At 49.7% G+C, this 142,670-nt stretch overlaps 2 long non-coding RNA genes, 10 other non-coding genes and 2 pseudogenes across 13 annotated transcripts; 9 read left to right on the top strand and 5 right to left on the bottom strand.

Moving 5' to 3' along the window:
* Positions 1–18,574: 18,574 nt before the first annotated feature.
* LOC120375752 lies at positions 18,575–20,090 on the bottom strand (annotated as a pseudogene).
* Positions 20,091–33,253: 13,163 nt separating this feature from the next.
* LOC120375796 lies at positions 33,254–36,368 on the top strand. The gene is made up of 3 exons (XR_005586779.1): positions 33,254–33,304; positions 34,355–34,467; positions 36,126–36,368. It is a non-coding gene; the product is annotated as an uncharacterized LOC120375796 (long non-coding RNA).
* A 7,317-nt stretch (positions 36,369–43,685) lies between these two features.
* TRNAS-GCU lies at positions 43,686–43,767 on the bottom strand. Its single transcript has one exon. It is a non-coding gene; the product is annotated as a tRNA-Ser (tRNA).
* Positions 43,768–52,462: 8,695 nt separating this feature from the next.
* On the top strand, positions 52,463–52,536 carry TRNAT-AGU. Its single transcript has one exon. It is a non-coding gene; the product is annotated as a tRNA-Thr (tRNA).
* A 1,899-nt stretch (positions 52,537–54,435) lies between these two features.
* On the bottom strand, positions 54,436–54,517 carry TRNAS-GCU. The gene has a single exon. It is a non-coding gene; the product is annotated as a tRNA-Ser (tRNA).
* Positions 54,518–65,539: 11,022 nt separating this feature from the next.
* On the top strand, positions 65,540–65,621 carry TRNAS-ACU. The gene has a single exon. It is a non-coding gene; the product is annotated as a tRNA-Ser (tRNA).
* Positions 65,622–67,865: 2,244 nt separating this feature from the next.
* On the top strand, positions 67,866–67,939 carry TRNAT-UGU. The gene has a single exon. It is a non-coding gene; the product is annotated as a tRNA-Thr (tRNA).
* Positions 67,940–78,759: 10,820 nt separating this feature from the next.
* Positions 78,760–78,831, top strand: TRNAC-GCA. The gene has a single exon. It is a non-coding gene; the product is annotated as a tRNA-Cys (tRNA).
* An 8,390-nt stretch (positions 78,832–87,221) lies between these two features.
* TRNAT-UGU lies at positions 87,222–87,295 on the top strand. The gene has a single exon. It is a non-coding gene; the product is annotated as a tRNA-Thr (tRNA).
* A 1,557-nt stretch (positions 87,296–88,852) lies between these two features.
* Positions 88,853–88,924, top strand: TRNAA-UGC. The gene has a single exon. It is a non-coding gene; the product is annotated as a tRNA-Ala (tRNA).
* Positions 88,925–90,142: 1,218 nt separating this feature from the next.
* On the top strand, positions 90,143–90,215 carry TRNAK-UUU. Its single transcript has one exon. It is a non-coding gene; the product is annotated as a tRNA-Lys (tRNA).
* Positions 90,216–93,458: 3,243 nt separating this feature from the next.
* Positions 93,459–93,530, bottom strand: TRNAG-UCC. Its single transcript has one exon. It is a non-coding gene; the product is annotated as a tRNA-Gly (tRNA).
* A 12,408-nt stretch (positions 93,531–105,938) lies between these two features.
* LOC120375818 lies at positions 105,939–107,341 on the bottom strand (annotated as a pseudogene).
* Positions 107,342–120,906: 13,565 nt separating this feature from the next.
* Positions 120,907–125,371, top strand: LOC120375825. 2 transcript variants are annotated; one of them, XR_005586824.1, is made up of 3 exons: positions 120,907–120,962; positions 123,082–123,208; positions 125,005–125,371. It is a non-coding gene; the product is annotated as an uncharacterized LOC120375825 (long non-coding RNA). The 2 variants fall into 2 exon arrangements; XR_005586823.1 differs by having other exon boundaries at positions 125,002–125,034.
* The last annotated feature ends 17,299 nt before the right edge of the window (positions 125,372–142,670 follow it).

Raw genomic sequence — 142,670 nt, 5'->3', positions numbered from 1 at the left:
CTCGTCATGGTTATGCCCATAGTGACTGCAAAATCTTTCTATATACTTATTATTATTTTCTCTGGTGTCTAGAGATTGACCAAGAAATTTGGCTCTTGATAAAATAATCAACTACCCCCAGTTAATGCAATGGACTAGAAATTGACTGGGGTCTCTCCACACAGGTTCAAATCCTGCCAGCTACAGATGCATTAGTATATTGTCATTACTGTTGTCTTAGTGCCTGAGCATCCACAGAGCCAAATCTGGTCTTGCTCTGAGGCTGTCTACACTTAAAATGCTGCTCTAGCACTGTGGAGAAGACAGTTGCTACAGTGAGGAGGGTTTTCCATTCCTGTAATAGCTACATTCACAGAACAATCTTTCCTTTCATTTAGCACTATCTAACCATGGCTTAGGTCAGCTTAATTATACTGGTTCTGGGGTTTTTCACACCCTGAAAGACGTACTTGTTAGAGGGTTTATCCCATCACCCTCCCATTTCCTGGTCCTTCTCGCGTGACCAGAGAGCAGCAATGCACGAAGTTCAAAGGTGAAAACAATTCAATGTTTATTGGGGTAAACTTCCAGCAAGCAATGATTCCAATTTCCTTCCTCAGTGTCCCCCTTCCCAGCTCTGACACCACAGAGCTTTGCCTGTGTCCCTGTTCCCATTCCCTGTTCCTATTTCCCCCCGTAGCACAACTTAATTCCAGTTCCCCTACCCCCCCTCCCCCGCCCACTCCCCCCCTTACTTCCTGACTGACTGCAGACTATATAGTAAAACTTGAGTTCTGCTTAGCTATGCCTTAACCAATCATTTTACTGAAATGTAACTAACCAATCCTAACATATTGTAACATGATTATCTAACCAATTATACCCCACCACCTTAATTGGTTTACACTCAACAAATTAATTATACAGCAGACAGAAAGAATCACAGCACCAGACAGAGATTATACAGACAAGCAATAGAAAAATGGGGACTACAGTGATAGAACAACACAGAAATGAGGATTTCACACCCCAGCTATTGATCAGTGAGTTGTTCCTAGATAGGACACTATCATGGTAGAGGTTGTGGGTGCTGGTTGCTTAACTGTCTGGCCCCCAGGGCAGGATTTTGAGGTTCACCATTACTTTCTCAGAATGCCAGCACCCATCTTTTGTTCACTTAAAATGCGAGCAGGGAGATTACAACACCACAGAACTCATGGAGCTCCAGGAAATGTGTAACTTTAGGTCCGGGTGAGCGTGTCTAAAATTCAGCTGTGCTGTAGAAGGTCTCTAGGAGTTGAAAGAGATGTGCCATCTCGACCTCCCTAAAGAGTTCATCAACTATTAATGAAAACTAGGGTTGATAAGTCATGTTTTTTGTAGCAGGAGGATGGTGGACTGGTCTAAAGTGCCAGTTTTAAGACTCCTTTTTCCCTATCTCTTGGGTGTTCTGGTCTCTGCATTGAGATGTGGTTTCAAATCCCACTCCTGACATGACCATTTAATTCTATCTGGAGAAAATAGCCTCACTTGAATCTCCTGTGCAACAATAGAACCCCATTTGCTTAGCTTTGCTATTCCAGTAGTTGTGAGAGAAGCTCCAAACCAGAGGGAAACAGGGCCTGTTCTCTCGACTCATCAATTTTTGTCTTCCTTCATTCCAAGCCATTTTCTCAGAAACATCCGTATTTCCCACACTATTTTGTTTAATGTTCTTTGCTTTTATGAAACTTTAGAGTCATTTAATTGCCACACAACTGTACTTATGAAGTAAAGTGAAACACAATATTTTTTGGATATTCTTGCAGAAGAGTTTTGCTTTCTGACCTGGAATTGAACAGGGGCTACCCGAGGGGACAATGCTGCTCCCTTTTCTTGGCTCATCCAAAAAACATAAGTTCTTGGTGCCCTTTGTTTCCCTGTTCTTCAAAGGCAAATCAACTGGTGTAGCAGCTACTGAGAAAGCCTTAGAAAAGGGCCCCAAAATTGACAGCAGCTGGTTTCTGTAGTGTAGTGGTTATCACATTTGCCTAACTTGCAAAAGATCCCTGGTTTAAAACCAGGCAGAAACATTGATACGTTCCTTCCTTTGGTCTTTTATCACTCCAAGGCCTTTCTTAACTACATCCATAGCTTCTATGCTTTCTTCCTCATTATTTTTTTCCTTTTATGGAGCTTTAAATTGAAAAGGAGAGGGTTAGCCGGCATTTTGAGGGAAGGAACAGACCATCGTTTGGGAGACTGCCAGCTACGTAACAAATCTGAGCGGAGAAGAATCCCAACCCATTGTCCTGCATATTCAGCTCCCAGCCAGCAGTTTTTCCCTTGCCTTTTTTTTTTTTTGAGCTAACCTTGAGTCCAGGGCGCGCACACTCTCTCCGCCCCACACATCAAATCTGGCCCTGCTGCAAAGTGACCCCTAAGAACCAGCAACCTGCACGAGAGCATGACTGGGGGGAAAAGGTTTCCCGTGAAGCTTATAAGCCACTGGATGCCTTGGAAAGAGGCAGGCTCTGAGCGTAACAGTCAGCAAAGAAGGCCTGTTTGGGGATGTGGCGCAGTGGTACAGCGCCTGCTTGGCATGTATAAGGCCCTGGGTTCACTCCCCACGTTTGCCTTTCACCCCTGCTGCTTTGCTCATGCCCAGCTGGCATGTGGCCCAGCCAGTCTCCCTGCACAGGTTACAGTCCTGAGCAGTGAGGGCAAAGTGCCAATTGCATGGAAGCTCTGGGGGGGGTTCTGCTCCTAAAGCACCAGGGTGACGCTAAGATTCCCATCCACTGAGCTGCTTGATGAGGAAGGACTGGAGAGAAGGGTCCCATCAGCAGAGAGGGAGGGACAAGGCCATGGAGGGGCAGTCAGTGCTGAGAGAGGTCAGCGATTTACACAAGACGGGGACACTGGTTCTGGAGGGGACAGGAGGTGAGGGCAGCTTGTTTACAGTGATGCTGATGCTGAATAGAAAAAAAGGCTGGAGTCAATGAAACATGAGAGATAGAAGGAGAAGGGCAGCTCCACAGAGGGCCCTGGTGCTCATACACCCCAGTTCATAAGTACCCAACATAAGAATGGCCACACTGGGTCAGATCAACGGTCCATCTAGCCTAGTAGCCTGTCTTCTTACAGTGGCCGATCCTAGGTGCCCCCAGGGTTCCACAGGTTGACTGTGTGTTATGTGAAGAAATATTTCCTTTTGTTTGGTTTAAACCTGCTGCCTCTTCATTTCGTTTGGTGACCCCTAGTTCTCGTGTCTAGAGGAGTAAATAACACTTCCTTGTTTATTTTCTCCAACCCAGTCATTGCTTTATAGACTCTATCATCTCTTTTCCAAGCTGAAAAGTCTCAGCCTTATTAATCACTCGTCATATGAAAGCTGCGCCAGACCCCTAATCATTTTTGTTGCCCTTTTCTGAACCTTTTCCAATTACAATATATCTTTTATCAGGTGGGGTGACCACATCTGCAGGCAGTGTTCAAGATGTGGGTGTGCCATGGATTCCTGTAGAGGCGCCCCGGCTTGTCCTAGATAGAGAGACTAGACAAACAGGGACCCAGCCCCCTACAGTGATCCCATGGACAAGAACCTGGCTGGGAGTGGGGTGAAGGTTTCCTCTGGACAAAGGGGAGCTGAAATCCCTCAGGGTCCTGAAACTTAAGCAATGAAAGCTTCAAACCCTTTATAGCCGTGCGTTGAGGTGCATCAGCAGAAGGTTGGGCTGGAGCAGGGGTCGGCAACCTATGGCACGCGTGCCAAAGGTGGCACGCGAACCCATTTTTAATGGCACGCTTGGGCCTGCCGGGACTCCAGTGTGACATTAAAAATCCTGCTGGCACGGCAACCAGCTGGCCCCTCCCCCGCCTTCCCCCGGAGTTCTGCCGCCGCGCGTGCAGCGCTCTGGGGGCCGGGGCTCCGCACTCCCATGGGGCAGAGTTTGGCTCTGCGGGGAGTGAAAGACGCTCCCCGCTCATCCAGCGCCCTGCTGCCTTGCGCACAGCACTTTGAGGGGCGTGGCTGCGCGTGGCAGCCGGGCTCCGAATGAGCAGGAAGCCTCATGGTAAGGGGTCTGGGGCTGGGGGGGGGTTGGGGTAAGCGGGGGGCAATCAGGGGCCAGGAGCAGGGTGGGTTGGATGGGGTGGGATCCCAGGGGGTGGTTGGGGCGGGGGTCTCTGGAGGGGGCAGTCAGGAGCGGGGTGGATGGGGCATGGGAGTCCCGGGTCTGTTAGGGGTGGGGTGGATAGGAGACAGGGCAGGCAGGGAACAGGGTCCTGGGGGCACAGTTAGGGTGGGGGGGTTTTGGGGGGGGGTCAGAGAACAAGGAGCTGGGGGGGTTGTATGGGTCCAGAGTTCTGGGGGTCCTGTCAGGGGGCAGGGAGCGGTTAGATAGGCATGGGAGTCCGGGAGGTTCTGTCTGGGTGCGGGGGTGTGGATAACGTTTGGGGCAGTCAGGGGACAGGTAGGGGGTACGTTCCTAGGGGGGCAGTCAGGGGACACGGGGCAGGGAGGCTTAGATAGGGAGTGGGGTCCCAGGAGGGGGTAGTCGGGACAAGGAGCGGGGGGATGGGGGTTCGGGGGGGCCATCACCCAGCCCTCTGCCTGGAGCCCTGACCCCCTCCACACCCCCCAGGCCCCTGCCCTGAGCCTTGCACCCCCACATCCCGCCCAGGCCCCTGCCCTGAGCCCTGTACCACCCAGCCCTTTGTTAACTCCTTCACCCTCCACCCCCACGCCCCAGCCCTGACTCTGGCACCCCACACATACCCAGCCCCTACTCTGACACCTGTACCCCCTCTCATGCCCCCAGCCCTGACTCTTGCATCCCCACATCCCCAGCCTCCCCACATCCCATGCACCCCGCACATCCCCACCCCCCACCCTGAGCACCAAACGGGAGCTCCTGCACCCCTCCGCACACATTCCCACCTGCACCCCTCATGCCAAATGGGAGCTGCCCAGGTAAGTGCCCTCACACCCAAACCTCCTGCCCCAACCCTGAGCCCCCTCCCTCATTCTCGCCCCTGGCCAGACCCTTCATCCCCAGCCCTATGCTCAGTCCACTCCCACCCTCAGCTCAGTGCAGAGAGAGGAAGAGAATGGGCCAGAACCAGGGAGAAGGTAGGTACCCACTGTATGTGGGCAGGGCCGGGACCCCACACCGGCGGCGGGCTGAGCGGGTCCGGCAGCCGGGCTCCCGGCTGGCAGGAGCCGGTGGATGGAACCCCTGAGCGGCAGTGGGCTGAGCCACTGCCGGTCTGGGGTTCTGGCTGCCAGACCCTTCCCAGCTGGGGTCCTGGCCGCAGGCCCCGCTCAGCCCACTGCCGGCCTAGGTGAACAGAACCCCAGACCAGCAGCAGGCTGAGCGGGCCAGCGGTGTAAGATCAACATTTTAATTTAATTTTAAATGAAACTTCATAAACATTTTGAAAACCTTGTTTATTTTACAATACACTAGTTTAGTTATATAATATATAGACTTGTAGAGAGAGACCTTCTAAAAAACATTAAAATGTATTACCGGCACGCGAAACCTTAAATTAGAGTGAATAAATGAAGACTTGGCACACCACTTCTGAAACGTTGCCAACCCCTGGGCTGGAGGAACCTGGAGAGTACATTTCTGATCTACATTTCTATTTGTTTGGTTTTTGTAGGTTAAATTAATGCAGGCTCTGGTCCACTCTCTCCCAAGGGTGTAATGTTGCTGTGCACAATGAGAAATCTTGGGGAAAGATTGAAATGAAATGGAAGCAGCATATGGTGGCAGAACCTAAGGAATTAAAGCCCATTGATTCTTATGTGTGTGCATTGACTCTGAACCAGAAGTGTAATTTTTCTCGCTTTGTGGCTGCAGCCAGTAAAATATTTAAATATCTATCAGGGATGGTCTAGACAGTATTTGGTCCTGCCATGAGGGCAGGGGACTGGACTCGATGACCTCTCGAGGTCCCTTCCCGTCCTAGAGTCTATGAATCAATGAAACTCTGGCTTTTCCTGAATGCTGTAGACTGTGAGTTCCTGGGAAAGGGCAGGGGGAGAGGGAGCAAGAGGAGAAAGGCAGAGACACTGGAGAAGAAGAATGGGGGGAGAAGAAAGAGACAGAGAACACAGAGAGACAATCAATGACTGAAGATGTCCCAACTCCATCTTGCTCCTCACAGGTGTTCAGAAAGCTGGGTAGTTGTAGGTTTCAAATATCAAGGGCTCTCCACATACCTGATCTCTCTCCTGGCTCCCATTTTAGCATTAACTTTTATTTTGAAATGTTTGGCTTACCCTGATCTTCTCTTTCCCTAACTGTATTGCAAGTTGGGTGGGTTTTTTTGTTGTTTTTTTTGCTTCCCTTTTGTTCATATCAACATAATTGTAACAGCAAAGGAATCTGTAGGAGCAAAAACTGACTCAAAACTTTATTTCCCCATCATGCAGGAACATGGTACAAACAGCTCATGCAGCTGGAATCATCACACGGAAGCCAGGGGATGGGAGATGCAGGTTTCCAAGTGTTCTGTCTTCTCAGATGACACATTCCAGCCCCTTGTATTCCTCCCTCCTGTGTGACCTGCTGGGCTTTGACACACTTATTGTCTCATTCTATGGATAATGTGATTGTAACACAACGTGACTGAAATTAAACCACTTCCAGACAAGGAACCAACAAAAGAGAAAAGCCATTATTGCATTGGCTGGGAATTGAAGCCAGGTCAACTGTTTGGAAGGCAGCTATGCTCACCACTATACCACCAACACAGCTGGCAGGAGCAGCTTTCCTGCAGGCTACGTGTGCTGGCAAAGGGGGTTACACGTGACCATGGAGCTAGTAAGCAGGGTGGATGGGCTGGAAGCCGCCTGACAGCTGGGAGCAGAGTTAGGGGGCAAAGGTGAAAACAGATCTCATTGGGAGCTGGCCCCACACCCAACCTGCCCCTAGGAGAGGGGAACTGAAGCTCAACTTCAATCATAGAAAACTCTTCCCTAAGAAGGAAGGGGACGGCTTGTTTTAAAGACAAGGTTTGTGGGTTTTGCCCACTACATACAGAGGGGCTGGATAGCGCTGAGTCCAGACAAGACTCTGGTAGGATAAGGAAGAAACTCAGGCTGCCAGTGAGCTGAAGGAGGGAGATGATATTTTGACAGCGATGGACACCTCATCTTAAAGGCCTTTGTCTGCCTCCTTCTAGTGACTGTTTGGCACAGGAATGCAGCCCCCACTCCTGGGTGGCTCCTGTGGAAATAATGTTTCTGTGCAAAACACAAAAGCTTTTAACAGAAAGGAGGGAAAGGAAATGGCCATGCAGTGGGACAGGAATGTAAGGAATGAAACAGCAGATACTTCTCCCACGTGCATTGACTTTGAACCTTGTTGTTTGCCGTGTTGTTATATCCCTGTTGTTCCCTGGACATGAGAGGTGGGGCAGGGAGGTGGGGGCTCACATATCATCTTTCAAAGGACCAAGGAAGGGAGTGTTATTTACTCCTTCTCATAACACAAGAACTAGGAGGAGTCACCAAATGAAATGAATAGGCTACAGATTTGAAACAAAGTATTTCTTCGCACAACGCACAGTTAACCTGGGGAACTCTTTAGCAGAAGATGTTGTGAAAGCCAAGAATAGAACAGAGTTCAAAAAAGAACTAGAGAAGTGCACAGAGGATAGGTTCCTCGATGGCTATTAGCCAGGATGGGCAGGGATGGTGTCCCTCGCCATTGCTTTCCAGAAGCTGGGAATGAGCAACAGGAGAACCACAGAGCAATGACAAAGCCAGGCTGTCATGGGCGAGTAGTTAAGGGGATGCACTAAAAATCCAGTGGAGTCATCCCCCTCCTCTCTACCCCCAAGCAGCTTTGAATCTTGATGACTCTGAAATGCCACTGCCTCAGCATCCTCAACCCCCACTGGAGGCCAGTGTAGAGTCTTTAGATCCCTGTTCGTATTTCATACTCCAGCTGATGCACCATTCCTGCCCAGCAACTCACCGTCTGCCCCAGGAGAACCAGCTGGTGGGCCGCACCCACAGGCAGACAACTTATACTGCTCCCCTCAGAGCAGCAGCCGCAGCAGTTGGCAGCTAATCCCCACCTAAGGCTTTGGGGAAGGAGATGGGGATCACGTGTTATTTCTTTCGTACATCGAGTCTCACTGTGTTTGAACATATTTCTCTCTAACTCTGATATAAATTTAGAGCCCCTCCCCCCATTTCGGCTTTGTAAGAGCCTCATTTCTGTACATAAAACATAAGAACAACCATACTGAGTCAGACCAATGGTCCATCCTGCCAAGTGTCCTATCTCCCAAGAGTGGTCAAAGCCAGATGCTTTAGAGGGAATTAACAGAACACGTAATCATGAAGTGATCCATCCCATTGCCCATTCCTGGCGTCTTTACAGATGTGAACACAAAGAGACACTTGCAGCTACTTAGAATCAGAGAAGATTAGGGTTGAAAGAAACCTGAGGAGGTATCTAGTCCAAGTCCTACTCAAAGCAGGACCAATCCCCAACTAAATCATCCCAGTCAGGGCTCTGTCAAGCCGGGCCTTACAAACCTCTAAGGATGGAGATTGTACCACCTCCCTAGGGAACCCATTCCAGTACTTCACCACCCTCCTAGTGAAAAAGTTTTTCCTAATATCCAACCTAGACCTCCCCCACTACAACTTGAGACCATTGCTCCTTGTTCTGTCATCTGCCACCACTGAGAACAGCCGAGCTCCATCCTCTTTGGACCCCCCTTCAGGTAGTTGAAGGCTGCTATCAAATCCCCCCTCACTCTTCTCTTCTGCAGACTAAATAACTCCAGTTCCCTCAGCCTCTCTTCATAAATCATATGCACAGGTCTCCTAATAATTTTTGTTGTCCTCCGCTGAACACTCTCCAATTTGTCCACATCCTTTCTGTAGCGCGGGGGGAGAGGGGGCGCGGGCGGAACTGGATGCAGTACTCCAGATGTGGCCACATCAGTGCCAAATAGAAGGGAATAATCACTTCCTTTGATCTGCTGGCAACATTCCCGCTAATGCTGCCCAATATGCTGTTAACCTTCCTGGCAACAAGGGCACATTATTGACTCATATCCAGCTTCTTGTCCACTGTAATCCCCAGCTCCTTTTCTGCAGAACTGCCACTTAGCCAGTCTGTCCCCAGCCTGTAGCGGTGCATAGGACTCTTCCATCCTAGGCTTTGGCTACACTTACACTTCAAAGCGCTGCCGCGGCAGCGCTGCAGCTGAGTGTAGTCAAAGCGCCAGCGCTGGGAGAAAGCTCTGACCACACTGGCGCTTTGCAGCGCCGCAATTTGCAGCGCTGGAGAGGGTGTGTTTTCACACCCTGCTGCAGCGCTGCAAATTTGTAAGTGTAGCCAAGCCCTTAGAGAGTAGGAATCTGCACTTGTCCTTGTTGAACCTCATCAGATTTCTTTTGGCCCAATCCTCCAATTTGTCTAGGTCACTCTGGACCCAAACCCTGTCCTCCAGCGCTTGGATTCTTTATGTGCTTTCACAGAGCGAAGAGCACATGTTCCATGATTTCATAGGGCAGAGTTTTATGCTATAGGGAGCTTTCCCCGTGTGGATTAACACAGATGCACATTGTGACCCTTCTCAGGGTGCTGAGGGCCGTGAATCTCCTGGTGGCCACCTGCCACAAGGAAGAGGGACTTTTGCATTTGGCAGCTGGATGTTAGTGACCAAACTCACCAGCCTGTCAGACAGTCAAGCACCCTCCTCTGAGCTACAGCAACCTTGACAGTTGACAATAAAGGCACCTTAACCCCTGAGTTCCTTCAATGTGTCCCCCTCTGGGGTCCAGCTCCAATCACCAGATACTCAGGGTATGTCTATACTATCTGCTGAATTGGCGGGCAGCGATCGATCCAGCGGGGGGATCGATCTATCGGTTCTAGTGTAGATGCAATAAATCGATCCTCGAGTACTCTTCTGTCGACCACTGTACTCCAGCTTGGTGAGAGGCACAGGCAGAGTCTACTGGGGAGCTGCAGCAGTCGACTAACCGCGATGAAGACACCATGGTAAGCCGACCTAAGTTGTCATAGGTCTCACCCCCACTTAGAGCTGTTGGGTTCCAAAATGGGGACCTGCACTGTTTTCCCTCTAAACTAAAAATCCTAGTTTAGATCTGGTAAAAGCTGCCACCACCCAATCAGGTACGTGGATTGGGACACAGTCCTTCCCCCAAATCCTTGGGGATCCCAAGAGCCCCAAATCCATGGAGTTCTTACACCCGGGAGAAATAAACCATTCCCCCCTGCTTCCTCCCCCCTCCCCTTTCTCTGAGAATCCACCCAAAGAAAGATTAACCAAGTCCTTTACAGAAAAGATTTATTAAAAAATAAAAGAAAGTCATTGTCTCTGTAACCAAGATGGAACAATATACAGGGTCTAAACTTATCAATCTCTGGAGAGAATTCCCCCTCCTTTCTTTCCTCAGTAAAAGCAATCAGTACAGAATTAAAGAAATTATATAGCAAAACACAGAATTGCAAATACAGAAATAAAAGTATAAGAATACTAGTTCCTTGCTAATACTCACTAGCTTGAATAGAAGAATTTATTGCAGAAACCTGGGAGGACTTGATTAAGATGTCTGGACTCTCTTAATTCCCAAGAGAGACTCTCTAAAACAAAGAACAGGAAAAAAAACTTCCCTCCATAGGGATTTGAAATTATCTTGTCCCTCATTGGTCCTCTGGTCAGGTGTCCACAGGTACTGCTTGTTAACCCTTTACAGGTAGACAAAAACCTTAACCCTTAACTAACTGTTTATGACATAAGTACATCGACTTCAGCTACGATATTCATGTAGCTGAAGTTGCGAAACTTAGATTGATTCCCTCCCCTAGAGTAGACCAGGGCTCAGAAAAATCCCAGATCCTCTCTGCCCGAAGCAATGGTACATCCCAGGTTACCAGTTTTACTGTAGCCCACTGCTACTGGATCACACACAGCACTTAAGCACAGTTATTGAACAAAGGGAAATTTCTTTAACAAGGGACAGAGATTTAAACAAACAAATGTGAATGGTGGAAACCAACTGTTACCAACAAAACAAAATCACAAAATGCAACCTACACTTTTTAATAGTTACCTTTCCTACCTAAGTAGATTGAAGTCTGAGGTGACAGTCTATTGCAGTGACTGCTAGTCCCTAGGAGCCAGGGCCCTGCCTTTCTTGAAGCACCATTGGTCATTAGTGATCTCCTTGGTGAATGGAACCAGAGTGTTTCTCTCCACCCTGTTATAAAATGAATCAGTTTTTTGTGTATATTCACAGAAAGGACCATTTCCTCATTGTCATATTGTCGTTTACACTTCCACAGGGTTTCGATGTCTATAATTTGTCTTTGATAGTTTTCCATTGGCTTTTCTGGGCTGGTGCAAAGGTTGACAATGCAACAACACTGAAGAGACTCTGGAATCCAGGACCTCTATGGAGGAGACTGAAATCCAGGACCTCTATGGTGGCATTTTCAGAAATGCTCCCAGTTCCACGCGCAGGGCCAGGTAGGCAGGCAGAGCTGCAGAGTCTCAATGCGTGGATGAGACGATGGTGTAGAGAGGAGGGGTTCACGTTCATTAGGAACTGGGGAAACTTCTGGGATGGGAGGAGCCTATACAGGAGAGATGGGCTCCACCTAAACCAAAGTGGAACCAGACTGCTGGCACTAAACATTAAAAAGGTTGTAGAGCAGTTTTTAAACTAGGAGATGGGGGAAAGCCGACTGCTGCAGAGGAGCGTGTGGATCGGACACAGACTTCTCTTAGGGGAGAGTCTGATGATAGAGAATCTCCAGGTTATAGTCAGGAGCAGAGGAATGAGAAGTATAATGTAAGGGCCGGATCAGATGATAAACAATCACATAAAAAGAATCTGGCACATCAGAGAAAGGCAGGCTAATAAACAGGGACAAGTTTTTAAAGTGCTTGTACACAAATGCCAGAAGTCTAAATAATAAGATGGGTGAACTAGAGTGCCTTGTGATAAAGGAGGATATAGATATAATAGGCATCACAGAAACCTGGTGGACTGAGACCAATCAATGGGACACAATCATTCCGGGGTACAAAATATATCGGAAGGACAGAACAGGCCGTGCAGGGGGAGGAGTGGCACTATATGTTAAAGAAAGTGTAGATTCAAATGAAGTAAAAATCTTAGGCGAATCCACAGGTTCCATAGAGTCTCTATGGATAGAAATTTCATGCTCTAGTAAAAATATAACAGTAGGGATCTATTATCGACCACCTGACCAGGACAGTAATAGTGATGATGAAATGCTAAGGGAAATTAGAGAGGCTATCAAAATTAAGAACCCAATAATAGTGGGGGATTTCAATTATCCCCATATTGACTGGGAACATTTCACTTCAGGACGAAATGCAGAGATAAAATTTCTCGATACTTTAAATGACTGCTTCATGGAGCAGCTGGTACGGGAACCCACAAGGGGAGAGGCGACTCTAGATTTAATCCTGAGTGGAGCGCAGGAGCTGGTCCAAGAGGTAACTATAGCAGGACCACTTGGAAATAGTGACCATAATACAATAGCATTCAACATCCCTGTGGTGGGAAGAACATCTCAACTGCCCAACACTGTGGCCTTTAATTTCAAAGGGGAACTATACAGAAATGAGGGGTTAGTTAGACAAAAGTTAAAAGGTACAGTGACTAAAGTGAAATCCTGCAAGTTGCATGGGCCCTTTTTAAAGACACCATAATAGAGGCCCAACTTCAATGTATACCCCAAATTAAGAAAAACAGTAAAAGAACTAAAAAAGAGCCACCGTGGCTTAACAACCATGTAAAAGAAGCAGTGAGAGATAAAAGACTTCCTTTAAAAGTGGAAGTCAAATCCCAGTGAGGCAAATAGAAAGGAGCACAAACACTGCCAACTTAAGTGCAAGAGTGTAATAAGAAAAGCCAAAGAGGAGTTTGAAGAACGGCTAGCCAAAAACTCCAAAGGTAATAACAAAATGTTTTTTAAGTACATCAGAAGCAGGAAGCCTGCTAAACAACCAGTGGGGCCCCTTGACGATGAAAATACAAAAGGAGCGCTTAAAGATGATAAAGTCATTGCGGAGAAACTAAATGGATTCTTTGCTTCAGTCTTCACGGCTGAGGATGTTAGGAGATACCCAAACCTGAGCTGGCTTTTGTAGGTGACAAATCTGAGGAACTGTCACAGATTGAAGTGTCACTAGAGGAGGTTTTGGAATTAATTGATAAACTCAACATTAACAAGTCACCGGGACCAGATGGCATTCACCCAAGAGTTCTGAAAGAACTCAAATGTGAAGTTGCGGAACTATTAACCAAGGTTTGTAACCTGTCCTGTAAATCGGCTTCGGTACCCAATGACTGGAAGTTAGCTAATGTAACGCCAATATTTAAAAAGGGCTCTAGGGGTGATCCTGGCAATTACAGACCGGTAAGTCTAACGTCGGTACCGGGCAAATTAGTTGAAACAATAGTAAAGAATAAAATTGTCAGACACATAGAAAAACATAAACTCTTGAGCAATAGTCAACATGGTTTCTGTAAAGGGAAATCGTGTCTTACTAATCTATTAGAGTTCTTTGAAGAGGTCAACAAACATGTGGACAAGGGGGTCCGGTAGACATAGTGTACTTAGATTTCCAGAAAGCCTTTGACAAGGTCCCTCACCAAAGGCTCTTACGTAAATTAAGCTGTCATGGGATAAAAGGGAAGTACTTTCATGGATTGAGAACTGGTTAAAGGACAGGGAACAAAGGGTAGGAATTAATGGTAAATTCTCAGAATGGAGAGGGGTAACTAGTGGTGTTCCCCAAGGGTCAGTCCTAGGACCAATCCTATTCAATTTATTCATAAATGATCTGGAGAAAGGGGTAAACAGTGAGGTGGCAAAGTTTGCAGATGACACTAAATTACTCAAGATAGTTAAGACCAAAGCAGATTGTGAAGAACTTCAAAAGATCTCACAAAACTAAGTGATTGGGCAACAAAATGGCAAATGAAATTTAATGTGGATAAATGTAAAGTAATGCACATTGGAAAAAATAACCCCAACTATACATACAACATGATGGGGGCTAATTTAGCTACAACGAGTCAGGAAAAGATCTTGGAGTTATCGTGGATAGTTCTCTCAAGATGTCCACGCAGTGTGCAGAGGCGGTCAAAAAAGCAAACAGGATGTTAGGAATAATTAAAAGGGATAGAGAATAAGACTGAGAATATATTATTGCCCTTATATAAATCCATGGTACGCCCACATCTTGAATACTGTGTACAGATGTGGTCTCCTCACCTCAAAAAAGATATTCTAGCACTAGAAAAGGTTCAGAAAAGAGCAACTAAAATGATTAGGGGTTTAGAGAGGGTCCCATATGAGGAAAGATTAAAGAGGCTAGGACTCTTCAGTTTGGAAAAGAGGAGACTAAGGGGAGACATGATAGAGGTATATAAAATCATGAGTGATGTTGAGAAAGTGGATAAGGAAAAGTTATTTACTTATTCCCATAATACAAGAACTAGGGGTCACCAAATGAAATTAATAGGCAGCAGGTTTAAAACAAATAAAAGGAAGTTCTTCTTCACGCAGCGCACAGTCAACTTGTGGAACTCCTTACCTGAGGAGGTTGTGAAGGCTAGGACTATAACAATGTTTAAAAGGGGACTGGATAAATTCATGGTGGCTAAGTCCATAAATGGCTATTAGCCAGGATGGGTAAGAATGGTGTCCCTAGCCTCTGTTCGTCAGAGGATGGAGATGGATGGCAGGAGAGAGATCACTTGATCATTGCCTGTTAGGTTCACTCCCTCAGGGGCACCTGGCATTGGCCACTGTCGGTAGACAGATACTGGGCTAGATGGACCTTTGGTCTTACCCGGTACGGCCTTTCTTATGTTCTTATGTTCTTATGTAACACACCACGTAACTGGCTAGCAAGGGACGGGTGACAATTCCCTCCCACTTGAATGGGCCATTCCCAACAAGACCTTTGATTGGGGTGACTCACTTTCATGACAATACCATATGGGCATAATTTTCCATATACTAACATGACTCCTTCAATAGGACTCATACACACCTCTTGCAGTGATCAGGAGTAACAATAATTTACAAGCTTTCAGTAGAGAGCTCACTGCTATGCTTCCTGGATAAATATCATAAAAATCAGTGCATTAGGTGTGATGAGTCTGTCAGGTCTGAGGCAGGAGTTTCTTGTGAATTACTTTGACCTCTCTGCCAATTGGCACCAAAGAGCATTTATCACACATGCACTGAGCTACACAGTCACACTCTGATAGAACAGAAAGGCCAACACAAAAAATAGAGAAAGGAACAATCAAATACTAAAATGACAATGGTTGGAACTCAACATTTCTCTCAGTCTTTGGACTGATGGGTACTAAGAGCTTTTCCCTCAGCTGAACCAGGTGATCGGACAGCTGGCTCAGCCCTCCATACTAGCAGATTTCTCACATAGAGAGATGGGTCAAAATTGGAATTGATGTCATGACTCGCTTCCCAGAGGGGATCAATCTGTCTAAGGCTGTGTTTACCCTTCAAACACTGGAAATATTCTTCTGACAACATAACACTGTCTACACTGGGGCTTTGCTCACATTAACTACTTCTCTCAGTGGAGTGGATCTTTCACACCCCTGAGAGATGTGGCCATGTCAACATAGCTTTTCAGTGTAGACCAGCCTCTGGATGGCTTTTAGATATGAAAGGCAGTGGACTTCAGCCTTTTCCTTGGTATTGATGGTTGACAACTGCAGCTTTCCTACTTGCTGGACACATCCTATGACAGATGTCAGGCCTTTCTTTTGCAAATTAGAGAAGTGGGGAAGTCAGTGACGCTTACAGTGTAAGTGGGTAAAAACTTACACAACTTGTCTCCTTGAGTAGTTTTCCTTTTAATAGAAATTGACTTTGAAGCTAAGCAAAGTATGCTCTATCTGAAATACAAAAAAATAAAACCTATACAGACCCAATATTCTCTTATACACTCTTTCTAACACCTATTCTCCCATCCCAACCTTTGGAGTGAGGTTTTCTACCAGAACTCCTTACACTACAGGGGGTAAATTAAATCAAATTAACTTTTGAAGATTAACCATCATTTCCTGAACTAAAATAAAAAAAAAACAAGACAATTTTCAGTTTTCCAAAATTATTCAGATTATGAAACAATTAATCTCTTACTCTAACCAATAACATCACCTATGATTTCATTTTCACTAGTAACACTGATATATTCAAAGATCACAAATTCTGGTCACATATGTTAGTTTTCTTTTAATCCCCATTGCCAACAACTGAGCCTTGGCTCAAGCTGTGGTTTGTCCCAACACTTCTGTGAGTTCAGATCTCTCTGGTTCCTCTGCCAGGCGTGTTGGTGGAAGGGGTCTCCTATGCGGGAATCTTTGCATCATGAGGAAAAATACCTCTCGTGTCACACTTTAAATCTTTCAAAGTAGTAGGAAGTAGGGGAGAAGTGATACAAATGCAGAAAACACAGGAGAAAACTGTCTGGGCTACACTAAAGACATTTATCGGTATAATTATTGCTCAGGGGTGTGAAAAACCGACACAGCTGAGCAACGTAGTTACACATCTCTAATCCCCTGCGTAGACAGCGCTACATCAGCAGAAGGCCTTCTCCTGCCAACATAGCCATCTGAGACCATATTGATTTAAACAACTGAACTACACTGTGATCATATGCACTTCCTTCAGTTAGTCGGGGGTCTGCTGCTGTTCACCATTTCCAAGTGGAGATTTTAAATCACTGCGGTGTCTTTGTTAGCATGGCCAGTAAATTGGAGAGTTCTCTTCTATTGACAGAACTGAACTTGAACTTTCTCCATATCATCATGGAAGGATGGGGAAAAAGCAAAGCTGAAGTGAGAAATGATGACTTTAGCAAATGGTCATTTCTCTTAAACTCTCCAATAAATCTGAGCTGAACTAATATCTAATTGTGTGACCACACAGCCATCAAGAAAAATAGAAACCCAGATCACAGAGAGATAGAATACATGACAATGAACGTGTAAACTGAAATTCCAGAGCAGGTTACATCTAATTATTTAGAATCAGGACAAGAGATTCTCCCATCACATTCTCCTCTGATCCAGTCAAACATATTTCATTGAGCACTGTCTCAATAGTCAGTTATGTTATTTACAACGTTTAGTATCCTAGCATCCCCATAATGGGGGAAAAAACAACCACCTTGCCAGAATTGGCTTTACCAATAGATGGAACCTGGGATTTAAACTGGAAATGATCACACTGCGATTAGGATCCATTTGAATTCCCCTTCCCAGTCTTTGATACTTTCATCTCCAGTCATAGCAACTCTGGTATAGGATTAAATAAGTCAAAGCATCATCTCCAAGCATAGACAACTGAGAACTCTTCATCACATGACACTTTGAGAAGTGGAGGGGTAGAATGTGATGACGATAAACTCTGCCTGGTTCAGACGACAGGTAACAATTCTGCCATGATGGGGAAGGAGGGAATCTCTGAGTCACCCCATCTCCTTCCAAGTATCAGAGGGGTAGCCGTGTTAGTCTGGATCTGTAAAACGTGACAAAGAGTCCTGTGGCACCTTGTAGACTAACAGACATATGGGTGCATAAGCTTTTGTGGGTGAATCCCCACTTCGTCAGATGCATGTAGTGCAAATTTCCAGGGGCAGGTATAAATATGCAGGCAACAATCAGGCTAGAGATAACAAGGTTAGTTAAATCAGGGAGGATGGGCCCCTCTTCTAGCAGCTGAGGTGTGAACACCAAGGGAGGAGAAACTGGTTCTGTAGTTGGCTAGCCAGGCACAGTCTTTGTTTAGTCCTGAGCTGATGGTGTCAAATTTGCAGATGAACTGAAGCTCAGCAGTTTCTCTTTGAAGTCTGGCCCTGAAGTATTTTTGCTGTAGGATGGCACTTTTAAGTCTGCTATTGTGTGTCCAGGGAGGTTGAAGTGTTCTCCTACAGGTTTTTGTATATTGCTTATGCTCCAGTACATATTTTAGTCTATAAGGTGCCACAGGACTCTGTCGCTTTTTACATCTCCTTCCAGTATCACAGAGGCTGAAATGACAATTTTTTCCTGCCCCTGCTCTTCATTTAAATGTAATATGAAAAGTTCCCATGATAACTGCTCTTCAGCACAACATGAGAACAACTGGCAATGATACAATCTGTAACACCGGTGACTCTAACAATAACTTTGCAATAGGAGGAATGGTATAAATGTGACGCTCCCTGGTTCCTGATAGGAAGGGCACACTAGAATTACTTATGGGAGAATGGAGTTGATAGAAAGGATAAATGAGTCCACCTCAAAGAGGTCAAACTGCAAAATGCAAAAATAGGCCACTCACTCATCTGGACAAGCTGAGGGATATCGGTGCTTCAAACAGCTTTTAAAAGTGGGAATCAGGAAAGTATTAAAGTATTGATAGCCCTAGAGGTTTTTATGGTGTTGATCCCCCTTGCAGATTCTCTGATGGCTCACATGGTCTCAGTGGCAAGACAAGGTTTTCCCACACTCACTGCTTCCATTGGGTCGCATACCTGTGTGGATTCTGAGATGGGTAAGAAGGTGTGAGCTGTGATTGAAGGTTTTCCCACACTCACTGCATTTATAAGGTCTCTCACCGGTGTGGATTTTGTGATGTTTAGAAAGGCCTGAGCTGCTAGAGAAGCTTTTCCCACACTCATGACATTCATAGGGCCTCTTCCCTGTGTGGATTATCTGATGTTTAGAAAGGTCTGAGCTGGTAATAAAGCTTTTCCCACACTCATGACATTCATAGGGCCTCTCCCCTGTGTGGATTATCTGATGTTTAGAAAGGTCTGAGCTGGTAATAAAGCTTTTCCCACACTCATGACATTCATAGGGCCTCTCCCCTGTGGATTCTCTGATGAACAGAAAAGGCTGAGCTGCTAGTGAAGCTTTTCCCACACTCACGGCATTCATAGGGCCTCTCCCCTGTGTGGATTCTCTGATGAACAGAAAAGGCTGAGCTGCAAGTGAAGGTTTTACCACACTCACTGCAATAAAAGGGCCTCTCCCCTGTGTGGATTCTCTGATGTTTAGAAAGTCCTGAACTGCTAATGAAGCTTTTCCCACACTCACGGCATTCATAGGGCCTCTCCCCTGTGTGGATTCTCTGATGTTGAGAAAGGACTGATCTGTAAGTGAAGGTTTTCCCACACTCACTGCAATCAAAGAGCCTCTCCTGTGTGGATTCTCTGATGAACAGAAATGGCTGAGCTGCAAGTGAAGGTTTTCCCACACTCACTGCAATCAAAGAGCCTCTCCCCTGTGTGGATTCTCTGATGTTTAGAAAGGCCTGAACTCCGACTGAAGGTTTTCCCACACTCACGGCATTCATAGGGCCTCTCCCCTGTGTGGATTCTCTGATGCTGACAAAGGGCTGAGCTCCTAGTGAAGCTTTTCCCACACTCATGGCATTCATAGGGCCTCTCCCCTGTGTGGATTCTCTGATGAATAGAAAGGGCTGAGCTGCAAGTGAAGGTTTTTCCACACTCACTGCAATAAAAGGGCCTCTCCCCTGTGTGGATTCTCTGATGTTTAGAAAGGCCTGAGCTGCTATTGAAGCTTTTCCCACACTCACGGCATTCATAGGGCCTCTCCCCTGTGTGGATTCTCTGATGTTGAGAAAGGGCTGAGCTGCTAGAGAAGCTTTTCCCACACTCATGACATTCATAGGGCCTCTTCCCTGTGTGGATTCTCTGATGTTTAGAAAGGTCTGAGCTGGTAATAAAGCTTTTCCCACACTCACTGCAATCAAAGGGCCTCTCCCCTGTGTGGATTCTCTGATGAACAGAAAAGGATGAGCTGCAAGGGAAGGTTTTTCCACACTCACTGCAATAAAAGGGCCTCTCCCTGTGTGGATTCTCCGATGTTGAGAAAGGGCTGATCTGTAATTGAAGGTTTTCCCACACTCACAGCATTCATAGGGCCTCTCCCCTGTGTGGATTCTCTGATGTTGAGAAAGGGCTGATCTGTAAGTGAAGGTTTTCCCACACTCACTGCATTCATAGGGCCTCTCCCCTGTGTGGATTCTCTGATGAACAGAAAGGGCTGAGCTGCAAGTGAAGGTTTTTCCACACTCAGTGCATGTATTTTTCCTCTTTCCCATGAGGACTTCCTGCTGTGTTGTGGTTTCCTTGACGCTTTTCTGAGTTCCCCGACAGGAAATAAATTTACCCATTTTCTCCTCTGGCTGGTTTCCTTGCTCTCTTTCTGGTCTGTGCTGAATCTCACAGGATTTTCCCTGCTCATGACTCCAGGACACATTCCTTTTCGATCTTTGCGATAATTCTCTGTGTTTAGCCACTTTCTCAACATTTTCCTGCTGAGAATTCTCCTCCTCTTTCTCACATACCATTGCGTCACCTGCTGTGATAGAGACAGAAACCTCAGACAGGGATGGAAAGGGGAAGGCCAAACCAAAACAAGTGCTGGAGAGACGTCAAATAAAAATCAGGAACTGAACTCCCCCAAACTCTTCCCCAAACAGGAGAAAGGAGGGGATCAATTCCGCCCTCACATCCCATCCAAACTCACAGGGGAAAGGGAGGAAGCTACTGCCTGGTGTCTGCTAGGGTCTAAAATTGAAAAGAAAAACAATAAATCTGGAACTTAGGCTTTTGCTAGATCTTAAAAGAAACAATTGTTGTAAGCACCCAAAATAGCTTTCCTGGGGGTTCAGCTTACAGGAAGCCATGAGCTATATTTACCCTGAGGATACGACCCCTGCTAGGGACAATAATGAACTGAGAAACCTTCGAAGGGCTTTGTAGGGCATCCCAGATGTTTCCTTCAGGCACTTCCAGATTCTGAGTTGGTTTAATCTTTCCTCACCTGTGCAGGAAACTCTCAGGATCTCTCTTTCCTCTGAACCCTGGAGGTCTGGGACCCATGGCTCTTCCCCTTGTTCCAGCTGGGAGATTATATGAGGTTTGGAAACTGGAAACGCTGCTCAGATAAAAGAAAACAAAGGAGTTCAGCTGATTTCATATGACTCTGTCATAAAAAACACTATTAATTTAACTTCAGTGCTTACTGTGACCCAGTGTGCCTGGGGCAGTCCACACTGAAAATGCCAAGATCAGGGCAGACTGAAAAAGGGAGAGCAGATGCTCCCAAAAGTGGTGGTTAACATGGAAGTTAAATTCACCGATCAGTCACCAACTGTGCTTCTGATCCCCCACACTGGTTATTGAGAAACTGAAAAAAGACATCACACGCGGCCCCCTTTACTGCATTCCAGTTCTCTGACTCCCAATCAGCACCTAGGTCCGGCACAGTGAGAAGTTATTTAAAAACTCTGATCACATAAACGAAGTGTTCTTCTGACCCCAGAGTCAGCCACATTACCAGGTCTGTATAGGTTTGGATCTTACCCAGAATACTATGATGCCAGCCAATCCTTAGCATCTAAACTAAAGGTTTATAAGCAAGAAAGCATCTCAACTAAAGGTTTATTATAAAAGAAGGAAAGAAAAAGGAAGTTGTTAAAATGGGAAAACAGTCAGATACATTCAGAAATCTATATATCTGGTTCTTAGCAGTATTGGTGAGTTTCTGGCTTGAAAGGCTCTCTGGTAATGATTTTTTGCCCCAGATCCCTAAGTGGCCCCCTCAAGGATTGAACTCACAATACTGGGTTTAGCAGGTCAATGCTCAAACCACTGAGCTATCCCTCCCCCCACATCATTCAGTCCTTTGTTCCAAGGTTCAGTTTGTAGAGAAGTTGCTCCAGAGGTAGGAAGAGGGACTGAAGACAAAATGGAGATGATGCAGCTGCCCTTTATATTCCTTTTGCCAAGTGGCTTCTACTTCCTGTGTCCCAAACACAAGCTTCACAGCACATGGCATGGAAAAGCCTTGGAGGTCTCAGTACACAGGCATATCCCTGCATGTCTTGCTGACTCAAGAGGTGTCTCCCCTTGATCCTTTCAATGGGTTCATTGTACAGCTGATGACCCCGGATGGGCCATCAAACAGGCTGGGCAGCGCTGATGCCAATATGTCTGGGGGTGTCACTCAGAAACACTACACAAGTCTGGAATACAGATATACCCTACATATCTATAACTCACAATATAAAGATAGAAACAAGATTATCAAACTTGGAAAATCATAACATTTTCATTGATACCTTACAAGGCATATCTAGCACGATTCATTGCAATTTCATCATACTGGTATTTATAATAAAATAATAATAATATAAAGTGTCTCTCAATTCCATAGAGTGTCACTTAATAAAGCAGTGAATTCCCAGGACCGGTTCCCCAGGTGTTTGAAGATGCCGAACACCTTGCTTGTGAGGGACTGAAATACCCACATATATGTTGGGAACACACAGACAGACACTGTGCAAGTCTGTGCCCCTATGTTCACTCTTCTAGAAAATTATGATCAATTTTGTTCATAGTATGTGTCAGGGCTGAATCTCCACTCTGTCACTCCGAGTGCAGAAAGTGGGGGCCCGCCAGGATTCTAAAAATTAATTTGTGCAACTCTAGGCTTGTATTAAACCCCCAAAGTTACAGCTTTTCTCTGACCTTGGCTTGGTAAATGCTGCCACCACCCAAATGCAAAAAAACCCCAAACCCTTGGATCCAGGAAGGAGCATTTGAGAATTCTTCCCTGTGGGGCACCCTCAAGCCCTTTCACCTCCCCTCCGGGAAAGAGCTGAGAAAGAAAACAAAGGACACCAAAAATCTAACCCTGTTCTTAAGAGAGAAATTTTATTAAAATTGAAAAGAAAAACAATAAATCTGGAACTTAGGCTTTTGCTAGATCTTAAAAGAAACAATTGTTGTAAGCACCCAAAATAGCTTTCCTGGGGGTTCAGCTTAAAGCTTAGAAGCAAACAAAAGTATCTGGGATAGCACGGAGGAGCTCCAAAAGCCAAAATAAAAAATATAAACCTGATTGTGTTTGTCTAAACATTCCCTGTCCAAATCATTTCTTCTAGGGATGGAAGATGAATTTTCAAACCTGCTTCAAGCCATACACAGCATTGCTACTCCGTGTCGCCTTCTCCGGAGAACAACAGACAAAGGGAAAGTTACTGTCCCATTTTAAAAAGTTCTAGTCTTTCCATTGTCTCTTTTGGTCAGGTGCCCACTCCTTTTCTTTTACCTATGGCCTTGTTAACCCTTTACAGGTAAAGCAAGCAGAGAAGTCACACCAACAAGGATTTTACAGCAATCTGGCTGGCTGGGTGTTTATAAAAGGGAGATCCCTCCCCTCCCCCTTGATTTATCACTGTATGGCTTGTTCGGTACCATTCGAAAAGACAATCTACTGAAAATCCTCCTTAAAATGTGTAGCAACACTGTATGTAAAGTTATGAGATTTTACGGCATGATGTTACTGAAAAAGTTGCAACCCTAACCCTAAGTTCCTCAGAGACAGAAAGGCAAACAGCTGATCAAATAGCCATTCTCCAGGAGAGGGAAGGTGTGAAGAAGACATTTACATTCCATCGCAGGGACCACTTGAAGGTCATATCTACGAGAGCCTGTCACCATGACTCAGCTGAGAACTGGATTTGTTTCTAGTACAAAGGACTGAATTATAAAGAGAGGTGAGGAAAATGCATGAGACTCTCTCTCTCTCCCCCCCCTTTCCCTCTGCTCATGACAACTCCTGAAGAACTGAATGTGGGCAGCAGGGGTAGGTTAGAGGGATTCCCGGCTGAAAGGAAAACCAGCCTGTCTCAGCAGATGGTGAGAGAATCATTAGTTTTAAATCTGTTTTAGCTTGTTAAGTTAAACATTAGTTTGTGCTTTATCTTGCATTTCTTTTGTAAACAATTCTTACTTTTATGCCTCAGTACCAGGGGCGGCTCTAGCCATTCGCGCCCCAAGCACGGTGGCACGCCGCGGGGCGCTCTGCCGGTCGCCTGTCCCCCTGCTCTGGTGCACCTCCGGCATACGTGCCTGCCGAGCCTCCCCCCCCCCCGCAGGCCCCGCGCACCCTCCGCAGGCAGGTCTGCGGGAGGTCCACGGGCCGTCTGCTGCCCTCCCGGCACCCGCAGAGCGCCCCCCGCGGCATGCCACCCCAAGCACGTGTTTGGCGTGCTGGGGTCTGGAGCCGCCCCTGCTCATTACTTGTAGTCACTGAAAATCTTTTTTTTTTTTTCCCCAGTAGTTAATCTTGGTTTATTGTTTTCTCTAACCAGTGTGGTTGGATTAAAGTGTGTTGGAAACTCCATTTGGAATAACAAGGCTGGTGCATGTCATTTTCCATTGATGAAATAACAGATTTCATATAGGCTCCCACTGTTCAGTAGTGTGCTGGACAGGACAAGATGCACATTTCTGGGGGATGTCTGGGAGCAGAGAATTTTCTGGGGTTCTCCGGTGGGGTACTGTAATTCGGGAGTTGCTGACTAGCAGCACTCAAAACTGTGTAGCTGGGAGCGAGTTACATTCTGGAGACTGCGTGTTACCTGCCCAGGAGTGGCTGCTCTCACAGTAGAGCAGTGTAAAAGGCACCCCAGCCTGGGAACTGAGGGACACAGCTGTTCAACACTCCAGACTGTACTGTGCTTAATGTCACAGACACTCAATTTCAAAGTCTCTTAAAACACATAGAAAGTAAATCCATGTCCCAGAAATCGAAGTCTCCAGAGAGGGCAAGTCTCCTGGCTCTGCTTCTTGCTGACAGACAGGTCCAGAGACAAAGAGAGAGTCCTGGGAAGCTGGAAACATAAGCGTGGGGCTCAGTGGAGAAACGGGACAGGAAGGGCAGGGATATTACTGAATGCAGCATCTCAGCACTACTAAATGTCAGGATAACACATAGTGCAGCCCACTGGAAAACATAATCCCAAATATACATATAAAATGATGGGGTCTAAATTAGTTATTTCCATTGATTTATATAAGGGCAATAAGATATTCCATGTATTATTGTCTATCCCTTTTTAAATAATTTCTAACATCCTGTTTGCTTTTTTGACTTCCGCTGCACACTGCTGGATGTCTTCAGAGAACTATCCACAATGACAAAAAGATCTTTTTCCTGATCAGCTGTAGCTAAATTTGCCCCCATCATATTGTATGTATAGTTGGGGTCGTTTTTTCCAATGTGCATTACTTTACATTTATCCACATTAAATTTCATTTGCCATTTTGTTGCCCAATCACTTAGTTTTGTGAGATCTTTTTGAAGTTCTTCACAGTCTGCTTTGGTCTTAATTATCTTGAGCAGTTTAGTAACATCTGCAAACTCTGCCACCTCACTGTTTACCCCTTTCTCCAGATCATTTATGAATAAGTTGAATAGGATTGGTCCTAGGACTGACCCTTGGGGAACACCACTAGTTACTCCTCTTCATTCTGAAAATTTACCATTTATTCCTACCCTTTGTTCCCTGTCTTTTAACTAGTTCTCAATCCATGAAAAGATCTTCCCTCTTATCCCATGATAGCTTCATTTATGTAAGAGCCTTTGGTGAGAGACCTTGTCAAAGGCTTTCTGGAAATCTAAGTACACTATGTCCACTGGATCCCCCTTGTCCACATGTTTGTTGACACCTTCAAAGAACTCTAATAGACTAGTGAGACATGATTTCCCTTTACAGAAACTATGTTGACTTTTGCCCAACAATTTTTGTTCTTCTATGTGCCTGACAATTTTATTCTTTACTATTGTTTCAACTAATTTGCCTGGCAGAGACATTAGACTTACCAGTCTGTAATTGCCAGGATTACCTCTAGAGCCCTTTTTAAATATTGGCGTTACATTAGCAATCTTCCAGTCATTGGGTACAGAAGCTGATTTAAAGGACAGGTTACAAACCATAGCTAATAGTTCCCCAATTTCACATTTGAGTTCCTTCAGAACTCTTGGGTAAATACCATCTGGTTCCGGTGACTTGTTATGTTAAATTTATCAATTAGTTCCAAAACCTCCTCTAGTGACACTTCAATCTGTGGCAATTTCTCAGATTTGTCACCCACAAAAGGTTTGGGAATCTCCCTAACATCCTCAGCCATGAAGACTGAAGCAAAGAATGCATTTAGTTTCTCTGCAATGACTTTATCATCTTTAAGGGCTCCTTTTGTAACTCAATCGTCCAGGGGCCCCACTGGTTGTTTAACAGCTTCCTGCTTTTGATGTACTTAAACATTTTGTTATTACCTTCTGAGTTTTTGGCTAGCTGTTCCTCAAACTCCTTTTTGGCTTTTCTGTTCCATTTTTACACTTAATTTGGCAGTACTTATGCTCCCTTCTATATACACCTCACTAGGATTTGACTTCCACTTTTTAAAAGATGCCTTTTTATCTCTCACTGCTTCTTTTACATGATTAAACCAAGCCACAGTGGCTCTTTTTAGTTCTTTTGCTGTTTTTTTTTTAATTTGGGGTATACATTTAAGTTGGGCCTCTAATATTGTGTCTTTGAAAAGCATCCATGCAGCTTGCAGGGATTTCACTCTAGTCACTGTACCTTTTAATTTCTGTTTAACTAGCCCCTCATTTTTGTATAGTTCTCCTTTCTGAAATTAAATGCCACAGTGTTGAGCTGTTCTTCCCACCACATGAATGTTAAATTTTGTTATATTATGATCACTATTTCTAAGCGGTCCTGTTATAGTTACCTCTTGGACAAGATCCTGCTCTCCACTCAGGACTAAATGGAGAGTTGCTTCTCCCATTGCGGGTTCTTGTACCAGCTGCTCCAAGAAACAGTCATTTAAAGTATTGAGAAATTTTGTCTCTGCATTTTGTCCTGAGGTGACGTATCCAGTAAATATGGGGATAATTGAAATCTCCCACTATTATAGAGTTCTTTATTTTGATAGCCTCTCTAATCTCCCTTCGCATTTCATCCTCACTATCATTGTCTTTCACAGGAGGTCGATAATAGATCCCTACTGTTATATTCTTATTAGAGCATGGAATTACTATCCATAGAGATTCTATGGAACATGAGGTTCCATTTAAGATTTTACTTCATCTGAGTCTACATTTTCTTTAACATACAGTGCCACTCCCCTCCCCACCCCCCGAGTATGACTTGCTCCGTCCTTCCGATATATTTTGTACCCTGGAATGATTGTGTCCCATTGATTGTCCTCACTCCACCAGGTCTCTGTGATGCCTATTATGTCAATATCCCCTTTTAACACGAGGCACTCTAATTCACCCATCTTATTATTTACACTTCTAGCATTTGTGTACACGCACTTTAAAAACTTGTCACTGTTTATTTGTCTGCCCTTTTCTGATGTGTTAGATTCTTTTGTGTGTGAATGCTTCTCGTCTGATCTGGCTCCTACTTTATCCTCTTCCAGCCTCTCTTCCTGACTAAAACTAGAAAAATCTCTATCACTACACTCTCCTCTAAGAGAAGTCTCTGTCCGATCCACGTGCTCCTCTGCAGCAGTCGGCTTTCCCCCATCTCTTAGTTTAAAAACTGCTCTGCAACCTTTTTAATGTTAAGTGCCAGCAGTCTGGATCCACTTTGGTTTAGGTGGAGCCCATCCTTCCTGTATAGGCTCCCCCATCCCCAAAGTTTCCCCAGTTCCTAATAAATCTAAACCCCATCTCTCTACACCATCATCTCATCCACGCATTGAGACTCCGAAGCTCTGCCTGCCTACCTGACCCTGCGCGTGGAACTGGGAGCATTTCTGAGAATGCCACCATAGAGGTCCTGGATTTCAGTCTCTTTCCTAGCAGATTAAATTTGGCCTCCAGGACGTCTCACCTACCCTTCCCTATGTCATTGGTATCTACATGTACCATGACCACTGGCTCCTCCCCAGCACTACATATAATTCTATCTAGATGCCTTGAGAAATCCGCAACCTACCCACCAGGCAGGCAAGTCACCATACGGTTCTCCCGGTCATCACAAACCCAGATATCCTTGTTTCTAATGATCGAATCTCCCATTACTAACAGCTGCCTTTTCTTAATGAGTGGAGTTCCCTCCCCCGGTGAGGAAACCTCAGTGCAAGAGGTTCTTCCAGATAGTGTTGGGGTGAGGGTCCCAACTATGAGAAGCTTTCCCTCTGCTCCCGTTGACTGCTCTCATTCCCTGGGCCTTTCATCCTCCTCAACAGTGCAGGGGGCTGTCTGACCGGAGTTGGGACAATTCTATAGTGTCCCGGAAAGCCTCATCAACATACTTCTCTGCCTCCCTTAGCTCCTCTAGTTCCAACACCCTGGCCTCCAAAGCCTCCACATGGTCTCTGAGGGCCAGGAGCTCCTTGCACCAAATGCACACATACATACATAACATAAGAACGGCCGTACCGGGTCAGATCCAAAAGTCCATCTAGCCCAGTATCCTGTCTACCGACAGTGGCCAATGCCAGATGCCCCAGAGGGAGTGAACCTAACAGGCAATGATCAAGTGATCTCTCTCCTGCCATCCATCTCCATCCTCTGACAGACAGAGGCTAGGGACACCATTTCTTACCCATCCTAATAGCCATTGATGGACTTAACCACCATGAATTTATCCAGTTCTCTTTTAAACGCTGTTGTAGTCCTAGCCTTCACAACCTCCTCAGGTAAGGAGTTCCACAAGTTGACTGTGCGCTGCGTGAAGAAGAACTTCCTTTTATTTTCTTTAAACCTGCTGCCTATTAATTTCATCTGGTGACCTCTAGGAAGCTTCTGTTGATTATGCTGCACTTAAACCTGAGTTTTACTTGAGCAAACAGGAGATATTTGACATTGTGCAATATGGCTCCTGTGCTCTGTTCCCAAAGTGTTCTGCAGCAGGGGAGGGTCTCTGGTAGTGTGTGTGTCACTGGCATATTGGGGTGATGCTGAAACAGGGCAGAGTAGAGGCGGCATTGTGGGGCTGGCGTAAACCTTCTCTCTCCATTTCCCCTTCCAAGAACCGAGGGGACAGTAACCCTTACCCAGTGAGGTCACATTCTCATAGTTCTCCTGCATGACATCCCAGTAGAGGGCTCTCTGAGTGGGGTCCAGCAGAGCCCACTCTTCACTGGTGAAATACACAGCCACCTCCTCGAAGGTCACCGGCCCCTGAAAGAGCAAGAGTCCAACACTCAGTACCTGCAGCCCCATTCACAGCCCCACTATTTGTGGGGCGAGGAGCCCATCAAATGGCAGCCCTGGGTGGATTGCAGTCAACAAAGTCCCACCCCCACCCTGCTCAGAGCATCCCGGAAACATCAGAGTGAGGGGACAAAGAGAGCCCCTTATCTCTCCCAGCAGATCCATCACACACCTACTAGCCACAGACTGATAGAGGAGAGGGAGCCCCTAGCAGGGACCAGGGAGAGATCCCTGGTAGGAAGCCCAACACCCTCCTCATTGTGAGGAGCTGGATATGAAGGGAGGGGAATCTCCCCTAACCCTCACTGGTGGGTGCCCCCTTCATATTTCACAGCAGCCACTGGTTAGTCGGGTCAGGCTCCAGCACTATGAGTCTGGTCAGTTTTCCCAGCCCCATTCACGTGGGTTATTTTCTGCTTCACAAACTAGAGCATTTCCACCTCCGAACCTCATGGGTCTGTTCCTAGAATCTAGGCCACTTATTAAACAACTCCCAGCAGGTTTGTCACACCCTGTCCTCCCTTTCTCCACCCTGTGCATTTCCTGCCCCGCGCCAACCTCCAAACCAGACCGTGCAAACCTGCCCATCTCCAGTGTATTTGCTGTGCCTCTCCCTCCTGTAGGAACCCACCAACCCACCCCCCACCCCTCAAAAAAATAATCCCTACCTGAGCTGGCTCCACTGCAGCCATTTCTCTTCCCTGTGTCATGGGAGGATGGGATGAGCTGAAGAAAAACATGGACGTCATTCTGCAGCCTGGCAGGGTGAGAAGGGCAGTCGTGGAGGTTTCAGAACAGGCTTTAGTTAATTTCACATCACGAGTCCCCCAGGCCCTTTCCCTCCAGACAGACATCCTAGACTCTGCCATGCTGGGTACATGCTTGATCTCTTTATTACAGTGTAGACCTGGCCCCTCCTGCCAGGCTAAGCCCAGAGAGACATTTTTAACCTCCCTTCCGCCTCCCCTGATCCTGTAACAAAGTCTCTGAACACAAGGCTAGAAAAGAGCAGAACCCAAGGAGTCACTGTGGGGGATTCCCTCGGACACTGACCCCATGGCAGCCACACCCCAGCAGGGGGGAATATGGAGTCAAGAACCAGCTTTTCCTCTGTCTGAGCCTTTTCTTGTTCACTGGAAAGTGGTTCTGCCCAGGGATGCTGCAATACATGTGTCTGGGTGGACTAGAGAGCTGGAAACCGCCCCCCCCCCCAACAACACACACACTCATTTCTCCCACTGCCCCTTTCAGTCTCTCCTTCCCCTGTCCTCTCTCCCTGCCCCTCTGGCTGGGACAGTCCCATTCCTGGGGGCTTTGCTCTCCCACGGCTGGATTTGCTCCTGGCAATTGCTAATAGGAGGAGAGGCTGTTTGTGCAGAGTCACTTTCTTGCCAGTCCCCAGCACTTTCCCTGAGGTCTTTCAGTTACCTGGAGTCTGGTATAATTTGTATTAACAGGGCCCAAGGCTGCCCTAGGGGGCTAGTACCAGCTGGAGAAAGTCATCACCTGTGCCGGGCAGAGAAGAAGTTTTAATTAACGTCACTTCCCAGCACAGAACCCCGCTGGGGGAGCAGCAGCTGCTAAGCCTGGTCTCCCAGATCACAATGGAGGCTGCAGCATCTGACCCAGGAAGCTGAACCCCAATATCCTGAGCAGAGAGGGACAGAGCGTTTGAGCAGCTTCCCTCCTTTAGCTCTCTGGGGAGAGCAGCTAATGAGAGCCCCTCCTCACAGGGAGAATTGCTGATCTCATTTGCCCCACTGTCCATCTGGAGTCACTCCCTGTCTTTCCATGCAGTGACTCTGGATTAACAATGGTCTCAATGAAACCAGATTTCAGGAAGGAGGAGTCCAGAACGCTGTGGAAGAGACCATTGTGTGGCATTTCTAGCCCCCTTCCCACCTGCCGCAACCCCCAGATCTAGGACAAGGACTTGGCGGGGGCTGGGGGGGGGCTGAATATGCCCTGCGGGACCAGAAGTTCCTGCAGTTTTCAAGAGAGGAGAAATGAAAAATCTGTGATTTCACCTGACAGTGTTTGGTAAGTGGATAGAAAGTTACCAGGGTGAGTGGGCCTGGCTGGGGGCTGCCTGGCCGCGCTTGGAGCCAGGATTGTGGCACAAACTGATCCGGGAGCAGGATCAGGGTTAGTAGCAGCCTCCAGACACCCCCCAGAGCCCAGTGCCCAGACCCCACAGCCGGGGCCCCAGACACCCCCACAGCCCCAGCCAGGGTCCTGCCAGATCTTCCCTGGCCCCCAGTCCCCAGAGCCCCTGGCCAGGGCCCAGACACCCCCAGAGCCCCCCCAGCCCCAGGGGGAGCTGGGCACTGGCGAAGGGGAGAGAAAATGGGGCACAGCCGGGGGGGGGGCAGGGAACTTCTCAGGGGTGGGGAGGGGTCACCCTGGGGCTGCTCGTGGCTCTCTAGGGAGAAAGGGGGCAGGGCGGGGCAGGGGTCCCCACGGGGGCAGTAAATCCGAGGGGGTCTCAGCCCCCCCCTTTCTCTCCCCGCTCCCCGGGGGTCACCGGCTCCCCCCCCCCGGCCATGTCCGGGCTGCACCGACACTTCCCCCCCCGCCCCTTTCCCAGCCCCCCCGGGGGGGTTAATGGGCCCCGGGACCCCCCCCCGCTGCCCCGCCCGGGCTCCCGGCTCACAGTGGAGCAGCGCGCGGCGCTCACCCAGCAGCTGATCACACTCCGCCCCGCCCCCGATCTGCGCATGCCCAGAGCCGGGAGACACAAACCTCTTCTCTGGCTCCGGGAGAGGCGCCAACGGCCCCGCGCGAGTTCGCAGTCCGGCTCCGCCTCCCTCGCCGACGTCACTTCCTGTCCAGGGAGCGCGATAAACTACATTTCCCAGCCTGCCCCTGGGGCGCTTCCGCCCTCTCCAGCCCAGGTAAAGGAGGTTCCCGGGGCCAACCTGACCCTCCCCACCGGGCCCCCTCCCCGGCCCCGCCCCCCCCGCCTGTTCCCGGGGAGCGGCAGTGCCGGGGGGGGCTTGTGACCCCCCCCGTAATAACCGGCCCCGAACAGGCCCCGACCCCGGCCCCGACCCCGCCCGGCAGGAGCGTGTCCGCCCCACGCGTGTCCCCGCCCCACGCGCTGCCCCCGGGGAAAAGCGGGGGCGGGGCTGGTGTAGCAGCTCCACACACCCCCTCCGCGGTGCCCGGCTCAGCAGAGGGGTCAGCTGGATCCCGGCGATCGCTGCAGCCCGGGGGCGGGGGGGGTTGCAGGGCCCGGGAAGGGGCTGGGGCAGCTGGGGCGGCGGGGCGGGAGGAAGGAGCCGGGAGCGCACAGAACCGGGAGCATCAGCCCCCGGCAGCTCCGGAGAGACCAGACGCTGCTGCCTCCATCCGGAGCTGGGAGCTGAGCAGCTGCTACTTCCCCAGCCCGACATTAACCCCTCCGGGCCCGGGCGGGGGCTGCTCTGGCTGCAGTGGAGCCAGCTCAGGTCGGGTTATTGGGGGGCGGCTGGTGGGTTCCTGCTGGAGGGGGAGGGGCAGTAAACACTGACGAGGTGGCAACTTCTGGGGAGTTAGGTCTGGAGGGGGCAGGGAATCCGCTGGGTGAGGAGAGGGAGGGGACAGAGTGTGACAAACCTGCTGGGACTTGTTTAACGGGGCCTAGATCCTCAGAACAAACACTTGGGTGTTGGGGGAGAAAATTCCCTAATTTGTGAAACAGGAAACAGACAAAGCAACCCCCTGGGTGGGGCTGGGAAAACTGACCAGACTCCCAGTGCCGAACCCTCAGCCTGCGAGCCAGGGGCTGGTGTGACATGGGAAGGGGGCACCCACCAGGGAGGTGTAGGGAAGATGTCCTGGCCCCTCACATCCAGCTGCTGGCAGTGGGGAGGGTGTTGGGTTCCTGCCATGGGGCTGGATCAGCCTCTGGCTCGTAGCCGTGTGATGGATCTGCTGGCAGAGACAAGGGGTCTCTCTTTGTTCTCTCACCATGGTGCCCCCCGGCTGCTCTCAGCAGTGTGGGGATAGGACTGTGCTGACTGTCTCTGTCTCAGAGCTTCCATTTGATTGGGTCCTTTCCTCCATGACTAGTGGGGCAGCAGGTGTTGGACTCTTGCTCTTTCAGGGGCCGGTGACCTTCCAGGAGGTGGCTGTGTATTTCACCAGGGTAGAGAGGACTCTGCTGGACCCCACTCAGAGCCCTCTACAGAGACGTCATGCAGGAGAACTATGAGAATGTGACCTCGCTGGGTAAGGATTCCCGTCCCCTCCGTTCTTAGAAGGGGAAATGAAGAGTTAAGGTTCATGGCACCCCCACGATGCCACCTCTGCTCTGCCCTGTTTCAGCATCACCCCAACATGCCAGAGAGACACACACTGGCCCTCTCCCCTCCCCGGTTACAGAGCGCTCTGGGAACAGAGCAGTGCAGCAGAAAGTCTCACGACTTCTCTGTGCTAAGATAATATTCGGGTTCGTCTCCGTCATAGCAAATAGAAGCTTCCTCCCCCTGGCCTGCTCTCCAGTACTGAACCTCCTGCACACAGACCAGCTGAGACTCGCAGTGTTACCACCTCTTTGCCCTCAGCCTGAGTTTTCCTTGTGAGTCACTGCTTCACTTACCCCTCACTAAGCCCCACAGATCACTGGAACATACGCCGCCAGGGTGCTGACAACCCCCATGGCAAGAACACGCCCTTGGCCACCTTTGCTGACAAAGCCTGCAACACCCAGCACAGAACTGAGCCAGAATTGGCCCCCCAAGTTTCACATGCACCTCTCTGCATAGCACAGGCCCAGCTCTGCCCAGCTGCTCCAACCCATCCCTCCGTCAGCCAGTCACAGCTCCAGCTGGCCCCGTGCACACAGCTGGAGGCATGCGGATAGATGCTGGGATTCCCACCTGTGAACACAGCACAGACAGTGGCACGTTCTCTTAGTCTTTCCTCAGATCGATTATAGGTTCCTAGCTTTGAAGGCCAGATATGACTATTAGGTCATCTACTCTGACGTCCTTTATACCACAGACCATAGAATTCATCCCGTTACTGCTGCATTGAGCTGAATACCTGAGTCCCTGTGGCAGTTTGTTAACCTTTGCACGGCCCACACAGAACCATCCTCAGTGGTTTTTGCCAGCTGCAGGGTTAAGGGTTGGGGGCAAAGTTAAGGTTGCATTGGAGGGGGGGCGTTTATATTAACTTCTCATTTCCTGGTTCGCAGAGGTTTACGTTTAGTCACCATCTATACCAGAGGTGGGCAAAGTACCCTCCTGCCTCCCTTGTTTTCTTTCCCTTGAGCAGGGTTTCCAGTTTCCAAACCCTACGTGATCTCCCAGCTGGAAGGAGGGGAAAAGCCGTGGGTCCTGGATCTCCAGGGTTCAGGGAAAGCGAGATCCTGAGAAGTCCCTGGACAGGTGAGGAAACATCAAATCAACCCAGAAACTGTCAGTGCCTGAGAGAACCAGCTGGGATTCCCCACACAGACTCTGTGAGCTCAGGACAGTCCCCAGCAGATCTCACTCCTGGCTTCCTACAGATGATGACTGACAGCTTGGCTGGAGCTCCCTCCCTTCCTGCTGAGTGTTTGGATGGGATGTGGGCAGGGCCGGCCGTGGGGACATGGCACCCTGGGCAAACTTGCATTTGGGTGCCCCTGGCTCCCATGGGCATGGCACCCCCCCTTCCCTCTGTCCCCCATGGGCTCCCCAGGCTCCTCCCCCTCCCTCCCCCCAGCCCCTGCACTGTGCCCCCTTCACTCCAAATACCTGCTCCCCCTTCGCTCCTAACTTCTGCCCCCTCCAGCCCCTCCCAACCCCTGCCCCCTCCTGTGCCCCTAAGCCCTGCACTGTGCCCTTTCACCCCAACCCCTTCCCCACCCTCATGTGCCCCATATCCCAGGACTCTGCCCCCTTCACTCATACCCCCTGCACCTCCCGCCTGCACCCTGAACCCCTGCATGGTGCATACCCCCTTCACCCCAACCCCTGCCCCCTGCACCCCAATCCCTGCCCCTTCCTGAGCCCCCAGCCCCTGCACTGTGCCCCATTTGCCCCTAGCCCCTGCATCCTCCTGCACCCAAGTGGGGAACCTGAGCTGGATGCACAAAGCAGCTGGCATTGCTGCTCGCTCCCCCACTGGACTGCTGCTCCCCCGCCCCACGCAGCCCTGGGGGGCTGGGAGAGGGGAGCAAGGAGCGATGTCAGGGCTTCCTGCACCCAGGTCACTTTCCCTGCAGGCTGTGTAAGGGGAGGGCAGGAGAGCAGCTGCTCCTGATGTCTCAGCTCAGCCCAGCTGGGGAAGTGACCTGGATGCAGAGAGAGAGAGAGAGTGTGTGTGTCCGTCCGTCCGTCCGCCCCTGAGTGAGTGAGCGCGCTGTCTCTTTAAGAAAGTTCTCTGGGTCAGGACCCTGAACTAGGCTTGTTCAGACACAAGCAGCTGCCGGCAGCTCCGGCCCTAGAGAGGCAGCAGCACACGCAGATTCCCCCCATCCCGTCACCCCAGCTCAGTGGAAATCGGGTACCCGGGTGGGGGGGAGAGGGAGGGGGACACCCCATCAATCAGCACCTCCTCCCCGCAGAGCAGTCAGGAGGATGCTCCCAGTCGGGGGTGGACAGGGGTGACTCTGGGGGTGAACGGGGGGTGGGGGGACAGGAACAGCAGCAGCTGCACACGTGGAGCAGGGCGGAGGAGGGGCCCCTCTGCTCCGGAGCACTCACCTGGCTCTGACGGCTGGTCATCCAACTGCCCCCTGCAGCTCGGCTCCCTCCCACTCCCCCACGCTGCTGCTTATCTGCCTCCCGTGCCGCTTTCATCAGCCCAGCGAGCCTCTCGGCAGCAGGTCAGGCGGGAATCCAAACCCTGCGCCCGGCACCCCCTTGGGTGGGGCACCCGTACGGCCCACCCTAAAGGCCAGTCCTGGGTGGGGAGCAGAATTGATCCCCTCCACTGCCCTCTATGGGGAGGAGTTTGGGGGAATTCAGTCCCCGATTTTTCTTTTCTGTCTCTCCAGCACTTACTTGGGTTTGTTCTCTGCCTTTCCATCCCCAATTCTGAGATTTCTCCTCCCTTCTAGCAGGTGATGGGCTGGTGAGGGAGAGCGAGGAGCAGAATCCTCCCCAGGAAGATGCTGAGCTCGCCGAAGCACATGGGGAATTACTGCAAAGAGCCAAAGGGAGCGTGTCCCGCCCCCGTGAGCAGGGAAAAGCTGGTGAAAGTTACCCCAGACCAGAGAGAGAGCAGGGAAACCACTCAGAGGAGAGAGTGGATGAACCCATGGATTGTCAGGGAACTCACAGGGACCTCAAGGAAACTACATCCCAGGAGAAAATCCTCAGGGAAAAGAGAGAGACGACATGCAGTGAGTGTGGGAAAAACTTCAATTACCGCTCAGCCCTTATTCGACATGAGATAATCCACACGAAAGAGAGACCCTACGAATGCTGTGAGTGTGGGAGAAGCTTCAATCGTACCTCAGCCCTTAGTAGGCATCAGCGAATACACAGAGGAGACAAACCCTATGAATGCTGTGAGTGTGGGAAAAGTTTCACTCAGAGATCAGCCCTTATCTCTCATCAGAGAATCCACACGGGAGAGCGACCCTACAAATGTTGTAAGTGCGGGATAAGCTTCTCTCGGAGCTCAAACCTTACTATGCATCAGCGGATCCACACAGGAGAGAGACCCTATGAATGCCGTGAGTGCGGGAAAAGTTTCACTCACCTCTCCTCCCTTATCTCCCATCAGACAACGCATACGGGAAAGCGACCCTACGAATGTTGTGAGTGTGGGAAAAGCTTCTCTCGGAGCTCAAACCTTACTATGCATCAGAGGATCCACACAGGAGAGACACCCTATGAATGCCGTGAGTGCGGGAAAAGCTTCTCTCAGGGCTCAACCCTTATTACACATTACAGAATCCACACCGGGCAGAGACCCTATGAATGCTGCGAGTGTGGGGAAAGCTTCACTCATAGCTCAGGCCTTTCTAATCAGAGAATCCGTAAAGGAGATAAACTTCATAAAAACCTTCTCTAGAGCTGTCAGAAGATTTTTTTCTTTAATTCTTCTGATAGTTCCCAGATAGTGACTATTAAGGTATTTGCATCTTTTGCACATTGTGGTCCCTCAGCTCCCACACATGAGTTGCCCAGTTTTGAACCTTGCCCATCTTTGGGGTGGATCCCGTGGTCCTTTCTATCAACTCCATTGTCCTGCGAGTCATGGGAGTGGGTGTCCTTTCTACCAGGAATGTCCGTCACCCCAGGTGAGGGAGATAGGGGGTGTCTTCAACCAGTTACGTTGAGATAAAATCTACCTGGGCCTCATCACTATGGTTGCCATGGAGTTAGCTAGCTTGAGTTCACTTTTCTGATAACTATTCTTGCACTAAAGACATGGGCCATGGAAAGTGGGTGGAGTTATCTTGCACATTTCCTCCTGATCTGACCTAACCACCGTCACATTTCCTTGTCTAAACAAACCTGGAGTTTCACATTTGTATCCTCCTCCCAGTGCAAAGTTATTGTTCGAGTTGCCACATTCCTCTTTGAGGACAGATTTTCTCATTCCCAGTTGTTGTCACATTACCCTGGATTGTGCAGAACAGCAGTTATTTTGACTTTTTTTCTCGTTTAAATATATTTAAATATGATGAAGAGCTGGAGCAGTGTCAGGGAAATAAGTGTCATTTTAGGCTCTGTGACACTGGAAGGAGATGGAGAAGGATGGAATCTCTGAGTCACCCCATCACCCCAGAACTGTTACCTTGTGCCTGAGCCATGCAGAGTTCACCCCTTCATATTCCTTCACTTCCCAACGTGTCCGGTGAGGTCATGTTTTTGGCTGTCACTTGGGAATGGTGCTTGTATGTCTTTGATCCTAAATCAGTCAGTCTGGCAGGAGGGGAAAGTGTCACAGACTCGGAAGGGGATTTCAAATGGATCCCAAGCACTGTTCAAATCCCCTTTTCCCTCAACGGCAAAGCCACTTCTGGGAAGGTCGGCTGTTTTTTCCACCTGTTATGAAGGTGCTAAAACGTCTGTAAAAAAACACTAATGAGACAGCGCTGGGTGAAGCAGGTTTCAGTGGCTCATGGGAGAATTTCTCATCCTGATTCTGAGACATCAGATGTAACCTAGTCTGGAATTTCACTTTAAATTAAAATGAAAGTGTCTTCTACCTCTCTGTGCTATGGGTTTTCCATCTTTCATGAAGGGTCCTTGGTCATATAACTGCATGTTAGTTGTGTTTGACAGATTGTAGCTCAGATTTATTGGGAAATTTCAGACAAATGACCATCATTCTTTACTTTAGGTTTGTTTTTTCCCCTAACCCTGCATGGTGACATGGAGAAAATTCAAATGCAGTTCAGTCAACAGGACAGAATACTCCAAGCTGCTGGACATATTATCAGAGAAACAGTTGTGTATTTAAATCTCCACTCTGAAAAGGTGAACAGCAGGAGACCCCAAATGGTGCAACTGATGGAAGTAAGTACACATGGTCACAGGGTGGTTCAATTGTTTGAGTCAATATTGTCTCAGATGATCCAGGGATAGAATTCCACAGTAAGTGACTTGGAACTAGGCAAAATGCCCAGGTATTTGGTTCCCAAGGTATTTGTGACCCAGTCCCTACAGGAGGTTACTCCTGAAGAGATCTCCTAGCTAATCCCAACATTTGGGAAATGCTGTCTGTGATGAGGTGTATCAACCTTGAACTGGCACTGCTAGGGTTAACTGCGCCATGTGGGCTGAAGAGGCCACACCCCCTCACCCTCTCTGGGCATGCGCCGACTGGAGGCGGAGTATAAAAGGGAGCAGCTCAGCTCAGCCTGGGTGGACTGAGGAGGAGAACAAACCTATGTTGTGGGCTCCTGCCAGGAAGCTGCTGGACCCCCAGGCTGCACCATCCAGCCACCCTGAGGCCCCTGCAGACACCCAGTTGACTGCCAAGGATGCGACGCTGGATGCCGGGACATTACCGACTCTGGACGTAAGGGGGCAAGTGACTCAGGGAACGGGACTGTTGCAGTGAGAGATCAACCCTGGACACAGGAGTATTGGTTCCTCAAGGCCCTGGGTCAGGACCTGGTGGAGTAGGGTGGTCCCAGGTCCCTCTACCCCACACTGCACCCACCACTGGATGGAGTCACCACCTGAAGACAAGCTGTCTTGACCCAGGGGACAGATTTTTCCACGCCGCCCCCAAATCCCTGCCTTCTTCCGTACATGGCCACACACCCTGTGACAGGATGTATCAACCCCACGACACTGTCCATAATGATGTAGATGTGGAGGAAACAGAAGTGGTGTTTTTGTTGAACTCACCATTTGTGGGTGATGGAACTGTGTGTAGGACGAAATCAGTGTTGTATGTGAGATGGCTGCATTTTTAATAGGAACCTCATCTCTGTTATTTTACAGAGATTCTGATCCAGGACTGTATCTGATCCAGGGGTGGGCAAACTACGGCCAGGGGGCCGCATCCGGCCCTTCAGACATTTAATCCAGCCACTGGGGAGCAGGCGCTAGGGCTTGCCACGTTCCGACACTTCAGCCAGGGAGCGGGTCGGGGGCTTGCCCCGCTCCGCATGTGCTGTGGCTCCGTGCGGCTCCTGGGAGCACTGACATGTCCCCTCTCCAGCTCCTACACATAAGGGCAGCCAGGGGGCTCCACACACTGCCCCCACCCCAAGCACCACCTCCACAGTTCCCATTGTCCGGGAACTGCATCCAATGGGAGCTGCCTGGCCATGCCTCCGTGTAGGAGCCAGAGCGGGGACATACTGCTGCTTCCAGGAGCTGTTTGAGGTAAGCGACAACCGGAGACTGACCCCCTCCCTTGCCCCAGCCTCCCACTCTCCTAACCCCTCAGTCCCAGCCTGGAGCACCCTCATCCCCTCCCCCAATCTCTCATCCCTCGCCCCACCTCAATCCCCTGTCCAAGTCCGGAGCCCTCTCCCACTCCCTGAACTCATTTCCGGCTCCACCCCAGAGCTCACTACCCCAGGCAGAGCCCTCATCCCCTCCCATACCCCAACCCCTAATTTGGTGAGCATTCGTGGCCCCATACAATTTCCATACCCAGATGTGGCCCTTGGGCCAAAAAATTTGCCCACCCCGATCTAATCCCTAACCACAACTGTACTCAAGGGTTCACTGGTGGAAAGGGGGATTAAAGGAAAACTGTCATATATGAGAAAGTTCTTTAATTGTTGAGGATTTATTCTTACCAATGAAATTAAACACGAAGTTACTCTTTAACGGAGAAGAGACTTAATTGTGTGATCAACTGAATTATACTGGAGAAATAAAACGTGTCTTGTTTTTCTTTTTGTTAGTAATGTAGGAAATGGGGGCTAATCCTGAAAAACTTCTTTGATGTAATTTACCCCCCTTGGCCTAAAATGTCCGGATGTAAAACCTCACTCCAAAGGTTGGGGTGAGGGAATGTGTGTGAGAAATAGAGTAGAGGAGAAAACTGACCCAGTATCGATTTGAATGATTTGTATTTCAAATGGAACTTCTTTTGATTAGCTTCAAAGTCAATTTCTACGTAGGTGTGTTAGCAAAAAGAAGGGGGTCAGGGAAAGTGTGGGACCCTTATTGAATGGGGCAGGCAACCTAGTGACAGATGATGTGGATAAAGCTGAAGTACTCAATGCTTTTTTTTTTTTTTTGCGCCTCGGTCTTCACAGACACGGGCAGCATAGTATGGGGAGGAGGGGAGCAGCCCTCAGTGGTGAAAGAACAAATTAAGGGCTCTTTAGAAAAGCTGGACATGACCAAGTCCTTGGTTCTGGATTTAATGCATCTGAGGGGCCGGAGGGAGTTGGCAGACGTGACTGCAGAGCCATTGATCATTATCTTTGAAAACTCGTGGCGAGTGGGGGAGGTCTCGGATGATTGGAAAAAGGCAAATCTAGTGCCTATATGTCTGCACTGCAATTTTAGTCGTGCAGCCCAAGCCCCATAAGCCTGGGTCAGCTGACCCTGGGTGTGAGACAGGTGCCCTGGGTGTTTTAATCACACTGTAGACATAAGCTTAGGCTACATCTACAGTGCAATGAAACACTCACAGCTGGCCTATGTCACATTAATCAGGGTCATGCAGCTTGGGCTGTAAAGTTGCAGTGTCCGTGTCTGGGCTCAGGCTCAGTCCCCTGCTCTAGGAGCCCAGAAAGTTGGGAGGGAGTTTAGTAAATGGAAGTGGTGAAACCACAGTGAATTACCCTGGACTCAATGGCATTTCTCCATTGGTCTGTCTGCTCTGAGTCAGGAACAATAACCCATCCTGCTGCTTTTGTTATTTCATAGGGTGGTTTAGGATTTTCATTCTCACACACGGTGCACAAAGCAGGACTCAATCCTGGGTGCAAACTAAACCAGCTGCCCATGGATTCTGGCAGCCAGAATGAGCCGTTTGGTGTGAGAGCCCAGACCTGCCCCTGTCCCAGAGGGAGGGGGTCATCTGTGACAGGCTGGAACACTGACCTATCAGCTCTTAACTCCCAAACTTTCATCAACTCTATTATCAGTGCCTGTGAGCGTAATTTAAACCATACTGGACTGGACCAAAGGTCCATCTAGCTCTCTGTTGTGTCCTCTGACAGTAGCCAATACCAGGTGCTCCTAGAGTTAAACAACAGGGCACTACTGGGAGTTGAACCCAGGATCTCCTGTTTACAAAACAGGTGCTTTAGCCAGCTAAGCCATGGTGCCTGCCTGTGGATAAGGGACACTCTCTGCCCACACATGACTCCCTGCCATCCCCAGCGGGGACTGACAAGCTTTCCAAGTGTTTGGATTCTGCAAAGCAGAGAAGCAGGTGAGGTTTTCCTTGCAAGGGGTGTGTGTGTGTGTGTATATATATATATATATATATATCTTTGGCCAGGTCTGCACTACAAAGTTATTTCAGCAGAATTATATTGCTCAGTTGTGTGAAAAACACACAATGCTCCCTCGGTCGGCAGCTTCTTCTCTGTCCCAACCCACAGCCCCTCCTATTCCCAGTGCCCCTCAATCCCAACCTCGACGAGAGGTCTAGAGCTTTTTGCAGCAAACTTCAAGCGACAAATTGTCAGTGTAAATGCTGCTGTTCATTATATCACCATAAGTGGCCACCTCCAGTATCCCACCATGCCTGCCGTGAACTCGCCTGTCCTGCATTCCTGCTACAGAGCCATGGGCCCCTCCCCTTTCATAGCTCCAGAAAGTTCTGACAGCTGAGCCGCTATCTACACCGGGATTAGGTTGATAGAACTGCATTGCTTGGGGGGGGGGGTGTACATTTTTTACACCTCTAAGTAATGGAGTTACACCGACCTAATTTTGTAGCGGAGACCTGTCTAAATAATCACTCACACACCTTGGGCGTAAACCTTCCCCTGCTCCTCTGCTTTACAGAATCCAAACACGAGCAAAGCTTTTCAGGGCCCAGTGGGGATTGGCATAGAGTCAGGTGTGGGCAGACAGGATGCTTTAAGTAACAGCAGGCACCATGGCTTAGCTGGTTAAAGCCCCTGTTTTGTGAACAGGAGATTCTGGGTTCAACTCCGAGTGATGCTTTGATGAGTGGCTTTTGGGGTACCTGGTGTTGGCTACTGTCAGAAGACAAGATTCAGAGCTAGATGGATCTTTGGTCTAGCCCAGAGTGTTTTTTCTTATGGTTTAAATTACACTCACAGGCACTGATAATAGGGTTACTGAAAGTTTGGGTGTTAAGAGCTGGTAGGTCAGTGGTCCAGTTCCCTCAATGCGGTTTCACCATTTCCACTCGCTAAACTCCCTTCCACCCTTCTGGGCTCCTAGAGCAGGGGACTGAGCCTGAGCCCAGACACGACACTGCAACTTTACTCCAGACCAAGCTGCATGGCCCTGACTAATCCGACACGGGCCAGCCGAGGGTGTTTCATTGCACTGGAGACTCCCAAGGACTATCCCAGGAACCGTGTACAATGCAGGCTTCTCCGAGATAGCACAGAGACAATGGACACTGCTTGACTCACATCGTAGCAAAGGAGCTTCCTAGCAAGTTGGAGGAAACTATGAAAGAGGGGAAGAGACATCATGACTTGGCCTCTCTCCCCCACAACTCAGCAGCTGGAAACACACCTGGAGGACAAAGACTGAACTGAACTGACTCAGAAAGCAGAAGAGAATAATAACAATAATACTTTCAAACCAAAGTCCCCAACCAGACTAGTATTGGTTTTTCAGCAGAAAATTTTCAGTTTAGGGAATTTTGTTTTCTCAGTCAGACCTTGCCAAGGGAAGCAGGGAGAAAATGTTGGAGTTGCCTCCTTCAGAACAGCTCGGCCTAGACACTAGCTCTGGTTCACTGCTCTGGTCTTGCTCGGGTTGAGGGTATTTTAATAATTTGGGCAGGTCCCAGGGTGTTTGGGGGAGAAGATGAGGATGTTCCCTTTTGAGATAAAAACTAACAAATACAACACTAGAGAATTTTTTTTTAAGAAATCTGGGATTTAGACATTTTTTTTAAAGCGGGGGGGGGGGAGTTCTGAGTTTCTGAGAAGGTTTTTGTTTGCAAGAAGCAACATTGTTTGATCTGTCATTGTACCAAAGGGGAGATGATTGTCTACAAAGGAGGGGTGATGACTAAATGCATCCGATGAGGATGGGATTTGAACCCATGCATGCAGAACACAATGGATTAGCAGTCCATCACCTTAACCACTCGGCCACCTCATCTGAGCTAGCGAAAAAGAGACAGGAGGAGAAATCTTAGGCCAGCAGAGCTAGGGACAATAAGGAGTTTTTAAATACTAAGCGGAAGCAGAGGCTGAATGAGCTCCCCCCTCACATCTAGTGAGGAGCTGGGGGAAAGACTTCAGGAACAGACCGTGTTTGCACAGACACACCTACTCTGCCTAGCTATGCAGCATGATGGGGCCGCTTTCCCAAAATGACCAGTTTTGGCTGGTGGTGGGTTACAAATCACTTTAGGATTGAGTGGAATGAAATGTTATTATCCTTCCTGCATGAGTGAAGGGCAGCAGAACATACTTAGTCCGTCCTGATGGAGGGGTGGGTGAGGAATAGCTTTTATTGGACTGCATAGAAGCCATTGAGAACATCATCCTAAACCAGTGGTCCCCAAACATTTCACACTGTGCCCTCGTATCCATGGCTGTGGCACCCTTGAAAACCACGGTTGACAACCGGGGCTGGGAGTGGAGCTGTTGCTTGCTGGGGAAAGAGGGGTGCGGACAGGGTTGAGGGGGTCGAGGCTGGGCTGGGAGTCAGGGGCCCAGGCTGAGGGTGGGGTTGGGGAAGAGCTGGGGCAGAGTGGGGCTGAGCGCTGCTCCCTCCATGGGGGCTGAGTGCTGCTGCCCCCATGAATTTGCCTCTGTGTCCCCTTAGGAGTCATGCCCCACATTTTGGGGACCACTGAACCCTACTCGCTAAGCAGGGGCTAGTGATGCTAAAGCCCAGGGAAGGGAGAACAAGTGCGGGAGCCCCAGAACTGGAACCATAACCCCCCACTTCTGTCTGTGGCTCCGCCCCCTTCTACCCACGGCCCCATCCACTGTCACCTCTGTTCCACCACTGGCCCCACCCTGTCACTCCTTTACCCCTGCCCCGCTGTGGCCCCGAGACCAGAGAAGCTCTGTGCCCCTGCTGCAGCCCCCGGGCCGTAGCAGGGAGTGGGAGCTCCTCCAGCCCTGGGGCCGACATGGGGGAGACTTTTCCAGGGGGGCCCAATTTGGCCAGGGCACCTAGTTATTGGCCCCACTGTCTCCTTGGCGATGCAAGGTTTGGGGAGGCTGAGCAACCCCTCCCACCCCGAGCCTCCATTATGAGCCGCCCAGGCTACCACTGCTCAGTGTGGGGCCAGTCTCCCTGTGTCTCTGCTGTTCATGCTGGGGAGCCTGGCCGGCCTTAGGGGTGGGGGCCCCGGCAGCCGCCCAGGGCTCCAGGGGGTCAAAGGGCACTGTGTGCCAGTGCAAAGATGCTCACTGCTCTCCCTGCCCCAATGCTCCTCCGTGGCCCCATAGAGGGCTGGGGGGAGTGAGGAGCAACACTATGTGCCCCATGCGTCCTGGTCACTGTCCCCACCTGGGCTGTGCTGGGAGGGGAGCATCAGAAGCTGCTGCTCTCTGCCCTCCCCTGATACAGCCCAGCTGAGGAAAGTGACCTGGATGCAGGGAGCGCAGACGATGTCACTTCTCGCCCTGCCCCTGCAGCCCCTTGGGGTGCCCGGAGGAGCAGCATCCCAGGGAGGAGCAGGCAGCAATGCCAGCTGCTCCATGCACACAGGTCAGTGTCCCCACGTGGGTGCAGGAGGGGGTGCAGGGGTTAGGGGTGAAGGGGGTGCAGGAGCAGGGCAGTGGCTGGTGGCACAGGAGGGGAGTGCGGGAGTTAAGGGCAAAGGGGACACAGTGTAGCGGTTAGGGCACAGGAGGGGGCAGGAGTTAGGGGTGAAGGAGGCACAAGGGTTGGGAGTGCAGGAGCTAGCACTAAAGGGGGAGGGGGATTGCCCAGCGGTGATGGGGAAGTGCCAAAGTACAAGTTTTGCCCAGGGCACCAGTTCCCCTAACGCTGGTCCTTGGTAACATTTCTTGCTGGGAGAGGGAGGGGAGAGAGAAGAGGCGTTTTCTCTCTGTTTCTTTCCTCTCCATTTTCTGCTCCTTCCTTCAATTCCAGAAACCTCCCTTGTGTTTCAGACTGTGCAGTGACGCCCTCCACATGCCAGGACTCTGGTGCCTTTGGAGCAGAAAGATCCCAGGAGCTGAGGGTGAATCCAGGGGTGAGTAGCTGGCAGGAAGGAGCCCTAGCAGCTCTTCTGGGAGCGCAGGGGAGGAATGACTCCCCCTTCTCTAGCTTCTCCCCGTGGGGCTCTGGGGAGCAGGGAGGGTTGTGTGATAAATTCCATCCAACTCCCCCTTTGATCCAAGCCGAGGGACGTCTCAGCTCTGCACGATCCCCTTGGCAGCACCAAACAAGGGATGTTTTCCACTGGCGAGGAGACCCCAGCCAGGGACTAAAGGCAGCCCCAGACTTTCCCTTTCTCCCTTCTGGGAAATCAAGTTCAAGTTTTTACAAGGAGCTAAGGAAGCCTCAACCCCGCATCTGAATTAATGTCACATTTCTCACTACCTGACCGAAACAAATGTCATTTCAATCCCACGTGAGTCCACTTCAGTCATTCCTCAGCTCTAGTCCTTCCCCCTCCTGCCTTAGCTTAGGACATTGCGCCACCCGGTGGGCATTTCATTTCCCTCCTCAGTTTCACACAGAGACACAATTTCCTTTGCACAGATCCATGAACAGCAAAACCTCCCTGTATCTCTTGTCTGAGCCAGGGCATTCGATTCCATTGAAACCTTCTCTCCTGCAATGGCGATGGTCAGACAGAGAGGACGTGACCACCTTCAGCCCTGACAGTGAGATATTCACTCTTCTCTTTCTTCAAGCTGCTGCTGTTATTCCATAAAACATGAACCACAGAATAAAAAGCTGAGTTTACTCCAGGGTGAGGAAAGAAAGGAGCCACCAACTCCCTGAAAAATCTCAGTGCCCCAGAGAAAACCTGCCCGTTATTGGAATTACTGATGTGCTGGAGATATGTTGGGAAAAGGGACTGTCTGAATTGCCAAGGCAGGAAATGAACAATCTACAGCAACATCATTAACCACAGACACACTCTAGCCATGCTCCAGCCACTGGGGAAATGGGCAGGAATTCTTGCTGCTCAGCCATGGCCACACGTACAGAGCTGCACAGCAGTGAGTGTGCTGGGGAAGCTGGTCTGAGCAAACTATTGGAAATGACCCTTCAGTGAGAACAGAACCAGAGTGTAGAAAAGCCCCTGTGTTAAGTGGTTGTGGCTGAGGGCTTAGGGAGCTGGGCTAGGAAACCAGAGGTGTCTTTCTGTGGCAGTTTGATTCTTGCCAGCTAGGCTGTGTGGTGTCTCCATGGCTGTACTTTCAGTGTCTGATCACCCAGGGTGCCACAGGGAGCCAAGTCTAGACGTGTTCAGAGGCTAAAGACAAGTCAACATTTCAAACTCCCCCGCAACATTGCTGCTGCAGCTCAGTAATGGAGATGCTCTATGCCAGGTTTTCTCAAACTTCTTTTCACTGCAACCACCTTCTGCCAAAAAAACTTACTGCATGGCCCTGGAAAGAGGGACCAAGCCCCTCCCACACAGGGCAGGGGGGAGCCAAAGCCTGAGCTCCGCCCAAGTGGGGGAAGGGCAAAACCAGAGCTTGAGGGATTCAGCCCTGGGTGGTGGGGCTCAGACTTTTGACTTCAGCCTCAGGCCCCAACAAGTCTAACACCAGCCGGTTTCCCTACCCCATTGCTCAATGGGCATCCTACTAGATTGCCAGTTGCCTTTCAACTGCAGTGTGGAGACTGTGTGTGTGTGGGGGGGAGAGATAACGTGTATGTTGGGGAAGAGTGAGTGTGTTGAGGTAGGTAGGAGCGGATCATTATTATCCCTATTTGAAAGAGGGAGAAGCTAAGGCTGAGAAAGGAGAATTCACTTGTTTTAGGTCACACAGGCAGGCAGTGGCAGAGTTGGGAATAGGACCCAAGAGCCCTGATTTTCAAACTAACCATCGGATCTTGAATTTCCTACATTGAATGACCTGAGTAAAGTGCTCTCAGATGAGCTCCAGACCAACAACAGTGCACAGTAATTATTCAGCAAGTATTTGAGAACTGCAATGTTAGAGAGAATCATGAACTGCTCAGAGACCATTAATTCAGAGAAGCAGCAAAATTCATCAAACATAGAACTGGTTCTGACTTATTTCCTTGGTCTTCAAAGAGAACAACAAGGACCTGAGTCTCCTCCCTGTCAATAACCCCCTGCTCAGCCAATCAGGGTAGAGACTGAGGACGAGAAGCTGAGGGTTCTCACCAGAGAGCCCAAAGGATGGCCCAGGTCACCGGTGAGAATCACTGCCCGAGCACTATTTCAGCCCCACATTTTTGGGTGGACCTCCCAGAGTGGGAGCTGCCGAGCACTCCCCCGCAACACACACACACATACACACACACACACCTCTCTCCTGGTGTTGGGAGGGGAACAGGAGGATGGACAAAAGAAGCAAGAGAGGAAGAGAAAGGAGGGAGGGATGGAGGAAAAAGTGAAACAAAAAGGACAAACTCAAATGTCCCCAGTGATTCTAAGGGACAAAATCCCAGGTGCAGAATAAAATTCTGCCTCCTTAAGTTCGTGTTTTCCATGCCTAGAATTCAACTGTCACCAGATGGATCAGACTGAACAGGTTTCAAACCTCGAGGAGGCTTCAACCTTCTAAACAGGGATGGCTGTTTTCTAGTAAAATCAGGAAAAGGGAAGGAGAAAACTCAAAAGAGGTTCCTCCTGGCACTCACGTCCGTGAACCCAAATACTCTCTCAGTCCTCAAAGAGAGACCTGGAGAAGGAGACTTGCTGAAGCAAAGCCACAGGGGTCTCTGAGGTTTCCCTGGCCCCTCGCCCCTGTCCTGCCATGCTGATGTCAGCATCTCTCTGTGAGGTCACCACCTCCCCACCACCTTTGACCAATAGTCTGAGGTCCTGCAAAAAGCCTTTGTGATGTCACTGCCACACCCCTCCCTTGCTGTGCTAATGTCCTGCCCCTGCCCAGGCACTTTGGAGGTTGAGCTACTCCCTGTGGCTCACCCCACTCAAGGAGCATTCGTTCTAGGAAGCAAGCCGGCTAGACAGTAAAACATCAGCCGCTGCTCCCAATACTACACTCAGTTTTTCAGAAATTTGTCGACTTTATGGCCAGAAGAGACCATTAGAGCATCTAATCTGACCCCCTGCATATCACAGGCCTCCTGTATGACACAATAGCTACTTTTTGGGTAAACACATTCCAGAAAGGCATCTAGTCTTCATTAAATGACATCAGAAGATTGTGAATCCACCACTTTCCTTGGTAGCTTGTTCCTGTGGTGAATCATCTTTGCTGTTGAATATTTGTGCCTTAGTTGTAATATGAATTTGTCTCTTTTCACCGTCCAGCCATTGGGGCTTGTTATGCTTTTCTCTGCTACATTAAAGAGCCCTTTAATAGCCAATCTTTTCTCTCCAGTAAGGCCCTTCAACACTTCAATGAAGTCACCTTTCAATCTTCTTTTGATAAGCTAAACAGGTTGAGCTTGTTCAATAGCTCCCTAGAAGGCATTTTTCTCCAGCCCTCACAACATTTGGTGGCTCTTTGCTGACCCAGCTCCAATTTCACAACATCTTTTTCAAATGAGGACACCAAAACTGGAGGTAGTATTCCAGTATCAGTCTCACTGATGCCGTGTCATCTCCTGTGACGTTATTGACATAATCTGTAACTGTATAGCTCACCGTTGCGACCACTGTTCTATATTTGCAGCCAATATTATAGAAAGGTTGTCGTGTAATGGGTCTATGGAGAGGTTATGATTGGCTGATTAGAATTATGCTATCTCTGGATGTGTATCATTTTTGTAGTTGACGTTATGAATATTGGCTCTATGCTGCCCATATTTCAAACTTGTGCTCTGCTTCCGGGGAATACTCCAGCCAGACAAATTGGTGTCAATTCTGCCTAGCCTGCTTGATGGCTCATTAAGGACCATCAGCTATACAACTGGCCCACTGAGAGAAGTCAGATATGCCTTGTGACTCAGCAAGGTATGCAGGGATCTGCCCTATGGACAGAACTTTAAAGTTTTTCTATGCCACGTGCTGGATAGAGTGTCCTTGGGACAAAGAAAGCAAAAACCACATGGCAAGAGACTATAAAAGGCTGATGCCTCATCTCCATCTTGTCTTCAATCCTGCTTCATATCTCTGAAGGGACTTTGCTACAAACTGAAGCTCTGTACAAAGGACTGAATGACCCATCCCAGGTGTGGATGTACTCCAGAGACTTGATTTCAACCTGCAGTTTATTCCATCACTGCTACAAGCCGGAACCAAGGACTTTGCCATTACTGGATGTGAAGGCTTCAAATCCATGTGCAGTTTATATAACAACCTGATCTATGGATTGTGCCAGCTGTTTTCCAGAGCCAAAGTCCAGAGTATGGTCAAGGGACCAGAGGCCTAGCAAATAGTGATCAGCTAAGAGAAAGCTAGGGTAAACAGAAAGCCTTGCTTGCTAAGATAGGCCTGGTCAGCAAATTGCCAGGTGTTGGAGCTAAGTAAATAATTGTGTCTTATTCAGAGTTGCAAATTGAGCAAAGAATCCCTTTTCCTTTTCTGTTAATCTCTTCTGTAGAGAGACGTTCTTCCCACAGATCCAATCTTAAGTTTGAGAAGTAGGCACATGTCAGTATAAGATATGGCATCTTTCCACTTCCCTCCCAAGAGACCAATGCCTTGCCTTTAGACACACAGAAAACAATCTTTATTGCCATATGCTTTCACTGGTTCTTTGCTTTAACCCCTAGGAATGTACCTGTTGGACAATCAAAAGATTTGCTCCTTTCCTATGGACCTCAAATCAGAATTCAACATAGATATTTTATACTACTCACATTTTATCAAATTATTCATTAAATGTTAACTTGCTAACTTGAGACCATGGGTGGAGACATTATGTAACCTGTTAGCCATTGGCTACTGTGCTATCTTGTCTTGGTGCAGAACCTATCCTGGGGTGTTGAACTGCCTACCCCGTCACTTTACCCTGCCCATGGAAAATCTATATATTCTATTGTAATCAATTGACTGACAGTGTCTCTGAGCCTAATACGCAAGGTGACACTCCGCCAGCGCTGTGTGTAATAAACTCCTATTCTTGACCTCTACACTGTGTAGATTATGTCCTTCACAGACATCTGCTGAATAAAGAGGAGATTCAGCATGCAGCACCCAGTGGTGCCTGGCTGAATGCGTCTCCTCTCCCCGCAGCTTGGTGATCTTTTGAGGAAATGAAGAAGACTGCCTCTGCCTAGCTGTACATTGCTTGCAAAAGAAACAGGTCTTTTTGGTGACAAGTGTTGAAAGGAGCCATTAGACAAATGTGGAGACAAGAAAACATCCCCTAACTGAACTTGCATCTGTGGATGCTGAAGCCACAACACAGAGTGCTAAATGCTATATGACCATGGCTGGTGTCAGAAGAGTCTCTACCAAAGCCTTTTTCCACCAGCAGGGGCCTCTCTGTGCACATAACTCCTGGTAGTGTGATGGCTGCAGGCAGTGGAGAACTCTGTTTTAGCATCTCTTTGTCGATGAACATCTGCAGTGGCTGTTAAAAGGCCTCTGGATAGTGGTCTTTGGGAAGAGCTGGCTGAAGAGCCTTCCTAGTAACCAGGAAATCCTGGCTTGGCCTGCCAGTTCTTCCTTGCTGAACCTAATGTCTCTGTTGGCTCCTTTTTTGTATCTCTTTTCATAAAAAGAAAAGACCTGTCAGCAGAATCCTTCTAAGTAGTAGTTCAAGACAGAGAAAGCCTTCCTTGCGGCTAAGTCTTGGTGCCATGGGGCATGCCTCACTGCAGTGCCTTCTGTTGGCCGTCCTGGCAATTAGCTCTGGTCCCCTGGTGCGCCTTCATCTAGTGGCGTCTGGCTGCCATCTGTTCTATCATTAGGACCCATGTCGCTCTCAGGACTTCAAAGTCCTCTTATGGACCCAGCCCTCTGGCTGTGCCCCACTCAGTTGTCTCCCTCCCTCCAGGGGGCAGCTGTCCTCTGCCCAGACACTTGCCTCAGTGGCCAGCTGCAGTCCAGGGTGTAGCCACCTGTGTCAGCAGCGACTGAGGCAAAAGGGGTGCACCTCCAACCCCCGCCATCTGTTTCTCTGGACCACTTCCCCACAGACCTAGCACCTTCCTCCGCCTTTGTATCAGGGCCTCAGTCTGGCAGTAGTCGGCCAGGAGGTCACTCATGCTCCCCTTACCCACCCAGCACTACTCTGATCATGGTGCCCTTCCTTCAGGGCAGCCAATCCTCCTTCCTCAATTTCCAAGGAGTGACTGACTCTTGCTGTGCTGAGCAGCCCTTTATATATGGGCTGCTCCAGCAAGCCTTCTCCTGATTGGCTCTCCCAATAAGCCCTTTCCTGATAGGCTGGGTTCTGCACAGCCTCTGCAAGGCTCCCTTAATCTTTCTTCTGCTTGTTTGGGGCAGCCACCCCACCACACTTGGAAAGCAGCAAATGAGAAATCTAGAGCTGAAGGAAAGGTTACCATGACTCAGAACTGAGCTGAGGTTGCTGCGACTGAAACACAGATCACTAACCCCTATATGATCACAGTGGCTGGTGGGAGAAGCACATGTTAGAAGCCCTCTGTCAACTCAGCTGTAGCTTGCTGTGCACGGAGAGCCAGGCACCTCAAGGTCTGCAAGTCTTGAGGGAAATGGGGAACGTCTGTACTTTGGAATTTGCAGGTGTTATCCTGAACCATCAAATGGAACAGTTGTAAACCCTTTTGCAAGGCAGGCACCATGGCTTAGCTGGCTAAAGCACCTGTCTAGTAAACAGGAGATCCTGGGTTCAACTCCCAGTGGTGCCTTGTTGCATGGCTTTTGTCTCCTCTGCTCACATTTTCCTGTGTCTTTCTAGGAAACAGAAGAGACCTCCCTTGGTATCCAAGTAATTGCTTGCTAAGGAAAAGGCTTCTTTGGAGAGAAGCATTGGAAAGAATCAAATCACAAGCCTGGAGTTGATGAAAAGGCTGCTGTGACTGGCATTGGCATGGCGGTTGCTTCGACTGCAATTGCTGCAACACAAGAGCCTGTGCCACACGTCCTTGTGATTTGCTGGGGCTGTCCACACACAGAGGTCATGTCACCTTCCTTTTGATTGTCAGTGATGAGAAATGGAGCAGCTGGGAGAAAAGTCCCAGAGAGCAGCACTGTGGCTAAGCTGGGCCAGGCACCTGCCAGGTAAAGTGGAGGTTAGGGATGCAGCACCCAGTGGTGCCTTGCCAAATGTGTCTGCTCTTCCCACCTTTTGGTCAATCTTTTGAGGAAGCAGAGAAGATGCCTTTGCCTTGCAGTGCAGATGCTTCCAAAAGAAACCAGTCATTTTTTCTGAAAGTGTCGGAAGGAGGCACCTAAGAAACATGGAGACAAGGAAAAGGTCATCGTAACTCAACTTGCATCCATGGCTCTTGAGGCCACAACGCAGAGCACTGAGCACTGTACGACCACAGCTGGTGACAGAAGGGGCTTTTCCAAAGGCATTTTCCACTAGCAGGGTTCTCTCTGTGTGCAGAATTCCTCATTGTTTGATGTCTGCAGGCCCTGGAGATCACCCAGGCTTCAGTGTGAACACAAATATCTGCACCACAGTTTTTAGCCCCTCAGCTTTAGCTCCATGAGCCCAAGTCAGATGACCCAGGCCAGCCTTGCTGCCATATTTATCCCAGGAGAGATGGACTCTAAGGGTATGTCTCCATTGCAATGGAAGCCCAGGTGTGGCACACTCTACTCAAAGCAGCGCCTTGGAAGCCCCATATTCACCACTCTCATATAATGATGACACGGTTTGTACAAAGTCTGCCTTGTGAGGTATCATTTCAAAAATCTTGATCTGTTTTACATTAATATCGTGTTGGATTGTGTGTGCTCGCATTGGTTGGGAAGTTATGAAGTTTGCTCTGTGTGTGTTACTGAGATATGTTATGAGGTTGAGAAATGCCCCCCACCAGCCTTTCAGGTGTGACAAGGGAGGAGCCGGACTCGCTGCTGGCCCATTGAAGGGATTCACACTCCCAAGGACTATCCCAGGAACCGTGTACAATGCAGGCTTCTCCGAGATAGCACAGCGACAATGGACACTGCTTGACTCACATCGTAGCAAAGGAGCTTCCTAGCAAGTTGGAAGACACTATGAAAGGGGGGTAGAGACATTATGAATTGGCCTCTCTCTCCCCCACAACTCAATATCTGTAAACACATCTGGAGGACAAACACTGAACTGAGATAAATCAGAAGAGAATAATAATAATAATAATACATTCATATCAAAGTCCCCAACCAGACTAGTACTGGTGTTTCAGCAGAAAATTTTCAGTTTGGGGGATTTTGTTTTCTCAGTCAGACCTTGCCAAGGGAAGCAGGGAGAAAATGTTTGAGTTGCCTCCTTCAGAACAGCTTGGCCTAGACACTAGCTCTGGTTCACTGTTCTGGCCTTGCTCAGGATGGGGGTATTTTAATTATTTCGGCAGGTCCCAGGGAGTTTGGGGGAGATGATGAGGATGTTACCTTTTGAGATTAAAAACTAAGAAATACAGGACTAGAGAATTCTTTTTTTTAAGAAATCTGGGATTTAGACATTTAATTTAAAGCAAGGGAGTTCTGAGTTCCTGAGAAGGTTTTTGTTTGCAAGAAGCAACATTGTTGTGTCTGTTATTGTACCAATGGGGGAGATGGTTGTCTATAAAGGAGGGATGACGACTAAATGTGTCCGATGAGGATGGGATTCGAACCCATGCGTGCAGAGCACAACGGATTAGCAGTCCATCACCTTAACCGCTCGGCCACCTGATCAGAACTGCTGAAAGATAGACAGGAGGAGAAATCTAAGGCCAGCAGAGATAGGGACAATAAGGAGTTTTGAAACACTAAGTGGACGCAGGGGCTGAATGAGCTCCCCACTCACATCTAGTGAGGGGTTGGGGGAAAGACTTCAGGAACAGACCGTGTTTGCATAGACACACCTACTCAGCCTAGCTATGCAGCATGATGGGGCCACTTTCCCAAGATGACCAGTTTTGGCTGATGGTGGGTTACAAATCACTTTAGGATTGAGTGGAATGAAATGTTGTTATCCTTCCTGCATGAGTGAAGGGCAGCAGAACATACCTAGTCGGTCCTGATAGGGGGTAGGTGGGTGAGGAATAGCTTTTATTGGATTGCATAGAAGCAATTGAGGACGTCACCCTAAACCAGTGGTCCCCAAACTTTTCACACTGTGCCCTCTTAGCCATGGCCAAGGCCCCCCGGAAGCCGCGGTCGAGAACCAGGGCTGGGAGTGGGGCTGTGGCTTGCTGGGGAGAGGGGTGCAGACACAGGTAAGGGGGTCGTGGCTGGGCCGGGGGCTCAGGCTGAGGGTGGGGTGGGCGAAGAGCTGGGACAGAGTGGGGCTCCCTCCGTGCCCTCCATGGGGGCTGGCTCAACCCTGAACATTCCTCTGAGCCCCCCTAGGAGGCATGCCCCACATTTTGGGAATCACTCCCCTAAACTGACCCCTAGTCACTAAGCAGGGGCTAGTGATGCCAAAGCCCAGGGACAGGGAGCTTTGCCAGAGTGGAGCCTGCAGGTCACATGCTGGGGGGGGGGCTGACCCAGGCTCAGTGCTCTGGAACAGCTCTGAACCAAACCCAGGCAGAGCCCTCATCAGTGTGATACCGCCCAGGGGACGCTGTCACTGGGGGAAACCTCCTTGCCTGCAGCACCTCTTGGGACTGACCTTGGACCTTTCAGCCCCCCTGTTCCATGCCAGGAGCTTCCTGTAGTGAGTCACCTTAGCAGGACACCTGGGAAAGCCTTACACCCCCCACCCCACCCGCAAAGGAGTCCTGCACCCCCAACTTCCACAGTCACCAGTGTCTCTCAGCCAGCGCTGTAAAACAGAAGGTTCATTAGGGGTCTGGGATCCAGCCTGGGAAAGTTCTGTGTTAGCACAGGAAGCAGGAAGATTCAGCAACGTCCATCTTGGGGGGGACCCCGAACTCAGAGCCTGGGCTCTCCCATCAAGTCCCCAACCCAGCAGACTCCTTGCTTCCAACAGCCCAACTCAGCCAGGCCCTTTCCCCTCTTCTGTCCTTTGTTCTGTTTCCCCGGTAACCTGCTCACCTGGCCTCCACCTCGTTCTTTGTTCTCCAGCTCATCCCAGCCAGCTGGTGTCTTGCAGCAGGTGCGCCCCGGCCAGCGGTTGCTAGGAGACAGAATTTGTGGCCATTGTCTGGGCCCAGGCAGCTGGACAGCAGCCACACCTGCCCTTTGGGGGTCTCTGCAGAGTAAACACCCTTGTCCCAGCACCGAGATCAGTGGTCCCAAAACTTTTTGAGGGTCAGGCCCCCCTTACCCTTGTCCGTGCCCCCATGAGCCACACCTGGGAATGGGGCCACAGCTGTGGGGGAAGGGATGCAGACAGGGGTAAGGGGGCTGAGGCAGGGGCCAGAGCTGGGGTTGGGGGCAGAGACCGGCAGCAGAGCCACAGGTGTAGGGCTGGGAGTGGAGCCCTGGGAGCCAGGCCAGCAGCTGGGGCTACAGCCAGGAGCGGAGCTGGAGGGTGCTCCCTCCCCACACACTCTGGGGGCTGGCCTGGGCCCCAGGTCCATTCCCCTGAATGTTACTTCATTCCACCTGGCGGGATGCACCCTGCGCTTTGGACCTCTGACCTAGATAATCATGCAACAACTAGGGGAAACTGAGGCATGCACAATATGCAAAACATTCAGAAAATTCCCACTTCGTCACAGGGGTGTCAGTGGGGTCTGAGCTGGGCAGCAGCACAGGGAGAGTGGGGAGGTTTCCCTTTGGAAAAATTAAACTGCAAAACATCCCCCTGTGTTCCCGCAAAAGTGTCTAATTCATCCCTTAACCCCCTCCCCATGAAAATCTCCACCCCTGCCCTGGCCCACAGAGACCCCCTCACCCCAATGCAGATGTTTAACTTTTCTTATTTTTCCTTGGCCTTGTGCAAACATTGTTCCCATCAAAATGATCCAGGGCTTTTACAATGAGAAAGAGAAAACAAACTAAATCAAACCCAAAGAAACCGCTATCGACCTCCCTGCCACAGACAGTTTGGGTCTGAATTTTTCTACTGAAACGTTGAGACAATAAGACTCTCACTGCTATTGTCCAGGAACAAACCTAAACCCCCCATGCAGTACCTGGGACATCTGTGTCTGACCCACCAAGGCTTCAGCTCCTTTGGGGAGATTTCCAGCTGCCCAATCCTGCTGCTATTCCAGGGGAGCAAATCCTGACTCCTGTCAGCATTTATCTCAGCCCCGTTCTGTGCATCACAGGTTTCTCCGGGAAAGGGCAGTGAATGGTTCTAGGGTCCAGTGATCCTCATCCAAATCACGCTAGAACCTGAGACTCCTTCCCCTTCCCCAGGCTGTGGGCGGGGAGGCATTTCAAAGAGCTCTCGGCGCTATAGCCTGTGGCTAAGGAGAGAGAAAAAGCCTCATACCCCCTCTGCTCTGGGGGCTGGGTTTAGTCCTGCAGCCTCTGCCCCCCACCTAGTGCCTATGGCTCATCCCTGACCCTTGCTGCTGCTCCTTGCTATAGACTGTGAGAGGAGCGGAGGCAGCGCAGGAGCCTTCTGGGGATGCAGATCTGAGGCTTTGGGGAGACACATTGTCTGAGACATCAGAGCGCTGCAAACCCTGCAGCCACCCCCTCAATCCAGGGCCTGTTCCAGCCCTGAGTCCGGGCTGCCGCGATCCCTCCCCCAGAGCAGGTGCCCACAGATAACAGCCTGGAAATAGGCATGTGAGACTAACTCCTGCTCTCCCTGACAGGGCCTCCCCTAGACTAAGTGGCGTCCCAGGCAAGACGTGTCTTCGGTGCACCCCAGCCCCACCCCTGCTCCATATGTTAAACCATTGAATACCTTATTTTTGTTGCATTTGTAGCTCATCACATGATTTTGATGCACAATTTGATGCATGATTTTCTCTGTCATATAAAATACATTTTCATGCTAGGATGTGTAAACCTGTATTTATTCATGCCATATATAAGCAAATAAAAAAAATCATTTCCTTTAAGCGTATAGAAACTTTTAAATTTTGACAGTAACTAAAATGTGCTAACACCTAGCAATGGAACTGTCACCAGCACTGGGTGGGCCGCTATTAAATAGTGTTACAGTAGGAGACAGCGTTAGGCTGTTAACCCCAGGCCTTTAGTTCAAAGGTCACTTTTCTCGCCTTTCCTCTCCTGAACTAAAGCAGTGGAGAGATCCAAAGGCTAGTTGATGACATTTCCAAGTGCTAAAATAGCAAGTGATGTCTGTCTTGCATTGGCCATTGTTGACTGGTGAGATGTTTATTGAGAATAAGCTTCAAGGTGAGAAGCAGCAGCCCAAAAAGGCCCCCTGCAGGTGCTGAAGTCGCTCAGCTGGGAGAGCATTAGACTGAAGATCTAAAGTTTGTTGGTTCAATCCCAGGCTTCAGCAGACTCTTTCTGCAGTGGTGGGCTGTTTCCTGGAAACACAGCAGTGCCTTTACCCAGTGCAAGTCCCTCATTTTGGGCTTCTCTGCAGGAAAAGGCAGCATTGGCTTCTGCACCTATTTGGCCCACCTGAGCTTTCTTTCTTCTCTTGCTCTTTCTCAGCAAAGGGAAGGAAAAGAAGCTCCCCTTCAAGCTGGAGTCACAAGGGTGACGTAAGGACGACTTCCTGAGCCACGGCTCCAGTCCTCTGCTCTTCCAGCTGACCCACTGAAGAGCTGTTGCCATGTTCTCCAGGTTCACCCCTCGGTGTGTGCCAGGGTGAGCACCACCAAAGTGCATGGAATTTGAGGGGCGGGGCAGGGCAGCGCACGGTGATGGAGTTTCTGTAGTGTAGCAGTTCTCACAGTAACCTGACATGCAAAAGGGCCTCAGCCCAAAACCAGGCAGAAACATAGTGGCTTCCTTTTCCCAGCTCCCCATGCTGTCCAGCAAGGTGCTCCTCCTTCTGCCACTGGCCTGTCCCTGGGATAACCCCAACCCCCGCACGATGGAGGGTGGTGACATCAGTGGACAAAGTACCTTGGCATCAGCCTGGGGAAACTCGAGGAATTAGGCCAGTCGCCTTTTGAATGCTTGTGGCTTGGCCTCCTCTGCCCTGGGAGGTTGGCCTACGTGCGGCTAAGTGGGGTTAGTAGTAGCCACCATTTGTTCTGCAAAGCCTGGGGAGGTGCGGTTGGCTGCTGGGAGGTAGAATCCTGTGCCTGCCTCTTGGCTTCCCAGGGGTGGCTACTTGCAGCCCAGGAGAAGAAGTGGGGTTCAGGGTGGAAGGAAAAGAAGCAGTGGTGAGTCCTCGTGGGCGGCTTTCTGGCAAGATGGTTTTCCGGTTTAGGCTTGGGAGGCGCCTGCGAGCTGTGGGTGGAGTTGTTCCAGTGAGAACCGCTGCTCTTGTCTCCCAGACCTGGGGGCGCCAGTGACAGCTTGAGGGGGCAGGTGCTGGCTTGAGTGACTGGGATATAGGAAACCCCAGCCTGCCCCTCTGGGCCAAGTCCACTGCTTGTCTCCTGCGTTGTGACATCCAGATTTAAATCTTCCCAGCATGTGCTGCGGCTCGTGTATTAAGCCTTCCTGGTTGGCCCGGTCATTTCCAAAGTAGCTCAGCTGGGAGTGCATTAGAGTGAAGATCTGAAGGTTTCTGGTTTGATGCCAGGCTTAAGCACCCCCTTCACGCTGGGCGTGTCGTGCTGGGCTTTCTCCTGGGTGTGTAGCTGTGCCTTCAACTCACCAGTTTTCCTAATTTCAGAGGCAAGACTTGCAGAGGGCGTGTGGGGTCATGTGCCCCACCTGGGTTAGCTATCGCCTGCTACATCATGTGGTGCTGCCAGGCTTTACACCCCGCTAGGGGCCTCCAGGATCCTGACATCCCAGCACTTTACACACCTTCCTGGAGCCTCCCAACCCCCCTGGGAAGTCGGGACTGTGACCCCCAACCCCACTGATGAGAAACAGGCCTGGGGAGGGGAAGCGACTGGCTCAGGGTCACACCAAGTGTCAGAAGGATGGATGGGACCCAGCAGTCCTTCTTTCTAGGCCCCTTCACTAACCCCTGCTGCACACTCCCTCCCACAGCTGGCAATTACAAGCAGGTCCTCATGGCCGCTCCCCCTGCCTGTGAGAGGGAGTGTGCTCCGCTGGAGTGACCGGGCCAGGGGATGGGGAGTCAGGATTCCTGAGTTCCATTGCTGGGGATTTAATACTTTCCCGCTAGTGGAAAGTGCTGGGAGAATCCCCCAGCCAAAGCTGCTCTGACAGCGCTAAGCAGCATCTGACCATTCCAGGTCGGAGCGCACTGCCCAGGAGGAGGAGGGTTTGGCTCTGGGGTTTCACTTCAGCCCAGCCTAGAGAGAGGAGCCCAGCCATGGAGTTTGGCTCAAGAAGACCAATTCTCCAGTTTGTTAAGGGCGTTTTGAATTCCAATCCTGTGCTCCAAAGTGCTTGGTGTCATTTGCCAATTTTAGAAGCATGCTCTCCACTCCATTTTCCAAATCATTCATGAAAATATTGACTAGTACCGGACCCCGGACTGATCCCTGCCGGACCCACTAGGTGCACCCTCTCCATTGGACAGCCGGACATGGAGAAGGGCTCTTGGAGTCTGGGCTTTCAACCAGCTCTGCCCCCACATGACACTGATTGCATCTAGACGGCATTTCCCTCATTTGCTTGTGAGAATGTCCTGCGGGACTGTGTCAAAAGCCTTAGTAACACCCAGATCGATCCCATCTACTGTTTACCCACCTCCACTAGGCCCGGAACCCTGCCAAAGAAGGAACGAGGATTGGTTTGGAATGATTTGTTCTTGACAAATCCATGCTCACTAGTCCTAAGAACCAAAGTGTCCTGGAGGTGCTGCTGACAAACTGATTGTTTAAGAATGTATTCCAGGATCTCTCCAGCTATGGAAGTGAGGCTGGCTAGTCTGTAAGTCCCAGGGGTCTCTTTGTTCCCCTTTGAAAGATAGGTCCTGTCTTGTTCATGGATGGGAAGATGTTTTTTTCCCAGGGATCTCAGACGAGAACTGGGGCACAACACCTGGTTTGTTAAGGCCACAAAAATGGAGGCAGGAACCTCTTCTCTCCTGCTGGCAAAGAACCCCAGGTACCTAAAAGTGACAGGGACTCACATCCCTGAAGGGGCTTTTAAAAAGGCAGTGGTTAAAAAGTTTGGCCCTGACCATTTCTTGTTTCCACAGACTAGACATTTTAGCAAACTTTAGAATTCCTTGGTGCTAAACTCCGTGAAACTCCCCTTTCTCCTTCACAGAGGGTTTTAACGCCCCTTATCTCACTCAGGCTCACAACTGCCCAGAGTTCGAGAACTGTCCCTGTTCCCATTGGGCAGATGGGGTGGAGCCTGAGGTACAGAGAAGGGAAGTGACCTACCCAGCAAGGTGGTGGCAGAGCCAGAAAGAGAAGCCATCAGTCCTGACTCCTGTTCTAACAGACAACCCCCCCACCTCCCACCGCCCTGAGGCAGGGATAGAGCCCAGGAATCGAGATGGTGGGGAAATTTCATTGAAACCGTTTCTGTCAGAAAAGCCCATTCAGATTAAACCAGGTTGTTTCTCAAAATCATAACAAGTGGGATGAAAGTTCTTTGCAAAAATATGTTGTTGCAAAACAAAAGCATCTCCCGTTTGTCACAGTGTGTTAAATTGTCTCCTCGCACACAAAGAAGAGACACTTAGATCTTGAAAATTAGATAAGATGCTTCAGTCTGAGCTAAGTAGTTGCTGCTCTTAACAATTTCAAAATAAAAAAATACAAATGAAAGAGACTATTTCAGCTATTCTATTATGTGTTAATCTGCTCTGAGTAAACGTGATAGGACACCACATATTATGCACTACTCCTAGTGACGCTCTCCAGTGGATCCCCATCCTCCACCCACCATGAGGTAGGTAGGAGCAGATCATTATTATCCCTACTTGAAAGAGGGGGAAGCTAACGCTGAGAAAGGAGAATTGACTTGTCTTAGGTCACACAGCCAGCCAGTGCCAGAGATGGGAATAGGACCCAAGAGCCCTGATTTTCAAACTAACCATCAGATCATGAATTTCAGACATTGAATGACCTGAGTAAAGTGCTCTCAGATGAGCTCCAGACCAACAACAGTGCAAGTAATTATTCAGCAAATATTTGAGGAGAACTGCAATGTTAGAGAGAATCATGAACTGCTCAGAGACAATTAATGCAGAAAGCAGCAAAATTCATCAAACATATGACTGGTTCTGACTTATTTCCTTGGTTTTAAAAGAGAAGAACAAGGACCTGAGTCTCCTCCCTGTCAATAACCACCTGCTCAGCCAATCAGGGTAGAGACAGAGGACGGGAGGCTGAGGGTTCTCACCAGAGAGCCCAAAGGATGGCCCAGGTCACCGGTGGGGATCACTGCCCAAGCACTATTTCAGCCCCACATTTTTGGGTGGACCACCCACAGTGGGAGCTGCAGAGCACTCCCCTGCAACACACACACACACATCCTGGTGTTGGGAGGGAAACAGGAGAAAGGACAAAAGAAGCAAGAGACAAAGAGAAAGGAGGGAGGGAGGGATGAAGGAAAAGATGAAACAAAAAGAACAAACCCTAATGTCCCCAGTGATTCTAAGGGAATAAAATTCGCCCCCCTTAAGCTCGTGTTTTCCATGCGTAGAATTCAACTGTCACCAGATGGATCAGACTGAACAGGTTTCAAACCTCGAGGAGGCTCTTACCTTCTAAACAGGGACGGCTGTTTTCTAGTAAAATCAGGAAAAGGGAAGGGGAAAACTCAAAAGAGGTTCCACCTGGCTCTCACTTATGTGAACCCGAATACTCTCTCAGTCCTCAAAGAGAGACCTCCAGAAGGAGACTTGCTGAAGCAAAGCCACAGGGGTCTCTGAGGTTTCCCTGGCCCCTCACCCCTGTCCTGCCTGGCTGATGTCAGCATGTCTTTGTGGGGTCACCACCTCCCCACCACCTTTGATCAATAGCCTGAGGTCCTGCAAAAGGCCTTTGTGATGTCACTGCCACACCCCTCCCTTGCTGTGCTAATGTCCTGCCCCTGGCCAGGCACTTTGGAGGTTTGAGCTATTCCCTGTGGATCACCCCACTCAAGGAGCGTTCGGTCTAGGCAGCAAGCCGGCTAGACAGGAAAACATCAGATGCTGCTCCCAATGCTACACTCAGTTTTTCAGAAATTAGTCGACTTTATGGCCAGAAGAGACCATTAGAGCATCTAATCTGACCCCCTGCATATCACAGGCCTCCTGTATGACACAAGAGCTACTTTTGGGGCAAACACATTCCAGAAAGGCATCTAGTCTTCATTAAATGACATCAGGAGATGGCAAATCCACCAATTTCCTTGGTAGCTTGTTCCTGTGGTGAATTATACTGGCTGTTGAATATTTGTGTCTCATTTGTAATATGAATTTGTCTCTTTTCACCTTTCAGCCACTGGGTCTTGTTATGCCTTTCTCTGCTAGATGAAAGAGCCCTTTAATACCCAATCTTTTCTCTCCATTAAGGCCCTTCAACACTTCAATGAAGTCACCTTTCAATCTTCTTTTGATAAGCGAAACAAGTTGAGCTCTTTCAATATCTCACTAGAAGGCATTTTTCTCCAGCCCTCAGAACATTTGGTGGCTCTTTGGTCATCAGACTCCTGAACTGCAGCTGGATGTGGTTCTTGTTCTTCTGCACAGCACAGCTCCTGGAGAAGAGGGATCTGCAAATGTACATTCCTATGATATCTTTGTTTAATTGATGAAAACATAAACTAGACACTTAGAGGATTGGAACTGATTTCAGCTGATGGACAGCTTTGCTAGGTTTTTATGCATTTGGACAGCAAAATGTTGAGTGTTTACATTCATATCAAGCACCCCCGTATAGTGGAGCTCCTGAACAGAATGGAGAATGGAAATGAAAATGTTTTCCTTTTTTTTAAAAAAAGAAAGAAGGTTATAAGAGAACACAGGGGTTTGAATCAAGGACCACTTAAGCAGCAGATAAGCACTTTACCACTGAGCTATACCCCCATGACAACAGGAGTATGGATCATGATCTCCAGGACTTTGAAGGACAGACCCTGCTTCATCAAGCTCCTTTGCCATTCCCAGACCAAAGGTGGTTTTAAAAATGGGGTTTGATTAAACTTCTTAAATGTGGTAAACACCACAGCTTGCGCACCCACCGATATAGCTTCTCCCACTGACATAGCTGCCACCTCTTGGGGAAGAGGATTAACTGCACCCACAGGAAAACTCTCTCCCATCAGCATAGAGCAGTGGTTCTCAAACTGTGAGTCAGGACCCCAAAGTGGGTCAAAACCCTCTTTTAATGGGGTCACCAGGACTGGCCTCAGACTTGTTGAGGCCTGGGGCTGAAGTCAAAAGTCTGAGCCCCACCACCCAGGGCTGAATCCCTCAAGCTCTGGTTTTGCCGTCCCCTCACTGGGGCAGGGCTCAGGCTTTGTCTCGCCTGCCTCTGCTCAGTGTGGAGGGGCTTGGTCCCTCTTTCCAGGGCCATGTAGTAAGTTTTTTTTGGCAGAAAGGGGTTGCAGTGAAAGGAAGTTTGAGAAACCCTGGCATAGAGCCTCTGAATATGTCTAGACTTGGCTCCCTGGGGCAGATCAGACACTGAAAGTGCAGCCATGGAGACACCACACACCAGCCTGGCCCAGCAAGCAAGAATCAAACCTCCACAGAAAGACACCCGTTGCTTTCTAACCCATCTCCCTAAGCCCTCAGCCACCACCACTTGACAAAGGGGTTTTTCTACACTATGGTTCTGGTCTCACTGAAGGGTCATTTCCAATTGTTTGCTCAGACCAGCATTAGGGGAAATGGTGCCCTGGGCAAAGCTTGTACTTTGGCACTTCCCCATTGCCCCTGGACGATCCCCCCTCCCCCTTTACCGCTAGCTCCTGCACTCCCAACCCTTGCACCTCCTTCACCCCTAACTCCTGCCCCCTCCTGTGCCCCCTTTGCCCTTAACTCCCTGTGCCACCAGCCATTGCCTCTCTCCTGCATCCCCTTCACATGGCTCCAGTGCTAGGAGCCCCGCACTTGTTCTCCCTTTCCCTGGGCTTTGGCATCACTAGCCCCTGCTTAGCGAGTAGGGTTCAGTGGTTCCCAAAATGTGGGGCATGACTCCTAGGGGGACACAGAGGAACATTCATGGGGGCACCTCAGGGCCTGAGCCAGCCCCCATGGAGGGAGCAGCACTCAGCCCCACTCTGTCCCAGCTCTTCCCCAACCCCACCCTCAGCCTGGGGCTCTGGCTCCCAGCTCGGCCTCGACCCCCTTACCCCTGTCTGCACCCCTCTCCCCAGCAAGCAACAGCCCCACTCCCAGCCCCGGTTCTTGACTGCGGCTTCCGAGGGGCCACAGCCATGGCTAAGAGGGCACAATGTGAAATGCTTGGGGACCACAGGTTTAGGGTGACGTTCTCAATCACTTCTATGCAGTCCAATAAAAGCAATTCCTCACCCACACACCCAGCCCTCCATCAGGACGGACTAGGTATGTTCTGCTGCCCTTCACTCATGCAGGAAGGATAATAATATTTCATTCCACTCAATCCTAAAGTGATTTGTAACCCACCACCAGCCAAATCTGGTCATTTTGGGAAAGCGGCCCCATCATGCTGCATAGCTAGGCAGAGTAGGTGTGTCTATGCAAACACGGTCTGTTCCTGAAGTCTTTCCCCCAGCTCCTCACTAGATGTGAGGGGGGAGCTCATTCAGCCCCTGCTTCCGCTCAGTATTTAAAAACGCCTTATTGTCCCTATCTCTGCTGCCCTTAGATTTCTCCTCCTGTCTTTTTGTTACGGCTCAGATGAGGTGGCTGAGTGGTTAAGGTGATAGACTACTAATCCATTGTGCTCTGCACGCATGGGTTCAAATCCCTTTTTCATTGGATGCATTTAGTCTTCACTCCTCCTTTGTAGACAACTACGTCCCCCTTTGGTACAATGACAGATCAAACAATGTTGCTTCTTGCAAACAAAAACCTTCTCAGAAACTCAGAACTCTCTTGCTTTGAATAAAACGTCTAAATCCCAGATTTCTTTAAAAAAATTCTCTAGTGCTGTATTTCTTAGTTTTTATGTCAAAAGGGAACATCCTCATCATCTCCCCCAAACACCCTGGGACCTGCCCAAATTATTAAAATACCCTCAACCCGAGCAAGGCCAGAGCAGTGAACCAGAGCTAGTGTCTAGGCCAAGCTGTTCTGAAGGAGGCAACTCAAACATTTTCTCTCTGCTTCCCTTGGCAAGGTCTGACTGAGAAAACAAAATTCCCCAAACTGAAAATTTTCTGCTGACACACCAGTACTAGTCTGTCTGGGGACTTTGGTTTGAAAGTATTATTGTTATTATTCTCTTCTGCTTTCTGACTCAGTTCAGTTCAGTCTTTGTCCTCCAGGTGTGTTTCCAGCTGCTGAGTTGTGGGGGAGAGAGGCCAAGTCATGATGTCTCTTCCCCTCTTTCATAGTTTCTTCCAACTTGCTAGGAAGCTCCTTTGCTATGATGTGAGTCAAGCAGTGTCCATTGTCGCTGTGCTATCTCGGAGAAGTCTGCATTGTACACGGTTCCTGGGCTAGTCCTTGGGAGTGTGAATCCCTTCAATGGGCCAGCAGTGAGTCCGGCTCCTCCCTTGTCACACCTGAAAGGCTGGTGGGGGGCATTTGCCAACCTCATAACATATCTCAGTAACGCACACAGAGCAAAACTTCATAACTTCCCAACCAATGCGAGCACACACAATCCAACACGATATTAATGTTCAACAGATCAAGACTTTTGAAATGATACCTCACCAGGCAGACTTTGTACAAACCATGTCATCATTATATGAGAGTGGTGAATATGGAGCGTCCAGGTGCTGCTCTGAGCACAGCGTGCCACACCTGGGCTTACACTGCAATGGAGACGTCCCCTTAGAGTCCATCTCTCCTGGGATAAAGATGGCAGCAGGGCTGGCCTGGGTCATCTGACTTGGGCTCCTGGAGTTAAAGCTGAGGGGCTAAAAACTGGTGCAGATATTTGTGTTCACGCTGAAGCCTGGGTTCAGAAACCCTCACCCCTCGTGGGGCCTCAGAGGTTGGGCTCAAGCCCATATGTCTGCACTGTAATTTTATAGAGGTTGGGAGGGAGTTTAGCAAGTGGAAACGGTAAAACCACATTGAGGGGACTGGACCACTGACCTATCAGCTCTTAACACCCAAACTTTCAGTAACTCTATTATCAGTGCCTGTGAGTGTAATTTAAACCATAGGTCCATTTAGCTCTGAATCTTCTTTTCTGACAGTAGCCAATACCAGGTGCCCCAAAAGCCACTCTTCAAGGTACCACTGGGAGTTGAACCCACAATCTCTTGTTTACAAAGCAGGTGCTTTAACCAGCTAAGCCATGGTACCTGCTGTTATTTAAAGCATCCTGTTTGTCCACACCTGACTCTCTGCCAATCCCCACTGGGCCCTGACAAGTGTTGCTCCTGTTTGGTTTCTGTAAAGCAGAGGAGCAGGTGAAGTTTTGCTCCCAAGGTGTGTGTGTGATTCTTTGGACAGGTCCACACTATGAAATTAGGTTGGTGTAATTACATTACTTAGGCTGACAATGCAGTTTTATTAACCTAATCCCGGTGTAGATAACAGCTCAGCTGTCAGAACTTTCTGGAGCTATGAAACAGGAGGGACCCAGCCTTTGTAGCAGGAATGCAGGGCAGGCGAGTTCATGGTGGGATACTGGTGGAGACCAGTTTTGGTGATATAATGACCAGCAGCATTTACACTGACAATTTGTCACTTTAAGTTTGCTGCAAAAAGCTCTAGCCTTCTCATTGAAATCATTTTATTTTGTCACCAAAACAGGGCAATTTTGTCGCCAGACGTGGCATTGCAGTGTGTGCACCAGCCAAAAGCTGCCGACCGAGGGAGTGTTGTGTGTTTTTCACACACCTGAGCAATATAATGATGCTGAAATAACTTTGTATAGTGCAGACCTGGCCAAAGATTCATACACACACACACACAGCTTGCAAGGAAAACGTCACCTGCTCCTCTGCTTTGCAGAATCCAAACACATGCAAAGCTTGTCAGGCCCCCGTGGGGATGGCAGGGAGTCAGGTGTGGGCAGACAGTGTGCTTTAGCACCAGGCAGGCACCATGGCTTAACTGGCTAAAGCACCTGTCTTGTAAACAGGAGATTCTGGGTTCAACTCCCAGTGGTGCCTTCTTGATTAACTTTTGGGGCACCTGGTATTTGCGACTGTCAGAGGATAAAACACAGAGCTAGGTGGGCCTTTGGTCCAGCCCAGTATGGCTTTTTAAATTATACTCACAGGCACTGATAACAGAGGGTACGTCTACACTACGGGACTATTCCGAATTTGCATAAACCGGTTTTGTAAAACAGATTTTATAAAATCGAGTGCGCGCGGCCACACTAAACACATTAAATCGGTGGTGTGCGTCCATGGTCCGAGGCTAGCGTCGATTTCTGGAGCGTTGCACTGTGGGTAGCTATTCCCTAGCTATCCCATAGTTCCCGCAGCCTCCCCCGCCCCTTGGAACTTCCGGGTTGAGATCCCAGTGCCTGATGGGGCAAAAATCATTGTCGCTGGTGGTTCTGGGTAAATGTCGTCAGTCACTCCTTCGTCTGGGAAAGCAACGGCAGACGCCTTTTTTCCCTGGATTGCCCTGGCAGATGCCATAGCATGGCAACCATGGAGCTTGTTTTGCCGTTTGTGACTCTCACCGTATGTGTACTAGATGCCGCTCACAGAGGCGATTCAGCAGCGCTACACAGAAGCATGCTTTTGCTTTTGCATGACAGCAGAGATGGTTACTAGCCATATTGCACCATCCAAACCCTTCCATAAATTGGAACTGAGGATGATCATGGCTACCAGTCCTTTTGTACCATTTGCTGCTAGTGCCCCTGGTCAATCAGCCAGGGGTGCAAAAGCCAAGAGTGGTTGCTAGCCATATTGCACCTTCCATCGTTTTGTACCATTGGCTGCTGTCATAAGAGCCACTGGCAGATCAGCCAGAGGCGCAAAAGCAAAAATTGGGAATGACTCCCTGAGTCAATCCCTCCTTTTTGGTATCTAAAAATAGAATCTGTGCTGCCTAATATAGGCAAGTGTGCTAGAGAACCACCTGCTCTGTGTCAGAGCCCGCAGAAATTATCTGTATGCTATTCACAGGGGGTGCTCCTGTAACAACCCCACCTGTTGATTCCGTTCTTCCCCCAGCCTTTCTTGGCTACCGTAGCATTGTCCCCCCACTTGTGTGATGAATTAATAAAGAATGCAGGAATAAGACACACTGACTTGTTAGTGAGAAATGAGTGGAAGGCAGCCTCCAGCTGCTATGATAGTCCAGACAGGACATTAAGCAGTGTGTAGGAGAGAAGCCCAGCATCCCACTGCTAGTCCAGGGGCAACTGAATCTTTTCTTTACACATGAAGGGTGGGGGCTGATGGAGCTCAGCCCCCTGTTGCTATGATGAGGATGGTTACCATATTGCACCATCCATCCACCAGAAAAAATTAGGGCTAATAGGCTGATGACGAGGACGGTTACCAGTCCTTTTGTCCCATCAGCTGAAGCTGATCATGAGGATGGATTTCCATCATTTTGCACGATCAGCTTATGCTGATGATGAGGATGGATTTCCATCTTTTTGTACCATCAGCCGCCCATGACGGGGGGGGGAAGCAAGGATGTTGGTGTTGACTGCTGCACTATCGCGTCTCTCTGCAGCATTCAGTAAAGATAGGGTGACATGTAAAAGAGTCAGAGGATTGTTTTACCTTTCGCTTCTGGGGGTGGGTGAGGGGTGGGTGAGTAGATTGCCAAGCTATGCCCTGACCCGCGGGCACTGTGTTTGACCCTAGAAGCATTTGGAGCTCAGCCAAGAATGCAAATAATTTTCAGAGGCTGCAGGAACTGTGGGATAGCTTCAGTCCTCCAGTCCATGAGCGTCCATTTGATTCTTTGGCTTTCCGTTACACTTGTCACGCTGCAGTGCGCTGAGTCCCTGCTATGGCGTCTGTCTGGAGATTTTTAAAAAAGGATTCTGAATTTCATCTTCTGTAACGGAGCGCTGATAGAACGGATTTGCCTGCCCTTACAGCGATCACATCCGCATGGTCCATGCGGGAGCTCTTTTTTTAGTTTGATTTCGGACTGCATCGCCACCCGTGCTGATCGGAGCTCCACGCTGGGCAAACAGGAAATATTCAAAAGTTCGCGGGGCTTTTCCTGTTTACCTGACCACTGCATCCGAGTTCAGATTGCGGTCCAGAGCGGTCAGTGGTGCACTGTGGGATAGCTCCCGGAGGCCAATACCGTCGATCAGCGTCCACACTAACCCTAATCCGATATGTTAATACCGATACTGGCGTTACTCCTCTCGTTAGGGAGGAGTACAGAAACCGGTTTAAAGAGCCATTAAAATCGATATAAGGTGCCTCCTAGTGTGGACGGTTTTGGCGTTAAATCGGTTTTAAGCTCCTAAAACCGATTTAAACGCCTAGTGTAGACCAGGGCAGAGTTACTGAAAGTTTCAGAGTTAAGAGCTGATAGGTCAGTGGTCCAGCCTGTCACAGATGACCCCCCTCTGATACCAGACACCTCTGTGTTTTTGGGGAACCAGGGTGCAATATCCAGCCTGACTCATGAAAGGCTCCCCCCAACCCCCAGCCTCTGCTTAAACCAAAACCCATCAGAGAAAAAAAAACTTGCAGAGAGCAGTGAAGGGCATTGGGAGACACACCTAGACCCCTCCTGACAAGGGTGACAAGATTAAGACATCCCCATTAGCATACAGAATGGAGAGCAGAGACAACTCCCCTAGCCTCATCTGCATGAAAGATGGGACAGGAAGACATCTCAATTTGCATACAGAATGGAGAACCAAGAACCACACTGAATTCTGGGACCAGAAAAAGCAGGGAAGCACTGCATCATGGGAATCTCTGCTCCAGATCCAAATGAACCTATGTCTGCACACACCCAGCTCAGCAATTACCAGACCAATTCTAGTAATGAATCCCTAACTGATATCCAAATAGTGAAGCCGCCTAGTGGCATTGTGAGCTCCCTGGAAGAAAACACCACCCATAGCCAGGAGTGATCAGCTCCTTTTGTCTATTCTAAAGAAAACCTTTGAGTCATCAGCTTACCTATAAACAAATCTAGTCTTCTCCCTTGAGCCACTGTATTTTCTCTACAAAAATCCCTACTCACCTTCCAGTCAGGCCTTGGCTACACTTGCAAATTTGCAGCGCTGCAGCAGGGTGTGAAAACACACCCTCTCCAGCGCTGCAAATTGCAGCGCTGCAAAGCGCCAGTGTGGTCAAAGCCCCAGCGCTGGGAGCGCGGCTCCCAGCGCTGTACGTTATTCCCCACAGGGAGGTGGAGTACGGACAGCGCTGGGAGAGCTCTCTCCCAGCGCTGGCACTTTGACTACACTTAGCACTTCAAAGCGCAGCCGCGGCAGCGCTTTGAAGTGCAAGTGTAGCCAAAGCCTCAGGGTTCTGATGCTTAGATCCAAACTAGGCATCAGTTCCACTGGAACTCCATCTTCTCCTGGATGATCGTGCTGGGGACTCTGCCTGTCTCCTCCCTCAGGCCCCTCAGCTACCACCATCACCTGGGAACCCCGACCAGTTCAAGCCTCATGGAGTGGTGAGATCCCCTTCTCTCTCTCTCTCTTTTCAATTTTCCTGTCTACCTTAGGTATTAACCTTTAATAATGTATGTTATGCTGATTTAGCCTCCTTGTGTAGTTATCACCAGTATTCAATAAATAATTTGTATGGTTAAGCTGGTTGCTTCTCTCTCTCTTGCTGAACCTCACTCTTTTGTGTTTTTAGCTTCCCCCATTCACTCTGCAGCAATGCTGCTTTTACCTAAGCTAAAGATCCTTGCAGCACCCAGAATACTGTGGGGTTTGCTCATCAAGTAAGTTACTGCCAGTACAATGGTGATGTGAGAGTGGGGATAGGGACGTGCTGAATCTGGGACACATACGGGTAACAGCATGAAAGTGCTGCTTGACCCAGTCCATGGAGCCCAGGGGCATGTAAGGAGAGTCAGCTTGAAAGTGCTGCTTCATCCAGCCCAGTGAGTCCAGGGACATATAAGGGGTCAGCTTGACAGTGCTGACTGACCCGGTCCGCTCAAACTTGCTCTGTTAATTTATGTGTGGGTGGGTGTGTGTTCAGCCGGTTCTTGGGCTGGAGAAACCCAGCCCTAGGGAACCTAGGTCCTGCAGGATAGCTCCATTGGGGGGGGACTTGTAGAAGGGAGGAGTAGAGCTCCAAATGAACACACAAAGTGACACAAGCAGCACATTGACAGAATTACAGAACCCCTTCCCCAGAAAAGTAACCAGAATAAATGAGCGTACCCCAAAGTAAGGGGCAAATCTGGTAACACTGTTACTTCTCTGTCCTGGAGGTTTTTGCAGCAGTTGCACACAAAAAGGACGTCATTGGGAGCGGCCCATGAAGACAAGACTCGCTTTTGCCTGCCTTGCTCGGCTTGACTTGCTGCCTCACCCCGTTCCTGCCCTAGTGCCCGGGTTGACCTGGTGGGGGAAGGGGACTGGGGGCCAGTGGCGCGGGGAGGAAGTTGAGCTGGACCCTGAGCTAGGCTAGACCCTGGCGGTGAGAGTCTGGCCACCACTTGCCGCCCCACCCTGTTGCCCTGGCTTCCCCCACTGGGCGTCATTTCGGGAGGGAAGTGGGGCTTCCGCCTCCCCTCCCCGATTTTCACACCGCAGAGGAGTGCGAACAGGAAAACGAACGGCTGCTCCACACCCCCACTGGAGGAACCCGGCGCCCTTAGCTGCTTCCCCTGCTCCCCCCCAGCTGTGCTACTGAGTGGAAGCGTCCTGTGCCCATCACACAGAGGTTGATCAATCAAAACCCTCTTCTGCCAGCACCAGGCCTCCTGCTTCTTACACTGGGCCTGCAAGCGAGGGGGCGGCTGGCACAGCACCAAGAGTCTAACCTGTGCGGCAGGAGGCGGCTGACGCCCGCAGCCTGCTGGGGAGCTCCCAGAAGTTATTAAGGGACAGAGACTCCTCAATGCCCGTAGTAACAAGGGTTTGGGGGTCACCGAGGCCAGTAAGGGGGTCACTATGTCGGCCCTATAACCCTGGGTGTCAGGTCACTGTGCAGCTTTGATCTAGAGCTCGGATCCCAACAACCGACCAGCAGCCCACAGCCTCCCCCTGGGTCTGCCCCATCTGGTTACTTCTTACAGGCCGACCTTACCCCCCTTCCAGCCCCGGATTCGCCCCCTAATCATCCTACTGCCACTCAGAGCCACAGCCGTGGAGGTGCTGAAGGAGGGAGGGGTGACTCTAGGGTGGGGTTCTTCTCTAACGATGGCTGGCAGAAAGGTGGTGCTCAGCTCTGTCAGCCACCTGCCCAGTTGCCTCACTGCCAGGGGATGCAGACATTTCTGTAAGGCCATTAAATGGGGTATTTGGCTTCTGAGTGAATGTGAGGAATGTGCAATCATGAGAGGGAATTTCCATTCCTTTTTCCACTGCTTTTCAGTGGCCTAATGGATAAGGCATTGGCTTCCAAAACCAGAGATTGTGAGTTCAAGTCCCATCTGGGGTGAAAAACTCTTTCCTTTTTGTATATTGCAACAAAGCCTTGGTGTTATTTTCCCCAAGGAAGCTGGGAGACGTTTGAACCCAAAGTACTGGATCTTGGGACCAATCCCCCAGAAACAGCATCTTCCACTTGACAAATCCTTTCTAGACCCATCAGTAGCAAACACTTAATACTAGTGTTTGTCTGAGAATAGAAGGAAGGGGAGTGTTTACTCCCACACCTCAGTGAGTGAAACAGACAGAAAGAACAAGGCCGTCCTGAAAGAGAATGGATCTGTCTGGAGACAAAGCAGAACCTGAGAATGAGCAACAGTGTGAAAAGAAGAACTTCAAATGTGTGTTAGGTGTTAGATAGGTTGGTCTGACAAATTTCAAGAAAATACCAATGCTCGTAGACTGATGCGGACACTGGCTGCTACTGATCTTTTACTGAGAATTCATTGAGAAATACTTTCCTTAACTATGTTATGGAATATTGGGTGGGCAATGAAGGCATCATTCCTCCTGCTTTCGCCCTTCGAGACAACACGGCTACATGGCATGCGGCCAGTGCTCACCTTCCAGTCAACTGCTAGAGAAGACAACACAGACAGGGATGGCAGCAGGGCAGACTGGAGCTCCGCGGAGATGGTGGGACCAGGTCTCATCAATGGGGAGGTGGCCACCCCAGCATGCACAAGGCTGAGCCAGTAAGTGCAGCGTGTGCTCCACGGTGCCCCTACTCCATGCATGTGGTGGTGGAGGGCAGTTACTGAGTTCGGTTGGTTTGGGAAATGTAGGGCTTGGCTACACTTTCAGAGGTAGAGCGCTGGGAGTTAAACCACAGCAGGGAAACCGCTGCCGTGTGTTCACACTGACAGCTGCAAGCGCACTGGAGTGGCCACATTAGCAGCTCTGGCAATGCCACAGAGAGCAGTGCAGTGTGTTAGCTATCCCAGTGTGCAAGTGGCTGCAACGTGCTTTTCAAATGGGGGACAGGGGTGGAGTGTGACAGGGTGTGTGTTGTGTGTACGTGGGGGGAGTGACAGTGTGTTTGGGGGCTGAGAGTGTGTCAGCATGCTGTCTTGTGTGTTCGAACAGCAGCAGACCCCCACCTCCCCTCATACACACTCACAACAGCATTCCACACTAATGGTTGCTTTGTCCCAGAGCAGATAAGCAGCCGGCTGTCGGAAACGGAGCTTTGAAAGGGGATATCCGCATGCCTGCAGCCGATTTCAAAACAATGATCAGAGTCGGCACTTGACTTCAGGGGATTATGGGACATTTCCTGAGGGCAAACACAGTGCAGTGATGCAACACGTCATCCACACTGATGCCCGGGTATTTCAGCAGGGCTCAGCAAGCTTTATACTTCTCATGGAGGTGGATTACCAGGAGCGCTCCACCTACAGAGCCCAGGTGCTCCATGTGCCTTGCGAGTGTGGACACCTCAGGAGTTAGGGTGCCCGGGGCTGTTTTAATGCGCTCTAACTTGCAAGTGTAGCCAAGCCCCTAGACTATGTCACTTGTGTGACTTACTTGGGCTATTGTAATAAATACAATAGACGTGCAATGGTCAGAAATTGCACCAGCAGAGATGTATATTGCAGGGAAACCGTAAGGAAATTAAGAGTTTAAATTATCCTCCACATGTCCCACATCCCACTAAAATGAATCCAACCCACAGGTCACATGGGCAGAAGTATCAGTGTCAGGATGCTACATTGTTAGCACAGTAAATGAAGCTGCAAAATAAATGATGTTGAAATGACCTCACTCTATTGTTTACAATCCGGTATTAAGAGGTAATAGATACAGATGGACACCAGGCAGGGTCGTTTGGAGGATGAAGCCTTTATGCTTCCATCCCCCACCACTGTCAAGTTTTAGCCAATTAGGACAAGTCAGCAAATAAGAACAACCTCAGGGCTCAGTAACTGCTGCAGGTAGCAAAGTCCTACAGGGAGCAGTTTCTGGCACTACACCTGTGCAGCTCTGCTCCCCGGCTCTGCTTGGGCTCCTGCTCTCTCCTTAGCTCTGCCCCACTCTGGGCCAGGCAGTTCCAGCTCCCACGGAGGATGGGATCCCCTGGCCTGGTGACTCCCTCATTACACTGCCTGGCCTGTCAGTGCGGCTAACTTGGAGCTTTGGCCTCTCCCCTTTGCCCCTGGGGACTGTCAGTCTCAGGGGCCTGATTTCCCATTGGCCCTTCCCCCTTCTATTGGGACTGGGAAGTAGGCAACCAAAAGCCCCACTAAGTTTTAGTAAGGGGTCAACAGTCCCTTACTCAAGCCGGCCCTGTGAGGGTCACCGATGCACAGAGACAGCAGCATGAGCTGGTCCGATGGTGTAATGTTCCATGAGCATCCTACTAGATTGCCAGCTGCTTTTCAACTGCAGTGTGGAGACTGTTTGTGTGTGGGGAGAGACAGTGAGTGTGTTGAGGGAGGTAGGAGCGGATCATTATTATCCCTACTTGAAAGAGGGAGAAAAATAAGGCTGAGAAAGGAGAATTGACTTGTCTTAGGTCACACGGCCAGTCAGTGGCAGAGTTGGGAATAGGACCCAAGTCCCTGATTTTCAAACTAACCATCAGATCTTGAATTTCAGACATTGAATGACCTGAATAAAGTGCTCTCAGATGAGCTCCAGACCAACAACAGTGACAGTAATTATTCAGCAAGTATTTGAGGAGAACTGCAATGTTAGAGAGAATCATGAACTGCTCAGAGACAATTAATGCAGAGAAGCAGCAAAATTCATCAAACATAGAACTGGTTCTGACTTATTTACTTGGTCTTCAAAGAGAACAACAAGGACCGGAGTCTCCTCCCTGTCAGTAACCCCCTGCTCAGCCAATCAGGGTAGAGACTGAGGACGGGAGGCTGAGGGTTCTCACCAGAGAGCCCAAAGGATGGCCCAGGTCACCGGTGGGGATCACTGCCCGAGCACTATTTCAGCCCCACATATTTGGGTGGACCTCCCACAGTGGGAGCTGCCGAGCACTCCCCCCGCAACACACACACACACCTCGTTCCTGGTGTTGGGAGGGGAACAGGTGAAAGGAGCAAGAGACAAAGAGAAAGGAGGGAGGGATGGATGGAGGAAAAGGTGAAACAAAAAGGACAAACCCTAATGACCACAGTGATTCTAAGGGACAAAATCCCAGGTGCGGAATAAAATTCTGCCTCCTTAAGCTTCTGTTTTCCATGCCTAAAATTCAACTGTCACCAGATGGATCAGACTGAACAGGTTTCAAACCTCGAGGAGGCTCTTACCTTCTAAACAGGGACGGCTGTTTTCTAGTAAAATCAGGAAAAGGGAAGGAGAAAACTTGAAAGAGGTTCCTCCTGGCGCTCACGTCCATGAACCCAAATACTCTCTCTGTCCTCAAAGAGAGACCTGGAGAAGGAGACTTGCTGAAGCAAAGCCACAGGGGTCTCTGAGGTTTCCCTGGCCCCTCGCCCCTGTCCTGCCTGGCTGATGTCAGCATCTCTCTGTGAGGTCACCACCTCCCCACCACCTTTGACCAATAGTCTGAGGTCCTGCAAAAGGCCTTTGTGATGTCACTGCCACACCCCTCTCTTGCTGTGCTAATGTCCTGCCCCTGCCCACACACTTTGGAGGTTTGAGCTACTCCCTGTGGATCACCCCACTCAAGGAGCGTTCGTTCTAGGAAGCAAGCCGGTAGTTTTGGATCATCTGCAAATTTTGTCAGCTCACTGTTTATTAGATCATTTATGAATATGTTGACTAGTCCTGGTCCCAGTACAGACACCACTAGTTACCTGTTTCCATCCTGAAAACTGACCATTTATTCCTACCCTTTGTTTCCTGTCTTTTAACCAGTTATTGATCCACATGAGGACCTTCCAGAGGTGAAAGTAAGCCGGTATGTTCCGGTATGGGTTACCGGCAAGAGCCGGTACGCTGTGCCAGACTGGCCCGGCTTCCCCAGGCTGGTGATTTCAAGGGTCCAGGGCTCCCCGCTGCGGCCGAAGCCCTGGGCCCTTTAAATCACCTCCCGAGCCCCCTTGCCGGAGCCCCGGGGAACAAATCACTGCCGTGGATGCTGCTCTGTCCCGCTCTGCCAACACAGAGCCGGGGTGGCAGAAGCTTCCTTACAGTGGGGGGGGGGCACCATTGTCCAAACTGTGGCACCCCCATGACACCCTTTCCCCAAGGACCCCCACTCACAGCACCTCTCCCCCTGAGGCCACACCCACAGACGCCTCTTCCCCAAGACTGCACCCTCCCCCCCCCCATCATTTCTCCTAACAGCCAGTAAAGAGTGGTGGGGCCATGGTGCTCTAAACCCCCTGTTCCAGCACCCCTGACACAGAGCTAAGCAGGCAGCAGTGTGTGTGTGTGTGTGTTTGTGTGTGACAGAGAGTGCTGTGCTGAGCTGAGCCAGTGAGAGAAGGGGGCTGATGTCGGGGCTGTTCCCTGCCTCAGGACTGGTTGCTTCCAGCAGCTGTCTGAACTTAGAGACAGTGTGCCAACACACTTACTCTTCCACAACACACACACTGTCTCTCCCCACCACGCACATTGCAGTTGAAAAGCAGCTGGCAATCTAGTAGGATGCCCATGGACCAATGGGCATCCTACTAGAAGAAACCTGATAGAAACCTGATAGGATAGAAACCTGCATCATGCGATGCAGCCCGTGAGGCATTGCAAACCTTTCCCAAAGCACCCTGCAGCCAGCTACCCACAATGCACTGCTCTCTGTGGCAATCCAAGAGATGCTAGCATGGATGTGCTCTGGTGACACAGGGTGGACATGCAACAGCTGTTCAATTAAAACACTTTAACTAAAGCCACATTATTCTTTCATGTAGACATAGCTTAAGAGTGAGACAAGACCCAGCTCCACTGAAACTAAAGAACCACAACTTCCTCTGTAGTTGGCAGGATTTGTTGCCCTCCCCTAGACTCTCTACAATTTGTTTCTGTAGTGTGGGGGGGCGTGAAAACTGGACGCAATGCTCCAGATGTGGCCTCACCAGTGCTGAATAGAGGGGAATAATCACTTCCCTTGATCTGCTGGCAACGCTCCTACTAATCCAGCCCAATATGACCAGTTACCCATATTGAATGCAGGCACAGCAATATCTGATACATTGGTTGCTGTCCATTCAGGGGGTTATTTTCCACCTATTCATAAATAATGAAGCTGCTCTAAGTGGAGGGGAGAGAGCTGTCCCGTCCGTGCAGTTAACCTATCTCCCCGAGAGGTGGTAGCTATGTCACTGGGGGAAGCTATGTTGGTGGGTGTGCAAGCTGTTGTGTCTACATGTATATATAAAGTTTAATCAAACCCCATTTTTAAAACCCCTGTGGTCTGGGAATAGAAAAGGAGCTCTCTGAGGCAGAGCCCGTCCTTCAAAATCCTTAAGATTATGGACTTGGCTGTGTAAATGTCATGGGGTTATAGCTCAGTGGTAGAGTGTTTGACTGCAGATTAAGTGGTCCTTGGTTCAAATCCAAGTGCCCCCTCACAAAGTCATTCTTTCAGTAAAAATATTTCTATTTCAGGAGCTCCACTAAATAGGGATCCCTGAAATGAATGGACACACTCAATGTTTTCCTAAAAACCTAGCAAACATGTCCCCAGCTGAAATCACTTTCAGTCCTCTAAGTGTCTAGGTTTGTTTTCATCAATGAAACAAAGGCACGTGAAGACACATTTGCAGGTCCTTGGCCTCCATGGGCTACAATGTGCAGAAGAACAAGAACCACATCCACTTGGGAGGAATGGACTAGTCTGTATTACATTTGGTAACTAAGTTGCCATTGGGACTGAAAACTCTCCTGGGGATGGACAGGAATCTCTTAGAAAAATAAAATAACCAAGATTTAGCAAACTCCCTGTTACATATTCAAACCTCTCTTTGTGCACATGGCATCAATTGGGGCGCTAATAAATGTCAACCTTCCTTTAACACAGATTGTTGTTCCTTGTAACTTTCAGACGCATTCAAATGGCAGCTGTTTACAGGTCATGTGCTGCTCAGTTCATGAGCAGCAGCAGAGTCTCTGTACGTTTACCAACCATAGAGCTCATTATGTCTGCCTCTAAGTAAGTGCAGAGTTATTTCAATGGCTCCTACACTGACATCTGCTGCCCCTTCTGGCTGGTTAATTGCACTATTTGGAACCTGCTCCTAAAATTACACCCTTCCTGGGAGTGAGTCAAAACTGCCCAAGGAAACCCCATTGGGTTTCAAGTGCAGTACAAGCAGGGAGGTGAGGGGCCAGCAGAGGGGTCTCAGAGGTTCTCCTAGGGAGCAGGGTTGGGGGGCTAGTAGTCATGCCTGTGGGGTTCTATTCCTGGCTGTGGGAGGAAAGATGTGTCTAGTAGATTAGAGGTGGGGGCCTAGAAATCAAACAAAAAAAAACATTTCCCTTTTCAGCTTCAATGCTCATTGAACAAGAACATGGCTTCTCATCACTTTGGTTTCAGAGGAGCAGCCATGTTAGTCTGTATCCTCAAAAAGAACAGGAGTACGTGTGACACCTTAGAGAATAACAAATTTCTTAGGTTCTGTTGCCATCATGTGGCCATTTCATTTCACTTCTTATTGTTAAAAGGTTTGGGTACTTTGCACAGAAACATCATTTCCTTGGGAGAGATGGAGAAGTGGAAGCCGCATTGATTTAATCCTCTGAAAATTAGATAAGGATTAAAATATTCCCCAGACAGCTCAGTCCCAACCATCCTTGCTCACTGCTGCCAGTGAAGCTCAGTTCTGTCCCACGGCCCCAAGAACTGCTGGGTGCAAGTCCTGGGTCTGATGTGAAGTAAGAAAAAAAAGATAATTGAGGTACCTTATCCCCTAGAACTGGAAGGGACCATTGAGTCCAGCCCCCTGCCTTCACTAGCAGGACCAAGTACTGATTTTGCCCCAGATTCCTAAGGGGCCTCTCAATAATTGAACTCACAACCCTGCATTTAGTAAGCAAATGCACAAACCACTGAGCTATCCCACCCCTAAACAGCATAGGAGTGACTCTGCCTGCCTAGACTTTTCTATAGATAAATTGAGACACACCATGCTTGAGGAAGGAGATACAGATGTGTCGTTTGATTGTTTTTCTCATGTTAAATGTACTTGATCATTTCCATGGCAAAAATACTTGTACGAGACCATGAAAAAAGGAAGAAACTGTGAAAATACCCATGGGAGAAAGGGGGTTTCTGAGAGCTGGGGTAGATATGGAGATTTTTATGAAAGGGGGAGAGGCCAAAGTAGGGCCTTTAGCTGGAGCAAAGGGGGAGGGTTTTTTGGACAGTTTCATTTTAGCCAGCCTCACATCCTGTAGTCCCTACTTCCCCATCCCACCAACATGTGACCTAGCACCTCCCCACTGGTAAAGCCACCTCTGACAGCCCCACTGGACTGGCCTCCAGAGCCCCCAGCACGCCCTCTCCTAGCTGGATGCCCTGGCAGCCAGAGCTCTCCCCAGAACTGCCGTGGTTGCTCCCCTGGAATGGTAAAAATGCATTGAGGGGACTGGACCACTGACCTATCAGCTCTTAACACTCAAACTTTCAGTAACGCTGTTATCAGTGCCTGTGAGTGTAATTTAAACAGCTGCACTGGGCTGGACCAGAGGCCCATCTAGCTCTGTGTATGGTCCTCTGAGAGTAGCCAATACCAAGTACACCCAAGAGTTCATCAACAAGGTACCACTGGGAGTTGAACCCAGGATCTCTTATTTACAGAACAAGCTCTTAGCTAGCTAAGCCATGGTGCCTGCCTGTGGTGAAAATACATTGTCTGCTCACACCTGACTTCCTGCCATCCCCACCAGGGCCTGACAAGCTTTGCTTGTGTTTGGATTCTGCAAAGCAGAGGAGCAGGTGAGGTTTTCCTTGCAAGCTGTGTCTGTGAATCTTTGGCCAGATCTGCACTACAAAGTTATTTCAGCATCATTATATTGCTCAGGTGTGTGAAGAACACACAACGCTCCCTCGGTCAGCAGCTTTTGGCTGGTGCACACACTGCAATGCCACGTCTGGTGACAAAACTGCCCTGTTTTGGTGACAAAATAAAACCACCTTGACGAGAGGCCTAGAGCTTTGTGCAGCAAACTTAAAGTGACAAATTGTCAGTGTAAATGCTGCTGGTCATTATATCACCATAACTGGCCTCCACCAGTATCCCACAATGAACTCGCCTGCCCTGCATTCCTGCTACAGAGGCTGGGTCCCTCCCCTTTCATAGCTCCAGAAAGTTCTGACAGCTGAGCCACTATCTACACCGGGATTAGGTTTATAGAACTGCATTGTCAGCCTAAGTAATGTAATTACACCAACCTAATTTTGTAGTGTAGACCTGTCCAAAGAATCACACACACACCGTGGGAGCAAAACTTCACCTGCTCCTCTGCTTTACAGAATCCAAACACGAGCAACACTTGTCAGGGCCCAGTGGGGATTGGCAGAGAGTCAGGTGTGGGCAAAGACAATGCTTTAAGTAATAGCAGGTATCATGGCTTAGCTGGTTAAAATACCTCTTTTGTAAACAAGAGATCCTGGGTTCAACTCCCAGGGGTGCCTTAAGGAGTGGCTTTTGGGGCACCTGGTATTGGCTATTGTCAGAAGAGAAGATTCAGAGCTAGATGGACCTATGGTTTAAATTACACTCACAGGCACTGATAATAGAATTACTGAAAGTTTGGGTGTTAAGAGCTGGTAGGTCAGTAGTCCAGTCCCCTCAATGCGGTTTTACCAGTTCCACTTGCTAAACTCCCTCCCAACCTCTATAAAATTACAGTGCAGACATATGGGCTTGAGCCCAACCTCTGAGGCCCCATGAGGGGTGAGGGTTTCTGAACCCAGGCTTCAGCATGAACACAAATATCTGCACCAGTTTTTAGCCCCTCAGCTTTACGTCCATGAGCCCAAGTCAGATGACCCAGGCCAGCTGTGCTGCCATCTTTATCCCTGGAGAGATGGACTCTAAGGGTACGTCTCCATTGCAGTGTAAGCCCAGGTGTGGCATGCTGTGCTAAAAGCAGCACCTGGAAGCCCCATATTCACCACTCATATAACGATGACATGGTTTGTACAAAGTCTGCCTGGTGAGGTATCATTTAAAAAGTCTTGATCTGTTGAACATTAATATCGGGTTGGATTGTGTGTGCTCGCATTGGTTGGGAAGTTATGAAGTTTTGCTCTGTGTGCGTTACTGAGATACATTATGAGGTTGGGAAATGCCCCCCACCAGCCTTTCAGGTGTGACAATGGAGGAGCCAGACTCGCTGCTGGCCCATTGAAGGGATCCACACTCCCAAGGACTAGCCCAGGAACCGTGTACAATGCAGGCTTCTCCGAGATAGCACAGCGACAATGGACACTGCTTGACTCACATCGTAGCAAAGGAGCTTCCTAGCAAGTTGGAAGAAGCTATGAAAGAGGGGAAGAGACATCATGACTTGGCCTCTCTCCCCCACAACTCAGCAGCTGGAAACACACCTGGAGGACAAAGACTGAACTGAACTGACTCAGAAACAGAAGAGAATAATAACAATAATACTTTCAAACCAAAGTCCCCAAACAGACTAGTATTGTTTTTTCAGCAGAAAATTTTCAGTTTGGGGAATTTTGTTTTCTCAGTCAGAACTTGCCAAGGGAAGCAGAGAGAAAATGTTGGAGTTGCCTCCTTCAGAACAGCTTGTCCTAGACACTAGCTCTGGTTCACTTGCTCGGGTTGAGGGTATTTTAATAATTTGGGCAGGTCCCAGGGTGTTTGGGGGAGATGATGAGGATGTTCCCTTTTGAGATAAAAACTAAGAAATACGGGACTAGAGAATTTCTTTAAAAGAAATCTGGGATTTAGACATTTTATTTAAAGCAAGAGGGGGTCCTGAGTTTCTGAGGTTTTTGTTTGCATGAAGCAACACTGTTGGCTCTGTTATTGTACCAAAGGGGGAGATGGTTGTCTATAAAGGAGGGGTGAAAACTAAATGCATCTGAGGAGGAGATTTGAACCCATTCATGCAGAGCACAATAGATTAACAGTCCTCCACCTTAACCACTTGGCCACCTCACTTGAACTGTCAAGGAAGGGACAGGTGGAGAAATCTAAGGCCAGCAGAGATAGGGACAATAAGGAGTTTTGAAATACTAAGCGGAAGCAGGGGCTGAATGAGCTCCCCCCTCACATCTAGTGAGGAGCTGGGGGAAAGACTTCAGCAACAGATCGTGTTTGCACAGACACACCTACTCTGCCTAGCTATGCAGCGTGATGGGGCCACTTTCCCAAAATGGCCAGTTTTGGCTGGTGGCAGGTTACAAATCACTTTAGGATTGAATGGAATGAAATGTTATTATCCTTCCTGCAGCAGAACATACCTAGTCCATCCTGATGGGTGGGTGGGTGAGGAATAGCTTTTATTGGACTTTGTAGAAGTGATTGAGAACGTCACCCTAAACCAGTGGTCCCCAAACATTTCACACTGTGCCCTCTTAGCCATGGCTGTGGCCCCTCGGAAGCCGCGGTCGAGAACCGGGGCTGGGAGTGGGGCTGTTGCTTTCTGGGGAGAGGGGTGCGGACAGGGGTAAGGGGGTTGAGGCTGAGCTGGGAGCCAGAGGCCCAGGCTGAGTGTGGGGATGGGGAAGAGCTGGGGCAGAGTAGGGCTCAGTGCTGCTCCCTCCGTGGGGGCTGGCTCAGGCCCTGAGGTGCCCCCATGAATGTTCCTCTGTGTCCCCCTAGGAGTCATGCTCCACATTTTGGGAACCACTGAACCCTACTCGCTAATCAGGGGCTAGTGATGCCAAAGCCCAGGGAAAGGGAGAACAAGTGTGGGGCCCCCAGCACTGGAACCAAGTGAAGGGGCTGCAGGAGAGGGGCAATGGCTGGTGGCACAGGGAGTTAAGGGCAAAGGGGGCACAGGAGGGGGCAGGAGTTAGGGGTGAAGGAGGTGCAAGGGTTGGGAGTGCAGGAGCTAGCGGTAAAGGGGGAGTGGGGATCTTCCAGGGGCAATGGGGAAGTGCCAAAGTACAAGCTTTGCCCAGGGCACCATTTTCCCTAATGCTGGTCTGAGCAAACAATTGGAAATGACTCTTCAGTGAGACCAGAACCATAGTGTAGGAAAGCCCCTTTGTTAAGTGGTGGTGGCTGAGGGCTTAGGGAGATGGGTTAGAAAGCAACAGGCATCTTTCTGTGGAGGTTTGATTCTTGCCTGCTAGGCCAGGCTGGTGTGTGGTGTCTCCATGGCTGCACTTTCAGTGTCTGATCTGCCACAGGGAGCCAAGTCTAGACATATTCAGAGGCTCTGTGCCAGGGTTTCTCAAACTTCCTTTCACTGCAACTTCCTTCTGCCAAAAAAAAACCTTACTACATGGCCCTGGAAAGAGGGACCAGGCCCCTCCACACTGGGCAGAGGCAGGGGAGACAAAGTCTGAGCTCTGCCCCAGTTATGGGAGGGCAAAACCAGAGCTTGACGGATTCAGCCCTGGGTGGTGGGGCTCAGACTTTTGGCTTCAGCCCCAGGCCCAAACAAGTCTAATGGCAGCCCTGGCGACCCCATTAAAACAGGGTTATGACCACTTTGGGGTCCTGACTCACAGTTTGAGAACCACTGCTCTATGCTGAGGGGAGAGAGTTTTCCTGTGGGTGCAGTTAATCCACTTCCCAAGAGGTGGCAGCTATGTCAGTGGGAGAAGCTATATCGGTGGGTGTGCAAGCTGTGGTGTTTGCCACATTTAAGAAGTTTAATCAAACCCCATTTTTAAAACCACCTGTGGTCTGGGAATGGCAAAGCAGCTCGATGAAGCAGGGTCTGTCCTTCAAAGTGCTGGACATCACTATTCCATAGTTCTGTTGTCATGGGGATATTGCTCAGTGGTAGAGTGCTTAACTGCAGTTCAAGTAGTCCTTAGTTCAAACCCCCTTGTTCTCTTATAACCCTCTTTCTTTTTTTTAAAAAAAGGAAAACATTTCCATTTCCATTCTCCATTCTGTTCAGGGGCTCCTCTATACAGGAGTGCTTGATATCAATGTAAACACTCAACATTTCGCTGTCCAAATGCATAAAAACCTAGCAAAGCTGTCCATCAGCTGAAATCAGTTCCAATCCTCTAAGTGTCTAGTTTATGTTTTCATCAGTTAAACAAAGGTATCATAGGAATGTACATTTACAGATCCCTCTTCTCCAGGAGATATGTTGTGCAGAAGAGCAAGAACCACATCCAGCTGCAGTTCAGGAGTCTGATGACAAATGTTCTGAGGGCTGGAAAAAAATGCCTTCTAGTGAGCTATTGAACGAGTTCAACCTGTTTAGCTTATCAAAAGAGATTGAAAGGTGACTTCATTGAAGTGTTGAAGGGCCTTAATGGAGAGAAAAGGTTGTGTATTAAAGGACTCTTTAATCTAGCAGAGAAAGGAATAACAAGACCCAGTGGCTGGAAGGTGAAAAGAGACAAATTCATATTACAAATAAGACACAAATATTCAACAGCGAGGATGACTCACTGCAGGAACAAGCTACCAAGGAAAGTGGTGGATTCACCATCTCCTGATGTCATTTAATGAAGACTAGGTGCCTTTCTGGAATGTGTTTGCCTCAAAAGTAGCTATTGTGTCATACAGGAGGCCTGTGATATGCAGGAGGTCAGATTAGATGCTCTAATGGTCTCTTCTGGCCATCAAGTCGAATAATTTCTGAAAAACTGAGTGTAGCATTGGGAGCAGCGTCTGATGTTTTCCTGTCTAGCCGGCTTGCTGCCTAGAACGAACGCTCCTTGAGTGGGGTGATCCACAGGGAGTAGCTCAAACCTGCAAAGTGCCTGGCCAGGGGCAGGACATTAGCCCAGCAAGGGAGGGGTGTGGCAGTGACATCACAAAGGCCTTTTACAGGACCTCAGACTATTGGTCAAAGGTGCAGGGGAGGAGGTGACCTCACAGAGAGATGCTGACATCAGCCAGGCAGGACAGGGGCGAGGGGCCAGGGAAACCTCAGAGACCCCTGTGGCTTTGCTTCAGCAAGTCTTCTTCTCCAGGTCTCTCTTTGAGGACTGAGAGAGTATTCGGGTTCATGTACGTGAGCGCCAGGAGGAACCTCTTTTGAGTTTTCTCCTTCCCTTTTAGTGATTTTACTAGAAAACAGAAGTCCCTGTTTAGAAGGTAAGAGCCTCCTCAAGGGAAGGGGTGTCATGGGTGTGTCACAGTTCGGATGCCAGTGGCCCCCCTACAGGAAGTTCCCACCACCCGGCTCTCTGTTCGCAGGGCGGGAGAGAGCAGCAGCCACGGCAGTGATTTGCTCCTGGCTGCCGGAGCAGAGCAGCAGGCTCAGCTGTCAGAACTTCCCAGAGCGATGAAAGGGGAGGGGCCCATGGCTCTGTAGCAGGAATGCAGGGCAGGCGAGTTCACGGCGGGCATTGTGGGATACTGGGGAAGGCCAGTTATGGTGATATAATGAAGAGCAGCATTTACTGTGTTACTTTAAGTTTGCTGCAAAAAGCTCTAGCCCTCTCCTCGAAGTCGTTTTATTTTGTCACCAAAACAGGGCAGTATTGTCGCCAGACGTGGCATTGCAGTGTGTGCACCAGCCACAAGCTACCGACCAAGGGAGCATTGTGTGTTTTTCACACACCTGAGCAAGATAATTCTGATGAAACAACTTTGTAGTGCAGACCTGGCCAAAGATTGACACACACACACACACACACACACACACACACACACACACACACACACACACACACACACACACACACACACACACACACACACACACACACACACACACACACACACACACCTTGCAAGGAAAACCTCACCTGCTCCTCTGCTTTGCAGAATCCAAACACAAGCAAAGCTTGTCAGGCGATGGTAGGGAGTCAGGTGTGGGCAGACACTGTATTTTAATTACCCACAGGCACCATGGCTTAGCTGGCTAAAGCATCTGTTTTGTAAACAGGAGATCCTGGGTTCAACTCCCAGTGGTGCCTTGTTGACTGGTTGTTGGGGCACCTGCTATTGGCTACTGTCAGAAAACAAGGTTCAGAGCTAGATGGGCCTTTGGTCCAGCCCAGTGTGGTTTTTCTTATGGTTTAAATAACACTCACAGGCACTGATAACAGAGTTACTGAACGTTTGGGCGTTAGGAGCGGGTAGGTCAGTGGTCCAGTCCCCACACAGATGACCCGTCTCCCTCTGGGACAGGGGCAGGTCTGAGCTCTCACCCAAATGCTCATTGTGGCTGCCAGAATCTGTGGGCAGCTCGTTTAGTTTACGCCAAAGGTTGAGTCCTGCTTTGTGCACCATGTGTGAGAATGAAAATCCTAAACTGCCTTTTGAAATAACGAATGCAGCAGGACGTGTTATTGTCCCTGCCCCAGAGCAGACAGACCAATGGAGAAATGCCATTGAGTCCAAGGTAATACTCCCCTGCCATTTTACCTTTTTTGCTTGCTAAACTCCTTCTTATCTGCCTGGCCCAGGCTGTCCTCTGCCTCAGCTGCTGCTCCCGGCCTGCTCTAGAGTCAAACACGCAGGGCCCCCAGGGGAACAGAGGCTGGGACAGGGCCGCAGCCTGGGCTGGGCTGGGAAGATGCTGGGAGTTCTCGTTCCCTGAGAACTGGCCTGGCTCCCTTCTCAACAGCAAACAAATCAATTCCACGTCCCCTCCCCAGAGAAACCAGCCTGGAGCCAAGGGCAGCAGGGGACGATTCCCTGCTGTTCCCACCGAGGCAGGAGAGAAGCCAGGGTGTTTCTAGCAGAGCTTATGGAACTGAGGTGGGGAAACCAGCCTTTACTAACAGGCAGTTCCAGTTTAAGCTCAGTGTTTTTACAATTTTTACAACATTAAATAACCCTTCAATCGTACTGTCACCATCCATAAAATTGCTTCAGCCTTATATGTTCCCAGGTGCACAACTAAACATCTCTTCAAATCCAAGGGAGTGGAGCTCAGTCAGTGTTCAGAGTCATCCCACATAGAAGAACCATGTTGTGGTACATACTGGCCCCATCATGTTGCCATGGCCTTTACCTCCTCTCTGTTAAAAGTTTTAGTATTTTGCACAGAAACTTTCTTCCCTCAGGAGAGACCTGGGAACCAGGGCTGCCAGCCAGACAAACACCCTTAAGAGTAGGCGTAACCTGTCAAAAAATGATCTCCTCTCTTCAGTTCAGTGACACCCTGAAATGTTACTTATCCCGGCAGAACCAGAGGATTGAAAGCAGCTACATCAAACCCCTGTGTAGCTAACAGGAATGAACACACACTCCCTTGTATCTGAAGTGATGTTTAGTTTTACCCTTTGTTAACTGCAAGACTAAAGGGAAAGGCAGTGGTGGTGCCAGATATTAAGAGTGAAACACGAAACAATCATCATAGTTATGCCCATAGTGACTGCAAAATCTTTCTATATACTTCTTATTATCATCAGTGTATTATTTTGGCCTCAGAGCAGGGAATGTGTCCCTCATGCTGCTTTTAGGTCACTAGGTGCTTTGGAAACAGGAGGGCTCTGAGTGTAACCTATAGCACACATGGCCCATATGGGGATGTAGCTCAGTGGTAGAGCACATGCTTTGCATGTATGAGGCCCTGGGTTCAATCCCCAGCATCTCCAATTCTTTTCACCCTGCTGCTTTGCTCATCCCCAGAGGGGATGGGGCCCACCAGTCTCCCTGCAGGAATTTTAATCCTGCTCAGTGAGGGGCAAGTGCCAATTGCATGGAAGGTCAGGGGGGGTTTCTGCTCCTAAGTCACCTCGGTACATTTAAGATTCCCACCAGCTGTGCTGCTTGGGACAATGGTAGATGAGAAGGGCGAATCCTCCAGCACTGGAGGGAAAGGTCCCGTCTGCAAAGACTAGACTTATTTCTTGTCTGGACCCAATCTTTTCACCTGGTATAGCCCTTGTTCCAGCTCAGGTGGTAGCTAGGGGATGTCTCATGACTGCAGCCATGTTTGTTCAGTTCCACCCCCTTATACAGCTTTGGTACAAGGCAGGAATCTTTTGTTTCTCACCTGGGGAAGAGCCCCAGGTTTAAGATGGATTCCTGTACCAGGTGACATGGTCACATATCCCGTGAGACCCCCCAAGCCTTCATTCTTCCTGGCCTGACTCACAGATGGTGCAGGACAGAGCCAACTACAGTCTATTGTCCTGGTTAATGGGAGCCATCAAGAGTCCAAACCACTATTAATGGCCCACACTTTGCATCATTACAACAGGACCTCAGAGTTATAGTTCATATTTCTAGTTTCAGATCCAAGAATGATCGGTTCATACAAATAGGATGAACACACACAGTAGATTATAAGCTGTGTAATGATACCTCACAAGAGACCTTTTGCATGAAGCATTGTCCAGTCACTTTATATTCACACTCATTAGCATATTTTCATAAAATCCTATGGAGTGCAACGTCACAGCAGGGAAAGGGTTTTACTGCAGCACGTGGCAGCAGTTGAGTTTCATGTTCAGGTTGTGGTATGAGTTCCTCCAGGTTTCTCGTAAGCACACAAGGACCTTAGCGGGTGCTCTCGATACAGGAATGGCCCAGAAACAATAAAGTGATGGGAACTGCATTTTCCTTTTTTATTTCTGTATTTCCAATGACATTTCTGTTTGTGATTTCGTTTTGCTTTGTATAACTGTGTTTTCTCCTGGATTTGATATTTAACGAAAAAAAGAATAAGGCCTCAAGGCACCAGATGGAGGAGCAGGCTGGGGCTAGGACTGCTAAGAGAACAAGAGTAGCAGGTTTTCTGTATTGTTTCCTGCCCTCATTTTTCTTGACTAGTTTCTCTTCTGCATGAAATTTGCCTCTTTAAAATGTGAGCCTGGCTAGCTCAGTTGGCAGAGCATCAGACTTTTAATCTGAGGGTCCAGGGTTCAAGTCCCTAGTCAGGCAAAGAAACACTTTCCCCCTTGTGACATCCCCAAGGATTTTTAGAAGGACTCTCCTTGACTTTAGTTTTTCCTTTTCAGGACATGGCCTTTCCTAGGAAGGGCCCTTTACTGCCTGGGACTGAAGGTGCTACTGCCTCACCTGTCCACTGGCCTCACAGTCTGGAGGAAGAAAGGCCTCTGGGCCTGCAGCAAAGTGCTGGGTGCTGACTTTCTGAGCAAATGCAGGGCTGGCCAAAGAGGCATCTTCCCACTGAGTCCTCCCTGCCAGAAAAAATTGTCCCCACAGACAGGGGTGGCTCCAGGCCCCAGCACACCAAGCGCGTGCTTGGGACAGCAAGCCACAGGGGGCGCTCTACCGGTCGCCGCGAGGGCGGCAGGCAGGCTGCCTTCGGCGGCATGCCTGCAAAGGGTCCGCTGGTCCTGCGACTTCGGCGGACCTCCTGCAGGCAAGCTGCCGAAGGCAACCTGCCTGCCGTGCTTGGGGCGGCAAAATGCCTAGAGCCGCCCCTGCCCACAGAGTCCTCCCTGCTGGAAGTCTACAATAATCAACAGGTGCTCTGCTGGTCCCATGGTGTAAGGGCCAGCACTCAGGACTTTGAATCCTGCACTCTGAGTTGAAGTCTCAGTGGAATCTGAGAACAATTCCTGTGCCACAAATCCTGCGGGGCCTTCCAAGGCTCTGTCTTGCTTTCTCAAAGGCCATGAAAGCCACTACAAAAGGTTTTTTTTCTCCTGCTGATAATAGCTCACCTTAACTGATCACTCTCGTTATAGTGTGTATGGCAACACCCAATTTTGCATCTTCTCTGTGTGTGTGTGTGTGTGTGTGTGTGTGTGTATGTATGTATGTATGTATGTATATAGATAGATAGATAATCTATATCTTCCGGCTGTATTTTCCGCTGCATGCATCCAATGAAGTTGGTTTTAGCCCAGGAAAGCTTATGCTCAAATAAATTTGTTAGTTTCTAAGGTGCCACAAGTACTCCTTGTTCTTTTTGCAGATAAATGAATGGAGGTTAAGTTCATGAATGGCTATTAGCCAGGATGGGTAAGGAATGGTGTCCCTAACCTCTGTTTGTTAGAGGGTGGAGATGGATGTCAGGAGAGAAATCACTTGCTCATTACCTGTTAGGTTCAGTCCCTCTGGGGCACCTGGCATTGGCCACTGTTGGCAGATAGGATGCGGGGTTGGATGGACCTTTGGTCTGACCCAATATGGCCATTCTTATGGTCTTATGAAGGGAGGAGCAAGGTACTGGGACAGAGTTTCTGTAGTGTAGTGGTTAGCATGTTTACCTAACATGCACAAGGTCCCTGGTTCAAAACCAGGCAGAAACATGCGGGCTTAATTTTCCCAGCTCCTACTGGCCTATTCCCTGCGGTTGTAGGAGCAACAGTGATTTCTATGCTCAAAAGGTCTATTATACTTCCCCTGCTCCACTTTTGTCTCCTCTCCTCTCTGAATGCCTGTGAAGTGGCTTTCCCCCTCCCGCTCCCTCCTGGAATGCTGGTGGGATGAATGGGCTGGTTGAAGAGCAGAAGAGCTCCCAGGTAGACAAGGTGTCTGGGACGCTAATTAGGCAGCGATCACACATCCAGAGCATGGACACTGCCCAAGGTGGAGTGTGACCAACCAGATGCAGCCAAGTCATCTCTAGTCGCAGGCCATGAGGTGCAGGCCCTTAAAAGGGGAAGGGGCCCTGTGCTCAGGAGAGCACTCACAAGCTTGTACCTCCAGTGAATGCCCGTTGCCCAGACCGCCTGGCCAGTGGTTCTCTGCGTTGCATTTCATTGTGCCTCAGGAAGACTTACCTTCATCACACCATGCATCACGGCGCTGTGGGAAACTTACCTTGCAGAATCCTGACATCTCCAGTGCCGTGCCTGTCCTGGGAGCATGAGTGTGTCACCCTGCCCCCCTTCGTTTGAGCTTAGCTATCAATATAATAAACGTGCTGCTTTCTGCCAAACTCTGGTGGGTCATTAGTGCTCCCTACGCTGACTAGCTGGCCCAATTGCGGGTAACACCTGCGATAACCCCAACCCCTGCATGACAGAGGGTAGTGAAATGAGCTGAGAAAAAGCCTTAGCATCAGCAGGGGAAAGCTAGAGGATCTGGGCCAGGCACCTTTTGAAGCCTTGTGGCTTGGTCCCCTCTGCCCTTGGAGGTTGGCCTATGGCGGCCGGCTCTTCCTGCTGCCTCCTTTGTGTGACTTGCCAAAGGAGGAAGTGAGGCGGGAATGGGGCAAAAGAGGAAAGTCGATCTGAGGAAGGCAGGGCAGAAGCTAAGCGCCTCAGTGCGGCTAAGTGGGGTTAGTAGAGCACCACCAGTCGTTCTGCAAAGCCTGGGGAGGTGCGGTTGGCTGCTGGGAGGTAGAATCCTGTGCCTGCCTCTTGGCTTCCCAGGGATGGCTCCTTGCAGCCCAGGAGAAGAAGGATGGTTCTGGGTGAAAGGAAGACAAGCAAAGCTCTGGGAGGAAATTTGGGTGCACGGTGCTGGCTCTGTGCTGGGGGAGGGGGTTGGGGTGCAGGAGGGGTGGCGCTTACCCCGGGCAGTGCAGTTCCCAAAGTGACCAGTAAACACAACCCTGCGTCAGCAGCTCCTAGGTGGGCGAGGCCAGGGGATCTCCGTGTGCCACTGCTGCAGGCGCTGCTCCCAGAGCGCCAATTGGCTGCAGTACCTGGCCACTGGGAGCTGCAGAGTTGGTACTTGGGGCAGGGGCAGTGCATGGAGACACTCCCCCGCCCCAGGGGATGCTGGGACATGCCGGCCATTTCTGGGAGCGGCACGGAGGGATGGAGGCAGAGTGGGCAGGGAGCCACCTCAGTGCTGCTGGCACATCTCTGCACACCCATTGGGGGAGGGGAGCAGAGTGCCTCCATGTGCTGCCTGGGGTAGGGGCAGTGCACAGAGCTGCCTCCCCTCCCGGGTCTATTACAGGAGTGGGTGGGTGGGGTCTTTTGGCCTGCAAGGTGCAGCAGGTCGGACTAGATGATCACACTGGTCCCGTCTGACCTTAAAGGCTTTGAGTCTAAAAGGGAGAGGGAAGTAAAGGAAAAAAAATAAACCAAACATTGTAATACCAGGATGACTCCACCTGCTCATTGTATAGTCTTGCCCCTTTCTTCCTCCACTGGGTGTTGAATGACCTGCAGCACATTGATTCTCTCGTTCCATTGCTAAACTGATACAATGTGACTGAAATTAAACCCATTCCCAGCAGAGAAAACATCACATCCCTGCATTGGCTGGGAATCAAACCCAGATCAACTGCTTGGAAGGCAGCTGTGCTCACCACTATACCACCAATGCATCTGGCAAAAGTGCTGCTTATGCTTGCCAAATGAGGCTAGACCAGAATTGAGGCATTTTACTACCTGTTAAAATGTACTGGAGTCTCATCACTAAAAAAACCCTACCTCTATCTCCACCTGGGTTTGAACCATCAGCCTCTCAATTAGGTCACCAAAGTGGTTAATCACAGACACAGGTAACTATCCTACTTCCCAAGCTTGTCTATGAAGCACCTACAGGGGCACACCTGGCTAGGGAGGGAGGCACACTGCTGGGGTTATGAGGTCAGGCCTCACCCAAAGCATCGGTTTTCAGTAGCCATGGAGCTTCCCCCACTCACTTTGTCTAATTCACATGGAAAGTGCCAGACGAGGGTGATGAGAGCAAATTCTAAACTCTGAAATGAGGCGGTGGCCCATAGATTGGGATAAGGGGTTTGAAGAGCAAAAGCTTTAAAGATATAAAACCAGAGTCTCCAGGGGCAGGTACAGTACAACACCTCAACAGGGAGCCATTTGGGGGAGGGGGTTTCACTTCCTCTGTTCAATGTCCTGAGAGGTATTTTAAGATGAAGGTAACACCATGGCTAACAGTTGACTGGCACGTCCTGGGTTAAAGAAAGGAAGGGACTTGGGTTAATAGTCGGAAGATTTGTGTTACCGTCACTGTCTGACCCCCCTTCAGTGCAGAGGTTTGTACTTTGTGGGTGGAACGCACAGACTCCTGGAGAGCAGGGGCAGCTGTTTCCATGGCAGAGAGTCTGGCACTTAGGAGACTTTCTACACTTGCTGTTTTGAAGCAATTCAATAAAATAACGGTGGAGCTACAATGTCCAGTCCAAAATTTCAGGCCCCCCCAGTGCAAAAATGCTATTTTAGGATCTAAACAGGAGGCTTCCGGCGCTAGGGCACCTGACCAGAGAGCTCAGTGGGGGGTGTAAGAGCTGCTGACTCTGAGGGTCCTGGGCTAAATCCACTTGCAGGCGGAAGTGTTTTGATTTACTTGATGGATACTGAGCACCAGCTACCAGGGGAGAAGCCCTGCCAACCTGCGGCCACTCCAGCTGCTGCCCCGGCGGGGGGAGCCCCAGGGGGCCTGCTGCTGCTCCGACCACCCCAGGAGTGCTGCTGCCAGGGGCCACCGAGCTGTGGCTGCTCCTGCCGCCCGCGGAACCACAGGAGGGAGATGATTTTTTGACAGTGACGGACGCCTCGTCCTAAAGGCCTTTGTCTGCCCCCTTCTAGTGACTGGTTGGTACAGGAATGCAGCCCTCACTCCCGAGTCTCTCTTGGGGAAATAATGTTTCTGTGCAAAACACCAAAGCTGTTGACAGAAAGGAAGAAAAGGAAATGGCCACACGATGGGACTAGGACATAAGGAATGAAACACAAGATGCTTCTCCCATGTGCATTGACTTTGAACCTTGTTGTTTGCGGTGTTGTCTCTCATGTCCTGGGACCAACATGGATACAACAAGGGGGAGGAGGTCACATATCTTCTAAAGGACCAAGGAAGGGAGTATTATTTACTCCTTCTCATAACACAAGAACTAGGAGGGGTCACCATATGAAATGAATAAGCTGCAGGTTTGAAATGAACACACTTCTCTCAATCTGCTGGCAATGCTTCTAGTAACACAGCCCAATCTGCTGTTAGCCTTCTTGGCAACAAGGGGACTGTTGACTCATATCCAGCTTCTCATCCAGTGTAATCCCCAGGTCCTTTTCTGCAGAACTGCTGCTTAGCCAGTCGGTCCCCAGGCTGTAGCACTGTATTGGATTCTTCCTTCCTAAGTGCAGGACTCTGCACTTCTCCTTGTTGAACCTCCTCAGATTTCTTTTGGCCCAATCCTCCAATTTGTCTAGTCACTCTGGATCCAAACCCTGTCCTCCAGCGCTTGGATTCTTTACATGCTTTCACAGAGTGAAGAGCACATGTTCCATGATTTCATATGGCAGAGTTTTATGCTATAGGGAGCTTTCCCTGTGTGAATTTGACAGGTGAATCAACATAGAGACACATTGTGACCCTTCTCAGGGAGCTGAGGGCTGCGAGTTTCCTTGTTGCCACCTTCCACTAGGAAGAGGGAGTTTTGCATTTGGCAGTTGGATGTTAGTGACCAAACTCACCCAGCCCATCAGGCACTCAAGGACCCTCCTCTGAGCTACAGCAGCCACCCTAACCCCTGAGTTTCTTCAATGTGTCCCCCTCTGGACCACGGCTACTGTATCTCACACAGCACTTGAGTATAGTTATCAAACAAGCAGAAATTTATTTAACAACCAATAGAGATTTAAACAAACGTGAATGATGGAAATCAACTGTTACCAACTAAACAAAATCAGAAAATGCAACCTACACTTATTAATAGTTACCTTTCCTATGTAAGTAGATTCTCACCTCACACTTCAGTCAATTTCACTGACTCCTAGTCCCTAGGAGCCACGGCCCTGCCTTTCATGAAGTGCCACTGTGTTGCATCGCAGGCGTATATGAACAAAGCTCTTCAGTCAGTTTGATTGGCAGCAAAGTCATTTATTTCTCTCCAGCATACATCTTTATACTCTTGAAGCAGGCAAGCAAGCAGTTGCTAATTGGTTAACAAAATTTACACAGCCGCAGCTGTAACCCCATAGGGTAATTATCATCCTAACACCTGTTTGACTTATCATCCTATTTACTGCCTACCAGCAGATAAAAACTAGCCTCGACCTTGAAGTCTAAACACTTCAGCTCTCACATACTTATCTGCCAAGTTCCCACATCTCCCGCCTTTTCTCAAAATAAAAAAAGAAAAAAAAAGAAAAAAGGCATAAGCAAAACATTCCCAACTCATAACATCATAACACTACAATCTATCACAAACCAAAATTAAAACTTTATAAAACCAACCTATATAACCATGCAATTCTTAACATAACCCCAACACCACCAAACAAAAACAAAGCACAACAAATAAATGGTGTAAATTCTACAGGATTCCCCCCTTCTCTATAGCACACCAACTTGTGGCAAACTTCTAATACCAAATCATCCCTCAGATGTCAGGCGATCAAACTGACACTGAGGGGGGGGGGTCCTAGAAAAACACAACATAAACCACATAAAACGCAAAAAACAATTCTGGCCAGAAACAAACAAAAAAACAAACAAACAAACATAAAACACATAACATAAATTTAACTCTGTAAACAAATGCATGGTATATCAAATACTAAGCAGCTAACATCCATATTCCTCAATTATCTAAAATACAAAAACAAATATACCCCTACTGGGCAATCAATCATTACTTAAAATACACAAATACCCTTATTAATTTCAGACAAAACAGGGGAATCACTTCATCAATTAAATCATTTACAGTAATACAATTGCATCTTGGCTTACTTCTAAATTCAAAGCTATTCACAGCTTAAGGGTTCTTACTATTAACTTCTACCTTTAACCCCCCAAAAATCACCACTTATATACCCTTAGCCTAATACAATTACAATAACATAACACAATATACAATCTTCAACTAATGCAACAAAATTATTTATGACCAAACAATTGCAAACTAATTTCTTTGCTTAAATTTATTTACAAACATTTCAAAAACACCAAAAACTTTTCTCTTTAGCATCTTTACAAAATTCAACTGCTGTTCCCTCCAGCAACCACAGAGTTAACTTTGTACTCTGCCTAACATTACTCGCTAGTAGTTAATTACCTTTTCTATCAACTACACCCTCAAGGTTATCAACCAGTATTCCAAGCTTGTTGTCTGTTGCCCGCCGCCTGGCCCCGATCCTTTTTTCCTCTTCAAGTTCTCTATCTATTGCGTGCCTGCCTGGGCCCGATCCAAAGCACTTTACATAAAGGTATTTTGGGTCACATAAATTCAAAGCCATTCTCCCAAATTGCCTAAATTTATGCCTAAATAACACCATAAACTCCCCCCCCTTTGAGAATACTCAACAAACCTTTTGGCTGAGTTTTCTCAAACTTTAAAAACAAAAAACAATTAGGCTCTAAAAAACAGGGGTAGTAATGGGGGGGTAGTAATACCATTTACAATCCAATTAGGGAGGGCAATACATGCTAAAAAAAAATTCCACAACACAGGGCGCAGCCTGTAAAATAAACCCCAAAATCCAATCAATACCACATTTTTTAGCAGGAGTCCCAAATTTTTTCCTGCCAGTGTGCAATTCTTTGCTTCTTTACCAGGATCAGTTCTCAATGCCCTTTTAGTCAGGAATTTCTAGACATTGGCAATATCAATGATGTGAGTGTTTTTTCTTCTGTTCCACCACCATCGTGGTTCAAGTTCTACGGGGGAAATTATCAGGATATCATCCTATACATTCAGGCAAAGCAAAAATTATTTCAATCAATTAAATCAATCAGGGAGGATCAAACAAACGGGATCCTGGCACAGCTAACAAGCAGTTGTTCTCCAGGGGCTCAGGGTGTGTACATCTTGTTGCTTTCTCAGTCATTCCATCCACCATTGCAGCAGTCATCTCTAATACTGACACTGTTGCAGTTTCTTCAGTCCTACTGTTTGCAGCCTCAAATCCTGAATGAGCAGTGGTAATATCTTGGACTAGTTCAGGAAATAGTTTTCCAGGCACTGCTTCTAAAGGCTTTAAAGTTTCAGCTGAGGTTTCCATAGATGTTACAGTTTCTGCAATGATTTGTTCTTCAATTGCTGCAGCTGTAACAGGCACAAATGTTTTTTGAGCCCCAGAGCTTTCAATACTAAAAATGGGTGAGCCAGTATCTGCCAGCTGCACAGCTAAATTCTCTTGCTCCTCTTCGTCTCCCTTTCCACACACAGGCAGTTCTTGAGGACACATGGCGCTCTGTAGAGGGGCCCCATTTACAACTGCCCCTGGGCATTCTGATACTAGGTTAGATGGCGCATCTCCTACATCATTCTGCATGGGGGCCTCAGCTGCAACCGCTTCAGTGGGCTCTGATTCCAAGGTAAACACAGTATCTTCTACCTCTGTCGTCACAGGTGCCTCAGTTACCCCACTCTGCATTGCATCCCCAATAAAAGCTCCCTGAGTGATCTGCCGCTCATCGGATCCCTGAAGCCGAGCAGTTCGGGTGGGCTTGCGCAAAGTGATGTCCATAGCAAAGGCAGTGTGGGGAGGGCCAGTGGATCCAAACCCTCGAGACCCGCGGTCAATCGGGGTCGATCGGGGCACACATCCCTTGAAAGGTATTAACTGAGCAAGACGTGTACCAGCAGTTATAGTCACAGGGGGACAAAGGGCACGTACCATTATCCCAATATTCCCCGTATAATCGGCATCAATAAGGCCAGGCAAAACAAAAATACCTTGTTTTGATGTTGACGAGCGGCCAATCAAAAGGGCACTCAGGCCAAATCCTAATGGACCATCGGTGTTGGAAGGAAGAACTTGAACCTCGTCAGTCTCTAAAACTACATCTGTCGCTGTGGCCAAATCCACTCCGGCACTGCCACGGGTTGCTCTGGTGAGGTGTTCCAGGCAGCCGGGTTGGCGGGTGGAGGCACTTGTGTCGTCGCGCTCCTCCGAGGGGCGCTCCATGATCCGTTTCCCGGCAGCGGTGTTCCATCCTTCTTGTAACGCGCCCAACAGTCGGTGGCGCGATGTCCAAACTTATCACATCGTGTGCAAGTGCCAGTTGCAGCTTCAGGTAACACATCAGAGGCCCGCTGCCCATTTTGCATAGGGCAGTCCCGCCGGAAATGCCCGGGTTTTCCGCAACCAAAACAGGGGCCGGCTGGCCGGGTCGGTTTTCTAGCCCCCCGCTGTCGCCCGAGCAGGGGTTGTAACGCCACGGCCAGTGCAGAGGCCTGTGCCTTAGCATGAATTGCTGCCTTATCCGTCTCCTCAAGCATAGCGGCCCTACCACATGCCTCAATCATTTCCATCAGGGTCGCAGTCTTGGGCAAGGTGGCTAATATATGGCGGCAAGTGGGATTTGCATTCTGGGTTGCAAGATCAAGTCCAACTGCAGTTCTGGCCTCTGGCGTCAGATTAGGAGATCTATCAATAGCCTCTCGAAGGCGATCCAAAAGGTGGAATACGGTTCCGATGGGCCTTGCATAATTTTAGCGTAGGGAGGGCTCGGCTTTCCCATCTGGGGCACCGCTTTAAAGGCAGCCAAAGCCAGTTCCTGCGACTGCTGCAGGATCCGGGATCGAGGCGGGCTTGCACATGCGGGTCAACAAAGCGACCGGGTCCCAAAGACATATCAGCAGTGGCCACGCACCGAGGATCATCATCCGGTAAATCCAAATTGCGGACAAGAGCCAAGTCAACTCTCTTAGCCCAATCATCTTTCCACAACAATTTCTGTGTAGGTGTAAGAAGCATGTCAGCTAGCTTAATCGCATCATACGGACACATTGCTTGGCCAGCAAATACCTGTTCAATGATAGACTGTACATACGGATTATCTAGTCCATAAGCCATGATCGATTTCTGTGCCTCACGGATCAACTTCCAGTCCAAAGGGCCCACCGTCTATGATTAGGGTGTTGAGGGTCTGGCGTAATCACCGGAAAGGCCTCAGGTGTTAGACCTTCAAGGATGGCTTCTCTTAAAACTCCATGCCAGCGCTGTACCGGATCCGGAGGGTCCCCAGTTGGAGGGTCCCCGGGGCCAGGCGGGGCGGGGGGGCGAGTCGAATGAAAGCACTTGTGAAGATGCGATCGCGATGATCCAGGTGGAAGACCTTCCAATTGGTCCAACTTGTCACATATATGCTGCAGCTGTCGACCCTGGCGCTCCATCTCCTTATAGAAGGCATCAGACTGAGTAAACTGAGTAAACGTAGTCAAATCGGGATATGGGTTCGATGGCACGTTCCACCCGAGCCTCCTCTGTCCCCCCGCAATCGTGGCACCCCCAGGCCCCGTGGACACGGCATGGCTTTGGAGGGGGTGCATACGGCAAGGCTGTCTCCATAGGCTCGGGCGTATCGGGGGGTAACGGGACCGTAGCAGGATCAATCATGTCGGGGCCGATAGCCACATTGGAGGGTAGTGGGGCCGTAGCAGGGGCAACATCATCCATGGGGAAGGGGTCGGAAGCCAAAGGTATCACCGTGTCCTCACCACCGAAAAACTCTCTGGCTCCAACCGGCAACACAGAAGGCATTCCGGGCGTTGGGCGGCAAAGCTCAGAAAGGGCCGTCTGCACTCCTGCCTCGGCCGTGAGAGTTTCTACTATCTCCTTCGCCTTATTCCATACTGGACTCAGGGAGAAGGCCTCCTTATCGCCCTGAGCCACCGACTTCCAAAGCTCGGAGCCTAGCCGCTCCCAAACAGTTTTATCAAAAATTGTACTTGGTTGAACAGAAAGTCCTCTTCTCTGTCCCCACCGCAGCAGACGGGATAACGTATCAGAGGGGAGCTTCTCTCCCTGCCGCGATGCGCATCAAACATTCATGCACCGTCCTTTCTTCCGCTGATGCAGTGGTTCCCATATTAGCTGCTCACCTCTGGGCTGGGGTGTGCCTCCTTTTCAGACGCCCTGCGGCTTGCCACTCGACACTGAGCTCAGGTGCGCCTCTTTTCGGACGCCCTACGGCTCCTAGCCGCTCAACACTGAACTCAGGTGCGCCTTCTTTCGGACGCCCTGCGCCGCCGCCGACACTGAGCTCAGGTGCGCCCCTCTTTCGGACGCCCTGCGGCTCCTAGCCGCTCGACACTGAGACTCAGGTGCACCTCCTTTTCTTCTTTTCAGTTCAGGCCACCAACACTGTCCTCATTCAATCACGTCGGGGTCACCATTTGTTGCATCGCAGGCGTATATGAACAAAGCTCTTCAGTCAGTTTGATTGGCAGCAAAGTCATTTATTTCTCTCCAGCATACATCTTTATACTCTTGAAGCAGGCAAGCAAGCAGTTGCTAATTGGTTAACAAAATTTACACAGCCGCAGCTGTAACCCCATAGGGTAATTATCATCCTAACACCTGTTTGACTTATCATCCTATTTACTGCCTACCAGCAGATAAAAACTAGCCTCGACCTTGAAGTCTAAACACTTCAGCTCTCACATACTTATCTGCCAAGTTCCCACACCACTGGTCATTAGGAATCTCCTTTGTGAATAGACCCAGAGTGTTTTTCTCCACCCTGTTATGAACTGAATCAGTCTTTTGTCTTTATATTCACAGAAAGGACAATCTCCTCATTCTCATATTGTCCTTGTCACTTCCACAGGGTTTCGATGTCTATAATTTGTCTTTGATGGTTTTCCATTGGCTTTTCTGGGTTGGTGCAAAGGCTGACAATGGAGCAATACATCACATAACTGGCTAGCAAGGGAGAGGTGCCAATTCCCTCCCACTGGAATGGGCCGTCCCCACCAAGACCTATGGTTGGGGTGACTCACTTTCACAACAATACCATATGGGCATAATTTTCCATGTACTTACATTACCCCTTAACTATGACTCGGACACACCTCTCGCAGTGATTAGGAGTATCAATAATTTACAAGCTTTCAGTAGAGATCTCACTGCTATGCTTCCTGGATAAATATCATAAAAGCAGTGTATTAGCTGTGAGGAGTTTGTCAGGTCTGAGACAGGAGTTGCTTGTGAAGAACTGTGACCCCCTTTGCCAATTGGCACCAATGAGCTTTTGTCACAGATGCACTGAGCTATATAGTCACATCCTGATAGAACAGAAAGGCCAGCACAAAAAAACAGAGAGAGGAACAATAAGATACTAAAATGAAAATGGCTGGAACTCTCCATTTCTCTCAGTCTTTGCATTCATGGGCACTAAGAGCTGTAGCTACAGTTGAGGAACCAGGTGAGCGGACAGCTGGCTCCCCCTCCATACGAGTAACTTTCTCACACATAGGGAGATGGGTCAAATTTGGAATTGATGTTAAGGCTGTGTCTACACTTCAAACACTGGAAATATTCTTCTGACAATCTAACACTGTCTACACTGGGGCTCAGGTCACATTAACTACTTCTCTCAGTGGAGAGGACTTTTCACACCCCTGATAGATGTGCTCTGCCAACACAGCTTTTCAACATCGACCAGCCTTTAGCTGGCTTATTGACCTGAAAGGCAATGGATTTCAGTCTTTCTTTATATTGATGGTTGATGAGTGCAGCTGTCCTACCTGCTGGACACATCCTGTGACAGATGTCAGGCCTTTCCTTTGCAAATTAGAGAAGTGGGGAAGACAGTGACCCTTACAGTCTAAGTTGGTAAAAATGTATACAACTTGTCACCTCGAGTAGCTTTCCTTTGAATAGAAATTGACTTAGAAACTAAACAAAATAAATTCTATTTGAAAACACAAAATATTAAAATGTATACTGGGCCAATATTCTCTTATACACACTTTCTCACACACATTCTCCGACCCCAACCTTTGGAGTGAGGTTTTCCACCAGAACTCCTTACACTACAGGGGGTAAATTAAATCAAATTAACTTTTCAAGATTAGCCACCATTTCCTGTACGACTAACAAAACAAAACAACAAAAGACAACTTTCAGTTTTCCAAAATACTTCAGATTATCACACATTTATTCTCTTCTTCTTTAACCAATAACTTCACCAATAATCTCATTTTAATAGATGATAAAAACATATTCAAAGATCACAAATTCTTATCATATATGTTAGTTTTCTTCTAATGCCCATTGCCAAAAACTGAACCTTGGCTCAAGATGTGGTTTGTCCCAACCACTTCTGTGAGTTTATATATCTCAGGATCTTCTACAGTATGTGTTGGTGGAAGGGGTCTCCTATGTGGGAATCTTTGCATCATGAGGAAAAATACCTCTCGTGTCACACACTTAATCTTTCAAAGTGAGAGAAGATAGAGAAGTGATGTAAATGCATAAAACACAAGAGAGAACTGTCTGGTCTACACTAAAGACATTTATCGGTTAACTATATTACTCCGATGTGTGAAAAATCCACACCACTGAGCAATGTAGTTACACAGCCCTAACCCCCTGTGTAGATAGCGATACATCAGCAGCAGAACTTCTCCTGCCAAAAGAGCCACTGCCGCTTGCGAGGGTTGGACTAATCAAGTCCGATGAGAGAAATCTCTCCCATTGGCTGAAAGCGTCTGTAATAGCAGCGCAGCTACATTGGTGCAGCTGCACCAACATCAGCTTTATTGTGTAGCCATAGCATCAGACACAAAACCATAGAATCAGAACTCAACATGCGAGTATCCAGAAGTCTGAAATTGGAGCCTGATACATTCATTGCCTCATTGGTTACCATCATTTCTACAGCCTTGAAGTCCTTGTTACCCAATCAGGCAGCCAGTTTGGGATCCACGGGGAAGGAATGTCCTTTGAAGCGCTCTCTCTTTGGATCCAAATGGTAAAGGATGATTGTTCTCAATGTAACCTGGCATCCTTTGGAACTGTAATCAGTGACACTGAACTAGGAAATGGAGTTGTACAAACAATTTTCCTTGGGTCATTGGTCACCATAGCTTCCTTTACTGGGGTGGAAACCAAGAACTGGATGTGGACTCTTTCAGCCCCAGCTCTTTCCAAATCCTTGGTCTTGGTTAGGGTAAATTTACACTTCTCCAAAGTAGAATCCTTTACAAAACCACTCCAAATCTCAGCAGTGTTAGTGAGGCTTACCAAAACATGGAGGCTTACCAAAACATGCCCAGCTTTTCTTTAATTTGGTGGCACAGTTCCAGGCAAGGGACTGGATACAGGGCTGGATCACAATCTTCATTAGTGACCAGAGTTGGAGTTTCTATTCAAAAATAGCTATTTTTCTGCAGCTATTAGATTTCCAAAACTGATTTGATTCGATATACATTTTAGCACCTACAAAGGATAAATTCAACAAAACTCCACTTCTATTTCCTCAACATCTGCATCATGAAGGGCAGCATCTCTGATACAATAAGATTAGCTAGGAAAGAACTTCTGTAGGGCCTGGGTTACAAAGGCTTTGGAACCAAATACCTGGGCATTGTGCCTAGTTCAAAAATCACTTAGCATGGAATTTTCTCCCCAGAACATCTGGGACAATATTGACTTAAACAACTGAACTACACTGTGATCATATGCACTCCCTTCAGTTAGTTGGGGTTCTGCTGTTGTTCACCATTTCTGAGTAGAGATTTTAAATCACTGCTGTTTCTTTGTTAGCCTGTCCAGTAAATTGGAGAGTTCTCTAATGCTGACAGAACTGCACTTCAACCTTTCTCCATGACATCATGCAGGGATGGGGAAAAAGCAAAGGTGAAGTGGGAAATGATGACTTTAGCAAATAGTCATTTGTCTTAAATTCTCCAATAAATCTGAGCTACATCCTATCAAACTGAACTACTATCCAACTGAGTGACCAAACAGCCTTCAGGAAAGATAGAAACCCACATCACAGAGAGCTAGAATACATGGCAATGAAAGTGTGAAGTGAAATTCCAGAGCAGGTTACATCTGATTATTCAGAATCAGGACAAGAGATTCTCCCATCACATTCTCCTCTGATCCATTCGAACATACTTCACTCAGCACTGTCTCAATAGCCAGTTATGTTTATTTACAAAATTTTTAGTATCCAAGCATTGCTATAATTTGGGACAAAACCACTCACACCTTGCCAGAAGTGGCTTTACCAATAGATGGAACCTGGGATTTAAACTCCCAATGATCACACTGTGTTTGGGATCCATTTGAATTCCCCTTCCAGGTCTTTGACACTTTCATCTCCAGTCAGAGTGACTCTGATATAAGATTAAAGAAGTCAAAGCATCATCTCCAAGCACAGACAGCTGAGAACTGTTCCTCACAGGACACTTTGAGAAGTGAATGGATAGAATGTGATGATGATAATCTCTGCATGGCTCAGACAAAAGGTAACAGTTCTGCAGTGATGGGAAGGAGGGAATCTCTGCGTCTCCCCATCTCCTTCCAGTGTCACAGAGGCTGAAATTACACTTTTTTTCCTGCCCCTGCTCCTCTTCATTTAACTATAATTTGAAAAATTCCCATTATATCTGCTCTTCAGCACAACCCAGAGCAACGTGAGAACAAGTGGCAATGATACAATCAGTATCACTAGTGACTAACAATAACTTTGAAATAGGAGGAATAGTATGAATGTGATGCTCTCTGGTTCCTGATAGGAAGGACACACTAGAATTACTCATGGGATAATGGAGTTGATAGAAAGGACAAATGGGTCCACCTCAAAACAGGGCAAACGGCAAAAGGCAAAAATGGGCCACTCATCTGGTCAAACTGAGGGAGAACCATGCTGCAAACAGATCAAACACCTTGAAAAGTTACTATGTGGGAATAAGGAAAATTATTAAAGAAAAAAAAAGTATTGATAGCCCTAGAGGTGTTTATGTTGTAGATCTCCCCTGCAGATTCTCTGATGACTAACATGGGCTAAGTGCCCACAGAAGGTTTTCCCGCACTCATGGCATTTATAGGGTCTCCCACCGTGTGGATTTTCTGATGTTTAGAAAGGCCTGAGCTGCTAGTGAAGTTTTTCCCACACACACTGCATTCATAGGGCCTCTTCCCTGTGTGGTTTCTCTGATGTTGAGAAAGGGCTGAGCTGTCAGTGAAGCATTTTCTACACTCACTGCATTCATAGGGCCTCTCCCCTGTGTGGATTCTCTGATGTTGATAAAGGCCTGAGCAGCTAGCGAAGCATTTTCCACACGCACTGCATTCATAGGGCCTCTCTCCAGTGTGGATTCTCCGATGCCTAATAAGGACTGAGCTGCGCCTGAATTTTTCCCCACACTCACTGCATTCATAGGGCCTCTCCCCTGTGTGAATTCTCTGATGTTCGGAAAGGGCTGAGCTGCTAGTGAAGCTTTTCCCACACTCACAGCATTCATAGGGCCTCTCCCCTGTGTGGATTCTCTGATGTTTAGTAAGGCCTGAGCTGCTAGTGACACTTTTCCCACACTCACTGCATTCATAGGGCCTCTCCCCTGTGTGGATTCTCTGATGTTGATAAAGGCCTGAGCTGCTAGCGAAGCATTTTCCACATGCACTGCATTCATAAGGCCTCTCCCCTGTGTGGATTCTCTGATGGGTAAGAAGGTTTGAGCTGCGATTGAAGGTTTTCCCACACTCACTGCATTCATAGGGCCTCTTCCCTGTGTGGATTCTCTGATGTTTAGAAAGGCCTGAACTGCTAGTGAAGCTTTTCCCACACACACTGCATTCATAGGGCCTCTCCCCTGTGTGGATTCTCTGATGTTGATAAAGGCCTGAGCTGCTAGTGAAGCATTTTCCACACGCACTGCATTCATAGGGCCTCTCACCTGTGTGGATTCTGTGATGACTAATAAGGACTGAGCTGCGCCTGAATTTTCCCCACACTCACTGCATTCATAGGGCCTCTCCCCTGTGTGAATTCTCTGATGTTCGGAAAGGGCTGAGCTGTTAGTGAAGCTTTTCCCACACTCACAGCATTCATAGGGCCTCTCCCCTGTGTGGATTCTCTGATGTTTAGAAAGGCCTGATCTGCTAGTGACACTTTTCCCACACTCACTGCATTCATAGGGCCTCTGCCCTGTGTGGATTCTTTGATGCCTAATAAGGTGCACTGCGATTGAAGGTTTTCCCGCACTCACTGCATTCATAGGGCTTCTTCCCTGTGTGGATTCTCTGATGTTGATAAAGGCCCGAGCTGCTAGGGAAGCTTTTCCCACACTCACTGCATTCATAGGGCCTCTCCCCTGTGTGGATTCTTTGATGCCCAATAAGGTGCGAACTGCGATTGAAGGTTTTCCCGCACTCAATGCATTCATAGGGCCTCTTCCCTGTGTGGATTCTGTGATGCTTTATAAGGATGGAGTAATCACATATGTTTTCCCCAAACTCAGTGCATGTATTTTTTCTCTTTCCGCTGAGGATTTCCTGCTGGGTTGTGGTTTCCTTGAGGTCCTTCTGAGTTTCCTGACAGGAAATACATTTACCCACTTTCTCCCCTGGCTGCTTTCCCTGCTCTCTTTCTGGTCTGTGCTGAATGTCATGAGATTTTTCCTGCTTATGACTCCAGGACACATTCCTTTTCGATCTTTGTGATAATGCTCTGTGTTTAGCCACTTGCTCAACATTTTCCTGCTGAGAATTCTGCTCCTCTTTCTCACATACCATTGCGTCACCTGCTGTGATAGAGACAGAAACCTCAAACAGGGATGGAAAGGGGAAGGCCAAACCAATACAAGTACTGGAGAGAGGTCAAATAAAAATCAGGAACTGAACTCCCCCAAGTTCTTCCCCCAAACAGGAGAGAGGAGGGGATCAATTCAGCCTTCACATCCCATCCAAATTCACGGGGGAAGGGAGGAAGCTACTGTCTATTGTCTGCTAGGGTCTACAGGAAGCCATGAGCTATATTTACTCTAAGGATACGACCCCTGCTAGGGACAATAATGAACTGAGAGACCTTCCAAGGGCATTGTAGGGCATCCCAGATGATTCCTTCAGGCACTTACAGATTCTGAGTTGCTTTAATGTTTCCTCACCTGTGCAGGGAGCTCTCAGGATCTCTCTTTCTTCTGAACGCTGGAGGTCTGGGACCAATGGCTCTTCCCGTTGTTCCAGCTGGGAGATCACATCAGGCTGGGAAACTGGAAACCCTGCTCAGATGAAAGAAAACAAAGGAGTTCAGTTGATTTCATAAGACTGTCATAAAAAAAAAACACTATTAATTTAACTTCACTGCTTAGTGTGACGGGTGTGCCTGGGGCAGTCCACACTGAAAATGCCAAGGTCAGGGCAGGCTGAAAAAGGGAGAGCAGATGCTCCCAAAACTGGTGGTTAACACTGAAGTTAAACTCACTGACCAGTCACAAACTGTGCTTCTGATCCCCCACGCTGGTTATCGAGAAGCTGAAAAAAGAAATTACACAGCCCCTTTTATTGCATTCCAGTTCTCCGACTCCCAATCAGCACCTAGGTCCCGTACAGTGAGAGGTTATTTAAAAACTCTGCTCATAGACAAAATGTTTTTCTGACCCCAAAGGATCAGCCACATTACAAGATCACTATAGGTTTGGATCTTACCCAAAAGACCACACTGCCAGCCAATCCTTTAGCATGGAAAGACAAGACAGGACACGAAAAAAGTTGTTAAATGGGAAAGCAGTGAGATGCATTCCAAAATCTATATATCAAGTTCTTAGCAGTATTGGTGAGTTGTTGGCTTAAAAGTCCGTCTGGAACACATCCACAGTTTGGATGGGTCATTCAGTCCTTTGTTCAAGGCTTCAGTTTGTAGAGAAGTTGCTCCAGAGGTAGGAAGAGGGATTGAAGACAAAATGGAGATGATGCAGCTGCCCTTTATATTCCCTTTGCCATGTGGCTTGTACTTCCTGTGTCCCAAACACAAGCTTCACAGCACATGGCATGGAAAAGCCTCGGAGGTCTCAGCACACAGACATACCCCTGCAGGTCTTGCTGACTCAACAGGTTTATGCCCTTGATCAGGGATGGGCAAACTACGGCCCACGGGCCACATCCAGCCGACAGGACCATCCTGCCCGGTCCCTGAGCTCCTGGCTGGGGAGACTAGCCCCTCCCCCGCAGCCACACCACCGTGCGGGCAGCGCTCCTGCGGGGCGGGGCTGTGCGCTCCTGCAGGGCAGTGTGTCTGGCTCTGCGTGGTGCACGTGGCTGCCAGACACGCTGCTCTGAGCGGCATGGTAAGGAGGTGGGGGCGTTGGATAAGGGGCAGGGAGTCCCGGGGGGCAGTCAGGGGACAGTTGGATGGGGCGGAGGTTCTGGGGGGACGGGGGCTGGATAGGTGTGGGAGTCCCAGGGGTCTGACAGTGGGCAGGGGGGTGGATAGAGGTCAGGCAGTCAGGGGACAGGTAGCAGCGGGGTTGGGTAGGGGGTGGGGTCCTGGGAGGGCAGTTGGGGGGGTCTCTGGAGGGGGCGCTTACGGGACAAGGAGCAGGGGGGGTTGGATTGCTTGGGGATTCTAAGGGGGGCAGACAGGGGGCAGCAAGTGGGAGGGGGCGGATAGGGGGTGAGGCCAGGGTCTTTGGAGATCCCAATGTGGCCCTCGGGCTAAAAAGTTTGCCCACCCCTGCCCTTGATCCTTTCCATGGTCTCACTGTACAGCTGATGGGCCATCAAACAGCCTAGGCAGCGCTGATGCCAATATGTCTCACCCAGAAACACTGCCCAAGTCTGGAAATACAGATCTACTCTACAAATCTATAACTCACAATACAAAGCTGATACAAACATAGAAACAAAATCATCATACTTGGAAAAGCATAACATTTTCACTGACACCTTACCTGGCATATCTAGCACGAGTCATTTCAATGTTATCAAATTGGTATTGATAATAAAAAAAATAATATAAAATGTCTCAATTCCATACACTGTCACACTTGGTAAAGCAGTGAATTCCCAGGACCAGCTGCCCCGGTCCTTGAAGATGCTGAACACTGTGCTTATGACGTATTGAAATACCCACATATCTGCTGGGAACACACACAGACAGACACTGTGTCAGTCTGTACCCCTATGTTCACTCTTCTAGAAAATTATGATCAATTTTGTACACAGAATGGCATTTTGAAAACACATAATCTACTGAATATTATCCTGCTAAAATGTGTAGCAACACTGTATGTAAAGTTTTGAGATTTTACTGTATGATATTACTGAAAAAGTTACAATGCTCGGGAAGATCAGTTCCTCGGAGACAGCGAGGCAAACAGCTGGTCAAACAGGTGTGAAGACATTTACATTCCATCACAGGGACACTTCAAGCTCATATCTCCAACAGACAGCCTGGCACCATGACTCAGCTGAGAACTGAAGTTGTTTCTAGTACAAAGGACTGAATTATAAAAAGAGGTGAGGAAAATACTTGAGACTTTCTCTCTCCCCTTCCCCTCTGCTCATGACAACTTCTGAAGAACTGAACATGGGCAGCAGGGGCGGGTTAGGGGGAGTCCTGGCTGAAAGGAAAACCAGCCTGTCTCAGCACGTGATGAGAGAACATTTGCTTTCCATCCATTTCAGCTTGTTAACTTAGATCAGGGGTTGGCAAACTTTTTGGCCAGAGGGCCACATCGGGGTTGCAAAATTGTACGGAGGGCCGGGTAGGGAAGGCTGTGCCTCCCCAAACAGCCTGGTCCCGCCCCCATTTGACCCCACCCACTTCCCGCCCCCTGACTGCCCCTCTCAGAACTGCCGACCCATCCAACCCCCCCCAGCTCCCTTCTCCTGACCTCCCCCTCCAGAGACCCCACGCCACTAACCACACCCTCCAGAACCCTCCTGGGATCCCACCCCCTATCTAAGCCCCCCGAGCCTTGTCCCCTAACCGCCTCCCACCTTGCCTCCCCCAGAACCCCACTCAACCCCTCCTGCTCCCTGTCCCCTGACTGCCCCAACCCATATTCACACCCCCACCCCCTGACAGACCCCGGGACTCCCAAGCTTATCCAACCCCCCCTGTTCCCCATCCCCTGACCACCCGCTCCCTGTCCCCTGACTGCCCCCCAGGACTCTTGGCCCCTTATCCAACCCCCTGGCCCCCTTACCACAGCCACACGGCTCGCTGGAGCTAGACACAAGGTCCCTCAGGAGCGCGCAGACCAGCCCCCTTACCATGCCACTCAGAGCAGTAGGAGCTCGCAGCCCCACCGCTGCAGCATTGCCCAGGAGCGGTGGGCCAGAGCGCTGGCGGCGCGGCATGTTGAGGCTGCAGTGGGACAGCGGGGGCGAGGGGACAGCAGGGGAGGGGAGGGGGGAGCCTCCTCGGCTGGGAGCTCAAGGGCCGGGCAGGCTGGGCCCGCGGGCCAGATGTGGCCTGCGGGCCGTAGTTTACCCACCCCTGACTTACACGTTAGTTTGTAAAAAGAACAGGAGTACTTGTGGCACCTTAGAGACTAACAAATATATTTGTGTTTTATCTTGCATTTCTTTTGTAAACAATTCTGACTTTTATGACTAGTTACCTGTAGTCACTTAAAATCTTTTTTTTTTTTTTTGGTAATTAACAATCTTGTTTTATTGTTTTATCCAACTAGTGTGTTTGGATTAAAGTGCGTTGGAAACTGCATTTGGGATGTAGCGGGGTGGACCCCCGCTCATGCCCTGAAGAGTTAAAAACAGCCCTGGGAGGGGGCTGTGGCTGGAGAAAGCAGCTTTTAGGCTGGGCTGATTGGGGGAAGTGGCTGCAGCTGGGACTCAGCTGCCCTATAAAGGCAGAGAAGCCAGGGGCAGATAGAGTCTCTCTCTGTTTGTAGAGGGAGATGGGCCCGGCTGCAGGGAGCTGGACACAGGGTACCTGAGTGGAGCAGGGCTGGGGAAAGGCAGAGGAGCTGGGGAGCTCCAGCCTGGAAAGCCCCAGGCTGTGGCCTAGCAGAAGGCAATAGGTACTGGGGGGCTGCAGAGGGCAGCCCAGCGGTAGGCACAGGCAGCAGGTCCAAACCCTCCTTGCCAGTGATGAGTGGCTGATACTGCAGCCTGCCCCAGGGGGTGGGGCTAGACGATGACTGGCCTTATACTGAGCCAAGGTGGGAATAGAGGGTGGGAGTTCCCTGGGGAGGGGAGACCTTAAGACTGAGGGGTTACTGCCAGATGGCAGCACCTCAGGTAAAAGGGGCACCAGATCCAGGGAGGGACACGGGGGCCAGAGGACAGGTGGCTCACCGGCCTGCAGAGGGTGTGCGGGAGCTGGAATGAGCTAATTCCCAGAAGTCACCAGCAGGGGGTGCCGCAGGGATGAGTCCACTCATCTACATGGGATAACAAGGCTGGTGCATGTTATTTTCCACTGATGAAATGACAGACTTCATATGAGCTTGCAGTGTTCAGTAGTGTGCTGGACAGGGAAAGATGCACATTTCTGGGGGAAGTCTGGGAACAGAGACTTTTCTGGGGTTTTCCTGTGCTGCACTGTAACTCCTGAGTCACTGACCAGCAGCACTCAATACTGTAGCTGGGAGCGAGTTACATGCTGGAGACTGTGTGTTACCTGCCCAGGAGTGGCTGCTCTCACAGTAAAACAGTGTAAAAGTCACCCCAGCCTGGGGAACCGAGGGGACACAGCTGTTCAACACTCCAGGTTGCACTGTGGTTAATGTCACAGACACTCAATTTCAAAGAGGCTCCTAAAACACAGAGAAAGTAAATCCATGTCCCAGAAATCCAAGACTCCAGAGAGAGGGCAAGTCTCCCTGCCACTGCTTCTTGCTGACGGAGAGGTCCAGAGACAATGAGAGAGTCCTGGGGAAGCTGGGAACAGTAACCATGGGCTGGTGGGGTTCAGTGGAGAAAGGGAACAGGAAGGGCAGGGATATTACTGAATGCAGGATCTCAGCAGTACTAGATGTCAGGATAGCACATAGTGCAGCCCATTGGAAAACATAATCCCAACTAGACATATAAAATGATGAGGTCTAAATTAGCTGTTTCCACTCAAGAGAGAGATCTTGGAGTCATGGATAGTTCTCTGAAAACATCCACTCAATGTGCAGCAGCAGCAGTCAAAAAATGAACGGAATGTTGGGAATCATTAAGCAAGGGATAGAAAAGACAGAAAATATCATATTGCCTGTAGATAAATCTATGGTACGCCCACATCTCGAATACGGCTGTAGGAGCTGGATTTTATAATGTACTTTGAAAATTAATGTATGATTTGATTTCATCCTGTCAGCCACCCTGTTTGAATAGCAGAAAGGAATGACAGACCAGAACAATCCTTCTGATTATGGTCATCTTTTGTTTTAGGATAAGTTACACTGTCTACTATGGTTTCCTCTATGTATTACAAATTAGGCATTCTAGTTAAATATACATGTCTTTGTTTTAAGGTTTAGTAAGTAAGAGACAGGATTCACTATTGTGTCTATGTTAAGTAGATTAGAGAAACATTGAAGGCAAGGTTTCATTTGCAATGCCTTTTTGCTCGATATAAAACACTACTGTTTGTATTCTCAGTGGGTTTGTGTGAATGAGGATGTATGCATCAGGAAAAGAGAAGGTGTAAAGGCCATTGTTATAGCCAGAGTCAAGGAAGAAGGAGTCAAGAGACTTAAAGGACATCAAAGAATCAACAACGCGCATCCATAATGAAGGGCGGATTGATGACCCTGAGGTCAAGGCTGGCACCCCTGAGGACAATTGATTAAATCAGAACAAAGGACAGGCTGACCCTCTCGGAGGTGCACTGGAATGTTTACACCAGTTAAGAAGTAACCGATCACAAACTGATAAGTGCGTGTGTGTGTGTGTGCAAGTGATATGCTAACGGTTGTATTCTCAATAAATGCTGTGTATTTACCTTCCTCTATAAAGATCCCGTGTGCTTTGTAGGAGCATAACGCTGCATGCAGATGTGGTTGCCCCATCTCAAAGAAGTTTACTTATGCAAACAGGAGATATTTGACACTGTGCAATACTGTTCCTGTGTTCTGCAGCAGGGGAGGGTCTGTGGCAGTGTGTGAGTCACTGGCATATTGGGGTGATGCAGAGACAAGACAGTGTAGAGGTGGCATTGTGGGGCTGGCATGAACCGTATCTCTGCATTTCCCCTTGCAAGAACTGAGGGGACAGGAATCCTTACCCAGCAAGGTCACATTCTCATAGTTCTCCTGCATGACATCTCTGTAGAGGGCTCTCTGAGCAGAGTCCAGCAGAGCCCACTCTTCCCTGGTGAAATACACAGCCACCTCCTCGAAGGTCACTGGCCCCTGAAAGAGCAAGGGTCCAATACTCAGTACCTGATGTCCCACTCCCACTATTCGTGGGGGAGAGGAGCCAATCAAATGCAAGCTCTGGGTGGATCACAGTCAGAGTCCCACCTCCACCCCTCTCAGAGCATCCTGGAAACACCAGGTTAAGGGGATGAAGCAAGAGCCCCTTTTCTCTCCCAGCAGATCCATCACACACCTACTAGCCACAGACCGATACAGGAGATGGAGCCCCTAGCAGGGACCAGGGAGAGCTCCCTGGTAGGAAGCCCAACACCCTCCTCATTGTGAGGAGCTGGGTATGAAGGGAGGGGAATCTCCCCTAACCCTCACTGATGGGTGCCCCTTTCCTATCTCACAGCAACCGCTGGTCAGTCAGGTCAGGCTCCAGCACTGGGAGTCTGGTCAGTTTTCCTAGCCCCATGTAGGAGGGTTATTTTCTGTTTCACAAATTGGGGTATTTCCACCTCCTAATCTCATGGGTCTGTTTCTAGAATCTAGGCCACTTATTAAACTCCCCCCAGCAGGAATGTCACAAGCTGTCCTCCTCCCTTCCCCACCTTGTGCATTTCCTGCCCTGCTCCAAACCAGACTGTGCAAATATTTTTTTCTTTCTTTTTTATAGTTGGAGATGTACCAATCTCCTAGAACTGGAAGGGACCTTAAAAGGTCATTGAGTCCAGCCCCCTGCCTTCACTAGCAGGACCAATTTTTGCCCCAGATCCCTAAGTGGCCCCCCTCAAGGATTGAATTTACAATCTGGGGTTTAGCAGGCCAATGCTCAAACCACTGAGCTATCCCTCCCCCCTCAATCAACTCTTCCCATCTCCAGTGTATTTGCTGTCCCTCTCCCTCCTGCAGGAACCCACCAGCAACCCCCCGATAATCCCTACCTGAACAGCCTCCTCTGCAGCCATTTCTCTCCCCTGTCCCATGGCAGGATGGGATGAGCTGGAGTGAAACACGGACGTCATTCTGGAGCCTGGGAAGGTGAGAAGGGCAGTTGTGGGGGTTACAGAACAGGCTTTAGTTAATGTCACAGGACGATTCCCACAGGCCCTTTCCCTGCAGACAGACATCCTAGATTCTGCCATCCTGGGAAAATGCTCAATCTCTTTATTACAGTGTGGAGCTGGCCCCTCCTGCCAGGCTAAGCCCACAGAGAGATTTTTAACCTCCCTTCTCCGTCCCTCCATCTCATAACAAAGTATCTGAACACAAGGCTAGAAAAGAGCAGAACCCAAGGAGTCACTGTGGGGGATTTCCCTCGGACACTGACCCCCCGGCAGTCACACCCCAGCAGGGGGAATATGGAGTCAAGAACCAGCTTTTCCTCTGTCTGATCCTTTTCTTGATCACTGGAAAGTGGTTCTGCCCAGGGATGCTGCAATACATGTGTCTGGGTGCACTAGAGAGCTGGAAATCTCTCCCCACACTCATTTCTCCCACTGCCCCTTTCAGTCTCTCCTTCCCCTGTCCTCTCTCCCTCCCCCTCTGGCTGGGACAGTCCCATTCCTGGGGGCTTTGCTCTCCCATGGCTGGATTTGCTCCTGGCAATTGCTACTGGGAGGAGAGGCTGTTTGTGTAGAGTCACTTTCTTGCTAGTCCCCAGCACTTTCTCAGAGGTCTTTCAGTGACCTGGAGTCTGTGGTAGAATTTGCATTAACAGGGCCCAGGACTGCCCCAAGGGGCTAGGACCAGCTGCAGAAAGTCATCCCCTGGGCCGGGCAGGGAAGAAGCTTTAATTAAGGTCACATCCCAGCACAGAGTCCCACTGGGGGAGCAGGAGCTGCTAAGCCTGGTCTCCCAGATCACAATTGAGGCTGCAGCGTCTGACCCAGGAAGCTGAACCCCAATATCCCGGGCAGAGAGGGACAGAGCGTTTGAGCAGCTTCCCTCCTTTAGCTCTCTGGGGAGAGCAGCTAATGAGAGCCCCTCCTCACAGGGAGAACTGCTGATCTCATTTGCCCCACTGTCCATCCGGAGTCACTCCTTGTCTTTCCATGCAGTGACGCTGGATTAACAATGGCCTCAATGAAACCAGATTTCAGAATGAATGAGTCCAGAACGCTGTGGAAGAGACCATTGTGTGGCATTTCTAGCCCCCTTCCCACCTGCCTCACACGCCGGCTCTAGAACAAGGACTGGGAGCTTGAATATTCCCTGCGGGACCAGAAGTTCCTGCAGTTTTCAAGAGCAGAAAAAAGCAAAATCTGTGATTTCACCTGACAGTGTTTGGTAAGTCGATAGAAAGTTACCAGGGTGAGGGGGCCTGGCCGGGGGCTGCCTGGCCGCGCTTGGAGCCAGGATAGTGGCACAAACTGATCCGGGAGCAGGATCAGGGTTAGTAGCAGCCCCCAGACACCCCCCAGAGCCCAGTGCCCAGACCCCACAGCCGGGGGCCCCAGACACCCCCACAGCCCCAGCCAGGGTCCTGCCAGATCTTCCCTGGCCCCCAGTCCCCAGAGCCCCTGGCCAGGGCCCCAGACACCCCCAGAGCCCCCCCAGCTACAGGGGGAGCTGGGCACTGGGGAAGGGGAGAGAAAATGGGGCACAATCGGGGGGGGGGCAGGGAACTTCTCAGGGGTTGGGGGAGGGGGGGTCACCCTGGGGGCTGCTCGTGGCTCTAGGGAGAAAGGGGGCAGGGGTCCCCACGGGGGGGCAGCGGTAAATCCGAGGGGATCTCAGCCCCCCCTTTCTCTCCCCGCTCCCCGGGGTCACCTGGCTCCCCGGCCATGTCCGGGCTGCACCGACACTTCCCCCCCCGCCCCCTTCCCAGCCCCCCCCGGCCCCTCCCGTCCGGCCCCGCCCCCGGGCTCGCGCCGGGACCTGGAGGCTGCAGCTCCGCAGCGGGGGCGGGGCCGGGCACGAGGGGGTTAATGAAGGTCTCTCCCGCCGCGATCTGCGCATGCCCAGAGCCCCAGCGGCAAAAACCTTCTCCGGCCCGGGAGAGGCTCCAACGGCCCCGCGCGAGCCAGGCAGAACCGCAGCGCCCCGCGCGCGTTCGCACTCCGGCTCCGCCTCCCTCCACGACGTCACTTCCGCTCCACGGAGCGTCCGGAACTACATCTCCCAGCCTGCCTCGGGGGCGCGTCCGGCCTCTCCAGCCCAGGTGAGGGAGGGGTCAGCAGCTGGAACTGCGCATGCTCCGTGCGAGCCCCGCTGGGGGCGGGAGAACAAAGCTGCTGCTGCCGCCTCCGTGTGAGCCGGTGAGTGAGACCCCGGGGGGGGGGCGGGCACGTGACTCTGCCCCGGGGAACCTGGGAGAAGCCTCGGAGCCGGGAGTTGCAGCAGGATCGGCCCCGCTGGGAGGGGAGGAGCCGGAGTTGCGGGGGGAAGGTCGGAGGGACGCGGGGGCGGGCGGGGTTGAACTGTCTCTGGGCAGCCCGGAAATTCCCGGGGCGGGGGGTTAATTGGCTCCTGTCCCTGTTGGCGCCTCTCGCCCCCCCCCGGCACAGAGTCTCTCCGGTTCTGCCCCGTTTCTCTCTCGGGGTCTCGCTCGGGCTGTAACATCCGGGGAGATTCGCCCCCCCCCCCCCGATCCGCTCTCTCGGCTCCCCTGGCAAAGGGTCTCTGTGAGGGGTCGATTCCCGCAGTGCGAAGCTGTGGCCACTATTAGCTAGTGACGGGCCATGGACCTTTCTTGCCCTTCCCATCTCCTGTTAAAGCAGCACCGCCCAGGGATCCCTCTGCCCGGGTGACTGGCCAGCAGGGGGCAGTGATAACTTTCTATCCACTTAGCAGACACAGTGAGGTAACACTGTTACTGGGGTAGGGGGTGGGGTGTCTGTGTGGGGGGATTGCAGCTGAAGGGGCATTGTGGTGGGGGGAGGCCTCTGGGTGACTGGGCAGGGGGTGCCCTAGTCAGGCTGGTGGGTTCTGGAGGTGGGTATCGCTGGGGGTCTGTTGGCTGCAGAACAGCCGGGGTGGGCGGCTCTTGGGGAGGCGGGACAGGGGGTTAGAGGAGCCTGATGCTGTGCCAGGGCTCTGTGGGGGCTTCCCCGCTGGCTCCTGGGATAGTTGCCATGCTCAGGGACAGAGCTGGGGCTGGGGATCCTGGCACTAGATCAGGAGATGCCAGGCAAGCAGAGTGAGGGGTCCCACTGTAAAGCATCAGGGGGTCCCAGACACATGGCATGGCAGATCCTGCTGGGCGGGGGGGGGGGGTTGCTCCTAGGCAGACAGTGAGGGACTGAGTTCCCAGTGGAGGGTTCCCTTGGGGGCGGGGGGTGTCCCTGGCTGCTGGGGGCTCTTGGTGGGGGAAACTCTTTGGGATTCCCAACCTGGCAGCCATGGTCTGGTGGGGATTCCCTGCCCGGTGGGGCTTTGAGGGGTATCTGGGGCCCCTGGCCAGGGACTCAGGGGGGCTGCATCCCAGATGGGGCCCTGTTTGGGGTCTGGCTGGAGCCCCTGGCTGGGGGCTCTGGGAACTGCTGCTAACCATGATCCTTCTCTCTGATCAACTTGTGCCAGAGCCCTGGCTCCAGACACTGCCGGGCATTCCCTAGTCACACGCCCCATCACTGTGATAACTTTCTGTCCACTTATCAGACACTGTTAGTGTGAAATCACAGATTTTGCTTTTTTCCTCTTTTGAAAACTGCAGGAACTTCATTTCTGATTGGTGCCCCCAGTCCTTGTCCTAGATCTGGGGGGTGAGGCAGGTGGGAAGGGGGCTACAAATGCCACAGAATGGTCTCTTCCACAGCGTTCTGGACTCCTTCTTCCTGAAATCTGGTTTCATTGAGACCATTGTTAATCCAGAGTCACTGCATGGAAAGACAAGGAGTGACTCTGGATGGACAGTGGGACAAATGAGATCAGCAATTCTCCCTGTGAGGAGGGGCTCTGATTAGCTGCTCTCCCCAGAGAGCTAAAGGAGGGAAGCTGCTCAAACGCTCTGTCCCTCTCTGCTCAGGATATTGGGGTTCAGCTTCCTGGGGCAGTCGCTGCAGCCTCCATTGTGATCTGGGAGACCAGGCTTAGCAGCTGCTGCTCCCCCAGCGGGGTTCTGTGCTGGGATGTGACCTTAATTAAAGCTGCTTCTCTGCCTGGCCCAGGGGATGACTTTCTCCAGCTAGTACCAGCCCCCCTAGGGTAGCCCTGTTAGTACTAAGTTCTCAGCCAAACATTCCAAGTAACTGAAGGAAACGAAGGGAAAATGCTGGGGTCTGGCCTTAAAATGACTCTACACAAATAGCCCCCCCCCCCCCTTCCCCAGGTCATTTCTTCTCCCGTTAGCAATTGCAGGAGCAAATCCAGCCATGGGGGAGCAAACTACCCAGGAATGGGACTTTCCTATCCGATGGGCAAGGAGAGGGAACAGGGAAAAGGAGAGAGAAGGAAAAAGAGAGCCTGAAAGAGGCCGTGGGAGAGGAGAGTTTGGAGAGAGTTTTCCAGATCTGTTATCTGCCCAGACAGATGTATTACTGCACCCTGGGTAGAGTCACTTTCCTGTTGAAAAGACGAGGATCAGACAGAGGAAAAGCCAGTTCCTGACTCCATATCCCTCCTGCTGGGGTGTGGCTGCTGTGGGGTCAGTGTCCGAGGGAATCCCCCACAGTGACTCCTTGGGTTCTGCTCTTTTCTAGCCTTGTGTTCAGAGACTTTGTTACGGGATGGAGGGACGGAGAAGGGAGGTTAAAAATGTCTGTGTGGGCTTAGCCTGGCAGGAGGAGCCAGGTCTACACTGTAATAAAGAGATTGAGCATTTCCCAGCATGGCAGAATCTAGGATGTCCGTCTGCAGGGAAAGGGCCTGGGGGAATCGTGATGTGAAATTAACTAAAGCCTGTTCTGTAACCCCCACAACTGCCCTTCTCACCCTCCCAGGCTGCAGAATGACGTCCATGTTTCATTCCAGCTCATCCCATCCTCCCGTGGGACAGGGGAGAGAAATGGCTGCAGAGGAGCCTGTTGAGGTAGGGATTGTCTGGGGGTTGCTGGTGGGTTCCTGCAGGAGGGAGAGGGACAGCAAATACACCGGAGATGGGAAGATTTGCACAGTCTGGTTTGGAGGTTGGAGCGGGGCAGGAAATGCATAAGGTGGGAAAGGGAGGAGGACAGAGTGTGGCAAACCTGCTGGGAGTTGTTTAATAAGGAGCCTAGATTCTAGGAACAGACCCATAAGGTTCGGAGGTGGAAATGCCCTAATTGGTTAAACAGAAAATAACCCACCTACACGGAGCTAGGAAAACTGACCAGACTCCCAGTGCTGGAGCCTGACCCGACTAACCAGCGGCTGCTGTGAGATATGAAGGGGGCACCCACCAGTCAGGCTTAGGGGAGATTCCCCTCCCGTCATATTCAGCTCTTCACAATGGGGAGGGTGTTGGGCTTCCTACCAGGGAACTCTTCTTGGACCCGGCTAGGGGCTCCATCTCCTGTATCGGTCTGTGGCTAGTAGGTGTGTGATGGATCTGCTGGGAGAGATAAGGGGCTCTTTCTTCATCCCCCTCACCCTGGTGTTTCCTGGATGCTCTGAGCAGGGTGGGGGTTGGACTCTGTTGACTGCAGTCCATCCAGAGCTTCCCTTTGATGGGCTCCTCTGCCCCACAAATAGTGGGGCTGTGAGTGGGGCAGCAGGTACTGAGTGTTGGACTCTTGCTCTTTCAGAGGCCAGTGACTTATGAGGAGGTGGCTGTTATTTCACCAGGGAAGAGTGGGCTCTGCTGGACCCTGCTCAGAGAGCCCTCTGCAGAGACGTCATGCAGGAGAACTATGAGAACGTGACCTTGCTGGGTAAGGATTCCAATCTCCTTCCTCCTTGGTAGGGAAATTAAGAGATAAGGTTCATGCCAGCCCCGCAATGCTACCTCTGCTCCGGCCTGTTTCAGCATCACCCCAATATGCCACAGAGGACCCTCCCCCCCCACTGCAGAACACTTTGGGAACAGAGCACAGGAGCAGTATTGCACAGTGTCAAATAGCTCGTGTTTGCTCAAGTGAAACTGGGGGTTAGGTCCGGCATAATGAACAGAAGGTTCCTACCCCTGCCCTTCTCTACAAACACTGAGCCTACTCCCCCCAAACCAGAATGTGCTTGGGGTGTGAGAGGCAGGCTGCTGGAGTCAGGGCTGCTGGTCCAGGGTTACTTCTCACACAGACACTCAGGGTATGGCTACACTTGCAGCTGTACAGCGCTGGGAGTTAAACCTGCCTTTGTACAGCTGAGTAGGGAAAGCGCTGCAGTCTGTCCACACGGACAGCTGACAGCACACTGGTGTGGCCACATTTGCAGCGGCATTGGGAGCGGTGCATTATGGGCAGCTATCCCAGCATTCAAGTGGCTGCAATGTGCTTTTCAAAAGGGGGGTGGGTGGAGTGTGAGAGGGAGCGTGGCGGGAGAGAGAGTGGGGTTTTGGACTGCTGAGTGTCAGCACCCTGCCTTGCAAGTTCCGACCTCCTCCCTCCTCCACCCCTCTCTCACTGAAAGCAAACAGCAGCTGTTTGTTTTTTTCCTCACAGACCAGATAAGCAGCTTCCCTCCAACCCCCTTCCCTCCTCCCCCGCGCTGCCTCTCTCTTCAAGCAAACATTAGCTGTGGGCTTTCCAAAGGGAGCCCCCCTGCCTCCCTCTACTCATTCACAGCAAACAGGAGCTGTGTTTGGTTTTTTGACAAGCAGCTCCCGGAGCCCGGAGTTCACAACAAAACAAAGAGAGGCATCACAACAAAACAAGGAGAGGAACCTTCACTTAAAAGGATTATGGGGAGTTTCTGGAGGTCAATCACTGCGTAATAAGGTTACTCCCTGTTTACACTGGAGTGGCAGCGTCTCAGCCACTCCGCAGCAGCTGTTATTCCTCTCGGGGAGGCGGAGTACCTGCAGCGCTGTAGCCACGGAGATGCAGCGCTGCATGTGCCTTGCCAGTGTGGACGGGAAGTGAGTTACAGCGCTGTGGGCGGCTTTATTGCACTATAACTCGCAAGTGTAGCCAAGGCCTGAGTGCCCGTTCTCAAGAAACTGACCAAACGCTTCACTGAGGCTACTTAGGATGAAACACATTGAGATACAAGTGCATGACCAATATTCATAACTTCAAATACAAAAATGATACACACATACAAGCAGCATAATCATAACCAGCAAACTACAACCTTTCCATAGACACCCCACTGGACCTCCCCTGTACAAGACCTGGTGCAGCCATAGGCCCCTGGTTGCAGCGGTGATCTATACGGTCACAGTTCATGTCAGTAACGTCACACTGGGCACGTCCGAGGGGGCTGGTCTGGAAGCGGGAGGGGGCAGGAAAGCCACAAGGTGGAGAAAGGGAGGGGGACAGGGTGTGATAAATCTGCCGAGATTTGTTTACTGTGGTGCCTAGATCCCAGCACCAGCCCCCTATGGTTTGTGGGTGGGAATTCCCTAATTAGTCAAGCAGGAAACACCCCCCCCCCCCCCGGGGGCTAGGGACACTTACCAGACTTCAGTACTGGAGCCTGAACCTACTAGCCAGAGGCAGCGGTGAGATCTAAAGGGGCACCCACCAGTGAGGCCCAGGGGAGACACCCCATCCCCTCCCATCCGGCTGCTGGCAATGAGGAGGGTGTTGCCATTCACACCAGGGAGCTGTCCCTGGACCCTGCTGCGGGCTCCATCTCCTGTCCCAGCCTCTGGCTAGTAGGTGAGTGAGGAATGGGAAGACTCCTGCCCCCTCTCTCTGCTGGGAGGAGTGGGGGTGCTCTTTGTCTCCTCTCCCCTTGATGCTTCCTGGCTGCTGTCCTGGGATGGGGGTGTGGGTGGAACTATGCTGCCTGCCTGCCTCCCCCAGCTTCCAAGTGATTGGCCCCTCCCCTGTGAGCAGTGGGGTTGTCAGTAGGCAGCAGGTACTGAGTGAGGGGCTCTTGCTCTTTCAGGGGCCAATGGCCTGCGAGGAGGGGGCTATGTATTTCACCAGGGAAGAGTGGGCTCTGCTGGACCCTGCTCAGAGAGCCCTCCACAGAGACGTCGTGCAGGAGAACTATGAGAACGTGACCTCGCTGGGTAAGGATTCCCATCCCCTCAGTTATTAGAAGGGGAAAGAAGAGTTGAGGTTCACAAGACCCCACAATGCCACCTCTACTCTGCCCTGTTTCAGCAACACTCCAACAGGCCAATGACACATACTGGCTCTTTGCCCCGCCCGCCACACAACACTTTGGGGCAGAGCTCAGGAACAGGATAACACAAAGCCCAACGCCTTCTCTTTGCTAAGGCAAAACTTGGTTAGGTCCAGTGCAGGGAACAGAAGCTACCTACGCTTGGCCTGCACTCAAACACTGAGTCTGCTGCTCACTATCCATCTCAGACTTTCCTAATGTCACCACCCCTTTACCCTCGCACTCAGGATTCCTTCACTTACCCCCATTGAGCATTGGAGGCCATTAGCACACATGCCACCAGAATGCTGACAACCCTTGTGACAAGAACACACCTTGTGCACCTTCATTGACACAACCTACAACACTCAGCACTGACGTGAGGAATACCTGTTCCTTGGAGATTCACACGCACCTCTCTTCTTCTCACAGTCCCGGCTCTGCCAAGCTGCTCCAACTGTTCCCTCCGCTGTTCATGTAAAGCTACAGCTGACACAGCACAAATAATGGCATGTTCTTAGTCTTCCTTCTATTGATCATTGATCAGTACATTTTAAGGTCAGGAGATACTATTAGGTCATCTAGTCCGACCTTCCATATAGTAGGAGCCATACACTTTCATCCAGTTACCATTGTAGTGAGCTGAATAGCTTGTGTTTTGATGAAAATATCTTCCAGGAAGGCATCCAGTGCTGAGTTGCAGACTTCAAGAGATGCAAGTGCCAAATTTTCCCTGGTTGGTTGGTAAACCGTTGCTCCACCCTTACTGACCTATTCCCAGTGACATTTGCTAGCCCCAAGGTTAGGGAGTAAGCTTCCTTTTGCAGGTGTGGTGGGTAGATCTTCATTTCCTGGTTCTCAGATGTTTAACTTTCGCCACTCTCCACATACTGGAAGGGCAGAGGCAGCACTAGGCAACCTTAACTGTGCTTTAATGTAGTTTATAGAATCATAGGACTGGAAGGGACCTAGAGAGGTCACCTAGTCCAGTCCCCTGCACTCATGGCAGGACTAAGTATTATCTAGACCAGGGGTGGCCAACCTGTGGCTCCGGAGCCACATGCGGCTCTTCAGAAGTTACTATGTGGCTCCTTGTCTTGACATCGACTCTGGGGCTGGAGCTACAGGTGCCAACTTTCCAATGTGCTGGGGATTGCTCACTGCTCAACCCCTGGCTCTGCTACAGGCCCTGCACCCACTCCACTCCTTCCTGCCCCCTTCCCTGAGCCTGCCATGCCTTTTCTCCTCCCCCTCCCCCCCCCAGAGCCTCCTGCATGCCACAAAAAAAGCTGATTGGGAGGTGTGGGGAGGGAGGGGGAGGCACTGATCCGTTGGTGGGAGGTGCTGGGAGCTTGGGGGAGGAAGCTTATGGGGGTGCTGCTGATGTATTGCTGTGGCTCTTTGGCAATGTACATTGGTAAATTCTGGCTCCTTCTCAGGTTGGTTTAACTGCAATGAATTGACAGCCCTACTTCCTATTCATTCTGACTAACTCCTGGCAGTAGCTCCCTCCCTGCACTGCGTTCTGCCTGAGTATTTGGGTGGCAACTGGCTGAAGAATTCATCTCTTCCTCTCTCCCCTTTGGGGAAGAGTTTGGGGAACTTCAGTCCCTGATTTTTTTCATCTCCAGCTGTTCTTCCAGTTTGTTTTCCCCTTTTCTATTCCTGTTTGTGATGGTTTTTCTTTCTGTGTCCGAGCAGGTGCTGGGCTGGTGAGTGAGACAATGGAGCAGAATTCTCAACAGGAAGATGATGAGGAAGTGGAACCACATGGCACACTATTGCAAAGATGCAAAGGGAGTGTGTCCAGGAGTTGTGATCAGGGAAAAGCCTGTGAGAGTCAGCACATTCCAGAGAGGTGGCAGGGAAACCAGGCAATGCAGAAGGTTGGTTATTCTGTTTATTATCGGAGAACTCACAGACTTCTCAAGGAAACCACGGCCCAGCAGAGAATCCCCAGGGGAGAGAGAAATAACACGTGTGTTGAGTGTGGGGCCTGGTCTACCCTACGAGTTTATATCGAATTTAGCAGCGTTAAATCGCATTAACCCTGCACCCGTCCACACAACGAAGCCCTTTGTATCGATATAAAGGGCTCTTAATATCAATATCTGTACTCCTCCCCGACGAGGGGAGTAGCGCTGAAATCGGTATTGCCATTTCGAATTAGGGTTAGTGTGGCTGCAATTCGACAGTATTGGCCTCCGGGCGCTATCCTACAGTGCACCATTGTGACCGCTCTGGACAGCAATCTGAACTCGGATGCACTGGCCAGGTAGGCAGGAAAAGCCCCACGAACTTTTGAATTTCATTTCCTGTTGCCCAGCATGGAGCGCCGATCAGCACAAGTGACCATGCAGTCCCGGAATCAAACAAGAGCTCCAGCATGGACCGTACGGGAGATACTGAAGCTGATCTCTGTATGGGGAGATGAATCTATTCTATCAGAACTCCGTTCCAAAAGACAAAATGCCAAAGCATTTGAAAAAATCTCCAAATCTATGATAGACAGAGGCCACAATAGAGACTGAACACAGTGCTGCGTGAAACTTAAGGAACTGAGACAAGCGTAACGGAAAGACAAAGAATCAAATGGCCGCCCATGGAGGGAGGGAGGGGGGACTGAGGACTCGAGCTATCCCACAGTTCCCGCACTCTCCAAAAACTATTTGCATTCTTGGCTGAGCTCCCGAAGCCTGAAGGGTCAAAAACTTTGTCATGCGTGGTTCAGGGTATATGTCGTCAGCCTCTCCCCTTCCGTGAAAGAAAAGAGAGGCAAATCGTTTCTCACCTTTATTCAATGTCACCGGATGCTGCTGGCAGACGCGGTGCTGCAGCGCTACACAGCAGCATCCCCTTCCCTTCCCCGATGGCACAGTGCAATATGACTGGTATCCATCATCATCATCCTGTGAGTGCTCCTGGCTGGCCTCGCTGAGGTTGGCCGGGGGCGCCTGGGCAAAAATGGGAATGACTTCCGGTCATTCCGTTCTTTAAGCTTTGTCTAATGGAGATTCAGTCCTGCCTGGAATATCATAGCAGCTGGGGGCTGCCTTTCCCCCCACACTTTTATCTCTGCCTTTATATCAGGATAGTGAACTCAAGCTAGCTAACTCCATGGCAAATCCTGGTGCATTCAAGATCCGGGTACATTTAACCTTCATGTACCTAGTTAAAGTCACTCCTGGTTCACCCTCCCTGGAGCTGATGGACATTCCTGTTGGAGGGACACACACCTCCATGACATAGCACAAAGGAGGTGATGAAAAAGAGTGTGGGACTCATCCCAAGGAAAGGTGAGCTGCAAAAGTGAAAAGCAAACAACTCAGGTGAGGGAGTTGAGACACCACAGTGACAAATGGTGCCTCAAAGTTCGGTTTGTGGGAATTAGCAAAAGGAAAACAAAATCTAGACAAGGTTTTTATGGTCTTTAACTCCCTTGCAGCTTCTCTGATGACAGATAAGGGCTGAGCTCTGACAGAACTGTTTCCCACACCCGGAGCATTCATAGGGTTTCTCCCTTGTGTGGATCCTCTGATGATTACTAAGGGTTGAGAGCCGAGCAAAGGTTTTTCTGCATTCTGTGTTGATTCTCTGATGTCTAATAAGGTTTGAGCTCCTACTGACCTACAGCTAGGGGTGACCATGGGGTCGGAGATGGGGCAGCAGCAGCAAGGGGGCAATGTGGGGGACTTGTCACTTGGGAAAAATGAAACTGCAAAATCTCTCTCTGTGCTGCAGCAAAAGCCTCTCATTTACCCCCTAAACCGCCTGCATGTAAATCTCCACCCCACTTTGGCGCTCAGAAACCCACCCACTCCTGTGCACATTTTTAACTTTTCTTGGCTTTGTACAAACATTTTCCCCATCAAAATGATCAAGGACATTTAAAATGAGAAAAACAAAACCGAAGAAACTCCCACCAGTCTCTCCACCGCACATGGCTTGGGTCTGAATTTTTTTTCTGAAATTTTAAGGCAATAAAACTGACTTCTATTGGCCAGATAACAGATGTCATTCTCCCATGCTGCACCTAAGCCTTGTCTACAGCAGTGCAAAGCCACTTTCGGTGATGGAACTCCTCAGTTTCAGCGACATGATAAAACCACTTTGAGAGTCGTAAGGGTTTTTATGCAAAAGTTTTTGTTACCAAAGTGCTAGTGTAGACACTGCTTTATTTTAGTGCTGTGATTGGCCTCTGGAAGGCGTCTCTCAATGCCTATCCTGACCCCTCTCGTCAGCAGTTTCAACTCTGCTGCCCTGCAGCCAGGTAAACACCTTCCACCCCTCCCCCTTTAAAGGCCCAGGAATTTTTTTAATTCCCCTTCCTGTTTGCTCAGCATGGAGTATTCACATCCCATCTTCCCAGCTGACCATTGGGGCTCCACGCAGCAAACGCTATCCTGCTTGGAGCACTGCAGAACTGCTTGATTTGATCAGTATCAGTTGCTCTGACTCCCCCCTGCACCCAGCCACTGGCTCATAGAACCACCCCAAATCCTCCAGCAGCCACCCTGGCAAGGCCTGGCCTAGCAGGCTGGGCAGTGGGTGTCCAGCTCCCCCCAGCTTTCTCCACCAGGGACCCACAGCCCCCAAGGTTGCAGGAGGCACCCCTGGCCCTGGGGCAGACATGCCCGGAATTGCTAAGACCCTCTGTGCCCAGCTGCTGGCCCATAGAGCCACCCCAAATCCTCTAGCAGCCCCCCTGGTGAGGCCTGGCCAGCCTGGATAGCAGATGTGCAGCCTCCTCCATGGGGGACCCACAACCCCCAAAACTGCAGGACTGGGGTTGACCTGGTGGCTGAATGGGGACTTTAGGAAAATTTCTAGCACGACCATCAGGGACCAGCCACTCATGCCTAGCCGAGCCTGACAGGTGCTGTGTCCAGTGTGAGTGGTCATGAATTATTATAATCCTTACAAGATTCCCATAGAAGGTGGGGGGTATATAGTTTGAATAACAGATAGGTCAAGAGAAAGGAAAGTCTGCACATGAGGGACAGAACTTCATGGAACAGTGGTTTTATTTATTCTCTCCCATGCTAACAAAGGTATTAATATCTAGGGAATACAATAGAGCCCTTTGACTAAAAAGCCTGGCAGTTCTTCCTTGTTGGTATTCTGGCATGCCCAGGCTGAAAGGACTTTTTCATTGATCTTCAGCCATTTCCCTCTTGCTCCTAGAGGGAAACCATAGTATTTGACTTCATTGGCCCCAGTCAGTTCTTTAATCTGATTTGTCAATGTTTTAAAATGCCTCGCTTTCTCTGCTGCAGCATCGTCGAAGACTTTTTCCTTATAGTCAAACCAAACTGACATCTACCACCAAGACTGTTCCATCTTTAACAAAGATGAGGTCTGATTTCCTTAGCTCATTCTCAGCAGTGTGTAAGTGAGGTTCTTCATAAATCACTCATTTAATTCATGGGCTTCCTGCTTCAATGTATCACAGTCTGTCTTCGTATGTGGGCACCCTGAACTGCAGGACATTGTCCTAAAATGTGAGCTAACGATTCGTAAGAGGCAGAGCAGTGCCTGCAATTCAGTTTGATTATTCTTGCCACATCCTAGGTATTCTGTGGTGGGATGCATCCTTGATCTGAGGTTGAGGGCTGTCAGAAATTGTTGTTCTGAGAACCCACAATGAAATTTCAACCAATCATTGCTGATTGAATTATTATAAAAGTGTTCAACTCCACTGCCTTGGCATGGTAGATTTTTCCACTGGGATAATTCTGCATCTCTCCTGTTTTGTGTGTGAGTGGGGGTGTGTGTGTATCTATCTATCTAGGTTTCTCCCACTCATTGAAGTTCTAAGATGTGGTAGTCTGTGGTCAACAAAGACTGGGTGTGTTATCATAGTTATCTCTTCCTTATTCCTCACTGGCAGCCACCCAGAGATTTTGAAATTCTTCTATATTGCTTGCCAATGCAATGCACTGAATTATTTTATCTTCCAAATATGCAATTCTGTGTAACCACCTTGCCTGAATAGAAGGAATGAAGCAAGCAAGTTTCATCACTCACAATCCACCATCTCTGGATCTGACATAAATGAAGTTATTACAGGTGTCTGTTGGTAAATGGAGCTACTGATTCACAGCATTCCTAATGTTGTCATCCAGGGAAGATAGTAAGGTCTTTTTACAATTGGTGTGCTCAGCTAGGTAAATGATCCTCGGTACTGAAAATGTGTTTAGCATAATCAATTTTTGTTAAGGTTTTAGTGGGACTTTGTTCATTCTTTCAAGCCAAGTGAATGAGTCATCAGTTGGGCTCAGGAAGAATCTGTAGTATTTCTTAGCTTGCACTTTGAAACCAAACCAGACAGCTTGCAGAAGGCTTCTAGTACTTCGATGTTTGCATTCATAGCTTCCCGAGTGTCACTTAGCATGACTAGATCATCTGCAAAGGCAAGTGTTGTAATCTTTTGTGTCCCATATGAGAATCCCAGACCAGCCTTCTCTAATGCTGAGATTAGAGGATCTAGCGTGAAATTGAATAGCAGTGGTGACATAGGGTCTCCTTGTTGTACGCCAGTTTTTATTTCGGTGGCTGGGCTGAGCTCCATCCCTACTTCCATGCGGGTATGGATGTTCTCATGGATGTTATGTCAACAATGTGCTGATCCAGACCCCTTTCCCATAGTACCCACATGATGTGGTCGTGGGATCCTGAGACCCATGTTTTGGATATGTCTATGAACAAACTCCTATTGGCTTTTTGTTCTTTTTGGCTTGCTTTGTTATGGTATGGAGAATGCTGAGGTTCTCCGAGCAGCCTGGTGCAGCGATAAATCCTCTTTGATATGCATTTAATGGGCATGCTTTTGTCAATCTGTTCATTAGTATTCTTGAGAAAAGCTGTAGCACTGTAGACCCATCCGATGGTAAGAGGCCTCCAATTTCCCAGATCTTTCAGCACGTCGGAGTCTTCTGTTTTCAGGATCAATAGGGAACAGCATTATTTTATACCATCAGGTATTAAACCTGTAATCAGCTATGCGTTGAATAGTCCAGCCAGCATGTGGCCTTCAAGGTCTACTCAGAGTAAGTCCCTCAAACTGACCTTGTCAGGACCTGGAGCTGAGTTCCTGTTCATCTCTCATGTTCTTAATGATTTCTTTAGATGAAATTAAGATGTTGAAAGCAGAGTTGTTGGCAGTAGCATGAGATCTGAACTGGCCTAGTCCTTCAAAGGGTGTTTGGGTCTCCCATTTGTCCTTATATACCTGGAGCACTTCTGCAAGCAGGATCAAGGATGATAGAGGCGAGCTTGCATCTGTCATTTTCAAATAGATATTGGTATCTTTTGTAGGTTCCTTTTTGTGGTGCCTTTTTTTTTGCATCCAAGCCTTTTTCTTTCCTCTTTTTGTTTGTGGCGATTTTGTTCCATCTATTCTTCGGCTCAGGTGCTTTCCTTAGGAAGGAAAAGAAGATGTCATGGAGGTGGATTCAACAAGGGATCTGAAATTGGAGTTTCCAGTCCCCCATGCATTTATAACTTCCATATCAAACTTTATCTGACCTTGGAGTTTCTGGTCTGTGCCTTGGTTTATTAGGCTTTCATTTATTTTACGCATGTAGGTGTCCTTGAGCCCAGTGATGATATTGGGCTTGTCAGCCATAAAGTATGTTTTTGCTCCAGGTCTTGGGTCAGCTGTCCTCAGTTTGATTTTTTTAATGGAGGCCCAGTAATTGCCATTTTTCACTTATTTATTTAGCAGTTTTGGTTTTAATGTGCTCCACAATCACAATAGTTATGCATCTTTTGCCCCAAAAGGTTGTAAAAGTCAATGAGAAGTTGCTCTTCGTCAGCTGTCCAACAAATCCTTGTATTTTCTGCACTGTGAGTTCAGTTTAGGTTGACTGGCTTGGATCGCTATTCATTTCATATTGGCGGATGAGTTACTTTCTTATGTTGACACACCAATTTTGGTGTCAAATCGCTTGGCACATGCTTCACAAGCCCAGTCACCTGCTGCTCTTCTGCTGTTCTCCCTTTACATCCAACAATGTGAGACTGTTGACCTTTTAGGTCACTTTTTTTACACAAGGAGCACTAGAATCCCACATCTTTCCCACCATGATTACACTTAAGGTGGATGCTCAGAGCACTCTATTTCCCAGCATGATCTCCACAGAAAGGAGATGCTGGATTATCATTAGGCAGCTGTATTAGACTCTTTCCCTGTACTCCATTTACACCTGCCCACCCCAATCAGGATGAGGATTTGCCCTCTGCAATCCGCCTGGCTAGCCAAGATGGTTAACGACTCTCACCATGAGGAGGTGGTGGTAGGACTTACCATCCAGAGGCTTTCCTCACTGAGGGTCCCAGCCAGCATAATGCTAAGCGCTAACGGGAGTGTGGAAGAGGGCTCGGATCTTGGCAGAGATTGCCCCATCGGCCACTTCTCCGGATACTCAATCCACCACAACCCTCAGGTATTCATAAGTGTCCGGGCTCAACATCTGGGAGGGTCCAGAGACGCATGGATAGACACTGAGAGTCATAGTCATAATTCGCCCACTATTTACCTTCACTGTTGAGGCATTTGGCTATTTCTGTACAGGCATGACTACCTGCCTTTTCCTGGTTACTATAAGCGGCCAGTCCGCATCCACATCCAGTAGTTAAAAAAATAAACTAATAATTTAAAATAGAATTTAATCCATGTATTAAATATTTATTCTATGCATTTAAAACCATTCTATAAAAGGACCGATAGTAAATAGCAATGGATATAAAGGTACTAAAACCTATAATCCAAAGTTTAAAACGTGGAAACAGAATAGCTAAAATTTAGTTTTAGTAAGATACACGGAATGGGAACGCTGGGATCTTTACCGGTCACTGAACAGAGCCATCATGTCGACTGTGGAATAGAAAACAAGTCTACAGATACTGTCTTTACAATTTTTACTTCTATCAATTCCCAAGATTTGTAGCAAATCATTGTTTCCTTTGCTCCACTTGCCACGCTCTCCAAGTATCAAGCCAAAGAAGTGGATATTTTTTACCTCCTGTTAATTTTTGGTCTTTTCCTCTAACTCGAGGTAATATGTCACCTTCTCTCTGTGGGCTAGCTCCAAACTTCCAGCATTGTCCTCCCACCGCACTGTGACATCGATCATATCCCCTTTTGTAAATATACTGTCCGGTTTTCTCAACTCTCCCTTACTGTTTCTTAAATGGGGTTCTACTATTGCCTTCCACCCTAGTTTGAATACCTTATCTATAACTGCAGATACTACTCTATGTCTTTTGATCCTTGCATTCTTAGTTTTATAGCATTGACCAGAAATGTCTCATGCACCTTACCACACCACCTACAAAAAGCATTTACTCCCCCCTCTTCCTCTTGCTAGCGTCTCCCTAGTAGGGTAAATATTTGCTTTAAGTTATAATGCTGTGATATATGCAGAAGACTTAATTTAATTAGTAATTCAGTACTTAAAATTCTAGTAATGTCGTTTTTAAAATACTTTATCCTTACTCCCTGACACCTCATCTCCGACCATCTAAAAAATTCCTCCTCTCTCCGTTTCCTGGGATGAGGTATTGCTGCACTAAACAACACTATCTTATCAATAAGATTTTCTCCCGCATATAGATAAGAAAAAACTATCCAATTATCTCTTGAGACAATATGTCTCCTCCATTTTTGAACTAACATTTGGAATCTGTATGCTAAACTTTGTGAGTGCAAGACCTCTGTCCCTCCCTCTTGAATAAAATAGTCCATCAGTGGTACACTGAGGTAAATGTAAAATTTGTTTAACTGTTTTTCTAACTAAAATATTCAAATCATTTAAAAGATTAAAAGGGGGTTCTATTAAAAGCAAATTATAAAATAGCCTCAGTAAAATGAATGTTTGTAAAATCAATAGTTTCTGTGCCGGTTTCAAAGGGGCCTTAATCAAACTCTCGCTCCAGTCTTTCAGTTTCTCCTTAAGTAATAGTCCTCCTACCCCTATCCAGGGATCTATTCTTGCACCTAAATATTTTTCAAAATCCCCTGGTTGGACGTATTCAGTTTCTTCAGGCCCTATCTTCCAATTATCTTTAGGATTTACTACATAAGTTGTATATTTAGTTAAAATGTGAAAACCTTTTGTTTTCTTCACATTCATATGAAGATTAGTATTACAAAAACCCTCTAAAATACCCAGATTTTTTTATCATCCCTTGATATGAGCTACTTAAAATTGCCATGTCATCAGCAAAAGCCAATGATGTGACACTATTACCCTGAACATAAAAACCACTCCCTTCTAGTTCTAATCTAGTTAAAAGGGGATCTATAGCAATGTTAAATAAAATAGGAGGCAAGGGGTCACTCTGTTTGACCCCACTCCTAATTAAAATAGACTGAGTATATTTGTCACCCACCCACACCCTCGTGGTACAATTGTCATACAAGTCCCTTATAATTCCAATAAAATGTTCATCAATATAATCTTTTGAGACCAGCTAGGGTGTCCCACGGCCTCGCTACTAGTAGCCTGAAGCTTGGTCCTCAGTCAGGGCGGGGCAACAGGCCTGGAATCGATATGCTCCAGCCCTCAGGCAGGGCCAAGCAGCAACAGTTTGAAGCCCAAGAAGCCCAGGCTCCTGGGCCTGAGTGTCAGGGCGAGGAGATGCCACCCATGAGTGGGGTGGCAGGGGGACGCAGGCCCGCCCACTCCTCTGCGTCCCAGCCCAGGGCCTAACAGCAGCAGACCGCCTGCTGCTGTGTCAGTGGGGATCCTGGCCGCAATACATTGACATCGGTTCTGGCAGCGCTGCAGCCAGACTGGGGTCGGCTACCCCAGGCTACTTCCACTCTCCCCCTCAGCGAGTACCTGCATCGTTGTGATGTCACCAGCGGTCTCAACCACCATCGGCTCCTCGGGGTAATTGTTCGAGGGTAGGTCCAGTGGGTCCTCGGAGTAGCAGGCGAGAGGCAGGCTCGGCTCCTCTGCGGGGCAGCTGGTACGGGGTAGGCTCGGCCGGTCCTCCTCCGGGTAGTGAGTGCAGGGTAGGCTCGGCTGGTCCTCCTCCGGGTAGTGAGTGCGGGGCAGGCGTGCGCCCCGGCGGGCCGCAGCCGCAGACATCTGGTCCCTGCGGTGGCTGGGCCCCTACTGAGTTCTGCAGGCCAGCTTTTATACTTCTGGGTCTGCGCCGTGACCTCCGAGGGGCGGGCACAGGACCTGGTGGCTCTGCCCACAGCAGGGTTGGGGAAGGTTTGTCCCTCAGCAGGGCGGTGGGGTGTCCCACGGCCTCGCTACACACACATCCCCCCCCCCCTCAAGACTAGCTCCCGTCTGTCGGGGTCAGCCCCCTCCGCTTCCCCCAGGCTGGACAAGAAGTCCGCGTTAACATGGCCCTTACCAGCCCTCTTGCGGATGGTAAAAGCATATGGTTGTAGCGCCAGGTACCAGCGCGTAAGCCACATGTTGTTCATTTGTGCCAGCCACGCAGTGCGGTGTGGTCGGTGAGAAGTAGGAAGGGGGCCCCCAGGATGTAATATCGTAGGGCATCGCAGGCCCACTTCACAGCCAAGGCCTCCTTCTCAATCACGGTTTAGTGCTGTTCTCACAGAAAGAGTTTCCAGCTAAGATATATAACGGGATGTTCCTCCCCATCCACTTCCTGGGACAGGACCGCTCCCAGGGCCACCTCGGAGGCATCCGTTTGGAGGACGAACCCTCAAGAAAAGTCTGGGCTGTATAAGACGGGTTCACAGCAGAGGCAATCTTTGAGGGCCCGGAAGGCATGGTCACATTCGGAGATCCACTCCACGCGTCGGGGACAGTCCTTAGTCAGGAGTCCCGTTAACGAGGCAGCGATGGAGGCGAAGTCGGGGATGAACATCCGGTAGTAGCCCGCCAGGCCTAGGAACTGGCGCACCTGACGCTTTGTAGTGGGGGGGTGGACAAGCGGCGAGGGCTTGGACCTTCCCCACGAGCAGTTTCACCTGTCCGTTTCCAATAGTGTATCCCAGGTTGGTCATCTCCTGCCACCCGATACAGCACTTCTTCGGATTGGTAGTCAGCCCTATGGCTCGTAGGGACCACAGGTGCTACTCGCTCCAGGTGGTTCTCCCGGCGGTCGCTGTAAATGACAACATTGTCCAGGTATGCGGCTGCATACTCTTGATGAGGATGAAGGAGGTGATCCATGAGCCGCTGGAACATTGCAGGGGCCCCATGGAGACCAAAGGGCATCCGAGTGAACTGGTAGAGGCCTGAGGCGGTGGCAAAGGCGGTCTTCTCCCGCAACGCAGGTTGGAGGGGGATTTGCCGGTATCCCTTGCTTAAGTTGAGGGTCACAAGGAAGCGGGCCTTGCCCAAATGATCCAGCAGCTCGTCTATGCGTGGCATCGGGTATGCGTCGAACTTCATCGAATTGTGGCGGAAGTCAATGCAGAAGTGCTGGGTGCCATCCGGTTTGGGAACCGAGACTACGGGGCTACGTCACTCGCTCTGTGACTGTTCGATAACGCCTAGTTCTAGCATGGCCGAAACTTCATCCTCGATGACCTGCCTCATCCAATAAGGTAAGGGCCTGGTTGCCTCCTGGATCACCACTCCCGACTCGGACTTGAGGGTTGTGTAGCCTGGCTAGGCGGTGAAGGTCTTACGGAATGCATGCAGGAGACATCCGGTCTGTTTCCGTTGCTCGTCCGTGAGCGACTCCCCAAGCTGAGAGGTCATGGGGTCCTCAGGCGGGGCAGCCCAGGGTCCTAATTCCGGCTCTGGCGGGCAGGGATTGATTAGGAGGCCTTCTTATTCCCACCAGGGTTTCAAGAGGTTAATATGGTACCTCTGGGTCTTCCTCCGGCGGTAAGGCTGGTTGATCTCATAGGTGACTGGCCTGACCTTCCGAACCACCTCATAGGGACCCTGCCACCGGGCCAGTAGCTTAGACTCGTTGGAGGGCAAGAGAAGCAGCACGCGGTCTCCCAGTTGGAACTGGCAAGTCTGGGCCCCCCGGTTATAAGTCTAGGCCTGAGCTTCGTGCGCCGCCTTCAGGTTCTCTTGAGCGAGCGTTCCGGCTCGGGTGAGGCGACCCTGAAGCTGGAGGACATATTGTAGCAGGCCCTGCGTGGGTGAGGGGGTCTGCTCCCAGGTCTCCCTCATGGGGTCCAGGAGCCCTCTCGGACGCCAGCCATACAACAACTCGAAGGCAGAAAATTTGGTGGAGGCTTGAGGTACCTCTCGGACGGCCAGGAGCAGCGGTGGGATCAACTGGTCCCATCAGCGCAGGTCCTCAGGTGAGAATTTGCGCAGCATGTCTTTTGGGGTGCGGTTGAACCGCTCCACCAGGCCATCGGTCTGCAGGTGGCACACCGAGTTCACAGACTTGCCGCAGCAGCCGGGAGGTAAAATTGGTACCCTGGTCGGTAAGGATCTCCCGGGGCAGACCCACTCGGGCAAAGTCCTTGACCAGTTCATCAGCAATAGTCCTCGCTGCAATGCTCCGGAGCAGGACAGCTTCGGGGAAGCGGGTGGCATAGTCCACAATGACCAGGATGTAGAGGAACCCGGCCCAGCTTCTCGGGAGGGGTCCCACCAGGTCGATCGCCACCTGCTCAAATGGCATCTCCATGATGGGCATGGGAATTGGGGCCGGGACCGTCTGAGAGGCGCAGCCAGCTGTCACTCTGTTGCAGTAGTTCCGCACCTCCTGGTGCACCCTGAGCCAGAAAAACCGAGACAGGATTCGGGCAAGGGTCTTCTCCTGGCCTAAGTGCCTGGCCACTGGGACGTCGTGGGCAAGCCTCATTACTGCTCGTCGGTGGCACCGAGGCACCACCAGTTGTCTGTAGGGCCCCAGAGTGGGTGTCTCAATCCATCCGATAGAGACGGTCGTGCCGTAGCTCGAAGTGGGGCCAGCTCTTAGCCAGGGCTGGATCAATCAGGGCGCTGTCGACCACTGTGAGCTGCTTATATGCCCGGCCCAGGATGGGGTCTTCCCTCTGGTCCCGGCAGAAATCCGTGTTGATGGGAGGGGGTCGTCTGTGGACGTGGACAGGAGGTCCTCCGATGCGCCGTCCTGGCTTTTAGGTCCAGCCTCCTCGGCCAGGTCCTTGGGGCAGTCACCCTCTAAGGCAGGGGTTACCTCAGGGGCTTCCGTGTGTGGGCCCAGACTGTCCGGAAACTCCAGCCAGTCCCGCCCCAAGATTACGGGTAGGCGAGTCGTGGGGCCAGGCCGACCACGAGGGTTCGTGTGACTCCATCCACGGTCAGGAAACTCGGGCACTGGTGTACGGCCGGACCTCGCCATGAATACACTGGAGGCGGATACTTCCCAGGTGAGGGTCTTTTGGGCAGCTGAGGCTTTGGTGGATGAGGGTTTGCCCGCAGCCCGTGTCGACCAGGGCCCGCGTCTGGCAGCACCCGACATTACGGGTACGGTGACTTTGTTGGCCTGCGGCAACCAGGCACGGTTTTCTCTGGTACAGACGTGCCCAAAGCTGCACTCCATCTCCATGCAGTCCTGCTGGAGGTGCCCCCGCTTCCCGCAGGAAAAACAGGGCCCAATCTCGGACTGTCCGGTTCGGGTCACACCACCTTTCGGGCTCATAGCGGGGCTCCGCGGGGCGCGGCCAGTCCCGGCCCCGGGACTCGTGGGAGTTTGCCGGGGGGGGGGGCCGTCGGGTCGCCCCGACCGGGGCTCCTGACTTCGTGGGGGTGCCCGTGGTTCGGTGCAGGTGCTCACCCATCTCTCGGGGTTGGGCTGCTTGGGTCCTGGAGGATGATCCCGCATACCCGGCCCAACCAGGCTTTCCGCCGCAAGGAAGTTCTCCATGAGGGTGACGGCGGCGGCTACCATCGGAGGCCGGTGGCGGAGGACCCAAGCCCTTCCCCGTGATGGGAGGATATGTAGAAACTGCTCCAAAATAATTTGTTCCAGGAGCTCTTCGGGGCTCCGCCTGTCCAGCTGTAGCCACCTCTTGCACAGGTCTCTCAGCTCCTGCACCACCAACCGGGGCCTGGCGCCGGCGTTGTAGGCGAGACTCCGGAACCGCTGTCGAAAGGTTTCGGGACTGACATCCAGGGCAGCCAAAATCGCCGCCTTTACCCGGGTGTAGTCCCTGGCCTCGTCTGTGGATAACCCCCGGTATGCGGTTTGCTCTGTCCCCGTCAGGCAGGGGGCCAGGAGGGTGGCCCACTGATCAGGGGCCCACCCAGCAACCTGGGCCACCCTTTCAAATGTCACCAAGAAGGCCTTGGGGTCGTCTAGTGGGCCCATCTTGGTCAGTCTTACGGCCGGTGGTAGCCGAGGGGTCCCGTCTGGGCCTCCTGGCTGGGGGTCGACGGGCCAGGACAGCACCGCTGTGAACTGCTGTAAACATTGTCGCTGGAAATCTTGGCTCTGCGTAGTCAGGTCCTGAATCAGCTGCTGCTGTTGGGCTCCCAGCTGCTTGACCAGCTGTTGTTGTTTGTTGTAGTTTGTTGGAGCTGGGCGGCCTGTTGCTCCCGGTGCTGCTGCAGCTGGGCCGCCTGCTGTCGCTCCTGGTTCTCTGTCCAAAAGGCGAAGAGCTTGGTGAGATCCATTTCTCGGGTGGGGGACCGCTCTCCCCCAGACCCTTTCTCACAGGGATCAAGGGCTCGTGCCCACATTCGGGGCAGAGGGTCCCCACTTCTGGTACCACGTGTAATGCGGCTTGGCCACGGTTTGTCCCTCAGCAGGGCGGTGGGGTGTCCCACAGCCTTGCTACAAATAGCCTGAAGCTCGGTCCTCGGTCAGGGCAGGCCAATAGGCCCGGAGTCGATATGCTCAGGCCCACTCCTCTGCGTCCTAGCCCGGGGCCCTAACAGCAGCAGGTAGCCTGCTGCTGTGTCAGTGGGGATCCTGGCTGCAACACACTGACATTGGTTCTGGCAGTGCTGCAGCCAGACTGCCCCCAGGCTACTTCCACTCTCCCCCTCATCGAGTACCTGTGTCATTGTGGTGTCACCAGAGGTCTCAACCACCGTCAGCTCCTCGGGGTAAGTGTTCGAGGGTAGGTCCAGCGGGTCCTCGGAGTAGCGGGCGAGAGGCAGGCTCGGCTCCTCCGTGGGGCAGCCGTTATGGAGTGATCCCGGCCGGTCCTCCTCCGGGTAGCGAGTGCGGGGCAGGCTCGGCTGGGCAGGCATGTGCCCCGGCGGGCCGCAGCCGTCTGGTCCCTGTGGTGGCTGGGCCCCTACTGAGTTCTGCAGGCCAGCTTTTATACTTCCGGGTCTGCGCCATGACCTCTGAGGGGCGGGTGCAGGACCCGGTGGCTCCGCCCACAGCGGGGTTGGGGAAGGTTTGTCCCTCAGCGGGGCAGTGGGGTGTCCCATGGCCTCACTACAATCCCCATTACATTTGGCTCCTTTTATCAAATTATCTGAAATGGCAATATTCTCCTGACAACCAGGGGCAGATATAAACCCTTTTTGCCTACTACATATTTTAACTGCCGCCATTAATTTTTTTGCTAAAATCTTAGTATAGATTGTTATCCATATGGACCCGATCGTTAATGGTCTCTAGGAGGTTAACTTCCTCAATTCCTCCTCATCTTGCGTCTTTGGAATTAAAATCATTCTGTTTTCCTTAAAATCATCAGGGACCATATATTAAAAACCATATATTAAAAATATTTGTGAGAATTAAGGAGTCTAGATTAAAAATATCCCATAGATTGCTCATTTATTCTATCCGGGCCAGGGGCACTATCTTTTCGAATTTCCCTTAACACTTCCCTAATTTCATCCACAGAAATTGGACTCATTATCTGCATTCTCTGTGGATGACGGCCACCCTACTGTATTTCCATGTCCAGTTCTCCCCAATATAGCTACATAATACTCCTCTAGTTCATTCATGGGGATATCACACTTAGCTTTATCTGGCTCTCCCATTATCATACGAGCTAATCTTCTTCTATCCTTATCAAATAATAGTTGGTAAAACTTGTATCTTGCTTTCTTAGTAGCATATTTCCTAATTGCATTGGACTGTTTCCTTCTCTCTCCTTTTCTTTTCTTCCCTCTCCCCTTATTCCTCGGCTCTACTTGTTTCTCATTTCTAATATCCTTTCCCTCTACTAATGAATAACAGTTTTTCTAACATAGCCCATCCTAGAGCTTTAGTTAGATTCTCCTTTAATAACCCTTCAATTTCCCCCAGGCTATTTACTATTTCCCTTCCTTCCCTACTTTGTTTCCCCCGCTTACAAATTTTGACCACTTGATCCACATCTGGATGCCCTTTCAAAGGTAAAATCCTTTCTCTCAGGGGAGGGACTTCTAATGTATTTTCTTTAATTTGTTCTACCTCTATCGCTTCATCCTTATCTTCCACTAGCACCAATTTTTTTCTTTGGTAATTCTCATATTTTGTCTGATGTTTGTTAGTTTTAGTTCTCAACTCACTCACTATGCATTTATTTATATTCCTTTTCCCTATTGTAAGCATGTGGGTCCGGGGCTCAACCCTCCCTGGGGAGGAGGGGAGCCACACCGTCCTGTGGTTCTTACTCGGCTCCTGCCCTGTTTCTTCAAGGCTGAGCAATAGTAACAAAAAGACAGTTAGGGCTCAGGCCTTCTGCTGCAAGGCTGAGCAACAATATAAACAGTTCAGGAAGGCCCGGGCCCTTGGGTGCAGGGGCTGAGCACTGGGGTGAGGGGGAAAACTGCCACCCGTGAGTGGGGTGGCGGGGGGGACGCAGGCCCACCCACTCCACTGCATCCCAGCCCAGGGCCCTAGGCAGCAGCTACCACCGCTGATGGTCAGTGGGGATCCTGGCCGCAACACACTGACATGGGCATTGATTGATGCAGCCTGACTGGGGTCGGCTGCCCCCGGGCCACTTCCAATTTCCCCCTCTGGGCCTACCTGGTCCGTGGCGTCCGCTTCGGGAAGTCCAACAACATGGGCTCCTCGCAGCCCGGGCTGGGGTAGATCCGGCAGTTCCTTGGGAAGTCCGGCCAATTCTGCCCGGGAGTTCCTCGGGGTAACAACAAGGAGAGGAGGTCCCGGCTCCTCTTCGTAGGTGGCCCGGGAAGCTCGGTGGGTCCTCCCAGTAGCGGCGAGGAAGCTCCGGCCAATCCGGGCAACTGCTCTGGGCCCCAGCAGCTGCCCAGTCCGAGCCCTCTCAGGCAGGTCTGCTCCTGACGGTGGCTGGGGCCTGACTGAGCTTTGATGGCAGGCTTTTATGCTTCCGGGTCGCCGCCTGACCCTCTGAGGGGTGGGCTCACTGCTCTGTCGCCCCACCCCTTCTGGTGTCTGGGGCTCAACCCTCCCTGGGGATTAGGGGAGCCACACCGGCCTGTTACACCTATATATGTCTTCTCTAATTGTATGAGCTGCTCAACCTCATCATCAGTCCATATTCAAGATCGAGACGATCCCTCTCTACTCTTACTCTTAGCAGCAATATCGTCTTTTTGTTCATTCCTAACGGCGGGGTGTCTGTCTACAGTGTTGGCTCAATCCAGATTTAGTGTGGAACGGAAGCCCACAGACAGAACAGGTATGGCTCTTCACCGGGGTATCTGTGCTATATTGTGATACTGAGAAGATTTTCCACATTTTTTACATAATATGCGTATGGCCTTACTTTTATGAACCACATTAATGTGTTTAGCCCATTTACCAAATGGTGGTAAAATCTGGGGGCAAAAAGGACAATTAAAATGATCAACGGGATATTCTAAATATAAAAAAACATCTTTCCATGAGCTCCTTTTTGATGTATTTAAATTATTACCAGTACTATCTCTAAAATCCCTATTCAAACTAGAAGTAATTGATGAATTAAAGACCATTAGATGAATTAATGTTAAAATGCTCACGGTTTTTAAAATACGGATCGTCGAATGTACTCAAATACTCAAAATCTGGATTAAAATTGTCCATAGATAAATTAAGTGTCTTTTTGTAAAATCCGTAGGTAAAATAGATAAAATCTCCTCACCTTGATCCTTACCTATCATCTCCTCTTCCTCCACTCCCTTTTTCACTGGGAGGACTCGATTCTCAATCGAGAGACATTTTATGTACAGGCGTGACTACCTGCCCTTTCCTGGTTACTCTGGGGCCAGTCCGCATCCATATCCAGTAATTAAAAATATAAAATAAAAAAAAATTCAATTAATAATTTAAAATAGAATTAATCCATTTATTAAGCATTTAATCTATTTAAAACCATTTTCTAAAAGGACAGATAGTAAATAGCAATAGGAATTCAGGCATTAAAGCCTCCATTACAAAATTTAAAACATGAAACAAATAGCTAAAATTTAGTTTTGGCAAGATACACGGAATGGAAACTCCGGGATCTTTACAGTCACTGAACATAGCCATCATGTCAATTGTGGAATATAAAACGAGTCTACATATACTCT

The sequence above is a fragment of the Mauremys reevesii genome, linkage group 12, assembly GCF_016161935.1.
Source record: "Mauremys reevesii isolate NIE-2019 linkage group 12, ASM1616193v1, whole genome shotgun sequence".
In the NCBI taxonomy this organism is placed as follows: domain Eukaryota; kingdom Metazoa; phylum Chordata; order Testudines; family Geoemydidae; genus Mauremys; species Mauremys reevesii.
Note: the sequence above shows the minus strand (reverse complement) of the source record. Positions and strands in the feature narration are given on the sequence as shown.